Here is a 104,855-nt window from a genome sequence, read left to right on the forward strand (position 1 = left end):
CGAATTTGATGGGAAGAGTTGACAAGAACACGGAGCTATGGTCACCCTGGATACTCTACTCCACGTAAGACTAGACATAGGGCAGGACACGCCAGACTACGAGGAACGCAGAAGAGAAGGGTGACCTGGGCAGACCAGATAGGCGACCGACGAAGCTTAGCCCCGAAGAAGTACCCTCCCCCCCTTCCCACTGTCCTCCCCCAATTCCCAGACCAGGCCCGAATGGGTACCCAACACACACACACACAATGCCAGGCGAGAATCCGAAAAGGGTAACTCACTGGCATAAACCTAGATGAGGCAAAGACACAGTAAAGGAGCAGACACAAACAGAAAGAACTGCCCCAGCGGAAAGGGAAGGCCATCCAGGCGTAGAAGGGTACAATTACATTAGACATCTTAGGGACAAAGGGGCACAATAAACCCCAGAGACACACACTGAGCACAGGAATGGCTCAAAACGTAGGACACCAATATCCACTGATACACACAACCCAACATACACAATGATACACAGCGAGAAGCACAAAACGCGGATAGAATAGAAAACACTATATTACACACTTAGCCCGCTTATACGTAAGAAACACGTGCAAAAATGACACAAAAAGGAGGGTACAAAGGAAGAGAAATAAATACATCATAACCCGATGAAACTAGACAACATAAATTCAGACAGGGAGATCGACATTTAGACGTCATAAACAGGAGTAAGACACCAACAGACATGTGCCTAGAACATATGGAGCCAGGAACAAATGGACAAAAATGCTAGGAAACACGATAGAACAATCGACCAATCAAGACCAGACATACACGCACGAATATCAATAGGCGACACAAAGGAATCGGGGCAGGTCAACACGTTGCCCAGACCCAGGGAATTAGACTCCCCGGACTGTAAAGAGACCTAAAGGACGGGCCACCAACCCATGGGGCAGGGATTACAGCCAGAACACAGGGACCCAGGGTTATAACCAAACCATAGAGAGAAAAAGAGGCCTGCGAGCCAAAACAATAATCCAATGATAACGGGGCCTGCGTGCGAATATGCTACCGAATTGAAACCATTGTTCTATGAATATATGTGTTATGCCACAAGTAGAATTGATGTGCAACACAACTGCAGATTTGAAAGTTCCTTTTTATTTTAACAGAGCGTGATTGAAGATAGGAAAGAAATCCTACTATAAAGGACAGTTACTGTAGCTTTAAGGATTCGTGGATATTGCAGGTGATTAGTGAAAAGCAAAAAACACTAGCAACTGTAGCAGAGAAATTGGTAACAGAGTTTTAGGAGGAGAGTATTAGTAATCAGGTTAAAGTTCATTAGCAAAGCAATTCCCAGAGAATTACTAATAGTATACTTAGAGTTTGATGGGAGTAATCTTCCAAAGGTAGTTTAGGTTGAGACAAGATAGAGGATAAACTTCTTTCAGTCCGGGTCTTCGGGGTTGGAGAGAGCAGGAAAGTCCAATATTCAGTCCGAGATCAAAGGAGAGGAGAAGGCAGGGAATCCGTTTAAACAGTCCAAGAGGTCGGTACACATGTGTTAACGAAGAGTAGCTTAGCCGGCAATATGAATGCGGAAGTAACCTAACTCAAATCACTAAGCAATTTTTAAACTGGCGCGGTTTCTCTATAAGGCTTGAGAGATCCACGTCAGAGAAGGGGGCGGGGACTGCTCCGCATACCCGGAAGTGTCAGAACGGAGCTGATCGGAAAGATAAGTCCTGACAATATGTCAAAGACCTGCAAGTCTACATGGTACAGATAAGATTGGAATGACTGATTTATCTTGCAATAACGACAATAAAAAACATATTTACAAAAAAAACAAAAAAAACTAACTTCTCTAGGAAATCGTATAAATCAATCTCCTCACACCTTGGTAACCCACCCTGCTTTCTCTCCTGCAGCTGTGTCATTCATAAACTAACCCTTCACTGTAAACTTTTCTAGTAATCAACTCTTTCTCGTACGTGAAATGCATCTTACCCTTACCTCTTATGCCACTATATATATATATAGTCACCAAGTGGAAAGGCGCACTGTGAGGAAAAGTCACCATCGCTCTGCTGATTCCATAACTGAAGAGTTCCAAACTTCCACTGGCATTAAAATCAGCACAAAAATAGTGTATTCTGAAATGTTGTGGAAAGCCTTGTAGAAAGAGTACAGGTGTTATAACTGCCAAGGGGTGAGGGGATGTCATAAAAGTCCCTGTTGGTGTCAAGGTGTCCCAATACTTTTATTCATATAGTGTATCTTAGTATGTGCAGTGTTTCAAACTGACTCATACCACCATAAACACTTCAAATCCCTGAAGTGGTCATGGTGGCTGGAGTAACCCTTTAATAACAAATTATAGAAATGTAATATCTGATTTCTTGCTTTTTGGAACAATAAATCAATTGTGTGGTTAAGCAGTATGTTGCTTAGATAGTATATAAAATATATACTGGTTTTAAGTTGAAACATATTCTAGTTATTTTTTTAACTATGAGATTCATACCTGCTATAAGTTTTAGATTCTTGTTGTCAAATACGAAGGTATTTATTTGTCTAGCACCAGGTTTCGGGTCTTTATCAGCAAAAATGTAGAGAAGTGCATTGCATTGCAAATCCCATATTCTAAATTCCTAAGAACAAAAAAAAAAAAAAAAAACTTTTTTTTTTACTAAATATATTATTTATTATACGTCAATACACCAAAATACTGACCTGCAATACATTATCTGACATCAGCTGACTTGTATATTGATCCAAGCACAAATTAGTTATTATATATTAAATTGTATACAGGGCTAAAATGTGATGTCTTATGCTACTTGCACCACTGCAAGCGCATACTCACTAATTTCTATTTCCTGAGGCTACATTTTCCCTTGCTAGTGGTGAGTGGAAATTTTGAAGACTGTTATATCTAAAAATTGTATGAATTACATGGCATGTCCAATGTCTGATAAATATAATGCCAGGTTCACAAACATATCATTTTATACACACTTCTCAAAATGGTTTATAGTACATGCACACGTTAATATGATTTATTAAAGGTGCATGTATAAATCCTATGCAGTAAGTACAAAATACTGTAGTGACATGGACGCATTCCAGTCTTAAGAGGATCAAAAGATTAAAGTGGATTATTATGTAGAAGGCACAGCATACAAAAATAGATAACATATTTTTTCAGAATTGTAATGCCTGACTTCATGTACAGACCAGAGTAACAATTAATAAAAAATGTAAAATTTTATTTTAACATCTTCATTATCAAGCAGGGACATAAATAGGAATCACTTGGTGCTGGTGCAAAAATAGAAGAAGGACACCCCTTTTCGCTGCCCTATAAGCAATATGCCTAAACAGGGTGTATGTGGTGGGTTATTGAGATGATGGACCATATCCTTGAGCAGCAGAGAATGAGATCTTCCTTTCCATCAGGAATGAGCATAGGAGTGATGGGTCCACTGGGACAAGAGGAATGGAGAGCTATAGTTCAAATAGTGGCAGCCCTTAAGCCGGTGGTTTTCAAACCAGGTCTCAAGGCACGCCTACAAGTCCAGGATTTTGGATTACCCACTGGTGTCTAAGGTGTTCTTAGAAAGAAAATAATCCAACACCTTGACAGAGCTGTGTAATCCCTAAATTCTGGACTGGTAGGCGTGCCTTGAGGATTGGTTTGGAAACCACTGCCTTAAGCCTTTCAAGGACATCACAGACAATTTAAGTCAAGCCAGTGTAAGCATTGGGCAGGTGATCCCATTATTAATGTTTATAAAGAACAACATAGAAGCAGTCCTACAGAGCTGAGAGATTGAACCTGGAGAAAGGCTGCATCCAGACAGGATGGTTGGAGGATGCATTGAAAGGATGCAAGAGTGAAATGAGGGACACCATTCCAGAGTTAAAGCAGGATGCCATTAGTGATCCAATAATAAAGGGCAATCTGGCTGAGGAGTAGTACCCTATGTGGAAAGACAGAAAAGTTAATAAAGTGCATGAGGTGCAGAGAAACTGGAGGAATAGCAGCAGTTGGTAAAGGGAGAAACAAGTATTCAAACATGTAGTGAATGTAGCAGTGGCAGCACCTCTATGCAGTAGAGATTCTCCTCCTTAGCTGAACAGCGATCATGATAGTGCTGATAAAGGTAGAGGCAGACAGACTTGATCAGCAACCGCTTGGGCCAAGACCATTACCAGTGCCACGTTGGGTGGAATCATAGGAGCCATATTATCAGTCCCAGAGTAGCGCCTCTGAAATGGCTAATGCATACCTTTCAACATTTTTCTAATTCAACCAACCCAAGTTTGGTTATCCCGCTCCACATGTTGATGGTAGACAAGCTTTTAGCTTGCACCTTTATTATTTTCTTCTTTTAGAGGTGTGATTGCCACGTGTTCCCTGGACTCACATCCAAACAATCTTTTGCTGCTGCCATTCTGAGTTAACATACCACAGGCTGTGTATCTTCTACTCAGATTTTGTTGAAGTGTCACTGGCAGTGGCTAGGCACAGCAGTAACATAACCAACCACCTCACCAAGGAGTAGGGTGCCACTGCAGTGCTTCCACGCTTCTACCTATTAAAGCACTGCCATTTACTTTTTGCTGTAACCTAGTTTTATAGTAAAGTGACTCTTCCCATAGCTACCTCTTCTTCGTGCGCAAAGGCTGCTGCTGCTATTCAGACCTCAATAAATTAAAATATCCCCCTTTAGGGGTTGTTGTTAATCGTGTCTTTGCAATGCCTCTCTCTTTAGCAGAGTCCTTGGAGACCCTCTTCTGCTGACTTTAAAAACATATATATCTTGTGTATTATATATATATATATATATATATATATATATATATATATTGCAAGGAGTAGTTTACAGCTGCAATGCTTCTCCCTGGAAAGCGCTGCAGTGTTTTAGTAACTTTTTGAAGGGAACTCATATTATATTAAATTGACTGCACGACTTTCTGCAATTACTATCTCCCAAAGGAAAGCATTGGATTGGCTAAGATTGTCAACTCTGATGATCTCAGTCAAGGAGGCGGACCAGAGGCGAGGCAAGCACCAGCAGACCCACACAGCTCTGGAATAAAGGTGAGTTTTTGCCGTATTAAGATGGGCAAAAATGGGGTCCTAAATTAAGGGTTAAGGGACTAAATCAAGTGTGCCTTACAAAATCCAGAACACTAGGGAGATATGTTCTATTGATTACCATTTTACCATTTAGATTAGTACCTTATGGAATTTGAAGATAAGTAGTTTAATAATTAGTCCTTGTGTCATTATGAATAGCTATCCCCCCCCCCCCCCCCCCCCCCTCAAAAAAAGGTAGTGTAATTCATTATCTGCAACATTTTCTTAGGACACTTACTCCTGATGTGCAAACACTAATGAGATGCTGGTCTTTTTCATTGACTGCTAAATCTACAACTGTGGATCCATGTCCGTACAAAATTCCCAAAGGTTTCTTGAGGATATTTGGAAGCCAGGTGTAAATAAATGTATCTGCTCCTGCAAAAAAAAAAAAAAAAAGAAAAAAAGAGGACATAATAAATGTTATTATTTGTCTGCTTCTTTTTTTCTACAGGGAAATCAGATCTGCAGACATTGGGCCATACATTTCAATATTATTTTTCTATTTTTATTAAACACTGGAAAGTTCAGATGTTGTGTGCTATAGAACAATCTTGTGTTACGAACAAGTTGATGGAAAGTAAAATATCACATTAAATTTATCATACACATATTTAGAACATGAAACATTACATAAAGAATGCTTCCAGATTAGCTGTAGGAAGGGGTAATAGAGACAGGGCATAGAAGGATGTCAATATTTCACAGATTATTCTTTGATGATATAAGATAAATAGGTTAGTTAGAAGATCAAATTGGAAGTTTTTATTTGGTCCTAAAAATGTAGGGTAGGCATTTTATTTTTTAAAGGGCTCAAACTCTAAACATTGTATGAACGGAGGGTCAAAAGTAAAATGGAAAAATATGCGTGGGGGTGTATATTACCATCTTTTCTCTAATTATTTGTTTTCTTATCTCTGTGTCTGTCTCCTTTTCCATGCCATACTTCTCCCTTAATGTTTTATCCTTCGCACATTTGCCTGATTCTTCCTAACTTCGGTCACATTAAGGACACTGGTGATTCTCCCACACTGGTGCTTAATTGTTGGGAGAGGTTTGCTTCCTGGCTCTCATTAAAGGGACTCTCCAGTGCCAGGAAAACAAATCCGCCACTAGAGGAGGACTTAACCCTGCAAGGGTTACACTTGGGCAGAAGTGGTCTGTGTGCCTGGAGTGTCCCTTTAAACCCATACCTGATGTGAATATTATCTGTGGTGCTTGCTACTTTTATGTTGGTTTGTTGCTCTGATTAGTAATTATTATAATGATTGCAGAGTGATACTTTTGTTTCCAAAGTTTTTTTGCACACTTTCTAGGTACTTTTAATAGCTCCATCCTGACACTGTTGTTTGTTGGTTATAGTCGGTGGCACAATCTTTTATAGGAATGGCAGCTGTACCATATAATTATATATAAAATCTTATTTTCATGCTCTTTGTATATAATTGCATGCACAACTTTGCAGAGAACTAGACACCCAGGCATATTAGGAAGAGTGGGAAAAATATTTACGTTTCTGGATTAACACCCCTGATTCTACATCAGATATCGCCCCTAATGCCCTCTGTTTGCTGGAAGCACGACATGTAGAAATGTACCACCTCTCATATTTGGTGGCACTGCTCCAAAAATCAACACTATTGGGAGAAAACTCATGCCTTGATCTGCACCTGATCACCTCAACCCAGATTCCCCATACACCCACCTCATTAGGATTACAAGCCACCTCTCACTCCTTAAAATAAATATAGACACTTCCCCACCTCCTAAAACACTCATGCCAGTATACTGGAAGACTGATAAAATTCCCTCCATCAAGTGAATTGACAAAGTAGAAAATCTTAGACAACTCAAGCCATGCATATCATGGAACCCTGGTTTCAATTTCTTAACACCATCCCTGAGTACGGATCTTCGGATGGGACATCTCTGTGATCCGAGACATGTCTACAGTTGGTTTTTATCTCATAACCTCTAAACTGTAAGCTCATTTGAGCAGGGTTCTCAACTACCTATTGTTCCTGTTACAGTTTGTTGTTCTCTTATTTGGTAATGTCCCCTTTTATTGTAAATCGCTGTGGAATAAACTGGCGCTATTTAAATACCAATAATAATAATAATAATAATAAACACCTTTCAGTGCTGTCTGACATTATTGAGTTGTTGTTAATTTAACCTACATGTAACCTATTTGTAGATGATTATCCTTGTATAGACTGCACCTATTTTGTTATGTATTGTTTTGTTATGTTTTTTGTGTCATTTATCTTTCTTACCAAGAATAGCTTTAAAAACTTCACATCGTGCACTGCATGATATGATGATTGAGACCATTGATCTGACATAATATACAAAAAACAGTGTAACATTGTGGGCGCTAAACAGCATGCAGCTATGAACACTGTGGAATTAATCACTTAAAATTTCACCAAAGACAAAATTATACAATAAAAAGTAAAGTGCTCAGCGCAAGATATATAGAAGCTGTATTTAATAATCTAGCTCCCAGGGTTCACAGCACCCAATGTGTGGAAAAGTGAGTAAGAATGTACCAAGAAATGAATACAGTGATATTGCGTATTCCTGGAATAATAAACAAAAACAACACTCTCATAGAGTAGTATAGTAATATCCCAGATTTGTCACTTAGTGTATTCTTTAGGTATTCAACTCACATTTTAATGAGCCTGCTAACAAACTGGCTCAGGTAGTAAAGTATAATCAGATAATGCAGGACCCATTGCAGGGATACGAGGTCTTCATGGAATTGGATGGAGAGCACCAGCTTCTTGGTTTAAAATATATTTATTATAACAAAATAAAATAAAATTGTACATACAATAAGTATCTCCAATAGCACAATGCGTTTCAACGCAGGCGCATACATATTCCCATGTGCAGTCTCTGTTTATAACTCAGTTTTTGGCACCTGTTTTTCAAATTAGGGACATCCCCCTATTCCAATTAACCTACCAGGACCCTCCCAACCTCCTAATTCCATTGCGGTCGGTATCGCAATGATAGATGACGTCACTTACGGTTTCGCCATCATGCTTTCCAGCAACCATTTTCATGCGTTCCACCTTCGGCATGCGTTCCAGCTACTGTTTTCATGTGTTCCATCATTTTAAATGGCTGTATTCCAGTTTAGTTTTGTTCAGACAGTTCCAATTTTATTATATATGGCAATCTTGTCTTATAATGTCCAAGTCCAAGGGAATTTTAAAACCCAACAAATAGATTATTTTTATGATGCTTAAGAACAACTTTCTTTGGTTTGAAGGAGACTTTTAATGACAAAAAAGAGGCACAGCTATGGGGACCAAGTTCGCACCCAGTTATGCCAATTTATTTATGTCATACTGGGAAACTATGCATGTTTTCTCAGGGCATGACTGGGTCATGAACTTGGTCCTCTACAAGAGGTTTATTGATGATATATTTTTTATTTGGAAAGGGAACCGCGCCTCTCTGGACTTTTTTAAATTCCAATGCTTGGGTAATAAAACTCACTAGTGATGTCAGTACCCAGGAAGATAATTTTTTGGACTTGAGGATTTTTATAGAGTCCAGACTTGTACAAACCTGCACGTTTTCTTTTTAAAAAGTTGATATTAACAGCTATATAGATACCAGAAGCTGCCACTTCTTCCCTTGGCTTGCGAATGTGCCAAAAGGACAATTCACAAGGTTAAAAAGAAATTGTAACAAGGAAGAATTATTTGTAGAACAATCACAAATTCTCAAGGAACAATTTCTGCAAAAGGGTTATAACTTAGAACAAGTGGAGAAACAATTTTTGTCTGTAAAAGAAAAAGAGAAGACCTTTTGGTATATAAAAATAATAACAAATGGGAGACTAATACACAAAATGAACAGGTGACTTTTATTAGTCATTTTAATTCTCAAAGTCATATTAAAAAAAAAATGTAAACAAACATTTGCATATTTTAAGACAAAATGAAGATTTAAATACGTATATAGGAGAAAAACCAAAGGTAATTTTCAGAGGGGCAAATAATTTGAAAAATATTTTAACTAAAAGTTGTATCCCAAAAAAAGGAAAGGTAGACATACCGTAGATATATATGGCACTAAATTAAAAGGTTTCCACAACTGTGGTCGGTGTAAAGCCTGTAAAAGTATGAGTGTTATCTCTAAGAAAACTGAAAAGTTTTTATCTAATGTCACAAAAAAGGAATATTTTATTGAGGATTTTATTACATGTGACACCATTAACGTTATATAACTTTTAAAGTGTAAATGTGGCCTCCAATACGTGGGGAGGGCCGCGAGACCATTGGAAATTAGAATGAGTGAGCATCTATGTAATATCCAAAATAAATTTACCACTCACTCTGTATCAGCTCATTTCATGAAAAGTCATAATCGTGACCTTAACATTTTGACTTTTATTGGTATCCAAAAAGTAATTAAACCATGAAGAGGGGGAGAATTTTGAATATTTTAAATAAGACAGAAAGGAAGTGGACCTTCAATCGAGAAACCCTCTCTCCTTATGGTCTTAATATAGACTTTGAAATGTATAATTTTATTTAGGATTTTTATGAGTGCAATATGTAAATAGAAGGCATTATAAGTAAAGTGCAATACATTTAGATAATGCATACATGTAGAAGGTGTTAAGAATATAGTGCAATAAATGTGTAAGCTAATAGATATTTTACCTAAGCTTATATATTTCTAACACTTTTTTTATATCTCTTTCTTTCCTTAATAATGTATCACTTATGTATTTTTACTATTGATTATTTATCACTATAAAGATTGCCATATATAATAAAATTGGAACTGTCTGAACGAAACTAAAGCGGAATACAGCCATTTAAAAAGGTGGAACGCATGATGGCGAAAACAGAAGTGAAGATTGCGATACCGACCACAATGGAATTAGGAGGTTGGGAGGGTCCAGGTAGGTTGATTGGAATAGGGGGATGTCCCTAATTTGAAAAACAGGTGCCAAAAACTGACTTATTAACAGAGACTGCACATGGGAATATGTATGCACCCGAGGAAGACGCAGATTTTAGCGCTGAAATGCATTGTGTTATTGGAGACACTTATTGTATTTACAATTTTATTTTGTTATAATAAATATATTTTAAACCAATATGCTGGTGCTCTCCGTCCAATTCCATGAAGACCTGGTATTCCTGCAATGGGACCTGCATTATCTGATTATACTTTACTACCTGAGCCAGTTTGTTAACAGGCTCATTAAAATGTGAGTTGAATACCTAAAGAATACACTAAGTGACAATTCTGGGATATTACTATACTACTCTATGAGAGTGTTGTTTTTGTGTATTATTCCAGGAAGAAGCAATATCACTGTATTCAGTCCTAGGAACATCCTTACTCACTTTTCCACACATTGGGTGCTGTGAACCCTGGGAGCTAGATTTTTAAATACTGCTTCTATATATCTTGCGCTGAGCACTTTACTTTTCATTGTATAACATTGATCTGACATGTTCACTCTTGAGGGCTTAACATACCATTGTATTATGTATGCTTCATAACTGATAAATATATATATATATATAAAAATAAAATGTAAAAGACAAAAAAAAATCAACAGTTCAAAAATGAGCTGTAGTGGTTATGGTGCTTGGAGTGTTCCTTTAACTAAGTAACTGTTTTCAACTGTTGGCCTGTTCTCACAACTGTAAGCCTTTATATCTCCTTCCTGCAAAACATTAAATAAATCAAGCAGATTGAATAACTTTACAATAAATATGTTATGCTATGTATGCATTCTTCTTTATTCTGTTTGAAGGAAAGCCGTGTCTCACACATGACTTGTGTGCAGTACTGTTGTTAAATAAGACAGAGAGTACCTGCAATTGCTATCATTTCTGCTTTGACACAGTATACAAATGCTGTAATTCCACGTGCAAGTGAGATTCCAGTGAGAGGTCTGTGGATTACAAATTATATGAATATTAAAGACACTAACAAAAAGTTCCAAATATGCATTTTACAAGGTCTATATAGAGTAACTAAGGCTCCAGCTGCAGTATATTGGAGTCAGGCTTGGAGGAAAGTACAAACAAATGTCCTTTTTCAATGCACAAAACCGTGCATGAGGAGCAACTACATGGAGCTTGTACTATACATACACACTTAGATGTATAGTACAAGCTCCATATAGTTGTGTCACATGTACAGTTGTGTGCATAAAAAGGCCATTTATAATTATTACTTATTTATTGACAGAGGCTGCTAGAGTTGTGAGGTGTGACCAGGGCTGGCCTTAGGGGTGTGCGAGCTGTGCGTCCGCACCGGGCGCCATGGAGCAGGGGGCGCCCTGCGGCCGACACAGGTCACACATTGCTGGCTATCCAGGTGGAGGACTTCATTATTCTCCACCCGGGATAAAAAACAAAACAAAACAAAAAACATTGCAGTGGGGGCAGGGTTTAGTGAGCGATGGGGCGGGGCTCAAAGTACCGGGTAATTGCAGGAAGGAGTCTCTGCTTCCCCAACAACCAGAATCCAGGAGCTGCACTACTTCCACCTCCATAATAGAGGTAGCTATGTGTGATTGTCTGCCTGTGTGTGTGTGTGACTGTCTGCCTGTGTGTGCGTGTCTGTGTGTGTGAGACTGTCTGCCTGTGTGTGTGTGTGTGTGTGTGTGTGACTGTCTGCCTGTGTGTGTGGCTGCCTGTGTGTGTGTGGCTGTCTGTGTGGCTGTCTGTGTGTGTGTGGCAGTCTGCCTGTGTGTGTGTGTGTGTGTGACTGTCTGTCTCTATGTGTGTGTGTGACTGCCTGCCTGTGTCTGTGTGTATGTGTGTGTGTGTGACTGTCTGCCTTTGTGTGTGTCTGTCTGCATGTCTGCGTGTTTGTTTGTGTGTGCGTGTGTTTGTGTGTGACTGTCTGCCTGTGTGTGTGTGTCTGTCTGCCTGTGTGTGTGTGACTGTCTGCCAGTGTGTGTGAGAGTGACTGTCTGCCTCTGTGCGTGTGTGCGACTGTCTGCCTGTGTGCGTCTGTGTGGCTGTCTACCTGTGTGTGTGTGTGGCTGTCTGCTTGTGTGTGTGACTGTCTGTGGCTGTCTGCCTGTGTGTGTGTGTGTGGCTGTCTGCATGTAACGGTGTATATGTGACACTGTTTTTGTGGCTGGATGTACGTGACTGTCCATCTGTACCTGTGTGTGTTTGTAATTGTCTGCCTGTAACTCTGTATGTGTAAGGAATATATATTTTTAAATCATTATTAATTTAATAAATCCCCTATACAATCACTACACTTCTATACACAAACTATACATGGATGACAGAGGAGGGGGGGGCGCTGTGAAGATGTTTCGCACAGGGCGCCTGAAGGCCTAAGGCCGGCCCTGGGTGTGACATCATATATAGCTGCAATATCCATGAGACCTGCACACTATGACAGACCTTACAAGAGATCTCTGCATTTGCATTGGCACTTTTGCACTTTTTTGTATCTACACCAGTGTATGTAATATCAACACAACACTTATATGATGGAGGTTGTTAACTGGTATAAGCACCAGAGTGCTTTTAAAGGAATATTGCAAATTTTTTGTCTTAAAGACACAGCGCACCCTTTTTTTTGTATAATTGTATTTTAAGTGTTTTAAGAGCTATTGCACTTCAAAAGGGAGCTGCTTCTAAGGTATTAAGGTTTTTGTATATATGTTTACGATTTTAGACATGTGTTTAGCGCCAATTTTACTTGTTCTTTTTCTTAAGAGATCTCTGCATGCCAACGAGATGCAAACTCTGTTGCCCACTGTATCCATTGCCACTGCTAATGACTGGTGTGTGCTATTAATGATTACTGTCTTAGCGCATCATGTTGTCAAGGCCAGATTTGCTATATGGACTCAGGACAGCAGGCAGTAGATTGCCCTCACCGGCCAGCCTATTAATCTGTCAGCGAGGGGGCAGATGGCAGAGGCAGATAGGGGAGATATCTTTGGCAGGCCCTGCTTGGTTCTCATTGGCAGCCAGATACCTTTATTGTATCAGTGTGTTACCATGGGTTTCCACAGCAATGATTTGTTACAGTTCCTGGCCCAGGCCGGAAGGGTCTGTCTGCAACCAAGAGAGGTACAGACAAGCAGCTTTTCCCACAGCACCAGGATTCCCCCCTCCCTGGCACACGATAAGCCACTGGGAGGGAGGAATAAACTTTAGTTTAATAAGTTTTGTTTTAATACAACACTTCAGCTCCTATCCTTCTACTAAAGCATTTATCCTCCCACCATAGTTCTTATCCTCCACTATGGCCATTACACCCCATTATCCCCTGCCACCCCCTATACCCTAATTATGCCCTTCACTGAATGCCCTTCACTGAAGCTCCTCTCTAGAGTCACTGCTCTCCTTCTATAGCCTCTATTTCCAATTACAGCCCCTTTGCAGCCACATTAACCCCTGCCCTCTCACTATAGTTAATTTCTCTCTCTCAACACACACAACAGTCAATGTCTCCCACTGAAGCACACAACAGTACCTATCACCACAAATGCACACAACAGCCCCTATTCTTCAAACTAATACACTACAGCCCTTACCCCCCCCCCCCCCCCATGCACACATACTGCAGTCTCAATTCCCCACACACACAATACATCCATCAATTTACTTCCCAAATACACCCTACTGCTCCTTCCCCCCAAATATACCCTTCTGCCCCTTTTCCCCCAAATACATATACTTCACAGCCCCTATCATACCATAAACTAGTATCATTAATGCATCCAATCGAATACCTCAACCTGCGCTGCCTGTTGTCACTGGCAAACACCACCAGGGTGGTAACATGGCCAACCTCACACACCATAGTCCAGTGGGAAATATCCCAGTGGGCCATTTCAGGCCTGGGGAGAACTAAAAAGCACAGGAATCCAGGCCAAGCTGAAGCCCACATAGTGCTGGTCTAAGTCACATCATGCTGGTCTAATTTACAACTGCGATTACTTTTACAGAACTCATGATAACATATATACCATGTGACACACTTTGAAACTAGAATACATACTTTTCCTAGCTAAATATGTTATTATGAGTACATTTTAAAAAGTACCAGCTTAACCATATTATTGCACATCCAACTCCACCAGACTATAAGATGTCCAACATTAGAAAATACAAGAAAAATAATTGAGGGAGATATTGTTTTTCAATAAGGTTTTCACCTTAAAAAATGATGTTCAGACGGTCGTGTCAATTGGGTCTTAGTTATGCCAATGTCAAAAGTCAGCAGATGGTGGTAAGATAGAGGAAAAGGAATATTGGAGAGATTAGAGGCAGTACAGAGGTTGGTGAAGGCAAGATCAAGAGTGTTTCCTGCTGTATGGGTTGCTAAATTGAACCATTGCGTAAGGCCAAAGGAGGAGGTTACAGAGAGCAGACGAGAGGCATCAGTGCAATTGTGGTTATTGATTGGGATATTAAAATCCCTAAGTATAAGGGAAGGAGTGCTAGATGAGAGGAAGTGGGGAAGCCAGGAAGAAAAGTGCTCAATGAATAGTCTAGGATAACCGGGGGGGGGGGGGGAGGGTGGGCGGTAGATGATAGCAATTCTGAAAGGAGTGGGTTTAAATAGGCGGACAGTGTGAACTTCAAAAAAGAAAATGATAGGGCAGGGGGAGTTATGATTGGTTGAAAGGCACATTGAGGGGATAGAAGGATGCCTACGCCGCCTCCTTTACAGTTGAGTCTGGGAGTGTGAGAGAATTGTAGCCCACCAAAACATAAAGAGGCAGGAGTAGCGCTATCAGAGGGGGACAGCCAGGTCTCTGTAAGTGCAAGCAGTGTGAGTGAGTTTGAGATGAAAAAGTCGTGTATGGTTGTTGATTTTAAATTACTGCAGATGGAGCGGGCATTCCAGAGTGCACAATGAATTTTGGTAAGTGAGGGTAAAGGGCAGGGTATTGTGATGAGGTTTGTTGGGTTTCTGGTTGTCTTATCGCTCATTTTGGTACAACTACTACAATGGTAGTGACTTTTAAATACCTGCCTGTACCACACGTGGTCAGTTTTATGTTCCCATCCAAAGTCAAACCTTCCCCTTGCCTATTTGTTATTTTTTTTTACCTTTGTTCATTTGCATTTCTCATTTACCAATAATGGGCCCTCTTTGCTACCATGCCAGTATTCCACCACACTTCAAACAAACCTCACACCACATTAGTTCTCCTTTTTACATTTTCTTCTCTAAGACAACTAGCAGAATCTCAACACATAGGAGCACTCACAGAACATTTAATTAGAGTAGAAAAAGGGTTTTCATTCATCATTTAGGATGACTGCGGGATGATCAACATTTTCGAACCACATTTTACCTGCATGTCATTAACCGTAATTATGAAATTTCAATGTCAGCAAACCACTACAAAGCATTTTCCCAATTTTATACATTAATGCAGTAGCCATGAGCACATGTGATGATAATGTATTACACATTTCTTACCTATCATCCTTGAGTCTCTCTATCTTATCCAGAACAAATGATTGAATAGGGTCACTGGAGCAAGATGCAAAACAATTCAACTCTGGGAAAAATTTAACTTGCACGACCCACTCATCATGTATCTTTCTTCTAAAACTATTTTAAAAAAAGAAAAAACATGCACACATTGTATGGTATGCATATACAGTTTTTTGCAATTTTTTTATTAAAACCATTGTCAGGTAAAGTGGATAATATTGATTATATAAAGGTGGAACATATTAGGCAGCAAGTGAACAGTCAGTTTTCGATAGTCATATATTGCAAGCAGGAAAAACGGGCAAGCAAAAAAATCTGAATAACTTTGAAAAGGGCAAAATAGTGATGGCCAGTTTATTTGGTCAGAACATCTCTAAAATGACAAGTCTTGTGGGATGTTCCTTGTATGCAGTGGTTAGTACCTACCAAATATGATACATGGAAAGACAACTGGTGTATCGGCATCAGGCTCATGGACACCAGAGGCTCACTGATGCACATGGGGAGAGAAGGTTCGCCCATCTGGTCCAATCACACAGAAGAACTACTGTAGCTCAAATTTCTGAAAAGCGTAATACTGGTAATGACAGAAGGATTTCAGAACTCTGCATCGTAGACCTATGTCCACTGCCACAAAGAGCCTTTAATAGGAACTGAGAGTCCAAACTGGACCATGGAGCAATGGAAGAAGGTTTCCTGGTCAAATTAATCACATTTACCAGGGGAAGAGATGGCAGCAGGATGCACTGTGGGAAGAAGGCAGGCAGAGGCAGTGTTATGCTTTGGGCAGTGTTCTGTTTGGGTCCTAGAATTCATGTGAATGTTTTTTTGACATGTACCCCACCTGGAGATTGTTGCAGACCACATACACCCCTTCAGGGCAGTGGTGTTCTCTTATGGCAGTGGTGTTCTCTTATGGCAGTGGCCTTTTTTCAGCAGGATAATGTACCTTGCCACACTGCAAAAAATGTTCAGGATTAGTTTGAGGAATGAACATGACAAAGAGTTCAAGGTGTTGAATTGGCCTCCAAATTCCCCAGGTCTCAATTCAACTGAGCATCTGTGGGATGTGCAAGAACAACAAATCCGATCCATGGAGGCCTCGCCTCAGATCTTGCAGAGCTTAATTGATCTGCACTGAATGCCTTGGTGCCAGATACCACAGGACACATTCAGATGTTTTGTGGAGTCCATGCAATTCCATGAGCTGGTTTGGAAGCACGAGGGTGACATACACAATATTAGGCAGGTGGTTTTCATGAAATGGCTGATCGGTGTAGATATGGTTGTTGTGTATTTATGGTACAATATGGAAATATGCACTGACCTGTACAAAATAAATTTAACAGTATGAACTTCCTCTGGAACTTCCTCTGGCATCTGTTGTTGTACCACATTTTTAACTGCCAATCAATGACTACGGTCAGACAGCTAAATAAGCCATGTGCCCAAATGTTTTTGCAATGCACCGTTCACTTTTGCCAGAGAGTGGCCTACACATACCATTTTATCTCAATATAAGCCTACACTCTAAATTACAGTTAAACTTCCAGAAAGGTGGAAGAGTGATTCTGGTACTCTTTTGCTTGTAATAATATTGAAATTGTATTCAGTCTTTCTGAACAACACTAGAAAATAAAGCCCTCTCCTTAAAATATCCTTGGCTTTATAAAAGAACTACTGAACATAAAACTCAGTGTTTTAATACCAAACTGTTTTTGGTTACACTAATCCTTGCTGTGCAGGTCTGCCTCTCCCCCAAGCAAAAGATAAATATAGCTAAAACTTTCCTCTGTTTCGAGGCCACGTTCTCCTGGTAGCCAAGAGGGATTTCACAAAAGGAGGGATTTCAATGAGGACATGGGCAGAATGGAGTGGAGAAGCCTGGCCACCACTGGACCCTTGTCTCCAGCATGTTGTGTGTGTTGTCAACAGTTGTCCAATTTGGCAAGAGGTACACTGTAAATGTACTTGTTAACTCTTCCAGCACAATCTTGGTAGCTTACATACTCTACAATTAACACTTTGAAAATAGTGTCCAGAAACTCTACGTCAAAATCAATTATATAAGATTGTTTTAAGTTCACATTTTATGGGAAAAATTCTAAATCTTTTATGATCAACTTAATCAGCTTAGATATAAAGCATGGAGTAGAGCTTTGCACATAGTCTAAAAATCTTACTTCACTGGCAGATTGATTTTGTGTTTTACTAGATTATTCATTAATCCAACATACCTTGTGAACTTACTGACATCCATATTAATCGGGCTAGGCGTTCTGTTAGCAATCGAATAATGTAAACGGAGCTTATCGATTTCCAGGTAATATAAGCTTACGAATCCACCATGATCTCCAGTTAATATTTCATCCTTTACTGATTGATCCTTTGATGTTACAGTGCATACACAATTTAGAAAATGTTCCACTGGTGTGATGTTGATGTAGTTTTCCTTTTGAAACAACCATAGTTAAACACACTTACTTGTTGCAATTTGCAGCCAAACATGAATTGTGATAATATAGGGGTACTCCGAGCAACAATACAACTTTATTGCATGTTACCGGTATTGGCATTGTTGATATACTGTTTTGTTTTCATGTTTTCATGTTTTTTTGCACGCTCAAATTTTTATAGTTTTTGCACTAAAAAGTAAATGTTTTGCAGAATGCTGCACCACAAGCCTGCCTCCTTAACCATGTCTCCTTACTCCAGAAAAATACTTCCTTATCAATTGTATGCACACAGCTCAGCCATTGACAGCACAGAGTGATCTGAACTATAAACCTTATATATGACTTCCTGTTTGTAGTTTCTGTGACTGTCTGGAACCTTAGCAAATACAATAATGAATCTAACTGGACTACTCTTAAAAATGTTTTAGCAATGTTTTAGTAGTAGACTATTATAATTTCAAAAAAGTCAAAATGAGAGCTGCAAATATATCGACGTTGTTATATTAACAAGGAGCATTATAATAATGATTCCGCTGCTATATTCCAAATGCCATATATTCACAGCAATTTTATTATGCTGTTCTACCAGTTTTATATTCCTTGCAAATAAGGTTTATTACCATGGCATTCATTTTATGGTTTAGAGTTCTATATTTTTGAGTCAGGTTTCTATGTTCCGTTGCACAACTTGGTAGCCGTTAGCTAGTCTTTTGATGATTTTCCCCCATGGAGTAAATGTTGCAAACAGAAGAACTGGTATACTAACCTGGAATTTCTTGGGAAGTTTATAATCCCAGACAATTATGCTTCTACCTGCTACAATAACAACCTTTTGTAGTAGGGGAAGGAAATCACAGCCTGTGACCCAATTACTTTCCTGAAACATACAAATAGCAGTTACTGATACACTCTTCAGATACAGCAACTGTAGCAAATTCCTTTATTTCATTGTATTTATGTGTTGTTATTTATTGTTCCATACCAACTACCTTTAATTGTATTGCTATAAGTGTCCTTCCAAAATAAGGTGCTTACTGTATTTTGAGTTTATACCGCTATATGGTGATTGACTATTTCAGGCCAAAATCTCTGCACCAGGGTTAGTGAAACAGTTACCCATATGTCATTTGCAATCTTGGTCCCATTTTCAACAATTGCTACATTTTCAGAGAGCAGTATTTTTAATAAACCACACACCTGGGGGATTATATACCATTTTCCTACATCTGTCAACAGTTATGAGTTTGGCCCACTGCCCAACAATGCCAGGTTTTGTTTTCTCTGGTGTTCCTTTTCTGAGTTATGTTTTTTTCTGGGACAGGAATCCAAAAAGTAGGAAAGTCCCTGCAAATGCATTACTTTTGAAATCTATGCTTAAAGGGAAACTGCTGTGACTTACCTGGCCCTCCCCTCCCCTGCCACAATCTCCCACCTCCGGTCTACCTGTGTCCTCTTGTGCTCTTCGTTGATTGCCCTTCTTTGGGACACTTCATCAAGCAAGGCAAACCTCAAATAGGACGCCGACACGGTGGCTTCATTGCCAGCATGCCAGCATGCCAGCATGCCAGCATGCCAGCGCCTGGAGTGATGTCAAGTCACTCCATTCCTATGCTCTATAGCCAGCGGTATCAACCCTGACTAGAGAATCAACATAGCAACCAAAGCACATATGCTGTGGTTGCTATGGGTGGAGAGCAGAGGGACATCCTGTGGGAGGTCTCCCTGGCTTAGATGGAAGAAAAAAATCTATTTTTAAATATACATTTGCTAGCAAAACTGCTAGAAAAGCTACTAGCACAATGCATAGATGGATTTTGATGCTCTTTAACAAGTGCAAAAGTACTGTTGGGGATGACAGGTTCATTTTACACAGTTAAGTATAAGATTCTAACAAGGGGTTCATATGGAGTTGTTGTAATTTGGAAATTGTCAGCACAATCCTTATCAAAATGGCCAAACTGGAAAAAAATGTGGTCTAAATTTTGAGATTAGGTAGTCAAGTTTCCCCAAGTCACACTAAATATTGAACTGGTATTGGCTTTATAACTATGGTAATGTTAGGTGCTTACCAAAATATTCATACAGGAAATTAGTTTCATCTGTAAATTAAATTAGAAAAACACAATTAATGTGATAAGAACATTTTACTAATCCTACTTGACACAAACAGTATATATTAACTTTATTATTTAGTGGAGGCATAAAAAGGAGGTGGCACATATTTTATGGGTGGAACTGGTGAGGACATCAAAGCCCATTTATTGCCCAAAAATTAACCACATTGAATAATACTTAAAGGTTTACACCAAGCATTATAATTAATATGATCTGCTGTAGTTGTCATGTAATGATTTAGCGACTGTTTGTCCCCTTACTTGGGTCCCCCCTAACTCCAATGCTCCCTTGTGATCTAGTTCCTTGTTTCTATTTTCTGTAGAGCTGCAGAAGATGGAAGCCATGGCAATCGACATTAATTGGCTGAGAATGTCAGCTAATAGCACCCAGCCAGTGATGGACATTATGTGCAACTAAACTTGTACAGATTTGACATTATCCAGTCTGGAATTCAAGTTCCGGACAGGTTGATGACACCGTCAGAGGTGGAGTTAGCCCTCTGGCAGCAGAGTAGCTAATCTCTGTATGTGTAGCATTTTAAAGTGGTACACTGCACATACACACTGCAGGCACCATGATCATTTCAAATTGCTGAAGTGGTCAAGATGCTTGGATAATCCTTTAATGTCAGGGCTAGAACAACAGATGTTGAGGGAATTATAATCAGAAACCTCACTTGGCAGACACAGTCTTCCCTTAATTTTACTTGAAACAGGAATAATAACAATGTCTCTGTTTCATGATGGTGATGATAAAATTTGGCCAATTTAGCTATACAACAACTACATCATAAGGGCATTCATATTGCAATCTTTAGGATTTGTGTATGTAGTTTTAGTACATCTATGACATAAGCATTTTGATAAACTGCACTGGGTGCCTGGGTCTGCCAAGTTGCTTCATCTGTTCCGTGGTTTGAATGAAAAAATGGTAGTTCCAAGAACAGCTTTCCAGCATTTAGAAAATCTACTAGATTTTTTAAATTTTAAATTAAGTTCTACTATGCGGAATGAACAAAAAAGAAACTACACCTTGCATCCACCATCGTGATAGGCCCACTTTAACGTAATATTAGTACTTAACATGTATTATATATTTAGTGCCTCGATGGTGTTATATGTAAGTTTATTTCTTCAATGCAACACATAAACTGCAATATAACTGTTATACCTTTCTATTAAAGAGACACATTGTTCCTTTCTGAGAAGCAGTTATCACAGCATCAAATTGGGGCACTTTCACAATGCATTTAATTTCATCGCGCTTCTTTTTTCCACCACCTGTTAAAAAGTGTATCTGTCAAAGTTCATTATTAAATATAACACAGCAGAGGAGAAATATAAGTGGTTTCCTGTAATCTATTTTTAGAAAAAGTAATTCAATTAAAAAGAAACCAGAAATCTATCACCCATACAATGAAATGCCATCTAATCAGAGGATCTTGCTGCTTGGCCATGAGCCTCCTTACCTACTTAAGGGAGAATTGTGGTTTGCACTAATATTGGTTGAAGATCAAGTTGGGATCTACCTTTTGGTTCCCCGGTGTTTCTTAATGAGTGAGCTAGTGCTCTGAGTCATTGTTTGAGTGTTCGGAACCCAATATTGGTGCAGTCCACAGCACTCCCTCATCAGACCATCAGTAATCCTGCTCTCCAGCTCACCCTCAGCCAGACCACCAATGATCCAGTCCAGATTGCTTTCCATTGGTCCACTGAAGATAAGAGCCATCCCAACCAAAAGGTAAGCAGGAGGGTTCAGAAGAACAAATTCCCCACACAAAACATTTAGCCACACTCAGATTCCCCTACACACACATAAACACAAACACAACACTTACACTCCTACAAGCACACTATCCAGCCACCACATACACAGCACTCAACAACACAGTTCCCCCAAATAAAGCTCTCATTCAGCCACTACACACACTATTACACACACAACACAGCTTCATCTACACACATAGAACAGACAGTCATCACACTCACACAAAATACTCCTAATAATGAGCTCAGGGCTCTAGGTGCGGGCCCCAATCTGGTATCCTGTCTAGGGCCTTGGGCGACCTTAATTCGGCTCTGAGTGAAACTTCCAATTCTCTAGAATTTATTCCATTGAATAAAACATTGAACACTACCTGTAACTAAGGTTTCATCTTTTCAATGAGACAATCTATTTTCTTTTAAAGGGACTCTCCAGTGCCAGGAAAATAATCAGTTTTTCTGGCACTGCAGGTCCCCTCTCCCTCCCACCCCCCATCCCCCGTTGCTGAAGGGGTGAAAACCCCTTCAGTGACTTACCAGAGGCAGCGACGATGTCCTTCATCGCTGCTTCTTCCTCCGCCCACGCTCCTCCTCTTCATCACGTCAGCCGGTGGGGGAGACTGATCACGCATGCTGCCGGGGGAGACCTAATGCGCCGCGCACGCTCATTAGACCTGCCCATAGGAAAGCATTAAAAATGCTTTTCAATGTTTTCCTATAGGGATTTTAGCGACGCTGGAGGTCTTCACATAGCGTGAGGACGTCTAGCGACGCTATAGCACAGAAAATCTGTTCTATAATCCCTGAAGTGCCCTTTAGTGGCTGTCTACCAGACAGCCACTAGAGGAGGAGTTACCATGCAAGGTAATTATTGCAGTTTATAAAAACTGCAATAATTACACCTGCAGGGTTAAGGGTAGTGGGAGTTGGCACCCAGACCACTCCAATGGGCAGAAGTGGTCTGGGTGCCTGGAGTGTCCGTTTAAACTTATAATTAGCAAATGACTTCACAATGCAGTTCAGACAAGACAAACATTGCTAAAGATGAGGAGAAATGGAAATATTGTTTAATTTCTCCTCTTTTATTAATTCCTTTTTTTTTTTTTATTTATTGATTTTTGTTTTTTTAATGTATATCGTTTTTTCTCCTTAAATGTGTAACTATGAGTGATCATATTACTGTAATCTCCCAGAAAGGTTTTACAGGTCCAACATGATTTCGCTGAAACATATCACATCTGCAAGCGCAATTTGTTACAGTGCTTCATTTTGATGTCAAATTTCAATTTAGCTTTAGTCATAGTCTTTTGACTAAAAAGCCATTTTAGTTTAAGCCATATTATAGTCATTTAAATTATTTTAGTTTTGGTCTACTATTCGTCGACTAAATCTCCAATAAATTTTAGTCGACACAACTAAAATCTAATGGATTTAGTTAAAGCCTCTATCTGTCACTTTTGCCCCTTCCCCAGCCATTCTTTGTCTCTCTCACAAGCCCCAGTCTTTTGCCCCTTTATCAGCCCCTGTGTCACTTTGCCTCCCCCTTCCCCCCCTCCCCCCAAGCCTCTGGCTGTCACGTTTGACCCTTCCCCGGTCCATCTGTGGCTCTTTTCCCCCCACCCCAGCACCTCTGTGTGTCTCTTTCTCTCCACATCCCCATTTATGTGTCTCTGTCCCCCAACACCTTGTATCTTTCTACCCCAGCCCTTCTATGTTGCTTTGTGTCTCCCACAGCCCCTCCATGCATCTTATCTTCCCCATGTGCCTCATTCCCCCAGTCAGTAATGTGTCTCAACCCCTCCCCTAGCCCCTCCATGTGTCTCATTCTCCAGTCCCAGCCCCCATGTGTTTTATTCCCACAGTCCCACATGTGTCTCATTCTCCCGGACCCCCATGTATCCAGTAGTGGGATTAAAAATGAGTAATCAGTTCCAACTTTTCATGTTTCCAACTCTACAGGGTGCCTAGTACCAAGACTTCCTCCTCCCATCCCAAGTCATGCACGCGCACACATGCACATCGACGTAGTCACACATATATGCCCTGGTTGGCAAAAACACATGGGCTATTAATGCAATAAATGCATAAACCTTGTATATCATGCCAATGAGCAGCAAATGCAGAACTTGATATATCATGCCAATGAAGCAATAAATACATACACTTCACTTGTTATATCATGCCAATGAGTAGCAAATGCATACATCCTGAATATCATGCCAAAGAGCAGTAAATTCTGAAACTGTGTATACCATGCCAATGAGCCACGTGTGCCTCCAAAACGTCTGCTAGTATCATGTGTCCCCAAACAACATGCGAGTGACATCTCTCAGCTCCCAGCCTCTGTGTGCCATATCTCTGCCCTTAGCCTCACTCTGTCATCTCTCTGCCACCAGCCTCTCTGTGCCATCTCCCTGCCCTCAGCATCCCTGTGCCATTTTTCTGCCACATCACACTCTGACAGTGTAAAAGGGTATGGACTGAGGGCTGACACCTCAGTGGGCCAGGTTAATCACCAGTTTGGTTAACTTGTTACATTTTAGTAACGGGTTTGCACGTGTAGTAACAGGTTCACCGCATGTATCTCATTCACCCAGACCCCCATTTGTCTCATTCCCTCAGCCTCCCCATGTGTCTCAATCCTCTAGTACTCCATGTGTCTCAATCCCTCAGCTACCCCATGTGTCTCATTCCCTTAGCCCCCTAATGTGTCTCATTCCCTCTACTCCATCCCCCATGTGTCTTACTCGCCAGTGTTAATTTCAATTTAATTTTAGTCATAGTCTTTTGACTAAAAAACTATTTTTTTTTTTTTCAATGTCTCATATTTATTGGTTTTGATCAAGGAAATGTAAACAAAGGGGTACAGAAATAAGATGGAGTGAGGGTAAATGGTTACACACAATCAGACCACATTGTCGGGTACAAACATATTGGTTAATTTTATACATGTTGTGTAAGACACATGGCATGGTTACTTTATTGTTCAAACAAGTTTTGGGTTAGAGTGATCACAGACAGAGTAGCCACTACGACACTACTTTTTGAGGCTTGAAGGTTACATAAAATTTTCCCATTGGTACCAATGCTGTTGTGGCAGACACAACAAGATTTTACCCTGAGCAGCGCTGTGGAACAACAGCGCTACACAGGTGTGACACCAGATTCACAGCTAGAGATAGTGGGCTTGTACAGACAGCCCCTGAGCACAGTCGTCGCTCTCATTGAGGGTCGTAGTATAACTCCTACTGTGTCATGCAGGCCTCCGACTTAGTATGAGAAGGGGGGTATAATAGTGGCCGGTGTGCGGCGCTAACAGTGGGGTCGTCTGCCAGACAGATATATAACTACAACATTGTCTGCGTGGGTGGTGGGGGAGGGGGGAGCAACAACCGGGTAAAGGTAAGGATAGGGGGAAAGGCTGAGATGTCTCTACACCATGTTAAGTTTTGTGATGGTCCGCTGAGCCACAAGTCTCCAGCTACCGCTGCTCATGCGGGGGCTAGTTTAAGCGGGCTCTCCTGTATGTCATTTTCCTCGGACAACTGGGGTGGGGTGGTCCCCTATCTCTATTTGTACTCCATAATCCTAGATCATCATGGGCCTCTGTCTCATTGCCCAGACCAGGTAGACCAGATCAGGTTGTACCGTGCCAGGGTGCCCTGAATCGTATGCGCTATTTTCTCAAGGTGCTGCGTGTGGTTTATTCTGTTAACTACCACTGTTATTTCCGGAGCTGAGGTTGATTTCCAGAGGGAAGCTATACAGTGTTTGGCTGCCAGGGTGATGTGGGTGGTCAACACCGCCTCCGGATGGGTCAGTGAGTTGGGAAGCATGTGTAGGAGGTAGGCTTCTGGAGTGAATGGTACCCCTTTCTGTACATTATCTTGGAGTAACGTTTGTACCTGTCTCCAAAAAGTGTGTAATACTGGACAATGCCAGAATATATGACTCAAAGTGCCCGTCTGTGCGCAGCAGCGCCAGCATACTTGTTGTGCCCCTGGGTATATAAGTGCCAGTCTCCGCGGGGTGAGATACCACCTCATCCAGAGTTTATAAGCCGCTTCAACATGATCTAAGCAGCGTGTGGCTCGTTTTACCAATGCCATTGCTGCAAACCATGTACTACTCTCTATTGTGCTATTGAGCTCAGATTCCCAGTGTACCATGTAGCTTAATTTATCATTCTTGCCTATCTCCAAGAGATTTCGGTAACATAGGGAGAGTGGTTTCGCTCGGGTCTTTCGACTGAGACATAGTGAGTCGAACGGGCCTGACTCTCTGGTATCTGGCGCTGCCTGGGTGATTCCCTGCATTATGTGCTTAATACGCAGGTAGGTGAAGAGTTCCCTACTTGGGAGGAGGAAGGTCCGCTGGAGTATCGGGAATTGTCTGATCTCATTGCCCTCCATAATTTGGGACACCCTCTCTATCCCCTTTGCCGTCCAACCGTCTAGAGTCAAGTCTTGTGTGAGATACTTCAGGCTAGTCATGGGGGCGTATAGCATCAGAGGATGGGCGAGCATTTTCGGGGCCCACCTGTGCCATATGCGGAGAGAGTGTTTTGTGGTCACTAACATGTTTGCGTTGCGCGGATGCGATTTGGGCGGGACCCAAAGTAAGTCTAATAGTGCGTGGGGCGTAGCACTTGCCGTTTCTAAGTGGTACCACAGGGGGCGGTTTGGGGTCATCAGCAGTCTTGCTGTTTGGGATATGTTTGTGGCTATATAGTATTTGAAGATATGGGGTACACCCAATCCTCCACCCCCCATGACCAGGGTTGTGCTTGCTATAGATACCCTAGGTGGTTTCTTCTTCCATATGTGGGCGTTTAACAGACGCTGGAATCGTTGCAGCAGCGTCTTTGGTATCTCAATGGGGAGGGCCCTAAAGAGGAATAATATTTGAGGAAGTATGATCATTTTTAAGGAGTTTATACGTCCCAGCCACGAAGTGTTTTTTGCCCCCCAGCTCTCCAGCAGCGACTCAGTTTTAGTCAGTAAAACGTCATGGTTGTGTCGGAGAAGGTTGTGTCTTAAGGGTGCCAATTTTGTGCCTAAGTAGGAGAGAGTGTCTTTCCGCCAGTCAAAAGGATGTTGGTCTCGCAGGGCGGTAAGAGTAGAGTGGGTCACGTTAAAAGGTAGCACCTGAGTTTTTGCCTCATTGTTTTTGTAATAAGACACTTGGCCATAGTCATGGAGCAGGAGTAGGAGATGCTTCAGTGATTCTGTCGGGTTAGTTAGAAATATTAGAATGTCGTCAGCAAAGGCGGCTATTTTTTGGGGGCCCAGCTGCGAGGGGACACCGGCGACACGGTGTTCCTGTTCAATAGTGTGCAATAGTGGTTCTAGTGACAGTATAAAGATGAGGGGCGACAGCGGGCACCCCTGTCTTGTGCCATTCGTCAGGGCAAAGCGTCGGGAGGTAAAGCCGGAGCTCACAACCACGGCTGTCGGGGAGGAATACAATGATAGGAGGCCATTGAGAAATTTGTCAGGGAATTTAAATCTACGGAGGACTTCTGTCATGTAGCCCCAGTGTAGCCGATCAAAGGCTTTCTCCGCATCAAGGGCCATTAGCAGTCCCTGTGTTTTGTGTACCGTCAGGAGTTCCATTATGTCCAGCGCACGCCTTGTGTTGTCCTCTACCTGGCGCTCCGGGACAAATCCCGATTGTTCCTGGGAGACAAGTGTACCCAGGAGGGGGCGTATTCTATTAGCTAGGACTTTGGCAAAAAGCTTTGTGTCTGCGTTAAGCAGGGAGATAGGACGGTAATTTGCGCAAAATTCCGTGGGTTTGCCCGGCTTGGGGATAGTAATGATGGTGGCCTCTAACATTTCAGGGGGTATGGAGCCTGACTCCATGATGTTGTTGAACAGGGAGGTCATGTGAGGAAGGAGTTGGTCCTCAAAGACTTTGTAATAGTGGGCGGAGAAGCCGTCAGGTCCTGGGGCTTTATGTCGGGGGGTTTCCCTAAGTGCTTTGGAGATTTCCTCTGGAGTGATTGTGCTACTAAGTAGTGAGGCTTGGACGCTGGAGAGCTGGGGAAGTTCCACTCTGTCTAAGTAGGCGGCTATCTCCACCGGGGTCGGCTGGTGTTGTAGGGGGTCCTCCGCTAGGTTATAAAGGGCACCGTAAAATGTCGCAAATTCATCCACTATCAGTTTGGGGTTCATCAGTTTTGTCCCAGTATCAGCCACTAAGCATGGTATGCGCATCTGAGCGTGTTTGTCTTTTAGTTGGGCGGCCAGCAGTTTCCCCGCCCTGTTCCCCTGTCTGTAATACTCGCTTTTAAGTTTGCGGAGAGCCCTCTCTACTCGCTGGAGTTGGTGAACTTCTAAGTCATCTCTGATCTTATTAACAGCCCGTCTGTTCGCGTCGGATGGTGAGGATTTGTGGAGGTCCTCTGCAAGTTTCAGCTCCCTAAGCTTTGCGCAGCTGGTTTCCTCTAGTTTGCGTCTTAGTGTCGCTCCTGCCCTAATTAGTACTCCCCGTACCACGGCCTTATGGGCCAGCCATGTCGCGGCTACGGTTGTGTCTTGGGGCTTGTTGTCCGTGAAGTAGTTCACTATGGTTTTCCTTATTTCAGCAACTCGTTCAGCACTGTCTATGAGGGACTCATTGAGGCGCCACGAACCTCGGCCTCTCACCGGGTGTAAGGTGGTGAATGAGGAGAGCAAAGGGGCATGGTCTGACCAGGTGATTGGGTCGATGGTAACCCTAGCCAGAGTGTCTAGGGACTTCCCATCCACCAGACACATGTCTATGCGGGAATATTGGTTGTGGACTTTCGAGTAAAAAGTATAATCTCTCGTGGCCGGGTATAAGGAGCGCCATGTGTCGTGAAGGCCATGGGAGTGGAAGAGAGCTGAGAGCTTGTCACCAATAGATATAGAGCGAGGGTGGGATCCTGGAGTGCCTGATCTGTCCAGGTCAGGGTCAAGTACACAGTTAAAGTCTCCGCAGACATAAGTTTGGCCCTGCTTTAGCCTATCAAGCGTTTTCAGGGATTTCCTAATAAAGTCATATTGGTTGGAGTTAGGGGCGTATAGATTTGCTAAGGTTACTGGGACATCATTTAGTCTACCCACCAGGATCAACAGCCTGCCGTCAGTAGTTTTATACTCTGTCGTGCACGTGAAGGCCCAATCCGAGTGGATTAAAATACTGACTCCCCTAGTTTTATTAGGCGCTAGGGCATGGTAGGAGGCGGGGTATCTGGCTGAGAGGAATTTCGGGGGGTTTGTAGCCGAGAAGTGTGTCTCTTGTAGGCAGGCTACTGAAGCATGCGTGGAGCGAAGCTGGGAAAAGGCAAGCCTGCGCTTTTGCGGGGTGTTCAGGCCTCGTGCATTTAGGGACAGAACATTAAACTGGTGTTGGGAAGACATCAGCTGAGACCGGGGGGGACCTTGGTGTTTCCGAGGTAGCATTTACCCAACTGGTACACTGACTCAGGTAGTAATCTCTGGTAAAGCGGGGTTACAACCCTAATCTCCCAGCGCCTCCGAGGTTCAGGGTGAGCGACATCTCTAGTGGGGTACATATTCGAGGGTAGAATGCAACATGGGAACAAAAAACAGTAAACATAACAAAAGTATATACAATACAATAAGCTTGACAGCATTATGTGGAGACTGGTCCACGGGTGCTCTTTCCCCATTGCGTTGGGGGGAGGCAACACCGCAGAGGGTTGTCTCGATAGTGGGGGCGGGGCTTAATTGGAAAGGGTCCATGACCGGTGGTGGACTAGATGAATAGAGGGAAGTAAAAGTCCTATTACGGGTACAACATGGGCATTAGGTGGCACCCCATTCGCCACCATAAGTGTAGGGGCCGCTGGTATCATGCGGGGGTAAATCTTGCAAACTTGGTGAGATGAGCCGTGCCGCTAGGCTTGCCATCTGGGTGCCTCGGGTTATATAGGGGTTTATTTGGTCTGGACATGCAGGGGCTGTGGCCAACTTTATTGCCGGCGGGAGCTGCGTGTAGCAAAGATCTTTAAGTGCAGCATATGGGGTAGCAGTGTGTCAGCAATGGGGGGGGGGGTCTTGTGGGCCACCTCCTGTCATATGTACTCACGTGGGGGTTCATTACCCAGACACCAAATAGGCTTTTCCCCCAGGTAAAGGATAAGGGGGTGAGTCCAGCTAGAGTCTCTACCGCTACAGAAGCGGAGATGTCTTCACCTTACGAGGCACTAGTCGACTTGGCAGCCCAGCCTGGACATTCCGCTGCGGCAGTGGGGGCAGAGCAAAACAGTCACTTCTTTCTTTGGACTTTGGTCCACTCCTGGGCCACATGTCCTGGGGATGCTGGGCTGCCAGGCGGTACTCGGTCCGGGAAGAGCCCCCAGGCTTTCAGCTTGTGCATACCCTGGTCTGGGTCATCTAGTTTTGTTAGGGATCCATTTCTCCAGATCAGCAATTTCGTGGGGAAGCCCCAGCGGTAGGGAATCTTGTGGTTCCTGAGGCATTTAGTGACATTTATAAAGTCTCTTCTTCTCGCCATTGTCATAGGGGACAGATCAGCATATAGGGAGATCTTTTCATAGCCAGACGGCATAGCCGTAGCTTTCCGTTGCGCCGTGAGTATGGCGTCTTTGGCGCTGAAATAATGTAGCCTCGTGACAATGTCTCTTGGTATGTCCTGTGCTAGCGAAGTGGGCTTGGGTACTCTGTGCGCCCTGTCTAAGCGCAGTTCTGCCAGTTCCAGAGTTGGTTGGATGGCTGTGAAGAGTTGCTGGAGGTACCCTGGGATATCCGCCCCCGAGACTGACTCCGGGACACTGCGCACGCGGATATTGTTGCGGCGCGAGCGGTCCTCCAGGTCCGCCATTTTGGCTGTTAGGCGCGCCTGCTCCGTCTCCATTAGGCGGATTTTTTCTAAGATGCCGTCATTTGCCTGGCATAAGTCATCTGTTTTTTCCTCAAGGACGTTTAGGCGTGTCCCCACCTCGTGCACCTCTCTGCGGATGTCATTAACCGCCAGTTGTAAGTCCTCTTTCATAGAGGAGCGGAGCTCCTGCAGCATTGCCGCCATTTTTGCCTCCGAGAGAGAGATATCCCCAGGGGGAGGCTGAAGTGCCTCAGTGTCGGATCCCTGATCTGAGGTAGGTGTTGGGGAGTGTGAGCCGCCGCCATCTTGTCCCGGCCGCATTTTATCTTTCCTACCTTGTCGGAAAAAATCCGACGCCCGCTGTGCTTTTGGGGGCGCCATCTGGCAGGGTAAGATCCCCACAGGTTTGGGACTCAGGTAAGGGCAGTTGATCTTCCGTTAGCCGGTGTATTTTGTAGCTTCAGTCCGGTCCGGTCTCGGAGCTCTCACTACATGCGTCCGCTCCGCGAGACCGGAAGTCCCGCCCCGACTAAAAAACTATTTTAGTTTTAATTGACTAAATCCCAAAAATTTTAGTCGTCTAAATCTGACGATAATTGTTAGTCAACAAAATTAACACTGCTTCCAGTAAACTAATAGTTATTAGGGAATACTACTTACATGCCGTGTTTTTTCATTATCCAATTCCTTTCATTTAATTTGTATATCTATAAGGTTAGTTTCCTACCTTTGTTTTATTCCTCAATTTATCTCTCTTCAACTTCTTTTTGACATAAAAGACAGTGGCTAAAAGAGGAGTATAAAACTATACTTTGCCAAACAAAGTGCAACAATGTAAAATGAGCTGTCAATGGAATGTGCCTGCAGGTTTCAAAGGTTTTTATTTTATTCATAAAATATTTTACCAGGAAAGATACATTGAGATTTCTCTCGTTTTCAAGTATGTCCTGGGTCCACAAAATATTTCAATCGTGATTACCCTACATTAGATATTATGCTCCACTTTTCAGAGCATGTCACTTAAAAAGACACTCCACTGCCCAAATACAAAAAAAAAAAAAATTACCGTATATATTCGAGTATAAGCCGAGTTTTTTAGCACATTTTTTGTGCTAAAAAAACCCAACTCGGCTTATACTCGAGTCAATAGTCTGTATTATGGCAATTTGCATTGCCATAATACAGACAGGGGCTGTGGGGGCTGGCAGAGCTGTAACTTACCTGTCCTGCAGCTCTCTCCTCCTCCGCGCCGTCAGTTCAGCACCTCGGTCAGCTCCCAGTGTAAATCTCGCGAGAGCCGCGGCTCTCGCGAGACTTACAGTGTGAGCTGACAGAAGGAGCTGCACGGACGGCGCGGAGGAGGAGAGAGCTGACAGGAGCTGCAGGATAGGTAAGTTACAGCTCTGCCAGCCCCCCTCTCCCCCCACTGAACTGCCAATGCTGGACCACCAGGGAAGGAGCCCCCCTCCCTGCTATGTATCAAGCAGGGAGGGGGGACGAAAAAAATTAATTAGTAATAATAAAAAAAAATAATAATTAAATAATAATACAATAATAATAATAATAATTAAATTAAATAAATAAAAATAATAAATAATAATTAAAAAAAATTAAAAAAAAAAATTGCCCACCCCCCACCAAGGCTCTGCAACACACACACACACACACACTGCATTCATACACACACACTGCACTCATACACACACACTGCACTCATACACTGCACTCATATACACACACTGCACTCATACACTCACACTGCATTCATATACACACACTGCACTCATACACACGCTGCACTCATACACACACGCTGCACTCATACACACACGCTGCATTCATACACTCACGCTGCATTCATACACTCACGCTGCATTCATACACTCACGCTGCATTCATACACACACGCTGCATTCATACACACACACTGCATTCATACACACACACTGCACTCATACACACGCTGCACTCATACACACGCTGCACTCATACACATGCTGCACTCATACACACGCTGCATTCATACACTCACACTGCATTCATACACACACACTGCATTCATACACACACACTGCATTCATACACACACACTGCACTCATACACACACTGCACTCATACACTCACACTGCATTCATATACACACACTGCACTCATACACACCCTGCACTCATACACACACGCTGCACTCATACACTCACGCTGCATTCATACACACACGCTGCATTCATACACACACACTGCATTCATACACACACACTGCAATCATACACACACTGCACTCATACACACGCTGCACTCATACACACGCTGCACTCATACACACGCTGCATTCATACACTCACACTGCATTCATACACACACACACTGCATTCATACACACACACTGCATTCATACACACACACTGTAAATAAATATTCAATTAATATATTTTTTTTAGGATCTAATTTTATTTAGAAATTTACCAGTAGCTGCTGCATTTCTCACCCTAGTCTTATACACGAGTCAAAAAGTTTTCCCAGTTTTTTGGGGTAAAATTAGGGGCCTCGGCTTATATTCGGGTCGGCTTATACTCAAGTATATACGGTACTGTGTAGTGGATAAACCCCAAATGAAAACTTGCATGCATTTAATTCTGCATTTTTTTCATTAAGGATATATCTAAAAACATTTTGCAAAACATACTTTTCTCTTGTATGCAGCCTTTGCAAACCCTCCACTTCTAACCCCACCCAGACTTTCTGTGTCTGACCACTCACAGACTTCCCGATGCAGCTCAATGAGAAGTATTTGCAAGCCAGATGCTCTGAGCAAATGATGCCTCTTAAGTTTAGCTTCACTGAGCTAACCAAACCAGGAAGGAACAGGATCAGTTGTCTGACAGCCAGGGGGTGTAACAGCAGGGCTCGAGTCCTGCAGGAACGCGTGGGAACGGCGTTCCTGCACTTTTTTTAGAGCAGGAACGCCGTTCCTGTTTGTGGTCCTGCAGGCACTCAGGGGGCGGCAACAAAAATGCCGCCCCCAAATGCCCCTGTGTTCCCCCTGTCATGGGGGGCCCAAGAGGTGGCCTAATGGCCACCTGATGGACCCCCCAGCCGGCTCTTGTCTCTCTGTCAGACGCGGCGAGGGAGCTGTGTTCTCTCTGCTCCCTCTGGCCGTGCCGTTTGCTGATGCTGGGAGCTAGAATATGATGTCATTTCCGGCTCCCGTATCAGCAGACAGCCCGCGCGGCGAGAGGGAGCAGAGAGAACACAGCTCCCTCGCCGCGTCTGACAGCAAAGCAAGAGCCGGCCGCACTGAAGCCCCACTGGACCCCAGGGACAGGACCACGCCAGCTCTCCAGGTAGGGAGGCTGGGTGGACATTTTTAATTTAAAAAAATATATACAAATAATTTTTGTGTATATGTGTGTGTGTTGTGTGCCTGTGAGTGAGTGTGTCTGGGAGTGTATGTGTGTGTTGGTGTGTGTATGTGTATGTGTCTGGGAGTGTGTGTCTGTGAGTGTATGTATGTGTGTGTGTATGTGTGTGTGTCTGGGAGTGTGTGTGTGTGTATGTCTGTGAGTGTGTGTCTGGGAGTGAGTGTGTCTGTGAGTGTATCTATGTGTATTTGTGTGTGTTGGTGTCTGTGTGTGTGTCTGAGTGTGTGTATGTGTGTGTGTGAGAGTATGTGTGTCTATCTGTGAATTTGTGTGTGTGTGTCTGTGTGTGTGTGTTTGTGTGTGTCTTTGTGTGTCTGTGAGTGTACGTGTGTGTGTCTGTAAGTGTATGTGTGCACCTGAGTGTGTGTGTACGCGTTTATATATGCATACAAGTTTTGGTTTTTTTTGGTGGTGGGGTGGGGGTGGAACTCGAGTGAGTTCCCACACTTTATTCCCCAGGACTTGACCCCTGTGTAACAGGGTTAATTTATAAACCTGTCAATTTCAATTGAAACTTGCACTTTTTACAAAATGAAAAAAAAATAAAAACACACACTTCACATATAAAGCTTTTCAGCAAGCTAGTGCTTGAAGGGTCTGGGGTGTCCCTTTAAATAAATCCCTACACCCCACCCCTTGAACATTTCAGCTCATCTTTAGCTCATGTTTTTGAAATTCAATTTGTGTCCTGGGCCTAGTTGTGCCTGTACCGAACTGGACTGTGATGTCAATTTAGAAATTTTTAACACATATTTAAAAAAACAAAAAACAGAGCATGACTTTAAGGGAAGTATAACACAAGTTATTAACAAGTTATGTGTTATTCATTGGTGCAGTTTCTAGAGAACTAATTGTTCTATTTTAACTTACTAAATGTGGAACAGACAGTACACTGCTAAGGGAACCTAAACTTTTATTGTAGACTTTCTTTGGCTTTTAAATTTAGTTTCCAGAGACACTCTTCACTCAAGGGAAACTTTATAACCATATTATAGTTCTCCAAATATTGGTACCTGTTGCATTTTCAATAGTTTTTTTCTGGGATAAGTATAATACGGAAGTCCTTTCATCCATACGTGTCTTGATATTATATGTATCATCTTCACAGTATCCAAAGACCTAGAATGAATATAAATTATCTTTTAAATGCACAAAATATCAAAATGGGTCTGTATGGTGTGATTCTGTGTATGTGTAACTGTATCTGTAATGGTGGATCAGTGAGTGTTTCTTGTGTGAGTACACTCAGTGGACATCATTCAGATCAAGAAGATTTATAAAAGTTACATTACCAATCATACGAGCCATAAAAGTCTGTGCATGTATGCAGCATGCCTCAGTGCAAGCGTGGAGCTGTACATTACGGCCAAACATCTCCACTTTGGTCTTGTCTGTTCAAAGGACATCATTTTAGATGTTTTGTGGTTTGTACAGATGCAACTTTCTCCTGGTAACCCTTCCAATCAAACCATACTTGTTCAGTCTTTTTTTAATTGTGCTGTGATTATGTCACTGTATCTGTAATGGTGGATCAGTGAGTGTGTCTGTATGATTTGTGTAATTGTATGACTGTGGGTCATCAAAACGCCTCTACTATCACCATAATGTCTCCTTACCTCAGTCCAGTCAGCTGGAGCATCTGGATTAGAATGAATTTTAATAAAAACAGCTTCAATATCTTCATCTTTCATTTCTGATCCAAAAAGTGTTTTAACAGTTGTATTAAACTGGCCATAATCAATGACATCTACAAAGCAAAAAAAACAGGGTACGCATTAAAATAAATGTCAAGCTTTGCAGGATACTCACTGATCCCCATCTTTCGATTCCCTACCACCTGACATATGGCAAGACACAACCTGTGACCACCTCCAGTCTACACAAAACAACAGTTGGAAGATTTATAATGGTCTTGTGTTACCAAAAGAGATGTTAAAATGAAATAGTTGAGTAATCACCATGACTGCACTTTTATACTCCTTTGATAAATCATCCCAGTATATCTTAAATGACACAATGTACTAAATCGTTAAATTGTGCATTCAGAACTGTTACAAACTAACAGGGATATTCACTAAAGTTAAAATTCCAAGTGGATTTCCACTTTAAGGCCGAAGTAACTGAACTGAAAGCTAAGCCGAATAAGATAATTTTTCCGGTTAAGCTATTTTGACCTTAAATTTGAAATTCACTTTTGACTTTCACTTTAGTAAATAGTTACAATGGTAACACCAAATAGTGATGGCTAGACGACTGGGTCAAAGCATCTCCAAAACGTCAAGTTTTGTGGGTTGTTCCTGGTAAGCAGTGGTTAGTACCTACCATAGGTATGCAAGTAAGGACAAGCAGTGAATCGGTATCAGGGTCATGGTTGCCCAAGGCTCATTGATGTTTGTGGGGAGTGTAGGCTAGCCTAAGTACATTCTTTGCATGACAGACTCCTCTATGCAGCAAAAGAGTGTGGCGTGTCACTGAATACACTTGATAAATATGTGTAAAGCCTAGGCTTATTAATCAATATTCTATTGCTATGTTATCCTGAAAATACGTGTGAAAATGCAAAAATGGATGCTTCTGGGTGATGTTAATATTTAATTTCAGCAAATAATGTAAGCTGTATTCTAAGCACTCAGTAGACATCATTTAGATCAAGAAGATTTATAAAAGTTACATTACCAATCATGTGAACCATAAAAGTCTGTGCATGTATGCAGCATGCCTCAGAGCAAGCGTGGAACTGTACATTATGGCCAAACATCTCCACTTTGGTCTTGTCTGTTCAAAGGACATAGTTCCAGAAGTCTTGTGGTTTGTTCAGACGCAACTGTGCAAACCTACGCCGTGCTGCCATTTTCTTTTTAGAGAGAAGAGGCTTTCTCCGGGTAGCCCTTCCAATCAAACCATACTTGTTCAGTCTTTTTTTAATTGGGTTGTGATGAACTTTAACATTTAACATGTTGACCAAGGCCTGTAGAGCCTGAGATGTAATACTTGATCTGACCTTGGGTTGAATTTGCTGGGATGTCCACTCCTGGGAGGATTGGTACGTGCCTTGAATGTTTTGTAATATTTTTCTCACTGTTCGATGACGGGCTTTAAAAAGTTTGGAAATGGCCTTGAAACCACCGACACATATGACTGTTCCAGACTGGTTTGTGTAAGTTATTTGCAAAAATTACATCTAAGCTCTGCATGCTGGCAACAGATGGAATAAGGTTTTTCACTTTTAGGCAGCGCTGTGTACGCACGTGACAGGCACTTGAGGTCCTTCCTGCAGTTTCACAGAGTTTAACACAGAGAAATTATGCAGGACGTCCTCGCGCTTTGCATCCAATATCTTGCAAATCCCCATAGGAAAGCATTGATTCAATGCTTTCCTACGGTGAATGCCTAATGCGGGCCCAGAGCTCGCCAGTTAGGATCTCCCCCTCCCCCCCCCCTCCCCCCCCCCCCCCGCGCTGACAGCAGAAGAAGAGGAGTCATCTAAGGGATAAAAACAGGTTATTTAGCCCTTCATTCATCAGGAGAAGAAGCCATGGGGGCAGAGGGACACTGTAGTGTTAAGAATACAGCTTTATATTCCCAACGCTATAGTGTTCCATTAAAAAAAAAAGTGTAAACTTAAAAAGAAACAGATAGTGGTCTAATACTGGTACTAACAATTTTGACTAGTTTTATACATACATAATCATAAGAAAAGGTTACCTTCCTGAGTAACATCAAGCTGTTCCAGTCTATTCAGTCTACTTTGCTTGGTCACTGTAGCAAGTAGCTTTTTAAACTCTGTCAATGAACATTTAAAGGTGTTTTTATTAAAAGGTTTATATTGATCTTCTTCTGAAGCCATGGTTTTTGTTTTGCTGCTTCACCTAAAGAGTGAGAAAGTAAAATTGTGTTATTTGTACTAGGGACTAAAATGGATTTTGTTAAAATGAGTTAATCTGGCTGTACTTTTATATAACTGGACAATATAAACCTCAAATACAATTAGAGAAAACATTACAATTTTACAAACGTGTTGTCAGAAGGAATTTCTTCTTTGTTCAGCCCTAATGAACTCTGGAACAAAGTACTATAAAGTAAAGTAAACCCCTCTTTATAAGGAATATTTCATGTTTTTAGACCAAATCCACAGAAGCTCTTTTCTATCCTCAGAAATCAGTTTCAATACATAATGAAGTTATCAGTACCTGTCATAGAGTTATTCTGGGTCCCTGTACTGTTGTAGTTCAGTTGTCAGCTTTCTACTACATAAAAATAACAGCTGAACTACAACTTCAAATCCAAACCCGTGATGAGAACTTTTTGTTTGACAATTTGACTGCCTATCTGGGGTTGGCTGGGTGCTGATCCCCGCCTCCACTGCAGCTACAGGAGACCAGGAATCGCACTGTCTGAGCTAAGCCCAGCAGAGCTTTAGCTCCTATGCAGGACCATCTGACTCTTTGTCGGCTGTAGTGGAGACAGGAAGCTTCGCCCATCATTGCTCATTTAAGAAGTACAATAATAAAATTACTGAGTACATACAATGTGGGCTGACAGCCAGGGCACTCCGAGTCCTAGCACCATAACCAATTTAGTGCCTTGTGGTGGTTATGGTGGTTGGAGTGTTCCTTTAAAAAACTTTAGAATCAGAATACAAAACCCATCCAGCAAGTAACTGTAATTAATACAAATTGCATCTAACATGTATGGGTGTCTCAAGGGTTCCTTTAAATTCTATCAAGGATATTGTGTAAAGTTAATGAAAGAGATATAGAATAGTCTAGAGGTTAACAGGTTTTGTATGTACGTATGTATGTATGTGTTTATTTATTTGTTAAATTGACTTAAATTTGTTTTTCCCAAAATGTTTGACACTCTCATAGGGTTTGTAAATTGAATGGTATAAAATGTTTGAAAGTAATTTATCAGCTTTGCCAAGTATTTTCTTTTGGTTGAATATATGCTTTTTATCAACAGTAATTTAAAATATGTCTTTCAGCCTTTGATTCACGATGATCTAATTCATATTAAAGGGATCTCTATTTAATCCACTTAGCCACCAGCAGCAGATGATTAGTGTTACTATTACTGTGAGATTAATAAGGGACTGAATAGGATTGATTTACACATAAGGCCTAGACCAGGCGAGTCAGTAAATCCAGATTGGAGTTAAACATTACACGCAACTCAATCTTCCTAATAGTCTCAGCCTCGAAGCTCAGATAGATAGCATGTCTCAGATCAACATCAGTGACTTGAAACAGCAACCTTGGGAACAAAATAAAGATCTATTCACTCAGGACACATATGAACTCCTGGCCCTGACAGTGACCATATTCGGAATTCTGGGATTTTGCAATAATTTACTAGTGCTGATTCTTTATTGTAAATTCCAAAGATTACGGACTCCTTCTAACCTGCTCCTGGCTAACATCAGCCTCAGTGATCTTTTCTTTTCTGTTTTTGGAGCTAGTTTTACTTTTGTGTCCTGCATGAGAAGGTGGTGGGCCTGGGAGAGTACAGCCTGTATTTTTGAGGGATTTATCAAAAGTCTGTTTGGTAAGTGAAATACCCAGTATTTAATGGCCAGTACTACGATGATTTATTGGTAATTTGTATTGTGTTTTACTGGTATGGTGATATCTCTGCGACATGTTTCCATACAGCATGGTGCAGTGAGTGTTACTGATGTGGAGTTCTATGATCATGCTACATACACCACACATTGCTGTGCATTTTATTAATATGTCCCTCAATGATACAATCATAGCTGCCAGTAATGTGTTAAAGGATATCTATGGTTCCTCATTTTGTAGTATATTTTTATAACAATTAGCAAATTGCATACCTTTCAACATAAACACACTAATTAGAAAAGAGAGACAGTTTTGTTTTAGTTAATGAGGCTGTAGATGTGTTAAGACTTTTATGTAATAGATAATAGGTGACTTTGATGCCTTTTCATATCTGGTTATGTCAACATAGAAGCTATTTAGTGAAATAAGATCAGAGGACTTGATTTAGAATAGATATTTACAGAACTTTAAAGGGTTACTCCAAGTACCTTGACTACGAATATGAAGTGGTCATGGCACATGGAGTCTGTATGTGTAGCACTTCACTATGAAGCACTGCACAATCGGAGAAAAAGCACTTTCTGACTACTGTCAGAGGTGTAACTCCAACTCTGGTAGATTCATCAGCAGAGGAGAATGTTGGGGTATTTAAAGGGACACTGTAGGCACCCAAAACACTTCAGCTCATTGAAGTGGTCTGGGTGCAGTGTCCCTTTTGCACCTAGTGAACCCAGAGAAACTATAATGTTTACATTGCAGCTCTAAGTTTACCTCCAGTTGCTGTCTATCAGACAGCCACTAGAGAGCTTCCTGCATGGAAATGGACATTTGGTCTGGTACCTGATGCTGGACGACCCCACACTCTGCATGAGGACACCCAGCATCAGGTTTGTCCCCACAGGAAAGCATTTGCCGCCCATGCGCATTAACGCCCTCTCGTTGCAGGATGTCGGAGAGGGCAGAGCGTCACTCCAACACTAAGGGACATCAGCGCTTGGATAAGGTATGTAAATAGAGGGTTTTTAACCCTTTGTTTACTGGGGAGAGGGGACCTTGAGGGAGGGAGAAGGCAGAGGGAGCTATAGTGCCAGAAATACAGCTTTGTATTTCTTTTTTTATTATTCTTTATTTTGTAGTGCAAAAAGAATCTTACATACACTTAGCATCATAGCAAGGTTGACATATAGCATTATAACGTGCATAGCGATATCTTGTCAAGGCTCTGATCGAAATTGCACTATTTTGAATTTTTTTTTTTTTAAAGTAGATTAACATAAACATAGTGTGGGCACTTATTCTGAGGATGTCCGTCGTGTGTAGTGGCACAGTGCCTGTCATGGGAGGCACCTCTCCACCCGGCGTTTATAAGGTGTAAGCTTTGGTGCAGTCAAGGTAGCGGTGCCATATGTGTTATAGTGAAGATGTGTCATAGTGAAGGGTGTATAACTGTTCTGGTGTGAGTATTGAGTCTGGTTAAGTCTGCAGCATTATGTGCTCAATAGGTAGCGTCAATGGGTTAAGTAGACATGTGAACGAGAGCATAATAGAACATATAACCAGCTGAACGGTGTCATAGTAGAACGTACAATTATCTAAACGGTAGCATAGTAGATCATATAATTATCTAAACGGTAGCATAGTGCAACCTGTAAAAGTCCAGCATCAAGAGGTTTTAACGTGTCCATGGCTATAAAGAGAGGAGTTTCCAGCCATTCTCGGCACTCAGTTCACGGCACGGATGCTTCTGACGGTGATCTGGCAGGCCCGGGGCGCCTCGATGTGCAAGGGGTAAATTCTGGAATCTCTGCAGGATTTAGCCGTGACAGGGTTGTCTCTACCGGTGCGCCTCCAGTGGGCTCGTGGGCTCTGGGTTTTGTACGTGGCTCCGTTCTGGGTGAAGATAAGCACTCTGGGGTTCCCCCATTTGTAGCGCTGCGTAGAGTTTGCAGTAGCGGTTGCATTGTACGTCACCATGAGAGTGTGCCCTTTGTGAGGTCTGGAAACATTTTTATGGTTGCACCTTCAAAAGTTGGTGGGGTCTTCCCCCTGATTGCAGTTAGCAGTGAGGTTTTATCCTGCTGGGATTGAAATCGGATAATAAGGCCTGCCGTTGCCGGCGTTGGAGCGTTCGCCGGTTTTGGGAGTCTGAACATTCCGTCTAATCGGATGGCTTTCACTTATTTCGGTGGCAACAGTGCTGCGAAGAGGCGGCGGATGAAGTGGGGTAGGTCCGCGAGGCCCACAGTGTCCTGGACCCCCCCCCTCACTTTAAGATTGTATCTCCGTCTCTGATCCTCCAGGGCATCTATTTTCACCGTGGTTGTTGCTTCTGTGGGCCGGCCACCTTTTCTTCAACAGTGGCGAGCCTGGCTTCATGGGTGTTGGAGGAGGCTTCGAGTTGGGTAAGCTTGTTCGTGGCACTGTCCAAGGCCATTTTGTAGTAGGCCATATCAGCTGCTATGTTTTTCCGTAGGTCAGCCAGCATACTCTGGAGTAGCTCTGCTGTGTAGGGTAAACGAGGCTCCCTCTCCCAGGTCGGTCAGTGCTTCCTCTGATGAGTAGGAAGACAGTTTGCCGCCTAGCGCCATCTTGGCCCATGCGGCCTGCTGGGAGCTCCGCAGCAGATCCCTGATATCTCTGATCGCAGGAACTTTGTTGGGTCTGGATTTCTTGTTTTTTCTGTCCATTATTGCCTCTCTTATTGGTAGTGAGGATTTGCTGCGTTTTTTGGCCGGATTTTCCCCTGATAAAGCACAGTTAATGCTGTGTTGTGCACGGAGCTCAGTGCGGTGCGTCCGATCAGGTTGCTTTCTAGCTCCGCCCCCACAGCTTTGTATTTCTGGCACTATAGTATCCCTTTAACTATTGAGTGTGTGTCATTTTGAGTTTTGTGGTCTTTGTGTGTTTATCTGCCTTTTTGTGTCTAATAAATAAAAAGCAGTCTTTGAAAATTGTTATACCAGCCCTATTATGCATTGCTGTAGAACAGTGGAAAGAAAAAAATAACCGCGGCAACACTCTGCAGGCTGAGCTCCTGGGTCCTCTCTCCCTCCCTGCCGGCTGGGAGCATAGGGCCTGCATACTGGTCCATGAATGCACATAGCATGGCAGGTGCTTTGATAGCACCGGCCCTGCAGGGGAGAGCTTTGACTCTTGGGGGAAAGGAGGAGGCAATTGCCAGGACTACTAACAGCTGTTCCTGCTGTGCAAAAAGTGCAGAAACGCTGTTCCCATGCGTTCATGAAGGACTCGAACCCTGTTGTTTTGTCTAAAACACCTGAGGCCATTCTTTCTTCTAATTAAAGTCAAATGTGGTCAGGATTTGGTTGGTCCAACCAGTTGTATCATTTGTTCAGCAGCAATCGGAATATCAGTAATATGCGCATGCAAATCAATATAAAGCATAGGAATCAGACATTTTTCAACAACCACATGTCGACTGAATTTAAACAGAATACATATGCCAACATGAGCAAGTTAAAAAAAAACAACAACAAAAATGGTTAATTATGTGCGGCTGGCCAGTGCAAGTAAAAAATAAAAATCTTATGGATGCTTGGAGACGTGGATGTCAGGGCACTCTGATTGATTCAACCAATCAGAGTGTTCTTACTCATATTGCAAAGTGTGGAAGACATGACATAGGCACTGTCGTTATTCGGCAGGTGTTAGTTTAAATTACCTTTAATAAGACTCGGACACCAGTTATTCTGTTGGAGTATAACGTCCACAGCTTTTATTAAATCTTAAACAAATTAACAAATTTAGGGTCATTGTCATTTCTGACATTTCGTTACTATCCCCCCATACAATACCCCTGACAATGACCCTAGCACTTAAACAATAAATAACATTTCAATAACATTTAACTTATAACACACGGCCTACCAAAGAGGCCCCAACCAAACGTTACTGTAGGGGTGTACCCAGACACCCCTACCCCCTAGGTTTGTAGCCACCGAAGAGCTTGAACCTACCAACACTCTTATCCACCTGGCCTACTCCGGCCTAGGCCTTGGCCTATCCACTTCCAATTCCAGTCAACTTCCGACTTTACCATGCCCTGTTCCGCCATAGCACATGCCTTGACCCCTTAAGGACATGCGCGACCCCCACTACACAAAAACAGGGGCCTATCAATACCTTCTTGAAAGCCCAGGTTCAGTATGTCAATCCCTACGTCTGACAAATGAACCCCGTCCCTCCTGAAATAACCGGGCAACATGCCCTCCAACTCCTTGTGTCGGACAACTACACCCCCCAAACGCCTAATAAATGCTGACATCGCCCTATTCACCTTGCCCCTGCAGCGGGCTGTCAGGATCGGGACAGGGATCCAACACGCAGAGTACAAACAGTAGCCAGATACGTATACCGGACCTTAGAATGGCCGGACTAACGTAAGTAGTACAGTATAGAATGGTCAAAGACAAGCCGAGGTCGAGGGTAACAGAAGACAGGTAAGCGAGAGACAAGCCGAATCAAGGGTAACAGAGATAAGCAGAGTAAGGTAAACAAGCCGGGTCAAAACCAAAAGGGATAATAGAATACACAAGCACTGAGTGACTAGAACAAGCTAGAACCACGACAGGGCAATGAGCTAATGAAAGAAGCTCTGTTAAATACCCTGTTCAGAGCAGTAACCACGCCTCCAAGGCGTCCTGATTGGTCCTGCAGCCATTGACTGACAGGTTGTTCCGGGGGAGTGTCCTGATGACTACTTCCTGCCTAGATGCTGTAAAAGGCAGTCACTCCCTCGCGGCCGGCCTAGCATGACCGGATAGACCGCGGGGAAGGGAGCCATCAGACCGTCTGGATGGAGGAACAGCTAAGTCTCTACCTCTTTCGGAGGTAGAGACCACAGGTACCCTGACAGTACCCCCCCTCTCAGATACGCCCACCGGGCGGAATGAACCGGGACGAGATGGGAAGCGAGAGTGATACGCCCTGCGGAGACGGGGAGCATGAACATCCTCCTGAGGTACCCAACTCCTCTCCTCAGGACCATATCCCTTCCAATCAACCAGATATTGTACTCTCCCCCGGGAGATTCGAGAATCAATAATAGAGTTAACCTCATACTCCTCCTGACCCTCCACCTGAACGGGGCGAGGAGGGGCTATTGTGGAGGAAAATCTGTTACATATGAGTGGTTTCAGCAATGAAACGTGAAACGAGTTCGGGATGCGTAAGGTATTAGGAAGAGCTAAACGATACGCAACTGGATTGATACGGGTCAGCACCCTGTAGGGTCCAATATAACGAGGAGCGAACTTCATGGAGGGCACTTTTAAACGGATGTTCCTCGTGCTCAGCCATACCCTATCACCTGGAACAAAGACCGGAGCCGCCCTTCTACGTTTATCAGCGTGTTTCTTGACCAACATAGAGTTGTGCACAAGGATTTGTCGAGTTTGATCCCACAACTTCCTCAAATTGACAACATGAACATCAACCGACGGCACCCCCTGGGAAGGGGAATCCGAAGGAAGAATAGACGGATGAAGGGGCTTGAATGAGTAGAATCGCAAACGAGATTGTTGTGTGCAAACTCCGCCCAAGGAATCAAACCGACCCAATCATCCTGGTGTTCAGAAACAAAGCATCGTAAATATTGTTCGATTTTCTGGTTGGTACGTTCAGCAGCTCCGTTAGACTGAGGATGATAGGCAGAAGAAAAGTTTAATTTAATACCAAGTTGAGAGCAGAAGGACCTCCAAAAGCGGGAAACAAATTGGGAGCCTCTGTCTGATACAATTTGAGAGGGTATCCCATGTAGGCGAAAAATCTCCTTAGCGAATATCTCTGCCAATTCGGGAGAAGACGGGAGTTTAGGCAGGGGAATGAAGTGTGCCATCTTAGTAAACCTGTCAACCACAGTGAGGATAACAGTCTGTCTTTTAGAGATAGGTAGATCGACAATAAAGTCCATGGCCAAACAGGACCATGGTTTTTCTGGAACCTCCAAGGGGTGCAGGAATCCACATGGAAGCGTATGGGGTTGTTTGGTTTTAGTACAAACTTCACATGCAGCGATGAACTCCTCAATATCCCTCCGTAAAGCAGGCCACCAGAAGTCCTTAGAGATCAACGCGTAAGTTTTGCGAATACCAGGATGTCCCGCCATCTTGCTATTATGTAAACACTGTAAAAGTTCCAGTTGAAGAGCAGGAGGAACGAAATGACGGCCCGCAGGAGTCTGTTTAGGTGCTAGATGTTGCAACTTAATGATCTCGCCCAGTAATGGAGAATGAATCCTGAGATTCGTATTAGCAATGATATTGCATTTCGGAACTATAGAAGAAAGAACTGGTTCAGGTACAGTAGAAGGTTCATATTGGCGAGATAATGCATCGGCTTTAGAGTTTTTAGAACCAGGTCTGTAAGTCAGTACATAATTGAAGTGAGTCAGGAATAAGGACCAACGAGCTTGTCTAGAGGATAAGCGCTTAGCCTCCCCAATATAGGACAAGTTTTTGTGGTCCGTCAAAATCGTAATAGGGTGTAGGGTCCCCTCCAGCAAATGTCTCCACTCCTTTAAGGCTTTAATGACTGCTAACAGTTCCCTTTCCCCGATGTCATATCTGCTCTCAGGCCCAGAAAATTTCTTAGAGAAAAAACCACAAGGGTGTAACGGTTTATCCACCCCTAACCTTTGAGACAGAACAGCCCCAACTGCTGTCTCAGAGGCATCAACCTCGAGCAAGAAAGGCAGAGTCGTATCAGGATGGACTAGAATGGGAGCCGAGGCAAAAAGTTCCTTGAGAGTCTTGAAAGCACCAAGAGCTTCCTTAGACCAGAACTTAGTATCAGCCCCTTGTTTGGTCATATTGGTAATAGGCGCAATGATAGAGGAGTATCCTTTAATGAAGCGCCTATAGTAGTTGGAAAAACCAATAAACCTTTGGATAGCCTTGAGTCCTTTGGGCAAGGGCCAGTCTAAAATAGATTGGAGTTTTACAGGATCCATTTTAAAACCCTCCCCAGAAATCACGTATCCAAGAAAGTCTACCTGAGACTGATCAAAACTGCACTTTTCCAATTTGCAATATAGACCATGTTGCAGCAGCTTGTGTAATACCTTTCTGACCTGTCTATGGTGAGTCTCAATCTCCTTAGAGTGTATTAGTATGTCGTCCAGGTAAACAATAACACAATCATGCTGAAACTCCCTAAGTACCTCATTAATCAAATCTTGAAATACTGCAGGAGCATTGCATAGTCCAAATGGCATAACAGTGTATTCGTAATGGCCATACCGGGTATTGAATGCCGTCATCCACTCGTGACCTTGCTGGATTCTCACCAAATTGTAAGCCCCTCTGAGATCTAACTTGGTGAAGATTTTGGAGCCCTTAAGACGATCAAATAACTCGGTAATCAGTGGGATAGGATAGGCATTTCTGACAGTTATTTTATTCAAGCCTCGGTAATCGATACAAGGTCTCAGCGTGCCATCCTTCTTCTTAATGAAAAAGAACCCAGCCCCGGCCGGAGAAGAAGACCTCCTGATGAATCCCTTTTCTAAATTCTCCCGAATATACTCCTCTAGAACCGAGTTTTCCTGAACAGACAAAGGATATACATGACCCCTCGGAGGCATAGTGCCGGGTAGCAGCTTAATCTTACAGTCAAATGACCTGTGTGGAGGCAAAGAATCGGCATTCTTCTTGTCAAACACTGCCCTTAAGTCTAGGTAAAGGTCTGGTATTTGTCTTTCTGTGGACTGAGTAGGATTCTCCGGTATGTTAATATTAGCTAATGGAGAAACCTTGCACAAACACCGATCCTGGCAGCCCTGGCCCCACGAGAGTATCTCTCCTAACTCCCAATCGATAATAGGGTTATGTTTTTTCAACCATGGGTACCCCAGAACTATGGGAACGGAAGGAGACGAAATGAGCAGAAGAGATAAATTCTCCACGTGTAGGATACCAACATTTAAATCAATGGGTACGGTCTCACGAAAGATAACAGGGTCTAGTAGTGGTCTACCATCTATGGCCTCAACGGCCAAAGGTGTCTCCCTTAGCTGGGATGGAAAATTGTTCTTACTAGCAAAGGCTTGGTCGATAAAATTCTCAGCAGCACCGGAATCTATCAATGCCTTAGCCCTTACTACTTCCTTCCCCCAAGTTAAGGAAACTGGTAGCAGAAGCCTGTGATCCTTATAATTAGGAGTAGAGGACAAAATAGAAACACCCAAGGCCTGTCCTCTAGAGGGACTTAGGTGCGAGCGTTTCCCGGGCGGTTAGAACAGTTCGAGAGTAAATGACCCTTGGCTCCACAATACATACACAAACCCTCTCTTCTCCTGTGCTGTCTTTCCTCCTCAGAGAGGCGGGTATACCCTATCTGCATAGGTTCAGTAAGCAAAGATATCGTGGAGTCAGGACTTGGAAAAGCAGGAGCTAACCTAAAAGAAGGTCTCTGGTTCCTCTCTCGAGTGTTCTGTCTCTCTCTTAGACGTTCATCTATACGAGAGATGAACGAAATTAAATCCTCTAAATTCTCAGGGAGTTCTCTGGTAGCAACCTCATCAAGGATTACATCAGATAGGCCATTCAAAAATACATCCATATACGCCTGCTCATTCCACTTGATTTCTGCCGCCAGAGACCTGAACTCTAGTGCATAATCCACCAGTGTTCGGTTCTCCTGTCTCGGGCGCAACAGTAATCTGGCTGCATTAACCTTTCTACCTGGAGGGTCAAATGTTCTTCTAAAAGCAGCTACAAATGCGTTATAGTTATAAACTAATGGGTTATCGTTCTCCCATAGTGGGTTGGCCCATCTCAGAGCTTTCTCAATGAGTAGGGTGATAATAAATCCTACTTTTGCCCTATCTGTAGGATAAGAGCGAGGTTGCAATTCAAAGTGGATACTAATTTGGTTTAAAAAACCACGACACTTCTCAGGAGCCCCACCATAGCGTACTGGGGGGGTAATGCGAGAAGAAGCACCCACTGTGGCTACCTCTAGACCTGAACAGACAGGAGAAACAGGGGTATTACGTATCTCCTCTGGTGGGTTATTGGCACAAGCTAATAGAGCCTGTAGCGCAAGCGCCATCTGATCCATTCTGTGATCCATGGCTTCAAACCTAGGATCAGGAGCAGCCAGCTGACTGTTTGTACTTGCAGGATCCATTGGCCCTGTCGTAATGTCAGGATCGGGACAGGGATCCAACACGCAGAGTACAAACAGTAGCCAGATACGTATACCGGACCTTAGAATGGCCGGACTAACGTAAGTAGTACAGTATAGAATGGTCAAAGACAAGCCGAGGTCGAGGGTAACAGAAGACAGGTAAGCGAGAGACAAGCCGAATCAAGGGTAACAGAGATAAGCAGAGTAAGGTAAACAAGCCGGGTCAAAACCAAAAGGGATAATAGAATACACAAGCACTGAGTGACTAGAACAAGCTAGAACCACGACAGGGCAATGAGCTAATGAAAGAAGCTCTGTTAAATACCCTGTTCAGAGCAGTAACCACGCCTCCAAGGCGTCCTGATTAGTCCTGCAGCCATTGACTGACAGGTTGTTCCGGGGGAGTGTCCTGATGACTACTTCCTGCCTAGATGCTGTAAAAGGCAGTCACTCCCTCGCGGCCGGCCTAGCATGACCGGATAGACCGCGGGGAAGGGAGCCATCAGACCGTCTGGATGGAGGAACAGCTAAGTCTCTACCTCTTTCGGAGGTAGAGACCACAGGTACCCTGACACGGGCTACCGCAGCCAGGTCCCTAGCGTGCCTCCACGCAAATCGGGAAACCATCTCTGACCACACCACTACAATGCCAGGGACCAGCCCCACCAGCCGACCCATGTCCCTCTTCATCTGCCTCACTAACTCCCTCTGAGGGACGAGCCCTAAATCGTTCCCCCCGCCATGCAACACTACCACATCAGGCTTCGCCCCCCCATACAATTTCCTGAACAAAACACTGCTCAAACCTTGCCAGTTAAATCCCCTAAAACCAAACCATGAGATCGCCACCCGCTCCCGAGGAAAGCCCAGCTGTGTTCCGCTCCTTCTAGCTGCAGCTCTCTTCTGTGCCCAATACACAAACGAATGGCCGATCACCCACACTGTCCAACCTGAAACGAAACAAAAGTTAGTACCTCGTCCTCCAACTCACAGTCCTGCTACCAACACCCTCACCACTCAGTTTATTTATCTTTCACTTTTTTTTTTTAAGTTTTATTTCACACCAACCTGTCGGGTCTCACATACGATCGGAAACGCAAGGATTCCCATCTACCAATCCTTTTAATCCTATCGTCACCCAAACCTAACCTCGCCGCCTCCGTTGCGGCCCCAATACGAAACGAATGAGTACCGAACTGCATGGGCTCCAGGCCCAACCTCCCCAGATCTATCCGGAAGACCCTGGTAAACTGGAAACGTGACAACGCCGACCCGTCAGCGTGTATGAAAAAACAGCCCTTACCCTCTGGTCGGAGCGCCAAATAACTTGCTCCCCGTAGCACCGGGCACACCTTGGACCCTGGCAACCCATACAAGACCTTTCCAAAAACGTCAGTTTTTGACCTGCACAGTCTGATACTCACCCTGTCAGCATAGATCACCACATCTTCTTGTTGCAGACCCCCAACCCCCGCCTTGTTCCCACTCACCAGTTCACTGACCCGAAAAGCCCCAAAAAGGCCCACACAAATGCACCTGCGAATAATTCAACCTCAAATGGCGAGCGGCATATCGAGGGCAGCAGCTCCACCAACCCTTGAAGTATCCCGAAGGACACCGGCCGCCTCGAGTCAGCCGTTTTCTTCCCTCTCCTGAAGCCCTTGATAGCCTGCCGAACCAAGAAATGTTTAGTAACATCTTCCCATCCATTGAACTTAAATAAAAACGCCAGGGCCGGCATGTGTCTGTCGACCATGGCCGGAGAGGCCTGCTTAACGAATAACTGGCAAAGAATCCACAACAGAACAATCAGTCTCCGCTCCACGGAAAGCTCCCCCCCTACCTGATTCACCGTCTCCTCCCACACCTTCCAGACCTTAACATACGCCGACCAGGTGCTTGGCGCCAGCGACTTCCTTATGCACTCCCCAAGCAGGCCATCCCGAGTTGCCACATTTCGACTGGGCACGCCCGCCCCACCTTCGTTGCACCAGGAGCCGCTTCCCAAAAACGTTCCCACTGCAAACGAGATAGAGCGTCAGCCACCACATTCTTACACCCTGGAATGTGCCTAGCCTTGAACACAATGTTAGATGACATACAAAGCAAAACCAACCGCCGCAACAAACGCACCACCGGTGGCGAGCTAGCAGACAGGCTATTAATCGCCTGCACTACTGACATGTTGTCTGAATGAAAGGTGACCCTTTTGTTGCCCAGTTCCCCTCCCCAGAGCGATACCGCGACCACCACGGGAAACAGTTCCAGAAACGCCAGGTTTCTGATAAGTGGGGATGACAACCACACGTCCGGCCACCCCTCCGCGCACCATTCCCCGGCCAAATAAGCACCAAAACCAATACTGCCCGACGCGTCTGTAAACAACCCTATAGCCTCAGACGACACAGACGGCTCCCTAAAAAACACCGTCCCATTAAAGTTGCTCAAGAAATGATCCCACACCCCTAGGTCCTCTCTCATGTCGGCAGACACCCTAATATAGTGAGACGGCCGCCGTGCCCCGCTTGTTGCCTGAGCTAACCTTCTACAGAATATCCTCCCCATAGGAATGACCCTGCATGCAAAGTTAAGGCTCCCTAGAAGTGATTGCAGACCCCGCAACGTAACCTTCCTTGCCCCTTTGGCCGTGCCTACCACGTGTCGCAAAGTCTGCAGCTTATCTACCGGCAACCTGCACTCCCCAGCACACGAGTCAATTTCCAGATCCAAAAAACAAATGCACGTAGTGGGGCCCACCGTCTTATCCGCTGCTAAAGGCACCCGAATGAATGCGCCACCCACTGCAGAATCCCCAACAGCTGACCGCACCTACCCGAATTTCGAGGGCCAACACACAAAAAATCATCTAGATAGTGCACCACTAATCCCCCCGCCGACTCTTTGCGCACCACCCATTCCAAGAACGTGCTAAACTTCTCGAAATAGGCACATGACACAGAGCAACCCATAGGCAAGCACAAATCTACAAAGAACCCGTCCTCGAAATGACAACCTAAGAGGTGATGACAATCCGGATGAATGGGGAGCAGCCGAAACGCTGCCTCTACATCCACCTTCACCATTAACGCCCCCCGACCTGCTCTCCGTACCAGCTCGACGGCTTTGTCGAATGATGTATAGGAGACCGAGCACAGGTCCTCGTCAATGTCATCATTTACCGAACCCCCTTTTGGGTGCGACAAATGATGAATCATACGGAATTTACCCGGTTCTTTCTTGGGAACCACACCCAAAGGGGATATCCGCAGATCCGCCAATGGCGGGGCCGCAAATGGTCCCGCCATCCTTCCCAAGGAGACTTCCTTCAACAACTTTTCCCCCACCACCCCTGGGTGTTCCTGCACTGACTTAAGATTTGCGCTTACCCCACTCGGACCTTTAGCTTTGAAGGGGATCCTGAAGCCCTCGGTGAAACCTTTCCACAAAAACTCCGCATCGTGCTGACTATCGTATTGCCTTAGCCATGGCAACATCGCGCCGACTTTCACTGGGGACCGCCCCAGCGGTAGTCGCTGTAGCAGCTGATCCTGACGTACCTCCCCCTATGCTACTCTTTCCTTTCTTAAAGCATCGATTGACCCCGTGGCTCCCGCCGCAACCCGAACACTCGTGTCTAAACCTACACGAAGCCCCCCACTTACACTGGCCTTCGTTATACGCCCAGCAAAAACCTTTTTTCGGACCCGCCGACACAGCGCTCCCAGAGGCCGTGCCGGCTTCCCTGGAAAGGGAGCAGATTTCTGCGCCATCATCAGCCGCATCCATAGCGGCAAGTCCATCTGGTCCCACCGCATGGAAGCATTCGCTGCCAGCCGTTGACGAAACTGCTCGTCGTACTTCCACCACGCCAGCCCCCCATAAGTCCGGTACGCATCTCCTATCCCGTCGAGATAGCAAAATAGCTGAGAGCAGCGATCCGGATGCTTTTCGCCTATAACGCTGGCCAAAATACAAAATGCCCTCAGCCAATTCCCAAAAGTTTTCGGGATCTTCCTATACTTACGCCTCTTTTCTTCTTCCTCTTTCTTGGCGTCTTTTTTGTCCTCTTCCTTGAGGTCTAAGAACTCCTCTAGGGGGAGCAGGGAAAAGATTTATACGAACTCACCTTTCCATATCTTTTCTTTCACCTCCACTTTCAAATGACAACCCAGGGGCCCCGCGAAGGACACGTGCACGTTTTGCCGTGCGGCCTCCGAAATGTCCCCGAACCCCGCTGCCTGCTCCGACACCCCTTCGGTCGATTCTATAAGCGGAGGCGCGTCACCCGCGTCACCACTAACAACCCCTCCCGATATCGAACCCCTACTAGTATTTACCTTACCGTGGTCCCCGTCTGCGGCCCATACTCTACCAAACTGCTGAGACTCCCTACCTTCTTCCCACGTGTCCAATAAAGATTTCAAACAGCCTATGAGTGTTCCTGGGTGTAATGCAGAGTTCAACTCACCGCTGTTGCCCCCGGCCGCTGCAGGCCCAGGGGATGCCGTCCTTCCTCCAGCCCTGTCAGGCCCCGGAGCTTCCGTGAATCGCCGACTCCTGATCTCCTGGTCTCTCCTCGGAACCGCAGGCGTGTGACTCCGCGACCTGTAAGGAGAAGACAACCTGGGCAGTCTGCTTGATCGGTCCCCTGCCCGCCTATTCTCCCTACGCCCTTCTCCATTGTCCCAATCCCGGCTCCTCCTCACCGCCCTACTGTCCCCGCTGACAGATCTCCGCCTCCGTTCCCGGCCACTCCTGTCAGAAGAACCGGATGCACTCAGCCGACTACTCCCCCTCCAATTCTTGGAAACTGACCTCCGCTGCCTAACTCCACAACCGGACCTGGAGTCGCTACGCCTGTCCCGCGACGGGCTCCTCCCTCCGCTCATCCGACCTCTGTCCATACACCTGCTTCTGCTGTGCCTGGCGCTAACGCTGCGCCGTTCTTCACTCCTTCCCCTCCAAGCGCTAGCCCTTCTATTCGCACCCCCCTGGGAGCTGCCTGTCGGGCCCTCCCGCTCCTCTCCGCCTTGCCTGCTTCCGCCCGCCGCCGTGGTCCCTCGCCCTTCCCCGCCCGGCCGGCCACTACACGTCGTCACCTGTCCTCTGCTGACCACCACCGACTGACTACCAGTAGCATCCCTGGCTGTTGCCGCTTTTTTCATATTGTGGCTGACCCTGCTGCGTCCCTTCTCTCCTCCCTCCGCCATGCTCCCCGACCTGGCCCCCGACCTGGTCCTGTGGCGGGACCGCTAGATAAGAGCCAGCAGCAAGACTCTCGCCTTGACTCCCCGAGCCCCCCCTGGTGCTCGACTCACCGAATCCAGATAATCCGGCCTCCCTGGCCTCCTGGCCGCTTCCCGACCCGATCATTTGTGCCGCTGTCCTGGACATCGGCTCCGCTCCCGCCTTCCTGCCAGCCGCTGATCCGCGGGGCGCCATCTTCCCGCGTGCTCCTTTATTTGCGGCCTTCCTCGCCTGGCCAGCCATCCCAGTGACCGGCGCCGCCCTCCTCGACAAACCGCTGCCGGAACCAGTCGCCATCACCCTGTCATCGACCGATGGGCTCCTCCGACGACGAGTTGCGGGTGCCAAACCCGGGCTTAGGCGCTGAGGCGGCCTTGTCCTCCGTGTAGGCCTCCGCTCCGACTCCTGGGATGTTGCAGCAGCGCCGAGCGGCTGATGAAGCCACGCCATGCCTCGGTCTCTGACAGCCGCTCGGACCCCCTCCAGGATCTCTGCCAACGACGCCATACCTGCAGAAACGAGAAAAAAGAAGAATCCCACGGACCTGACAAAGAACAGGTGAGTGAAATTCTGTTAAAATGGCTCCTCTCTAAGATGGCCGCTATTTAACTTGCTCTTAGACCACCCCCACGCTGCATTACCCTAAGCCCACCCCCAAATCTTTACCCTGCCCACTCTCTGGCCCTGTCAAGGCCCACTCCCCCTCTGCGTTGTTCCGTGGGCTTCAGAAGGCTTGTGATGGCAAGTATAATTTTTCTTAGCAGGTTTTAGATTTATTGGCACCCCTCACTATTATTTTTTATGGAGGTGCTTAGGTAGTGCTGCCAGTGGGCAAATAGTTCAGATTGCTTTTTAATACAGTCCTGGATTTTAAGCATTCAGTCCAGATTTTAGCCGTCCGACAGTGTATGGTCCGACTGAAATACTAATTAGAATATCTGGACATTGTTGGCAAGAACAACGTCCAGATTTTGCAGTTGGAATGGCCTTGTACAGCAGTGAATAGTTTTGCCCTATTCAGTATGTGTCCATTTGGACTTTCAGAAAAACCCTGTATATATCCATCCTGACGAGAGTGCCTTTAAAGTGGTCTGTACCTGATATTGTTACAGACCACAATGCTCCTTCTGTGGGAGAATAGGCTGTGCAGGGAGATCTTATGATTTCCTTGCAGGCTTGTGAAAGCTCCACTCAGACGCAGAGTTCCAGGGCCCTGTCTGATCACAGGCCCTAGGAGGCTGCCTTGGTTGCTTAAAGGACCACTCTAGGCACCCAGACCACTTCAGCTTAATGAAGTGGTCTGGGTGCCAGGTCCAGCTAGGGTTAACTAATTTTTTTATAAAAAATGGTGCTTTGAGTAACCATTTAAGTCTTATGAGTCCCCGCCTCATGAAATATGTTATAGAACCACGGATGACACCAGGACAACACTAGCAAGACTGGGAGAAAGGTGGGATTATCCATTAAAATTAAACATTTTGCATATGAAGAGCTAAATTGCAAAACATTGCAAAGATTTATGATTCTTCTGCATGCCCAGCCAATACAATTGACTTCAGGAACTAGTTAGGAATACCTGTCTGGCTATTAAGATTAATGTGAAGCTATTTTTCTATTATAAAAAAAAAAGTGCCTGTTTTTCTTTTGCCTACAACATTAAAGCTATGTATATTCCTTTGGCTGTCATTCACTGTTGGGGCATGACAAGCCTGTTTGATATTGTCTGCACTGCAAAAATAAAGAATTAAATAAAATTCAAAAATCTATGATTCTGTTGGAGTTGGATAATTTTCCCTATTCAGCCATTTCGGCCTAAATAATGCCTTTTTAATTTTGATTTGCTACAATTTTGAGTTTAGTTCATACCCCCTAGAGGAGTATGAAGCTAGTGTTACATGATTTATATAAAATATAAAGATTTCTGTATTTTATGTATGTACAGTATATTAATACATGTGTGTGTCTATGTCATAAACATAATTTTATACAGAAAACTATGCTTGTAATATATACAAACATAAATATTAATACACAAGCTTCCCAGCTTCCTGGTGGACCAGTCTAGCCCTGACTGCCTGTTTATGTTTAGTTATGCTGCTTTATCTAGTTGTGTATGCTTCTATACTGCAATATTTATATGCATTTATGTCTAAGTGTGGCTAGCTATGTACAAATAGGTATGGCTAATTAAGTATATGCATGTAATTAGTTATGTGCGTGTGTTATAGAAACATAGAATGTGACGGCAGATAAGAACCATTGGACCCATCTAGTCTGCACAATTTTCTAAATACTTTCATTAGTCCCTGGCCTTATCTTATAGTTAGGATACCCTTATGCCTATCCCACACATGCTTAAACTCCTTTACCACTTCAGCTGGAAGGCTATTCCATGCATCCACCACCCTGTCAGTAAAGTAATACTTCCAATATTATTTTTAAACCTTTGCCAATCTAATTTAAGATCATGTCCTCTTGTTGTGGTAGTTGTTCTTCTTTTAAAAATAATCTCCTTCTTTACTGTGTTGATTCCCTTTATGTATTTAAATGTTTCTATCATATCCCCCCGTCTTGTCTTTCCTCCAAGCTATACTTGTTAAGTTCCTTTAACCTTTCCTTGTAAGTTTTATCCTGCAATCCATGAACCAGTTTAGTAGCCCTTCTCTGAACTCTCTCTAAAGTATCAATATCCTTGTGGAGATACGGTCTCCATTTCTGCGTACAATAGTGTTCTGTACAATGGCATGAGCACTTCCCTCTTTTACTGCTAATACCTATATACAACCAAGCATTCTTATAGCATTTCCTGCTGCTCTATTACATTGTCTGCCTACCTTTACGTCATCTGAAATAATCACCCCTATATCCCTTTCCTCAGATGTTGAGGTTAGGACTCTATCAAATATCCTGTACTCTGCCCTTGGGTTTTTACGTCCAAGATGCATTATCTTGCACTTATCCCCATTAAATGTCAGTTGCCACAACTCTGACCATTTTTCTAGTTTACCTAAATCATTTGCGATTTGGCTTATCCCTCCTGGAACATCAACCCTGTTACATATCTTAATATCATCAGCAAAAAGACATACCTTACCATCAAGAACTTCTGCAATATCACTAATAAAAATATTAAAGAGAATTGTTCAAAGTACAGATCCATGAGGTACCCCACTGGTGACAAGCCCATGCTTCGAATATACTCTATTGACTACAACCCTCTGTTGCCTGTCACTTAGCCACTGCCTTATACATTCAACAATATTGGAATCCAAACTTAAAGATTGCAGTTTATTGATAAGCCTTGTATGTGCAACAGTGTTAAAGCCTTACTGAAATCTAGGTAAGAAATGTCTACTGCACCACCCTGATCTATTATTTTAGTTACCCAATCAAAAAAAAATATAAGATTAGTTTGGCATGATCTCCCTGAAATAAACCCATGTTGTCTCTGATCTTGAAATCCATGTGTTTTTAGACATTCAACAATCCTATCTTTTAACATGGTTTCCATTACTTTCCCCACTACTGAAGTAAGGCTTACTGGCCTTTCTTGTGAATTGGCACAACATTTGCTAACTTCCAATCTTCTGGAACTACATCTGTTAACAACGATTGGTTAAATAAATCTGTTAATGGTTTTGCTAGTACACCACTAAGCTCTTTTAATAACTGTCAGGATCGGGACAGGGATCCAACACGCAGAGTACAAACAGGTACAGGGTACGTATACCGGACCTTAGAATGGCCGGACTAACGTAAGTAGTAAGTAAAGAATGGTCTAGAGACAAGCCGAGGTCGAGGGAACGAGAGAGCAGGTAAGCGAGAGACAAGCCGAGTCAAAGGGTAATAGAGGTAAACGAGGTAGAACAGACAAGCCGGGTCAAAACCAAAGAAACTAACAGAATACAAGAGCACTGAGTGACTAGACAAGCTAGAACCACGACAGGGCAATGAACAAATGTAGAAAGCCCTATTTTATACCCTGGTTCCAAACAGGTAATCACGCCCCCGATGAATCCTCATTCGTGCTTGGGGCTTGATTGACAGATCGGGTTGGGTTGTCGTCATGACGTCGACTACTGAACGCCGCGTCATAAAAGGAAGTGGATCCCTCGCGGCCGGCGTGTAAACGACCGAGGGAACCGCGAGGAACGAGTGATTCAACCCTTTTGCGAGGAAGAACGTCCAAGTGTCTCACCTCCACAGAGGTAGAGACAACAGGTACCCTGACAATAACTTTGGGTGTATTCCATCAAGTCCCATTGACTTATTTACAAGAAAAGTGGAAACCACCCAGAATACGTAAATATATATATATATATATATATAGAGTAGAATAACCTGTATCCAGGTAGAATATCCGAGGATATGCTCTGTGTGGAAAAATCAAATAGCTAACATAGCGTAAAATAGTATAGCATTAAAATGTGAATAAGTGGAAATATGGATGCACTCACAAACGAATGAGAAATCAGGCCTTTCACCCACTCAGGGGTACTGTAATGGATATGAGTTGAAGTATCTTCCAACCAAGTATGTAAAATAAAGGAAATCAAATATAGTGAAGATTGTTATAAAATTATATAAGACACATTTATTGGTCGCACTTACACATAGAAGATATAAAAACAGCGTGTCTCCAAATAATCATGGGACTGCTGGATGATGTTGTCAAAATATCCACAATAGGAGTCCAGGAGCAACAATATAGATACAGCAAAAAACCAAAATAAACAAATATAAGTATAAAAAGTACACAAGGAATAAACCCAACGCGTTTCGTCCGGTAAGGTGCTGGACTTCTTCAGGGATGTCTCTGGGTTCATCCTTGTGGGTTTTTATGGAGTGAATAATCTCCATTCATCCGGAACACTGGTTGGAACGCAAAAGGGCGCCAAATATCTGGGATTACGAAATAATGGTTCCGGGTACTAAAACACATGTGCGTAACACGCGCGTGCGTGAGCATAGAGGACCGTAACCTAGGAAGGACAAAAACATATGGCGAAAACGCCTGAATGTCTAACTGATAAAAAAAAAGGGTAGAATCAGTGTGATAACACCAGAACCACTACTGCATATTAAGACATGGAAAAAATATATGAAGATGATAATAGTAAGATGATAAATAGTATATAGTAATAACGAAAAATAAGATAAATTAAACAAATATCAATAATATATATATATAAAATTATAAAAAAATATATATATAAAAAAATATATACAAAAATATACATATGAAATATATACAAAATCTGAATAAAGTAATATATATAAAAAGAACTCCAGATATATTAAAAACAAAACAAAATAGTATATTATATACAATATTCCAATGTGTATATGTATAGTGTTCTGATGCATCACACTGAGTAATATTTGTATAACCATATATAACCATTTGTTAAGGAGGTAATGTCATAAATATAGTATTCGTAATCATCCATAGTTATGTAGAGGTGATAGCCACTAATGCCCAACATACTCATGCGTACACAATTTGACCCATTAATTATACACATAAAATTTGTTAAGGAACAATGCATACATAATTGTGAAAAACACATTGACTTATTTGTCTTTAATTTTGACAGTTGAAATAGAACCTCTTCCTCTGTAAACTCACATGTAACAAACTCATTTATCCTTTTTCCTTTTTCCTAACTGATGCCCCTTTCCTTCATTTTCATCTGTAAATACTGAACAAAAATATTCATTGAGGCAGTCAGCTAGACTTTATCCTTTTCTACATAACTTCCTTTTTTTTTTAATCCAACTAATCCTTGTGTTACTTTCCTTTTACTCATTTATGTATATTAAAAATGTTTTATCCCCTTTTTTTACTTACTGTGCTATTTTCTCTTCTGTGTGTGATTTGGAAGCTCATAACTTGCTTAGCCGCTTTCTGCCTAATCTTATAGATCATGCTGTCTTCCTCAATCTGGGTTTTTTATAATTACAAAATGCAAACTTTTTGTTTTTTACTATTTTGGCCACATCTGCGGAGTACTACAGCGGTTTCTTTAATTTTTTTGCTTTTACTGACAAGCCTAATGCAATTTTTTGTTGCCTTCAGCAGTGCAACTTTTAAATAATCCAATTTCTCTTGGACTCCATTTAAATTGCTCCAGTCTGATAATGACTCCTTTACACATATTCTAATTTGAGAAAAGTCTGTTTTTCTAAAGTCTAAAACTTTTGTTTTTGTGTGGTGTGACTCAGTCACTTTTCTTTTATCACTGACTGATCACTGTACCCTAAACTTTCACTTACAGTAATATCTGATACCAAAGCTCCATTTGTTAACACTAAATATAGTATGGCCTCTTTACGAGTTGGCTCCTCAACGACTTGTTTTAGAGACAATCCCAGTAGGGAGTTTAGAATATGTGTGCTCCTGGCACAAACAGCTATTTTGGTTTTCCAGTTCACATCACGAAGATTAAGGTCATCCCTGATGATAACTTCCCCCTTCATTGTCATTTTAGCTCAACTAGTAGATTATCTAACTCTTCTATTTGTCCTGGGGGCCTATAAATCACGCCTACATGACTTACTGTGTGATTACCAAATTCTAACATAACATAATGGACTCTATATTCGCCTCACTAACTTTTATTAGGCTAGATTTTATGCTATCCTTTACATACAGGGCCACCCCTCCCCCTTTCTTGCCTTCCCTGTCTTTTCAATATAAAGAGTACCCTGGCATTGCTATGTCCCAGTCATTTTTCTCATTATACCATGTCTCGGTAACAGCGACTAAATCTTCATTATCAGTTGCCATTATTGCCACAAGTTCATGGATCTTATTCCCTAAACTGCAAGCATGACTCTAAGCTTATCATATGTTTAACACCCTTGCTACAGGCACCTTCTGTCCTTGTTTTGGGGGGCAATTGGATTTATGTTTTATCACCCTTTTGCCACCCCCTCCTAGTTTAAATACATCCTAGCAAAACCTCTGAACTACTCACTGAGAACATTTGTTCCCTTTTGAGAAAGATACAAACCATCCTTTTTGTACAGTTTATTTCCATTCCAAATAAAGCTACCATGAGAAATTAAGCCAAATCCTTGCTCCCGACACCATTCACCAAGCCACAAGTTAAATTCCCTAATACGCATCTGCCTGTAATTCTGAGTGTTATGCACAGGCAGAACTTCAGAGAATGACAGTGTGGAAGCAACCTGCGGTATATCATTGGCAAAAACACTAAAAACATCCTTTACCTCTGAAACCTCATTGCAAGCCAAGTCATTTGTCCCTAGATGGACAAGTAAATCCAATTCCCCTTCCTGCTTTGCTCGCTTAACAACATTACAAATACGTCTCCTGTCTCTGTGAGCAGTAGCTTTGGGAAGACATCTCACAAGACCACTATTGTCCAGCTCCACATCTCTTATGATAGAATACCCCAACAACAACTGCTTTCTATTAGGCCTCATCATAGTCTCCAAGCCTGTCTCCATAATACCACTACACTCGGGGCCCAAGCCTGTCTCCACAACACCACTACCCTCAGTGCCCGAGCCTGTCTCCATAACACTAATACACTTGGTGCCTGAGCCTGTCTCCACAACACTACTATGCTCAGTGCCTAAGCCTGTCTCCACAACACCAGTACCCTCAGTGCCTGAGTCTGTTAACACCACTACACTTGGTGCCTGAGCCTGTCTTCCCAATACCACTACACTCAGTGCCTGAGCCTGTCTCCACAACACCACTACCCTCAGTGCCTGTGCCTGTCTCTATAACACCACTACACATGGTGCCTGAGTCTGTCTCCATAACACCATTAGACTCTGAAATAGTGATGTTGCGAACATGAAATTTTCGGTTCGCGAATGGCGAACGGGAACTTCCGCAAACGTTCGCGAACCGGCGAACCGGGTGAACTGCCATTGACTTCAATGGGCAGGCGGATTTTAAAACCCACAGGGACTCTTTCTGGCCACAAAAGTGATGGAAAAGTTGTTTCAAGGGGACTAACACCTGGACTGTGGCATGCTGGAGGGGGATCTATGGCAAAACTCCCATGGAAAATTACACAGTTGATGCAGAGTCTGGTTTTAATCCATAAAGGGCATAAATCACCTAACATTCCTAAATCACAATAGATATGGATTGACACCTGACATATGATATATTGACACCTTGACATATGGATTGACACCTGTCCTCAGAGACCCTGATACACACTGACACAGAGCAGAATAGAGACTGTTCCCCCTACATAGGGTCGCTTGGCAGATATGGATTGACACCTGTCCTCAGAGCCCCTGATACACACTGACACAGAGCAGAATAGAGACTGTTCCCCCTACATAGGGTCACTTGGCAGATATGGATTGACACCTGTCCTCAGAGACCATTAAACACACTGACACAGAGCAGAATAGAGACTGTTCCCCCTACATAGGGTCACTTGGCAGATATGGATTAACACCTGTCCTCAGAGACCATGATACACACTGACACAGAGCAGAATAGAGACTGTTCCCCCTACATAGGGTCACTTGGCAGGTATGGATTGACACCTGTCCTCAGAGACCATGATACACACTGACGCAGAGCAGAATAGAGACTGTTCCCCCTACATAGGGTCACTTGGCAGATATGGATTGACACCTGTCCTCAGAGACCTTGATACACACTGACACAGAGCAGAATAGAGACAGTTCCCCCTACATAGGGTCACTTGGCAGATATGGATTGACACCTGTCCTCAGAGACCTTGATACACACTGACACAGAGCAGAATAGAGACAGTTCCCCCTACATAGGGTCACTTGGCAGATATGGATTGACACCTGTCCTCAGAGACCATGATACACACTGACACAGAGCAGAATAGAGACTGTTCCCCCTACATAGGGTCACTTGGCAGATATGGATTGACACCTGTCCTCAGAGATCATGATACACACTGACACAGAGCAGAATAGATAATGTTCCCCCTACATAGGGTCACTTGGCAGATATGGATTGACACCTGTCCTCAGAGCCCCTGATACACACTGACACAGAGCAGAATAGAGACTGTTCCCCCTACATAGGGTCACTTGGCAGATATGGATTAACACCTGTCCTCAGAGACCATGATACACACTGACACAGAGCAGAATAGAGACTGTTCCCCCTACATAGGGTCACTTGGCAGGTATGGATTGACACCTGTCCTCAGAGCCCCTGATACACACTGACACAGAGCAGAATAGAGACTGTTCCCCCTACATAGGGTCACTTGGCAGATATGGATTGACACCTGTCCTCAGAGACCATGATACACACTGACACAGAGCAGAATATGGACTGTTCCTCCTTCATAGGGTAACTTGGCAGATATGGATTGACACCTATCCTAAGGATCCCTGATACACACTGACACAGAGCAGAATAGAGACCGTTCCCCCTACATAGGGTCACTTGGCAGATATGGATTGACACCTATCCTAAGGATCCCTGATACACACTGACACAGAGCAGAATAGAGACTGTTCCCCCTACATAGGGTCACTTGGCAGATATGGATTGACACCTGTCCTCAGAGATCATGATACACACTGACACAGAGCAGAATAGAGAATGTTCCCCCTACATAGGGTCACTTGGCAGATATGGATTGACACCTGTCCTCAGAGCCCCTGATACACACTGACACAGACCAGAATAGGGACTGTTCCCCCTACATAGGGTCACTTGGCAGATATGGATTGACACCTGTCCTCAGAGACCATTAAACACACTGACACAGAGCAGAATAGAGACTGTTCCCCCTACATAGGGTCACTTGGCAGATATGGATTAACACCTGTCCTCAGAGACCATGATACACACTGACACAGAGCAGAATAGAGACTGTTCCCCCTACATAGGGTCACTTGGCAGGTATGGTGTGACACCTGTCCTCAGAGCCCCTGATACACACTGACACAGAGCAGAATAGAGACTGTTCCCCCTACATAGGGTCACTTGGCAGATATGGATTGACACCTGTCCTCAGAGCCCCTGATACACACTGACACAGAGCAGAATAGAGACTGTTCCCCCTACATAGGGTCACTTGGCAGATATGGATTGACACCTGTCCTCAGAGACCATGATACACACTGACACAGAGCAGAATATGGACTGTTCCTCCTTCATAGGGTAACTTGGCAGATATGGATTGACACTTAGCTAGTTTCCAGAAATGCTGGATAGGTAGAAGGGCTATAAAGACTCAAAGAGGTCTAAGAAGAATCCTCTAAACTAGCCCTAATCTCCTTAAACACCTTCAAGGGTGTTCTAAGCTAAAGCTCAATCTAAACGTTTAGATGACTGCCTGATTTCCCATCACAGATGCTGGCTAGGAATAACAGTGTGCAAGACAAAGAGTGGGTCTAAGTGCCCATAGTGCAGTAAAGTGTCCCTAGTGAAGTGAAAAAGAGAATATCGAGCTGGTGCCCAAGAGAATAACGAGCCGGCGACTTATCAGGGGACGTGTATATGGCATCGATTTTAGGAACCGGGAGATGGAAAAAGATGCTTGGTCGGTCCTCCTACTTCAAATTTGGGGCACTGTGCGTGCAATCTAATGTGCCACCAGATAGGAGATGTATGTTAAGTTGTACTATTCCTATCAGTTTAATCCCTGTTATGTGCCTTTTTTTGGTTTGGTTTTTGAAGCCACAGTGCAGCACCAGAGGGCTGAAAAATTAGGCATGTACACATGCCTGAAAAATTAGGTATTGTTGCAGTCACTGCTGTAGCAGCGGCCAGAAAAATTGATGTTTGTTTCACAGGCAGAAAGTGCCCTAAAAACATTGCAACTTGAACCCTAGTTGGTGGCGGATAAGTCACGCAAGTCAACCGGCATTCAGAGCTAAAATACAGCAGCGTGTGGACCATTTTTAGCCCAAGGCAGTTCATCTCATCAGGCCTTTTTTAGTCGAATGTATCGCCCACTGTCAGTCCCTTCGGGATCCATACCTCATTCATCTTAATAAAGGTGAGGTAATCTAGACTTTTTTGACCTAGGCGACTTCTCTTCTCAGTGACAATACCTCCTGCTGCACTGAAGGTCCTTTCTGACAGGACACTTGAAGCGGGGCAGGCCAGAAGTTCTATCGCAAATTGGGATAGCTCAGGCCACAGGTCAAGCCTGCACACCCAGTAGTCAAGGGGTTCATCGCTCCTCAGAGTGTCGATATCTGCAGTTAAGGCGAGGTAGTCTGCTACCTGTCGGTCAAGTCATTTTCTGAGGGTGGATCCCAAAGGGCTGTGGCGATGCGTAGGACTTAAAAAGCTCTGCATGTCCTCCATCAACAACATGTCTTTAAAGCGTCCTGTCCTTGCCGGCGTGGTCGTGGGAGGAGGAGGATTACTTTCACCTCTTCCCCTGTTAGATTCCCGTTGTGCTGTGACATCACCCTTATACGCTGTGTAAAGCATACTTTTTAATTTATTTTGCAAATGCTGCATCCTTTCCGACTTGTTGTAATTTGGTAACATTTCAGCCACTTTCTGCTTATACCGGTGGTCTAGTAGCGTGGACACCCAGTACAGGTCGTTCTCCTTCAGCCTTTTTATACGAGGGTCCCTCAACAGGCACGACAGCATGAAAGACCCCATTTGCACAAGGTTGGATGCCGAGCTACTCATTTCCCGTTCCTCCTCCTCAGTGATCTCAATGAAGGTATGTTTTTTCCCCCAGCCACGTACAACACCACGGGTACCAGATAGATGACAACGAGCACCCTGGGATGCCTGTTGTGGTTGGTCTTCCTCCTCCTCCTCAAAGCCACATTCCTCCTCTGACTCCTCTTCCTCACAATCCTCTTCCAGCATTGCCGCAGGTCCAGCAAGCGATGCTGATAAGGCTGTTTCTGGTGGTGATGGTGACCACAACTCTTCCTCTTCCTCTTCACGCTCATCTATGGCCTGATCCAGCACTCTTCGCAGGGCACGCTCCAGGAAGAAAACAAATGGTATGATGTCGCTGATGGTGCCTTCGGGGCGACTGACTAGGTTTGTCACCTCCTCAAAAGGACGCATGAGCCTACAGGCATTGCGCATGAGCGTCCAGTAACGTGGCAAAAAAATTCCCAGCTCCCCAGAGGCTGTCCTAGCACCCCGGTCATACAAATATTCATTAACGGCTTTTTCTTGTTGGAGCAGGCGGTCGAACATTAGGAGTGTTGAATTCCAACGTGTCGGGCTGTCGCAAATCAAGCGCCTCACTGGCATGTTGTTTCACCGCTGGATATCTGCAAAGTGCGCCATGGCCGTGTAGGAACGCCTGAAATGGCCACACACCTTCCTGGCCTGCTTCAGGACATCCTGTAAGCCTGTGTACTTATGCACAAAGCGTTGTACGATCAGATTACACACATGTGACATGCACGGCACATGTGTCAACTTGCCCAACTTCAATGCCGCCAACAAATTTGTTCCATTGTCACAAACCACTTTGCCGATATCCAGTTGCTGCGGAGTCAGCCACTTTTCCACCTGTGCGTTCAGGGCGGACAGCACTGCTTGTCCGGTGTGACTCTCTGCTTTCAAGCAAGTCAAACCCAAGACGGCGTCACACTGCCGTATCCGGGATGTGGAATAGTATCTGGGGAGCTGGGGGGGTGCCGTTGATGTGGAGCAAGACGCAGCAGCAGAAGAGGACTCAGCCGAGGAGGTTATGGAAGAGGATGGAGTAGGAGGAGTAGAGGAGGTGGCAGCAGGCCTGCCTGCAAGTCGTGGCAGTGTCACCAACTCCTCTGCAGAGCCACGCATTCCATGCTTGGCAGCCGTCAGCAGGCTTACCCAATGCGCAGTGTAGGTTATATACCTGCCCTGACCATGCTTTGCAGACCAGGTATCAGTGGTCAGATGGACCCTTGCCCCAACACTGTCAGACATGCCATTACTTCCTTTTGCAAAATCGAGTACAGGTTGGGGATTGCCTTTTGTGCAAAGAAATTTCGTCCGGGTACCTTCCACTGCGGTATCCCAATAGCCACAAATTTTTTGAATGCCTCAGACTCCACCAGCTTGTATGGTAAAAGCTGGCGGGCTAATAGTTCAGACAAGCCAGCTGTCACACGCTGGGCAAGGGGGTGACTTTCTGACATTGGCTTCTTACGCTCAGACACCTGACTGTGGGCAGATGAGCGGGAACTGCTCAAGGCGAGAGACGGAGTGGCGAATGGTTGAGTGGGGGCAAGGAGGACAGCAGTGGTTGACGTGGCTGAAGATGCTGGACCAGGAGGAGGATGGCGGCTTTGAGTTTGTGTGCTGCTTGTACTCATGTGTTGATCCCATAGGCGTTTGTGATGTGCGATCATGTGCCTACGCAAAGCAGTTGTACCTAGGTGGGTGTTGGACTTCCCACGACTCAGTTTATTTTGGCACAGGTTGCAAATGGCATCGCTGTTGTCAGAGGCAGACACACAAAAAAAATGCCACACTGCTGAGCTCTGCAATGATGGCATTCTGGTGGTGGACACAGCATGCGTTGATTGGCGTGCTTTCGGGCTGACCCCGGGTGCCGATGCATGCTGTCTGACTGTGCCACTAGCTCCTTGCGATGACCTCCCCCTGCTTCCAACTCGTCTCCTCCTCCTCCTCTCTGTATCCCCATCTGAACTTTCGCCTTGTTCTTCTTCTTGCCGAGCGGGCAACCACGTGACATCCATGGACGCATCGTCATCATCAACCGCTTCGCTTGTATCTGACAACTCAGCAAAGGAAGCAGCAGCGGGTACAACATCATCATCATCACACCGTACGTCCATGTGTGTAATGCTGCCTGCCTGAGACATATCCCTGTTATCTTTATCCTCTAGCAATAATGGTTGTGCATCACTCATTTCTTCAAACGGATGTGTAAATAACTCCTCTGACATACCAAGTGAAGCGGCTGTGGTGCTAGTGTTGGTGGTGGCGGCAGGCGGGTGAGTGGTATCTTGAGAGGTGCCCAATGCTAAGCTGGAGGAGGATGGTGCATCAAGGTTCCGAGCGGAAGCTGTAGAAGATTGGGTGTCCTGTGTTAGCCAGTCAACTATGTCCTCAGAACTTTTCAAGTTCAGGGTACGTGGCCTCTGAAAACTGGGCATTATTCTAGGGCAAAAGGGAATCACAGCACCACGACCACGATGGCCCCTGCGGGGTGGCCTGCCTCTGCCTGTCATTTTTTTTGGATTAGTGGTACTATGCGTGCAAACTACTGTGAGACCATATATGAGTGGCACTGTGCAGTGGCAGAGGTTGGCAGAGTACACGCTGTAGGCCTGACACACCCGCTTGAAGACAACTAACTGATATTCAATCTATAACAGTGAAAAAAGTTTTTTTGGTTTTAAATGCACGCTATTGTGACACCAGATATGAGTGGCAATGTGCACTGGCAGAGGTTGGCAGAGTACACGCTGTAGGCCTGACACCCGCTTGAAGACAACTAACTGCTATTCAATCTATAACAGTGAAAAAAGTTTTTGGGTTTTAAATGCACGCTATTGTGACACCAGATATGAGTGGCAATGTGCACTGGCAGAGGTTGGCCGAGTACACGCAGTAGGCCTGATACCCACTTGAAGACAACTAACTGCTATTCAATCTATAACAGTGAAAAAAGTTTTTTGGTTTTAAATGCACGCTATTGTGACACCAGATATGAGTGGCAATGTGCACTGGCAGATGTTGGCAGAGTACACGCTGTTGGCCTGACACACAGATGCTTGCAGACAACTAACTGCTATTCAATATATTACAGTGAAAATAAAATTTTTGTTTTTAAATGCACGCTATTGTGACACCAGATATGAGTGGCACTGTGCACTGGCAGAGGTTGGCACTTGGCAGAGTACATGCTGTAAGCCTGACACACACGTTTGAAGACAAGTAACTGCTATTCAATCTATAACCAAAAGTTTTTTGGTTTTAAATGCACGCTATTGTGACACCAGATATGAGTGGCAATGTGCACTGGCAGAGGTTGGCAGAGTACACGCTGTAGGCCTGACACCCGCTTGAAGACAACTAACTGCTATTCAATCTATAACAGTGGAAAAAAAAGTTTTTTTGTTTTTAAATGCAAGCTATTGTGACACCAGATATGAGTGGTGGCACTGGGCAAGTGGGCACAGTATCCATTGTGAGCCTGACACAGAAGCTGGCAAGCAGGCAACTGCAATTAAATTACACAGGAAAAAAAGCAGACTGATGTTCTAGCCCTAATAAGGGCTTTTTGGGGTGCTGTCCTTACAGCAGAGATCAGATGAGTCCTTCAGGACTGTAGTGGACACTGAATACACTAGCCTAGCTATACATTTCCCTATCAAATGAGCAGCAGCTACACTTTCCCTCCTCTATCTAAGAATGCAGCTTCAGAATGAATCTAAAATGGATGCTGTACAGGAGGTGGGAGGGTCTGGAAGGGAGGGTCTGCTGCTGATTGGCTGGAATGTGTCTGCTGACTGTGAGGCACAGGGTCAAAGTTTACTCAATGATGACGAATAGGGGGCAGATCGAACCGCCATGTTCGCCAGGAACTATTCGCCTGCGAACAGTTCGGTACATCACTAGTGTCAAAGTAACAGCCACATGAATGCAAGACCCAAGGTTTCCCAGGAGAACATTCACCAGAGCATAACACTGCCTTTGCCAGGCTGCCTTCTTCCTATGGGGCATCCTGCTGCCATCTCTTACCTAGGTAAATGACACACACTCACCCCGCCAGCCACCTGATCTATAAGAAAATGTGATTAATCAGACCAGAAAATCTTCTGAGTTCCAGTTCTGATACTCAAATCCCCATTGGAGGACAGTGGACAGAGGTCATCATGGGTACTCTGACTGGTCTGCGCCTGTGCAGAAAATTGTGACACACTGTGTGTTCTGACACTTTTCTATCATGGCCAGCAGCAAGTTTTTCACAAGGTGAGCTACAGTAGCTCTTCTGTGTGATTGTACCAGACAGTCTAGCCTTTGCTGCTGATGAGGATCAATAAACCCTGACGCTGGTTCACTGATTGTCTTTTCTTGTACCACTGTAGTAGGTACTAACCACTGCATACTGGAAACACCCCACGAGACTTGCCATTTTGGATATGCTCTGAGCCAGTCATCTAGTCCAGTGCTCCCCAACCTTTTTATCGCCGCCGAACCGGTAAACGTTTGATAATTTTTCCGTGGCCCGCTTGTTTTGATTTAATAATTTTAATTTAGTGAAGAAGCTTGTCAGATATGAACACACATGATGTACACAGACACATCACAAAACGCAGTCACAGATATACACACATTAACACAGTTAGATACATTCAAAGACAAAAAATAAACGTCACATATATTAAAAAAACACACAGACAAACAATTTCACTAATATACATAAGCTCATTGACATAAAAACACAAGCTCACTCATTAGCAGGCACACACACACACACATGCAAGCAAGCTCACTCACTAGCAGGCGCACACACACACAGCTTAATTTAGTGGTTCTGGTGTCTATAGCCTGTCCCTGCAGGCTTTTGAATGTAAACACTGACTTTTCAGAGAAAAGGCAGTGTTTACATTGCTTCCTAGTGACACCTCTAGTGACAGACACTCAGACGGTCACTCGAGGCGCTTCATGTGTCAGTGCGGATTGGCTGAGATCATCAAGCTTGATGATCTCAGTCATAGAGGCAGAGACCAGCACGACGTTGGGAAAAAAAAAAGGTGAGTAAATCACTATTTTTAAAAACACACATAGACACCACGACTGACACACACACACACCATGACAGACCCACCATGACACAGACACACACACACACACACCGTGATACAGACAGACACACACCATTATGCAGACACACCGTGACACAGACACACACACATGACACAGACAGACAGACACACACACCATGACACAGACACACACACCATGACACAGACAGACAGACACACACACAGCATGACACACACACACACAGCATGACACAGACAGACACACACACAGCATGACACAGACACTTGTTGCTACCTGTGTGGGTGGGCAGACTGATAGGTGTCCTGCGGCCGCATGGAGAGCTTGGATGGCGGCCGCAGGGGAAGCTCTTCTGGCGGCCGCTGGGGGAGCAGGCTGTTCTGTCTCTGCTCCCCCTCCCTCGCGCGCTAGAAATAGACCGGGGCCGGAATATGACGTCATATTCCGGCCCCGGTCTCATTAAGCTGCACGCGAGGGAGGGGGAGCAGAGACAGAACAGCCTGCTCCCCCAGCAGCCGCCAGAAGAGCTTCCCCTGCGGCCGCCATCCAAGCTCTCCATGTGGTCGCAGGACACCCACATGTCTCCCCGGCCCCAGGTGCCGATGGCCCACCGGGAAATTTCCCGGTATCCCGGTGGGCTAGTCCGGCCCTGGCGGCCCGGTACCGTTTGATCCACGGACTGGTACCGGTCCGCGGCCCGGGGGTTGGGGAACACTGATCTAGTCAACACTATTTGTGCCTTGTTAAAGTCACTCAGATCTTTTCGCTTGCCCATCTGTCCTGCTTCCAATACATGAAATTCAAAAACTGACTGTTCACTTGCTGCCTGATATAACCCAACCCTTAATATGTGTAGTTGTAATGATATAATCAATGTTATTCATGTCACCTGTCAGTGGTGTTACAATCGCCCTTTAACTACAGCACTTGTAACTATACATTGTGTTGTTCTAGGCTAAAATAGCTACGTAAATTGAAAACACAGCTGACTTGGGGAACCTATCAAATCTGGTTATTTTGATCTGAATGTGAAAGACACTTTGGCTTCCTGACAATGTCACACTCTGGGGTTTATTTTTCATAAATTACAGTGAACTGAAAACCAAACTGCATAACTTAGACCAAAATAGCCATACAATAACTATGTCAGAGTTAGAGATTATTTTCCCATTAAGCTATATTGTGCAAACATCTTGCAAACAAGTGAATAAAAAAAAAGTGCTGTGATCGACACCCACCTTTAGTCAATGGGTAGATAAGGTGGAATCAATTTATGATATGGAGATACTGACTGCCTCCCTGCAGGGACGCTCGGACAAATGCGCTCTACAGTGGTACCCGTGGAGGCTCTACATTTCTAAGGGTAGGGCTTAGGAGCGGAGGAGTGCACCGAGCTCGGGGGGCTGGGACCAGAGCGAGCAGGAGTGCTGCTGCAAACCGAAGGCTGCTGGATCACGGGACTGGCACACGCCCGGGGGGACCTCACCCGGGCAGCAGGCCCAGGGCCACCCTGATACCTACCCTGCACTACCCCCCCTGCCCTCACCCCCTCTCCCCCCACCTCCTACTGGACACCCCCCTCCACCCCAATATACCAAAAGAGGGACTGGAACAACCCAGACAGGTTGGGAACCACCCAGGGAGATTGACACGACCGCAGCGGGGTACGTGTGAGTTACTACCTCCCACTGACAGGACTGGTCCTAGCACCTGATGGACGGATAGGTTCGAAACACTGGAGCAGATGGGCGACAACACAGGGGGGCAAGGAGACCGCTAACCTTCCAGAAATAGAGGCCCTGGAAAACCCGGGCCCAGACACAACACACTCTTCCTCGACAAATGGCCTCACTACCACCGGACATTTCAAGGGAGCCCAATGCTTCCCCCCCCTACTGATGTTTACTCCACCCCGCAAGCTCCGCAAAGGGGGAAGTCGAGACATGGCCCTGATAGACATCAGGCACTCCAACATAGAAGCCAGACACAGACAACCCAGGAGACAAAACACCCATGCAAGGGCATGAGCTAACCTAAAGACTGAAGGGAGGCAGTATAGAACACCAGACATCTCTCTCAGGCGCTTGCCCCCACGGATGAACAAGACATTACCGGTGTTAAGTTTATGTTTATTATATAGGAGCCTAATCTCAAATATACACCTCACATATTTTCTAAAATATCTGCTGTAGCAGCTAGGTTTTGGGATTTGCTCTTCATAGTACCTTGTACTTACCTTTCAGAGCTCGACCTATCCCCCGATACGACTACCTAAGCGAACCTCATCGTCACTAGGTATACTCCCCCAATGTGTAATGCTTGCCAATTTCATGTTCACTACGCTAACCTATGTTCTGAATATACAAAGTACTTACTGTATTCCTTTTGTTACCTCTGAAAACTCAATAAATATTGATTGACACAAAAAAAGTGCTGTGGAACACATATTACAAATATTTTATCTATAATACAGATGAAGGAATAGCGCACACATAAAAATACATTTCTAAATTTTATAAAGTTACTTAAAATCACCTATCTCAGCAAATAAATATGGGGATTCAGTTCAGTCATATTGTGTTAAGCCCTCCACTACTTCCCAGTACCCCAATATCGGTGGGTCCTACACTAATTCCAATGTGGGAGAAAAATCAAATAGTGCTAGTGTGAAATAAGCTTTTGTTTTTACCAAATATTGTATTGCTATGAGGCTCTGTGGCGCATGTACCCAGACATTACAGTGAGTTTTATTGTGGAGCTCTATGATACACCTAGGCATGCCATACATTCTGAGACTTGATTAAAATAAAATAAAAAGGTCAACAGTAGAAAAAGAATACAGAAGGACCTATTTTATATTAAAATTGCTCAAAAACATTAAGATGTGCCTCATGTCCTGAAACAGAAATACTCAGAATCCAGGGAGCTAATACCACTGTGCTGTGAAATAAAACAGAATTGAAAAAAAATCAAAGCACAAAACTGTAAAATGGGGGAAAAAAGCATGCCCCCACTTACCCCTATGGGATCTTGGCAAAAGAACTCAAAATCCTCATAAAAGTAATACAAAAAGAAAAACAAAACAATTGCCGAAAAAGAAGTGCTTCAAATCCCAAACCCACTGGGTGCATAGACAAACAGAGGACAAGGTCAAGGAAAACCACCTACAGGTCCTTAAACATAGGAGTAAACCATGTCTTGCCTATATAATTAAACCACTCTTTCTCATCAAAGATATCTTGAAAAGTGTGTGTATGTGGATTTTGCAGAGCAATCTTTTTCCATTTACTAAGTATGTAAGTGATCCATAGGGTGCTACATTACACTGTTTTGTTTTTCATTTTTTACAGGACTTGTCTCAGTATTCACATTCACGGTTCTTGCCTATGAACGATATGGTCGAGTCATACATGATAAGGTCATCGATTTTCCATGGGGCTGGAGAGCAATTACATGGGTCTGGATTTACTCAGCACTCTGGGCCTCAGCACCTCTAATTGGATGGAACAGATATACCTACGAAATCCATGGACTTGATTGTTCTTTGAATTGGATACCAAGTGGGCCCAAAGAGATATCCTTTGTATTAGTTTTCTTTATTGCTTGCCTTGCTGTTCCAATGGGCATTATGCTTTTCTGCTATGGACAAATTCTATATGCCATTCGAAAAGTGAGTATAAATGACGTATGCAGAAGAATAGTTAAATACATAAGAATAATTAAAGGACAACCTGGCCCACAGCCAGGTCCCCTCCGATGGAATGGCTGCGATGGTATTACACTCTACCATGCGCCATCACAAATGATACAAGTGACACTGGGCAGTGACTATTTTAATGGTCAATTAGGCATGTTAGATATGTGAAGATATTTAATAAATTGTGCAGAGTTACTTATTAAACTTGGAATTGTGGAGAATTAAAGGAACACAGTCATCATTGTTGTATAGCTAGAGTTGGCAATGGCTGCAGTGTCCCTCTAACAAGGCAACAACAACATAGTGCAGGTCAGTATAGCCTACCTGAAGAAAAAAAAAGCTTTAGCTTCGTTTTCTGATCACAATTACATTGGCAGTAATTTGTAGTTCTCTTGTCAATGCTCCACAATTTTTTCTGTTATTACCAAATCAACGCCACTTTTTTATTTATATGGAATAGTTCAAGCATAATACAATGGCAATTTTAAGAGTGATTTAGATTAGGTTTAGAAACCTTTTTTAGTGTCCTAAAGAACCAGTTTTATTTATTGATTAGAATATATTTTAGCACCTTTTTCCAAACATTATCTAAACCCACTAAAAAGCAAATCTAATCAGAATATACACTGTTGAATGTAACATTGGATTCATGGACAGTGTAAATTAGTACAAAGTGTTTTTTTTATTTCTGCCAACATCATAACTTGAAAGACCTATCTCGCTAAAGTTGCAGATGAGGAGGGACAATAAGTCCTAGTAAAAAAGATGGAAAGAAAATTCTCAAATTAATTATGTTGTAAATATTCCTTTGCCTTCCAGCTTCGGAGTGTACCAAACCTTCACACTAGTCAAGCAGTCAAAATTCTAGACTATGAGATATATGTGGCCAAAATGTCTTGTTTGGTGATATTGGCTTTTCTCTGCTACTGGATGCCATATGCCGTGATGTCTCTGCTAGCAACATGTGGTATTGGCCTGGTGACTCCAACAAACGCCATGATACCATCTTTTCTCGCTAAATCAATTGCAGTTTCTAATCCAGTGATCTACTTATTCATGAGTAAAAAGGTACAGTTGATTCTTTAATTCTGTGCAACTTGTATGGTAGATGTGTGAACACCTAAAAGTTTATATAAAATATTAAAGGTATAACCATGCTGTACATTATATGGCCTTCACAACTTTGTCCAACCATCTTGTAGAAGTATCACAAAAAACAGGTCTCTCGGTGAGACTACCCCCTTGTCAGCAGGACCAATAATGTGTTGATGACAATTTGGCTGGGTTGGGAATCACAGTCCTAGAACACATTATTATTATTTTTTTTCTGAATGTCATATTTTCCTCGTTAACCTACACTTCCATGCAGGGCCGGACTGGGAAAAAAATTAGGCCCGGGCATTTTTCAATCAGAGCGGCCCCCTGAGAAGGGGGCGGGGCCAGAGAGGGTGTGTTTTGTCATCACTAATGACAAGCACACCCCCTCTCAAAGTGAGCAAGTTGGTTCAATGCGCAGAGCCCAGCTGAAGAGCTCTGGCATTAGAAAAAGGCTTGCGCTGTGTTTGCTTTTAAATTGTCTCTGGTGTCTCCACAAGTGGGATACCAGAGGACAATTGGGCCAGGAAAGTGTATGGTGCATGTGTTTGGAGCCTGCTTGTGAAATTGCGTGTGTGTAGAGTGTGGTGTGGTATTGTGTAAATAGGTCAATTTAATTTGTGTTTGTGGTGTAATATGTGTGGCTAGGCGCTGTAGAGAGTGTGTGTATAGGGGGCATAGTGTTATAGGGGATGTAGCGAGTGTGTGCATACAGGCTGTAGTGTGTGTGTGTGTGTATAGGTGACGTAGTGTGTGTAGGGGTTGTAGAGAGGGTGTGTAGGAGATCTAGTGTGTAAAGGACCCAGAGTGTGTATAGGAGATTGTGTGTGTGTGTGTGTGTGTATATATATATATAGGATTAAGAGTGCATATAGGGTAAGGGATCTAGCGTGTATCTGGAGCGTAATGTGTGTGGTGGTGCAGTGTGAGGGGTGCTGTAGTGTGTGTGTGTGTGTATATATATATATATATATATATATATATATTTGGACGTATTGTATGTGTGAGGGGTGCAGTGTGTGTGTATTTAAGAGGGGTGCTGTGTGTGAGGGTGTTTTTATCTGCCGTCACATTCTAGGTTTCTAATTTTCTTTGTCTGTTAACTCACTGAGGGTTATTTTATATATGTGTATGTGTGTGAGCGAGGGTGCTGTCTGTCTGAGGGTGCTGTCTGTCTGAGGGTGCTGTCTGTCTGAGGGTGCTGTCTCTCTGAAGGTGATGTGTGTGTCTGAAGGTGATGTGTGTGTCTGAAGGTGATGTGTGTGTCTGAAGGTGATGTGTGTGTCTGAGGGTGCTGTGTGTCTGAGGGTGCTGTGTGTCTGAGAGTGCTGTGTGTCTGAGAGTGATGTGTGTCTGAGGGTGCTGTGTGTCTGAGGGTGCTGTGTGTCTGGGTGCGCTGTGTGTCTGGGTGCGCTGTGTGTCTGGGTGCGCTGTGTGTGTCTGCGTGCGCTGTGTGTGTCTGGGGGTGCTGTGTGTGTCTGGGGGTGCTGTGTGTGTCTGGTGGTACTGTGTGTTTCTGGTGGTACTGTGTGTGTCTGGGGGGGCTGTGTGTGTCTGGGGGGGCTGTGTGTGTCTGGGTGCTGTGTGTGTCTGAGGGTGCTGTGTGCGTCTGAGGGTGCTGTGTGCGTCTGAGGGTGCTGTGTGCGTCTGATGGTGCTGTGTGTGTCTGATGGTGCTGTGTGTGTGGGGGGGCTGTGTGTGTGTGGGGGGGCTGTGTGTGTCTGGGGGGGCTGTGTGCGTCTGAGGGTGCTGTGTGCGTCTGAGGGTGCTGTGTGCGTCTGATGGTGCTGTGTGTGTGGGGGGGGCTGTGTGTGTCTGGGGGGCTGTGTGTGTCTGGGGGGGCTGTGTGTGTCTGTGTGTCTGGGGGTGATGTGTGTGTCTGGGGGTGATGTGTGTGTGTGAGGGGGCTGTTAGTGTGATTTTTTTTTATTTAAATATTTTTTTTATTAATAATAATAAAAAAAAAGTTATATCCCCCCCTTCCCTTCTTACCTTTAGCATGGGAGGGGGGGAGACGTTCTGCCTACAAGGAGCCGTTCTGCCTGGGGGGGACCATGCTTCCTTCCCTGGTGGTCCAGTATCCGCGGCAACGCTCAGACCTCGCGAGAGGACCCGGCGTAGCAGCTGGATAGAGCTCCGCCGGTCCTCTCTGCTGTCTCCCTCACACCCCACAGCCGGCGGCCGCCTGTCAGTGTCTCTGGGCCGGTAAGGGAGATCTTTGAGGGAGATCTCCCCTGCCGGCCTCGGCCCCACAGCCATCGCGGCCCACCGGGCATTTGCCCGGTGTGCCCGATGGCCAGTCCGGGCCTGCTTCCATGAACAATTATATAGCATAGCTTTTAACATGGTGAAATTTTATACCAGATCCTAAGAGATATGATTTCCGCTAACGTATACATAATCAGCTCTACACTGTCTGACATACTAAAAATATAAGATATTTCATATAACCAGTGAATTGTTGTATCATTTTGCAGTTCAGAGAAGGTGTTCAAGTCTTATGTTGTCACTGTTGGGGATTCCAGAGGACATTTCATGGCAAACCTTTCTATAGACATAGAAGACGCATTCAACCAATCTGCGTCCCACACAACGGTGGCAACCGAGGCAAAAGAAGAATTTCTTTTAGTTCTTCCTCCATAATATGTCATGTAAGCACAAAACAAACTGAAACCCATCACACAAGTAAAGATTCAAAAGGCTTTGTCACTAAGGTGAAAATAATTCATGTTCAACCACTATAGATAATTCTCTACATGACTTCGCTTTTTTTTTTTCCCATTCTCTTTTTTTCCTCAGTCTATTATGTGAAATACTCTTTAAATAAAACCTACTGCTGTATTATTTACAGAAAAACACTAGATCTAATTCAATTGTCTCTGTATTAGTATCATTCACTTGTCAATTTTCCTTCAGCGACAAACTTTGCTCCGTTTTATCTTTCGTTGTGTGAAGGAAAATTTAAGATACTCTATTTCCACCCATTGTACAGCGCTACGGAATCTGATGGCGCTATATAACTAATAAAATAGTAATACTAATTAAACATTTGCAATTAAAACAGCAATTCTACCATGAGCAGAAGGGAGAAACAATGAAAGCACCATAATCACTTCAACCAATTGTTAATGTTTAACAGAGTAAGAGAACAGAACTGCTCTACTTGGTCATATACTTCCCAACTATTGATTTTTTTTTTTTTTTACCTTATTGTCCCACCTCACCTGCAGCTTTAGCTAGATAGGTCTTTTAAGTTATGATGTTGGCAGGAATAAATAGTACAACATTTTGAGCTCATATAAGCACAGGGGTGATGTTAAACAAAGTGTTTTAGGCAAGAGGGAGACTCAATTAAATTTTAAAATCTGCTTATTGCTAATTAGAATCTGCTTTTAAAAAGCTTTACTTAGTCCAAATAGCCATGTTTCCATGCTTGCATTTTAATGACTCTTTATATTTCTTTTGTTAATCTGTGTTTTGTTGTGGTAATTGCAGAAAACACGTCACATACAAAATAAATGTTAAACAACCTAATTTATAAAGGTAAGAGAGTTTGCAACAAAATAGAAACATTACAAAACATGAAGACAATTATCATTAGCTTAGCTTTATAAATATAAGCAATATATAAATATAATAGTTAAATGGCTTGGAAATTTTACAAGTAACAGTCAAGAAAAGTGTCTCACAATAGACTTAATGAAGTTAAGGACCCTGTTTAGGCAATAATTAATATAGACGCCAAAGCAAAAAAAAAAATGGAAAGAATGCCAATAGAAGAAACACAATTAGAGACAATGCAATCCATATAGGAATGGCAGAGGTGGTTATGGAAGAGACCAGTCCCTGGAGCAGTCCATGTCAGTTAGTTGATTCCTACTCTGGAGGCTTGACACTGCATTAGCTAAGAAAGGATGAGGAAGGCCCATAGCTGGACTCCCAAATATTGCTGATAACTTGTAGGCAAGTGTGACCACCACATGGCTTCTAGGTAGAGAGGTTAGTTGGGACACCATACAATCCAGTACATGGATGTTCCAGATACCAGATTTGGTGGAGATGAGGTGGAGATATGAAGCATATCCAATAGAAACATGGCAATAATGGTCTGTGGTCATTTTGAATATGACAGTAGTGTCAAAGTTGAGAATCCCACGGTGCTGATCTTGTCAGTGCTCTGGGATATCTGCACTTAATAGAAGAAGGGAGACTTCGTTTTCCTTCATCGTGACTATACACTGACCTCCTGTGTCACGTGCAGTTGCCTCCAGAATGTGTCACAAACAAGACCAAGGCTAGGGGACTGCAATAGTGCTGTAAGGCCAGCTGTTTTACACATAAACTGCCTGTGAAGTTCAATGGTCATCTTAGGTAAGTATTTTCAAAACAAAAGTGCATGCTTGTATGTCCAAACACTGCTCCACTGAAGTGTGGAGCCAAGTGTAAATTAATCCTACCCTTCCAAAGGGAGTGGGAGGAGTGGACCAGCCAAAAGCATAAACGCAATGAGGATGGGAAATCGGCTACTTCACCCAACCCACTGAATCCACCGGGCCACAGATGATAAGTCCAATAATGTCCAAAGAAGAGCAGTCTTCAAACAGAGTAGCGTAGCAATAGTAGGTCAATTCGCCATGGGGAGACTGTCTGGGTTGCAGGCAGTCTCCCCACAACGGGAGCACCGCCGATCGCCGCCAGGGGAACGACGGCGATCGGGTAAGTACATCTTAAATTTAGGACGGTTCAGGACCGTCGTCGGTCGGCAATGGAAAAATGCCGATGACGGTCCTGAACCGTCCTGCGTCCTTAAGGGGTTAAAATGTGCAGTTATTTGATAAACGTTTGTGTTCCTGACACTATAGTGCTCCTTTAAATTTGACATTTCTCTTTGATTTCAGGAGAGGCTGTTGGGAAAAGTTACATTTTCCAGTTGAATGGCTGATTCTTCATTGTGAAAACCAGTAACAGTGATCAACTAGTAAATGGATTAACTGATAGCGAAGGCAAGTGATCACTGTGGTTTACCCCTGGAGTGATCAGACAGCCTGGGAGATGTGAATGGCTGACAAAGCAGTCCTATGCCGTGTATCAGTCTTTCAGAGAGTTACTGGACAACTTCATGAGTAATTGCACAGTGTACCATCATTAATGGAGATCTCCTGGTTGGCTGTGTATGATGGGCATGGTGGTCACAGGAACAACTGCTTAAAAATCCCCCAATATATTACCAATGACCCACCAATAGCTGGGATCTCAAACTATGCGACCCAGATACTGATGGCTTACAGCTCACAGAATTATTTGAACGCAATCGATGGCCAGGGATCATGGGAGTTGTAGTTCAGTAACATCTGGGGAGTGGAATTCGAGATACCTGCCTTACAGTGTATTGTGTATGGCACAGTCACTTAAGCTACATGGCAGCTACTGTACCCGGTATAGTGGCCTTTAGGATTACTGTAAGAAAGCTGCTTTCACCACACTCATCGAGATCGGTTTTCTGACAGCGCATGTAAGGACCGCCATACAGGGTACAACGGCGGAAACAAACTGCACAAGTGGCAATGCTGCACCCTGTATGGTGGCCATCATTAATGCAATTAAAATGGCAATGTCATCAGACATTGTCTATTCACCACAATATAGTACTTTCAAAGCACCCAGCAACCATGAACATTTTCATTTAACTACAAAAAAGCAAGTCGTGCGCTCAAACTCCCATCACTCCTGGGCAGCAGCGACGACCATAGTACACATAAGCCCCAATACATACAGTAAAAAACAAAGAACAAAAGTTACCTGCACTCTCTCAAAATCCCTAGTTAGATAAATGGCGGTTATTTAGTCACTCCAATGGCCATTGGAGGAAATGCCCGCCTGCCACGGAAATGCCCGCCTACACGGACCTGTCACCTTGCTTCCTTGCGCCTCTGGCAAAGATATCTCTAATGAGACAGAGAGGGGTATTTTTATATACACCCCTATATACTTATTAACCCTTAATAGGGAACAATAGGGATTTTCTTTTTGTTTGTTTGTTTTTTATAATAAAATTAAAAATAACTAAAAATACCAAACCTTTTTAAAAGTTTTTCTTGGCCACACTAGGTATAGCGCGTCATCAGCAAGAGTAGATCAAATCGCCATTTCCTGTATTTTGACCAGTCGACAGCTGGACATTCGATTAATTTGATGTCATCACAAGCTTGCTCCAGCTTTGTATTTTCCCCAACTGTCACCGAGACTTTGAAAATTGTGACACTGAGAGACCAACAACCCACTGATACATTGCACAGAGATACAATACACACAGATACATTGCACACAGATACATTGCACACAGATACATTACACACAGATACATTACACACAGATACATTACACACATATACATTACACACAGATACATTGCACACAGATACATTGCACACAGATACATTGCACACAGATACATTACACACAGATACATTACACACAGATACATTACACACATATACATTACACACAGATACATTGCACACAGATACATTGCACACAGATACATTACACACAGATACAATACACACATATACATTGCACACAGATACATTACACACATATACATTACACACAGATACATTGCACACAGATACAATACATACCGACCGATACATAGTACCTATACATAGTATCATAGTATAGCTTGGGTCGATGAGAATTACAGCGTGTTGGGATTGCTATAGTTTTAAACTAAATTACAAAAAGAATATGTTTCTTTAATCGTTAAAGGGAAAACTGAGGAAGTGTGCTGCTATAGAGGAATTACAAATAAAAACATGTAAATAATAACAAGGAAGTCTCAAAATGCAGATCACTTCATTTTAACAAAGTTGTCTGCGTGCAGGGGCCCTGTTCATGTAACCCTGCAATGTAAAACATTACAGTTTTTAAAAATGTGCATTGACCATCGTGGAGGAGACTATGCCTCCTCTATGACGTTGTGGGAGAGGAATAGTTGACCAGTGCCAAGGGAGTCTCTGCTCTGGGAAAAGGGTAAGAACATTTTTTTTATTTTCAAAAGTTTTATTGCAAACAGTTGGGGGAAACCCCTATATATAGATCCAGGGACAGGGATACTATAGCATTAGGAATACAGGTTTGCCTTTAAGTTGCTCACTGTCCATTGCTGTCAGCAGGCAGCAATAAAAAAAAATCCACGAAACCTGCAGTAAAGGAAGAGACAACTTCAGATGTTCCTTCCCTGTAAGTCTCGACTTCATCCCCCCATGTACACTGCTTGTTTACTGGTTTACTATATGAAATAAAAGTAATTTCTTCATTCACCTGCTAAGTTCAGATGCTGGTCCACCAAGGGTGCTCAAAAGGTGGTTCCCAGGATGTTTGAAAACTACAGTTTCCATGATGTTTTGTCATTCTAAAGACATGCAAAGCAACATAGGAGTTATAGTTCGAAACCATCGGGGTATCTGCCTTTTGGGCACCCCTGCTCTACACTGCCCAGGGCTCCCATTTGTAACGGAATGCAGTACATTAGTCCACGATATCCGTTGGTATCCTCAGGAAATCCACAGTCAGAGCAGAAAGCACGGCAATATTCCCCATCCTCCCAATAACCAGACGAAACACAGTTTGGGAGTCAACTAACTCAGTTTATTCACAGGCTGGCATATTTAAGCAGTTCCCCATGCAAGGGGTTTCCTTACAGATAATCCAGGGGATTTCTCCCAACATGCATTGTTCTTTTCCCAGCAGGCATTGCTGCACGAGAGGGATACTCCCACTAAAATGGACGATTAAGTGGATTATCCCCTCGTGCAGCAGAACTGACAATTTACTTTAAAATACATATTTTCCACAATATTCGGTATTTTAAGATGACTGAACGTTCGGTAGATAGCTGGGGTCGAAGCGCATACTTCGTGGGAATACCGTTTTGATCCCAGCTGAATTGACCGAACGCCGCACAAAACACATTAAAACATTGAGTTCGGTTTAAAAGTACCGAACAGCTAGGGGGAACAGAATGTGCCGAACGCGGGACTCGCGAACGCTCTGGAAGTCCAGCGGTGTTCGGATCATTGAGTAGCCGTTTTCTGTTCCAGGCTCTCGACGACCGAACACCGCTGCAGAGACAAAGGATCCAAGATGGCCGACCGCCGCATGGTCGGTAGCCGAACGGCGGCCACCTAGGAGAGCCCTTAATTACCGATTGCAACATTGTTGCAATCGGTTAATTGGTGCCACACGACTTGTGAATGGGTGGTCTACCTGGGGAGCCCGCATTCGTACGGCGAACGGCCGGGATAGCCGTGTTTCGTCGAACGAATGCTTTGTATGCTGGCAGCGTACGGCTGCCAGCATGCGAACGGCCATAACACAGCACATATACAGGTAAGGACACACAGTATGCATTCAGCCTATGGACAACCTACAGTAAATATAGTTCAGAAGTGGCTAGGTTTGCCACACCATTGTAGTGGTATTTTTTCCATCAGGCATCCAAATCAGATCCTAAATGTGTGTTACGGAAATGAAATAAAATAGTCAGCTTTACTGCAAATCCTTTCATCAGTTCTTTAGGCGCAATGATTTAAAAGGGGAGTTTGAAAAATGAAGCAAAAGTCAATAACACTGAAATCCTGCCCATATATCTTTAGTATAATTTTCACATTCATTTTTTTTTCCATGAATTGTTTTATTTTTTCAAAAAAAATAAGGGGGTACAGAAAGGAAAATAGGGGGGGGGGGGGAAACATTGCAATAATCCAAGCCAAAATAAGACAAGAATAGCAGGCAATGACCGAGATCGTTACATAAACTACTGACAACAGTGCAATAGTACAATATAGTGCGATACAGAGTAGTGCAGTATAGTTCCAAACTTTTTCTCCCGCCCCTGCACAATCCTTGTTTATGCACAGTCACTTTTGCCTACAACGTTGCTATTGGGATACCTAGGCTTGTACGGGATACCTATTTTGTTAACTTTTTCATATTTCTGATGATGTTTGCAATTTTTATTTTTTATTTAATATATTTTTTTATAAGAAGTGGGAATGTCTTTGTTACAATCTATATCAAGTGAAAATACAGGTGAAAGTACAGGAGCTACCTTTGTGGAGAAGTGTTCCGAAAGGAGCAACTGAAGTAGTATATTCGAAAATGGCCTAGTTTGTGTGGCTTAGATAAATATGTGTTCCTCATAGTATTGTTGCAGTCTGCTCCATTTTTCCCAAATGAATGGCTTAACAGTCAGATTGCGCTATATTGGTGTGTGCGTACCTTTCTGGTCAGACCTAATCCTATGACTACGCTGGTGTGTTTGCTTGTCTATCCCTGTCTGTCTATGTATTCCTTTGTTCAGGCCATGTATGTTGGGTAGGTATGTTTCTAGAGCCTATGGAGAAGCATCTTCTTGAGATATCCGCCTGTCTCCTCTATGGTATCTATCCCACAGTGCTTTGTAAGTTAATTAGATGTGTGGCTTCCAGCCAAGGCCTCCACGTCTCTTCTAGTTTCTTCCTTTGGGTGTGAGAGTCCGAGGAGAGGATTTCGTATCGATAGTACTGGTACACTTTGTCCTTCAACTCTTTGTTTGTCTGGCCATAGGTGGACTTCCATCGGAGTGCTATGAGGTTTCTGGCCGCCAAAATTATTATAGTAGCTAGTCGCCTGTCTTTCCGTGACCAAGTGTCTGGGAATAGCAGTAGTAAGGCAATTGTAGGGGTGAGGGAGACGTTATCTCCCGTGCCCAGTGCTATCAGAGTCGAAACATAGGACCACAGTGGTTTGATTAGGTCACAATCCCACCATATATGCGTCATATGGCCCGTTTCAGCGTTGCATCTCCAGCATTCGTCTCCTACTTTTGGATATATCTTATGAAGCTTATGCGGTGTAAGGTACCAGCGGTAAACTAATTTCTTATGGGCTTCTATATGAGAGAAGCAGGCTGTGGTACCTCGCAATGCATCTAATGATTTCAGCCACTGATCTTCTGTGAGCTTGGGTATTCCTTCTTGTTCCCATTGTGAAACATATTTAAAGTGGCGTGGTGGGTGTCTCTCAAGTAGGGCTTGGTAACATAGAGTTAAAGTTTTCGGTGCTGTCGGTGCTGAAAAACATCTATTAATGATTCGGTTTTGGTGTATCAGACTGTGGTCAGATTTTTTAATTGATAAGTCGACTTTGGAGTTGATGATACTTTTCAATTGGAGATAGGGGAAGATGAAGGAGTGTGGTAGGTTAAATTTGTTTTGTAGTTCAGGAAACGGCAATATTTTCGAATGGTAGCATAAGTCTTTAATACGTTGTGCACCTAGGTCCGACCATGGTTTGAGTGAGAGCCACGGTGATATTGCCTCTAGTGCTGTCAGAGGGGCCTGTAGGCTGAAGTGTTTGTCTAGTGCATGGTTCGTCAACCTGGTCCCTACCGCCCACTAGTGGGCGTTTCAGGATTCCAGGTGGGCGGTAGGGATTTCCAGGTTGATCGGGCGGGCGGGTGCGAGCCGGCGGTACCCGTGCGACTGGGTACCGCCGTGACCATTTGCGGCTCCGGCCCGCCCGGTAAACCGCCGGGGCCGCCTTCCAAAGTGTCCATCGGGTGGCCCATGCTGTCAGGGCCACCCGATGGATGCGGATTGTAAGGGGGCCCGGTCAGCGCTGGGCGCTTTAACAGCGCGACCGGGCCCCCTGTGATGACATCACAGAGCTGGGAGGAAGTGATTCCCCGGTCACTCCTCCCAGCTAAAACTGAGAGCCGCGCGGGAGGATCACCAGGGAGTCAGAGTGGGAACTCTGACTCCCATCCACCTGAGCCACCACTGGACCCCAGGGAAAGTCACCCTCCTGCACCTTAAAGGTAGGAAACAGGAGGGTGACTTAAATATAATGTGTGTGTGTGTGTCTTTGTAGGTATGTCTTGTGTGTGTCTGTCTGTATGTGTCTTTGTGTGTATGTCTTGTGTGTGTATGTGTCTGTCTGTGTATATGTGTGTGTGTGTGTCTGTATGTGTCTTTGTATGTATGTCTTGTGTGTGTGTATGTGTCTGTCTGTGTATATATGTGTGTGTGTGTGTGTGTGTCTCTGTATGTATGTGTGTCTTGTCTTTGTATGTATGTCTTGTGTGTGTCTGTCTGTGTATATATGTGTGTGTGTCTGTATGTGTCTTTGTATGTATGTCTTGTGTGTGTGTATGTGTCTGTCTGTGTATATATTTGTGTGTGTGTGTGTCTGTATGTATGTGTGTCTTGTCTTTGTATGTATGTGTCATTGTATGTGTGTCTTGTGTCTGCATGTGTGTGTGTCTATGTATGTCTGCATGTGTGTGTGCATGTCTGTGTGTCTGTTTGTATGTATGTGTCTTGTGTGTATGTGTGCCTGTCTGTGTCTTTGTGTGTGTATGTATTTGTGCGTCAGCTCATCTCCTCTCCCTCCTCAATTCCCCTCCCCACCTTTTTTTCCCCTTTTTTCTATTTTTTAACCATCCTTATAGCAATGCCCAGTAGGAAGGCTGAGCTAGGTAGCCCACTTACTATAGTCCACTATAACATACAGACACACACATACAGACACACACACACAGGACACACACACACAAGACACACACACACAGGACACACAGGACACACACACACAGACATAGACAGGCACACATACGTGTGTGTGTGTATGTGTGCCTGTCTGTGTCTTTGTATGTGTGCCTGTCTGTGTCTTTGTGTGTGTGTCCTGTGTGTGTGTGTGTCTGTATGTTATAGTGGACTATAGTAAGTGGGCTACCTAGCTCAGCCTTCCTACTGGGCGTTGCTATAAGGACGGTTAAAAAATAGAAAAAAAGGGGAATAAAATTACAGATTTAGTCTCGCAGCATCAACCTCAAGGATCTCATTAATCACTAGTAAAGGTAATTTCAATTTACTTTATTGTTTTCTCATTAAACGTTATAAAGTTAAAAACCTTATAAACCTGCATTAAGTAGAAATAAAAAGATAAATGTACGTACATTTATTTTTTTTAAAAACACCCCCCTTTCTTAAAAATATTCTGCATTTGCGCGAAAACTGGTGGGCAGTAAGGAAATTTTTTCAACCAAAAAGATGCATTAGTGGGCGGTAGGTAGAAAAAGGTTGACTACCACTGGTCTAGTGTGTGATTGATGCGAAGGTTGTCCCAAATTTTCATGGTTAAAGCAGTTGTCGGGTATAGTGATGTCCCTTGTTTTCTGTAATGCTTCGGTGTCCATAGGACATTTGTTAATAATTTCGTCTCTACGGTTGCCCTTTCCATATCCACCCACTGGAAGGTGTTGCTAGGTGCGTGAAGTCGAACTGCTGCCTCGAGTAATGTCGCTTTGTAGTATGTATAAAGCTTAGGTAGGCCCAGTCCCCCTTCCCTGGGGTTCAACTGTAGGAGGGAGAGGGGTAAGCGAGGCTTCTTCTTATCCCATACATACGTATTTAATGTACGCTGCATGTTTTTAAACCATAGAGGTGGAATAGGAAGCGGCAACATCCGAAATAAGTAAAGGGCTTTTGGAAGTACCATCATTTTGATAGCTTGTAGACGTCCCATCCATGAAATTCGGACATCTTTCCATTTTTGGAAGCTCGAGATGCATATGTTATTGAATGGTGCATAGTTTAGAGATATCATCTTCTGCCTATGTAACGCTAGTTTAACTCCGAGATATGTAATATGGTGTTGTCTCCATTCAAATTGGTATGAGGATTGCAGGGTTTTCAGTTGTTGCGGTTGCATATGGATCGGTAACGCTTGGGTTTTCGAGGTGTTTAGCTTATAATAGGAGATTTGACCATAGGAGTTCAATAAGCGCAACAATTGTGGTAGTGAAGAGTCTGGTTTGCTTAAGGAGAGAAAGATATCATCTGCGAACATCGCTAGACGGTAATTGTGTGTGTGGATTTGTATTCCCGTGATCAGCGGGTCTCGTCTGATTTTATGTGCTAATGGTTCTAATGATAAAATGAATAGGAGGGGAGACAGTGGGCATCCCTGCCTTGTGCCATTAGTGAGATTGAACGGGGTAGAGATAAAGCCTGAGTTAGAAACTTGTGCCGAGGGATTGCCATAGAGTGCCATGATTCCCTGGATGAATTCTGGGGGAAAGTTGAATTTGGTTAGGACTGTGGTCATGTATGCCCAGTTGAGTCTATCAAAGGCCTTCTCTGCGTCTAAGGCCAACAGGAGGCTTTCTGTATTGTGTTTTTCTATATGTGACAAGATGTTTAAGATTTTTCTGGTGTTATCACAGCCTTGTCTACCCCGAATAAAGCCTGACTGATCATTATGGACTATTCTGGGGAGGATCGGAGCTAATCTATTGGCTATAATTTTGGCGTAGATTTTTGTGTCACAATTAAGCAAAGATATGGGTCTAAAGTTGGAGCAATGGATGGGAGGTTTCCCGGGTTTAGGGAGCGTAGAGATGTGCGCTTGTAGCATTTCATTGGGCATTCTGCCAGTTCGGAAGCAGTGATTGTATAGGTTCGTCATGTGGGGGGCCAAGATATTGCTAAATGTGCGATAATATAAATTGGAGAAACCATCCGGGCCCGGTGATTTGTGGGCAGGCAACTGGGCTATGGTTTGCAGCGTTTCTTCTATTGTGATAGGTTGAGTGAGAATCAAAAATTCTTCCCTAGAGATCTGTGGGAGGTCGACATCTCGTAAAAAGTCATCAATGTCTTCTTGTGTGGGGGTAGGAGAGGAGGTGTCTTCGGCAAGGTTATACAATTTACTGTAGTATTTACTGAATTCATTTACTATGTCCTGTGGGTTCGTGATTTTGTTGCATCCTTTCAATTGAAGGTACGCTATCTTCGAAGCCGCCATTCTCGTTTTGAGTTGTGAGGCTAAGATCTTTCCAGCCCTGTTTCCTTCTTTAAAAAATCTATGCTTCATTCTTGTGAGCAGATAAGTGGTTTTTGCCGTTTCGAGGTCGTTTAGTTGTGCCTGGAGTCGAAGGATGGCCGATGTGGTTTCGTGATTTGGTTTATGTTTGTTTTTGTTGGAAAGAGTGTTAAGTTCTGTGAGAATATTTGTGTATTTCAAAAGCCTCTGTTTTTTATTATAACTAGAGTGTTTAATGAGTTGCCCCCTAAGAACGGCTTTATGTGCCTGCCATAAACTCTCAGTACTTATCTCCCCATCATTATTAAGTGAGAAATATGTGTCGAGTTCTTCCGTTAGCTGTGCAACTATATTATGGTCTGCTAGCAGCGTATCATTGAGGCGCCATGGTCTCCTGCCCTGTGTGGGGTATTGCATTGTAAATGCCAAGGTTATAGGGGCATGGTCTGACCATGAGAAGTCTCCAATGAGGGTGTTAGCTATTTTCATTGTTAGTGATTTGGGTATCAAAAACCTATCTATTCTCGAGTAAGATGAATGGCTTACTGAGTGGTAGGTATAATCTCTACGACTAGGATTAGTTGTTCTCCAGGCATCTAAGAACCCGTGGTCTGTAAGTGTTTTGTCCAAAAGTTTGGTGGATCGTAGCCTGGTACGTATGGTACTTTGATTAACTGTGTGGGCGGATGAAGTATCTAAAGTGGCATCTAACAGGCAGTTAGTGTCTCCTCCCACTATTATGTCCCCATATTTATGGGCCTTTGCAAGAGTGAGAATTTTATCTAGAAAAGTATGGTGATCATTATGCGGACCATAAATATTGACCAGGGTTAACTGTGTGTTATTTATGATACATTGTAGGAGGAGGTATCTGCCTTCTTTGTCTTTAAGCTGCTTGATCAATTGGAATGAGACTTCCTTACTTATTAAAATCGTAACTCCTCGTTTCTTCGATTTAAATGTGCTATGAAAACCCAGGGGGAAGTTTTTAGAGGCAAATTTCGGATACCGTCTAGTTTGGAAATGGGTCTCCTGGAAGAATGCGACATGCGCATTCTGTTTCTTGGCCTCCTGAAGAGCTAACCTCCGTTTATGGGGTGTATTTAACCCTTTTGTATTTAATGATAAAATGTTAAGTGCCATCACAACTGTATAGGATCTCACAGTTACCTAGCGTCCTATAACTGATCCTAAGTGTTTTGTCTATTTTCCATTTGTGCGGGAGGGCTGTGTCGGTACTTTTATCGCACAGGTTCACTTGTTTATCGACCCCTAGGTGTGCTCCTATAATGGTGGTTATCACATAGTTGCACTGAGTAGAGAAGAAGAGCTGGGTGTCGTCAATCCAACAAAATTGCATTCCTGCTACAAGGGGAGGGGGGGGGTGGGAAGGTATACAACCATAAACAAACTATGTACAGCGACCAGAAGGTCTCTAACGTGAGACTTGGTCATATGTTGGATCAAACCAACTGTAAACTTGAGTCCGGGACTCTAATCGGGGCCCTTGCAATCGGTGTTATTCGGGCACTAGAGTCCTATTGGGGGTAGAGAGCTCCCACTTCGGTGGGGAGAGTATTTAACAGTGCGTTTTCAGGTGGAGCGTATTACTCCTTGCCATTTCTTATTCCAGTCTGGGACTGTACTCCTATGATCTTCGTTGGGGGGGGGACATGTGTAATTATATCTCCTGTTCTCATACTTTTCTGACACGTGAGATGTCTAGGCGAATTATCTATGGGCAATGCGCATGTCTGTTTTATCTCTCTGTTATGGACAATGTGGCTTATATGGCGCATTAATTATCGAACAAGTGGATGGGGTAGTACGATCTCTCCTTGTTCTACCTTGAGAATTAAAGTATGTTCCCAGGTTATGTGTACCACAAACATGACATACATAAATTGCATAGGATAAAGGCATTTGTCCCGTGGCCTAGCCACTTCCCCCTCTATAACATTCAATTAACAACAATATAATTAACTTTGCACAACATGCTGATTAAACACGTATTGACTACTTGCTTGTCACCAGGACCGAAGAGTCTGTGATCGACACTGTGACCCTTCATGGGTGAATCAATGGTACAATACTGAAACTGATACCAGTTCATGTGGCATTTTGGTGCTTGACCCATCCTTGTGTGATCTGCAATGGTGATTTGGTTGTCGGTTTGCCTTCCGAGGACATTGGCGGTTCTTCCAGCATCGGTATATTCCACTCCTCCAGGACGGTCTTCCCCTCCGCTAGTGTGGTAAGATGTTTTTCTATGCCATTCCTCTTAACAATCAGCCGGGTCGGGAAACCCCATTTGTATGGTATCTCCGCCGCTCTTAGTGCTCGGGTGATGGGATTGAGGTTTCTTCTTGCCGCCAGTGTCGCCGCTGATAAGTCTACGTATAATTGGACTTTGTTGTATAGATCAGGGAGGGTTGGTCGTTTTCTGGATGCCGCCATGATCAATTCTTTAGCGGGGTAGTAATGAAGTCTGGTTATGGTATCTCTAGGCGCAGTCGCCGGCAGATGTCTGGGCCTGGGCAGGCGGTGTGTTCTGTCCAGCAGTAGCTGCGACTCCGGGAGGTCTGGTACCATAAGATGGAATAGCTTGGTGATATATGCGCCCAGGTCGGCAGGGCCGACCTCCTCAGGGATACCGCGGACGCGGACATTATTCCTCCTATCTCTATCTTCATGATCTGTGAGCTTGGTAAGTATGGAGGATATTTTAGCATCTATAGTTTCATAAGACGCCGCCATGTTGTTGTGAGCGGTGATAATCTCCTCTGTCTTGCATTCCAAGTAGTCTGTTCTTTCTCCCAGCGCTCTGACATCAGCTCTGATTTCCTTGGCTAAATTAGCAAAGTCTGCCTGTATCGACTGTTGCAGATGATTTAGCATTATTTGTATGGATGCTTCTGTAGCTGGGTTTTCTCTAGTCGAAATCGTTGTGATGTCGCTCCGTCCGGAACTCGAGGCCGGTGAGTGAGGCCTATCTGCGCCATCTTTATTGCTTCGCGGTGGCGACGCCATCGCTGAAATCTGGAGTATAGGCGTTTCTTTCTGGGGTTTTTTCAGCGCCGATCTTTGTGCCATGGTGTCAGGGTTAATCTTCGACGGCTGGAGTATTTTGTGTGCGGAATTCTCCCGTGTAACGCTGTGCTAATCGCTGTATTTGGGATGAAACTCTCGGAGCCGATCGTTTACACGTCCATCTCGGCTCGCGGTCAGGCCACGCCCCCCACATTCATTTTTAAGTGTCAGGACAATTATTAGAGTGCAGATAACATCCCATTTCTTTACAGGCATTTAATTGTTCTGAGGGCGACAATTACATTTTTACGATTACGACAGACAAAACTTGTCTTCTGTTGAATGAGCAAAAGATAAGGACAAGGATTTAACTAGTGAGCTTTCACTGAGAGACTGCACTGATTTACTGTTTGTTTACAATCTAAGCACCCAAATCACGTAATATTAACCCCTTAAGACCGCAGCCAAATGTACAAGTTGTGAACGAAACAAAATGTAAACAAAACCTGGCATTTGCGCTATGTCTGTCCAACCGTAATTCACCTCTTTCATATTAAATGCACCCCCCCCTTATTATATATCATTTTATTCATTTAATATCAAATATTTAGCTATGAAACATAATTTAATATGAAAAAAATGGGAGAAAAAAAAAATATATTTTTTTTTTGTTCTACATGACATTTTAACTGTCAATGTCATAATACTGTTTGCTTTTACTGCAATAAAATACACATATTTGTATTCAGCAAAGTCTCACGTGTAAAACAGTACCCCCTATGTACAGGTTTTATGGTGTTTTGGGAAGTTACAGGGTCAAATATAGCGTGTTACATTTGAAATTGAAATTCGCCAGATTGGTTACGTTGCCTTTGAGACTGTATAGTAGCCCAGGAAATAAATTTACACCCATAATGGCATACCATTTGCAATAGTAGACAACCCAAGGTATTGCAAATGGGGTATGTCCAGTCTTTTTTAGTAGCCATTTGGTCACAAACACTGGCCAAAGTTAGCGTTAGTATTTGTTTGTGTGTGAAAAATGCAAAAAACGCCAATTTTGGCCAGTGTTTGTGACTAAGTGGCTACTAAAAAAGACTGGACATACCCCATTTGCAATACCTTGGGTTGTCTACTATTGCAAATAGTATGCCATTATAGGGGTAATTTTCATTCTTGGGCAGTTTGTGACAAACAGCTCTGTATTATTTTTACAATCTCAATGTATCTAGTCTAGTGGCTGTCATTTTTTTTAATTTTATTAATATTTCAGATGGATACCAGCCTTGAATAAGTTTTGTTAGTGCTTATGAGGTTCAGGCCTTACTACTATGTCATCATAAATATATTGTAGAATTCTATAATCTCCTTAATCCCTCCCACCCAGATCCCTCCCCCAACTCTATTAATTAGTTCATAATGTAACTTTCACATTTACTTTACCCATTTACTTCTTGGAGAGAGAGAACCTCTTGTATCCTGTATAGTTATAATTGTGTTATAATTGTGGCGAAAGTAACCTCGCCACTGGTTGTTTGAGGGGCCTGCTTGCCAGCCTCTTGCCCCATGACTATGGCCCATGTATCAGATCTTGGTTCAGGATTGTGGAAAGGTTTTGTTCGTGCCTTTTCCTTGTTATGGTTCGGTATATGGGGCTTACCAAAGGGATTGTACTTATTCTGTTTGGTTACTGAACAGTTGGACCACCCAGAACAGGAGTGTGTAGCCCATTAACCTCCCTGACTTATGTTTAACCGCAACATTCTAAGTAGTTAGCTGGGTGGCCGTCATTTGTATGTGTGAACACGTGACGACGGCCTTCTTTAGCGCAAACACATACAGCGGTAATTGTTTTTTCTGAGTACATGGAACTATAATCGTACACTCGATAGCGCAAACACCGCTGGGACTTCCATCTCTTCGTACGTTCGACTGGATTCACTTGAGAAGAGCGGGGTTCGGTGGAAATACACTCTGGAACAAGAGACACAGACTAAATATACATATGAACTGGTTGCATTCATATTTCTGTTATAATGTGAACTACCAAACTAGACCGACCACAAGCCCTGATTCTCTGTAACATTTTTGGGCATGGGACCATGCGTGCAGTCAGTCAGTCAAACTGCGCTACTGGTACTGAGAGGTAGGCATCCCTGAGGTCCAGTCGAGTGAACCAATCATGACTTCCAGGCGAATTCCTGAACCCCTGAACCAATCTGGGTGATTTTTGGATATGTTGGTCACCCAGATCGGGAATTATGGAGATAATTGAGTTTTATACAGTGCTTGACTCAATTATCTCCCAGGCACAAGGGAGGGGTTATCTTATTTTGTATGGGAGTGTCCTGGATCTGAGAGCTAATGTGTATTTGTTTCTACTGTGGTTTACTCTCAGGTCCAGGGGGAGTGCCTCTTGCATAGGGACCTGCAGTTGTGGCTACCATTAAATGAATTCCTGCTTACCCTCAACATAGAGTCTCATCTAATGTGTGGGGGAGAACGGCTGTATCACTCTGGGATTGCTACATCACTATACTCCCCATGGATTATAATCACTTGCTCTTTTAAGAGCATATTGCTACACTCTCTTGGAGGAGAGGTCTACCCACTGGAAGCTGGATCCTGGTCTTTGGTACAGGGTGGGTGGAGGACAGCGAGAACCCAGCCAAGCTGAAATGCTGGAAGTGGGGACTACAGGGCTGATGGTGTCTGGTGGAGTGCTTGGAGTACTCGATGATTACAAGGAAGCATCGATTGGCGGAGGTACCTGGTCGGGGTGCCAGGCGGTCCGTCACAATAATATTTTATTATTCTAATTGTCTGCCCATTTTGGTGTTGCATTCATTTCTTTTCTTCCCTTCTTCTCCCCTCCTCTTGTATAACCCTACCCTTTACTGTGGTTGGACCGTCTCTCTATCTTTGTTAATGTTGCGATCCAAAGTCAGAAGCAAGGAAAGTAGGAGTAACAATAGCATAGCAGTGATGCCTCTTGCTCGAAAAAAACAAAAACAAAAAAACAAAGCTACCACATAGCAAAGGAGGCCTGGAGAAGATAGGAGTCACAAGAGTGATTTTAATTCTACAATGACATTTCTTCCATTTTATTTAGCCATGTATCCCAGTCCTCTATTTGCCTATATCTACTTCCTAGGTTCACTTTGTTATTAATTCATTGGTGCATGGAATTATCCAGTTTTCCAGTTTCGTGCTAAAAGTAATTTAGTTGCCGTGATTATGTTCAATATAAACATTCGTGTTTTTTGGGGTTTTTTTGCCATGTTTGGCCAGTTCATGCTTAGTAGGACCTCTTCAGGCATAAGACGTCGTTTTATTTCGGTTATTTGGTAAATTATCTTGGTTACTTCTTTCCAGAGTTTATAGGTGCGCATTGCCACCATATGTGGATCAGGTTGCCTTAATTTATATAACATTTCCAGCATCTATCTGATAACCGTGGGAAGATTTTCTCTAGACGTTTCGGTTAGGTACCCTCTGTTTGAAAGTTTAAATTGAGTTTCTGTGAGGTTTAGACAGTGTATAATTTTTATTTAGTTTACTTAAAGAGCTTATCAATTCCTCTTCTATATGTAATTGTAATTCTTTTTCCCATTTATTAATTACTTCTATCGGTTTATCATGTCTCCATCTATATATAACTTTTGCACATTTTGCCATTTGATTTTTGTAATTCTTTAGCTCAAATAGCTGTATAAGATTTATAGTATTCTCCACCTTGTTTTTTAGGAGGTATTCTGCTAAGAAACTTTTAATTTGCAGATAATTAAAAGTTTCTCTGGAGGAATTGTTGAATTCCTCCATAATTTGGTTAAAAGGTTTAAGATTATGTTCCACTGTTATATTTTTAAATTCCCTTATCCCCCCAGATGTACAGGTGTATATATTTATGTTGTCCAATATATCTGATAAACTCAAAAATGGAAGCGCGTCTATTATTCTATTTCTGAATCCTTTCGGTTTGTGAGTTTATCCCACCATCTTGCTAAATCTTTTGTGTTTTATTCTGCTTTTTGTATTCACTTAGTGTTATATATAGTTTAACCCCTTAAGGACCAAACTTCTGGAATAAAAGGGAATCATGACATGTCACACATGTCATCTGTCCTTAAGGGGTTAAAGAGAGGCGGTAATCCTTTTTTTATTTTCGGTGGCTGACATTTTTATTAAGTGACCTCCAACTATGCTCTTATAAAAAATGTGTTATATTCTTAATTTCCTCCACATTGTCTTTTTGTGTAATATAAAATCTTTTATGTGCCATTCTTTGTGAAAAGTCTAAAAGTTATCTTTGTATTCCAACATGATAGGGCTATGGTCTGACCATGCTATGTCCTGTGTTTCAATTTTTTTGACAAAATACAGCATGGTCATGTTTCCCAAGATGAGATCAATTCTGGAGTATGAGTTAAATGTTCTAGAACAGGGATGTCGAACATGCGGCCCCCCAGATGTTGCTGAACTACAACTCCCATGATTCCCTGGCTATCTGTTTCATTGAAAGAATCACGGGAGTTGTAGTTCAGCAACATCTGGGGGGCCGCATGTTCGACATCCCTGTTCTAGAATAACATGTGTTGTCTAGGTCGGCAGGGTGAAATGCTCTCCATATATCTCTTAGATTATAGTTATTCATTGAATTTTGCAGTCTGTTCTCGGTTGTTTTCGTACTTTTTCTATCATTCTGGCTCTTTCTATCTTTTAGAGGGTCAGCTATGCAGTTGAAGTCCCCCATGATTAATATCAACCCTTGTTTAATCTGCTCTATTTTTTTTAAACACTTTTGCGATAAATTTTATTGTAGCTTTATTTGGTGAATAGATATTAGCTAGTGTGAATAGCTTGTTATTTATTTCACATATTAAAATAATAAATCGGCCCTCTGGATCTAATTCTTGATGTTTAATGATTAAGGAAACTTTTTGCAAAAATAAATGCTACTCTTTTTATATTCTTTCTTTCTAGTGCTGCACTTATAATGATGGGGTATCTTCTGGAATTTATTAAATTTTCCTTAGATCTTATCCAATGGGTTTCTTGCAGGGCACAAATTTGTACCTAATTTTTTTTATCAAGTAGTCTACAATTATAGACATTTTACATGGTGTGTTAATCCCCCGAGCATTTATTGAGATCAGCTTAAATTGTAGTTTCTAATCAATTTTCGGGACTCTCTCTCTCTCTCCAAATGTTACCTTAGAATTGTGAAAAAAACAAAAACAAACAAAAAAACATCTTTTTTGGTATTTACACAAACGTAAGACAGGTTGATCCAAACCGATGGAGTCAACCTAAGACAGACATAGTGTATGACAGAAAACCCCCACCATACAGTATCTTGAGTAATAAAAAACATTGTTCAGATATAGGTCCCACGTGTCGTCTGGAAAAGCGTACTGAGGGTAAACGATCTAGGGCGAGACTGTCTAGAGGCACTGCTATTATAGGAATAAGAGAGAGAGTCATTTAGTCAGTGACTAAAGGCTTTGGACTAAAATAAATGTAAGAATTTAATCTTTTTTTTTTGTCTAACTTCAGCATGCAAAATATGGTGTGCATCCAACAATTCTCTTGGAGAAACTTTAATTCAAAGCTTCACGTAAAGATTTCAATTAACAGATTGTAGCAATAGCCAAGTGTATATGGTTATGAGAAGTATTTTACTGGACAAAAGTCATCAAACTTGAGGACTTCACAGAAAAAATGTAGGGCTGCAGTAAATTGAATTGCATTTATATAATTGCCTAATGCAATTTATTAAAGGAACCCATTTGGACTTAAAAAAAAAAAATTAATGGAAATGAATGGGAGACCGGGTTAGCGAGTGCATAAAACTGTTGCTATACACTCTCCCACCAGAGAGATGTACATACAGTGAGAAAAAAAGTATTTGATTTTGAACGTTTGCCCATGAACAAAGAAATTATAATTTTAATAGTAGGTGTATTTTAACAGTGAGAAACAGAATAACAAAAAAAAAACCTGAAAAACTCAAAAAAGTTATAAATGGATTTGCATGTCAATTAGTGAAATAAGTATTTGACCCCTTTGACTTCTACTTGCTGGCAAAACCATTGTTGGCAATCACAGAGGTCAAACGTTTCTTTTAGTTGGCCACCAGGTTTGCACATCTCTCAGGCGGGATTTTGTCCAAGTCATTAAGGTTTCAAGGCGAACCTTCAGCTCCCTCCTCAGATTTTCTATGGGATTAAGGTCTGGAGACTAGCTAGGCCACTGCCGAACCTTAATGTGCTTCTTCTTGAGCCACTCCTTTGTTGCCTTGGCTGTGTGTTTTGGGTCATTGTCATGCTGGAATACCAATCCACGACCCATTTTCAATGCCCTGGCTGAAGGAAGGAGGTCTCACCCAAGATTTGACGGTACATGGCCCCGTCCATCGTCCCTTTGACGCGGTGCAGTTGTCCTTTCCCCTTAGCAGAAAAACACCCCAAAGCATAAGGTTTCTACCTCCATGTTTGACTGTGGGGATGGTGTTCTTGGGGTCATAGGCAGCATTCCTCTTCCTCCAAACACGGCGAGTTGAGTTGATGCCAAAGAGCTTAATTTTGGTCTCATCCGTCCACAACACTTTTACCCAGTTCTCCTCTGAATCATTCTGATTTTTATTGGCAAACTGCAGACGGGCCTGTACATGTGCTTTCTTGAGCAAGGGGACCTCAGGATTGAGAGTGAGTTAATCAAGCACACTGCACTTGGATCCTACGTTCTCCAGGGGCTGATCCTCCCAGAGCCTGATAGTTTGGAGTGGTACTTCAACCACTCCACAATTATGAGTCTAATACTTCTACATACACTTTACAAAATACTTTTTTACAATATTGCACTGGGTTCTTGCTTTTATGTGTTCTAGATTAAGCTGTTCCTGTATACAAGTATAAATTTGCTGATTACATTATATTTTATATATTCTGCCTGACCACTTGGTGTTTTATGCATGCTTCAGCTGCCCACTGATTTTGTTTTTATTTCTGCATATACTTGTGTGTATATATTGGTATACGTCACATTATCTGTTCAAGTATATTTCTCTGGTTGCTATTTTCTAAACAACTTTGCGCACCTGCACCTTTTGGATTTTTATTGATGTTGGAGAGAGTGGAATCTGATTGATTGCTTCTGTGGACCGGTGTCTTTTATACAGGTAACGAGCCGAGATTAGGAGCACATCCTCTAAGGAGCCAGAAATTTTGCTGATTGATAGGGGATCAAATACTTATTTCACTCATTGACATGCAAATGAATTTATAATTTTTGACATGCGCTTTTTTTTTTTTTGTTATTCTGTCTCTCACTGTTAAAATACACCTACCATTAAAATTATAGACTGATCATTTCTTTGTCAGTGGACAAACGTTCAAATTCAGCAGGGGATCAAATACTTTTTTCCCTCACTGTACCAAAAGCCCCTGCATGACACACAGTAACAGGATTGTACATTTTCTTTTAGGCAAATGTCAAAATCAAAGTTTTAGATAATTTATAAGAAAAAAATGAGAGATAGATACCATTTCATTGGCCAGACAACTGGATAAAAACAGAACAAAAACTTCTACATAAATTGAACCTGGCAGCCAGAAGGGCTTTGGCTTAATCTTGGCTACAGCAGGAAACCCCTTCTACGGACGCAGGTATTCAAAAATGAAAGATACTTACCTTATGGATAAGTGGACGTCTCAGGTAACAGGCACGGTAAAAGCATTCGAAAAAGTATGTGACCCTTGGATGGCCACCGATGTGGGAGGTTAGGGGATAGGCGGAGTGAATTCAGTCCCCCACATTTTCCACTCTATGCTTTCCGCCTCACTTAGGCTCTGGGTTCATCCTTCTCCCCATGCCGAGAGACTTTTAAGGACCCCTCCAGGGAGAATTCCCTAGGGTAGAAATTGCTTCTTGGTCGCTCCCCCGCGCCTGCCCTTCCACCCTCTTTTACTTCTCACTCTTACTTGCCTGCTTTTTCTGTCTCTGTTCCTGTGTTTTCTTCCTTTGGTGTCATCCAACCTTTGGGTGCGGCCTTAGCTATGGAGGTATTAGTATTTCTTTGTGTGCCCTCATGAATGATTAATGGCAGTGGTGGCAGTGGGGTCTAGGATCGAATAGTCCTGGACCTTTCGCGGATCATTAACGCCTTCTAGCTTGGCACCAAGTTTTGCTCTTTTGTTATGTTACCTTTGTTTTTATAGATCACAAAAACACCAAGACAGGTCACCTTATGCTCCATGGCGCATACACTATGTACAGTTATCATTATTCTAGTTATTTGTATTGGAATATACTTTTGCCTATGGATCTGTACGGTTGTAATCATTCTTAAGGTTTACATTTATTGTGTATCTGCTCGAACATCTGTAATTGACTTGATTGTTGACAACCGTCTTGGCAAAAATAAAGAATCAAAAAATTTAAAAAATAAAAAGAAGGTACTTGAGATATTCAACTGTATAACTCCACTTGAATGGATACTGACGAAAATGCCTGACACTTATTTATGCAAGAGAAATGCAGAGTTTGACCATCACAAATCCTACAGAGAGGCTACTTGCATACATAGGATATATCCAGGGTTGCAAATGTAATGAAAGTGACTAATAACCAGAAATTAAAAGACAAAACAATGTTTAACTGTTTCAAAAAATATATACATTTAAATAAAAATTGTGAGTTAAATCATACATTAAAAATGTATACACAGATAAAATAACTATATTAACAACATTACATTTTCTTTGTCAAAACTGTGGTATTATTAGCAATCAGTCACAGAAGCATTTGTAGAAATGTATATATGTACGTTATGCGGCACCCCCACCCTGCAAACGGAGTCTACCTCTGCATAAACCCCAACCCCTTTTGTAAAGGAAATTACACACATTCATATTCACACACAGGGCTGCCATCAGAAATTTTGGGGCCCCTGACAAAGCACAAGGTCTGGGGCCCCCCCGACCCCTCCCTCCCGGGCCCGCCCACGCCCTACCTAGTCCGCTGACAATGATGCAGGACTGAATGTGGTGTGTATAGTGGAAGTGAATTAGAATGTGTGTAATGGATGTAGTGTTTGTGTGTATTAGATACTGTTTGTGCAGTGAATGCAGAGTGTGTTAGTGTAGCGGATGCAGTGTGTATAGTGAACGCAGAGTGTGTTTGAGTAGTGGATGTAGTGTGTTTGTGTAGTGGATGTAGTATTTGTATGCACTAGATGAAATGTGTTTAGTGGATGCAGTGTCTGTAGTTGATGTAGTGTGTGTATTAGACGCAGTGTCTGTGTATAGTGAATGCAGAGTGTTTCAATTTGTGGTGGATGTAGTGTGTGTACTGTGAATACAGGATGTTTGTGTAGTGGATGCTGTGTTTACAGTTAATGCAGAGTGTGTGTCAGTATAGTGAATCCAGAGTGTGTGCATAGTTTAGTGAATGCAGAGTGTGTGTTAGTGTGTGTGTTAGTGCAGTGAATGCAGAGTGTTTGTAAATGTGTAGTGAATGCAGAGTGTGTGTTAATGTGTAGTGAATGCAGAGGGTGTGTTAATGTGTAGTGAATGCAGAGGGTGTGTTAATGTGTAGTGAATGCAGAGGGTGTGTTAGTGTGTAGCGGATGCAGAGTGTGTGTTAGTGTAGTGAATGCAGAGTGTTAATGTGTAGTGAATGCAGAGAGTGTTTGAGTAGTGGATGTAGTGTGTGTACAGTGATGTAGTGTGTGTTTGTGTAGTGGATGTAGTGTTTGTATGTACTAGATGAAATGTGTTTAGTGGATGCAGTGTCTGTAGTGGATGTAGTGTGTGTATTAGACACAGTGTGTGTATAGTGAATGCAGAATGTTTCAATTTGTGGTGGATGTAGTGTGTGTACTGTGAATACAGGATGTTTGTGTAGTGGATGCTGTGTGTACAGTTGATGCAGAGTGTATGTTAGTGTAGTGAATGCAGAGTGTGTGTCAGTATAGTGAATCCAGAGTGTGTGCATAGTTTAGTGAATGCAGAGTGTGTGTTAGTGTGTAATAAATGCAGAGTGTGTGTTAGGGTGTAGTGAATGCAGAGTGTGTGTTAGGGTGTAGTGAATGTAGTGTGTGTGTAAATTTGTAGTGAATGCAGAGTGTGTGTTAATGTGTAGTGAATGCAGAGAGTGTCTTAGTGTAGTGAATGCAGAGAGTGTCTTAGTGTAGTGAATGCAGAGAGTGTGTTAATGTGTAGTGAATGCAGAGAGTGTGTTAATGTGTAGTGAATGCAGAGAGTGTGTTAATGTGTAGTGAATGCAGAGAGTGTGTTAGTGTGTAGCGGATGCAGAGTCTGTGTTAGTGTAGTGAATGCAGAGTGTTAATGTGTAGTGAATGCAGAGAGTGTGTTAGTGTGTAGCGGATGCAGAGTGTGTGTTAGTGTAGTGAATGCAGAGTGTGTTAGTGTGTAGCGGATGCAGAGTGTGTGTTAGTGTAGTGAATGCAGAGTGTGGTAATGTGTAGCGAATGCAGAGTGTGTGTCAGTATAGTGGATGCAGTGAGTGTGTTAGTGTGTAGTGTATGCAGAGTGCATGTTGTATTAGTGAATGCAGTGTGTGTATTGTATTAGTGTATGCACTGTGTGTGTTAGTGTATGCAGTGTGTGTTGTATTAGTGTATGCAGTGTGTGTTCCGTCAGTGTATGCAGAGTGTGCTGTGTTAGTGTATCCAGAGTGTGCTGTGTTAGTGTATGCAGTCTGTGTTGTGTTAGTGTATGCAGTGTGTGTTGTGTTAGTGTATGCAGTGTGTGTTGTGTTAGTGTATGCAGTGTGTGTTGTGTTAGTGTATGCAGTGTGTGTTGTGTCAGTGTATGCAGTGTGTGTTGTGTTAGTGTATGCAGTGTGTGTTGTGTTAGTGTATGCAGTGTGTGTGTGTTGTGTCAGTGTATGTAGTGTGTGTGTGTTGTGTCAGTGTATGCAGTGTGTGTTTTGTCAGTGTATGTAGTGTGTCGGTGTTGTGTCAGTGTATGTGTGTGTGTGTGTTGTGTCAGTGTATGCAGTGTGTGTGTTTTGTCAGTGTATGTAGTGTGTGTGTGTTGTGTTAGTGTATGTAGTGTATGTGTGTGTGTGTGTTGTGTTAGTGTATGTAGTGTGTGTGTGTGATATTCGCTATCTATGTGTGCAGGGAGGGAAAGTGGGGCCCAGGACTGCCAGAGCAGTCCGGGCCCCCCAGGGCCGCCGGGCCCGTGACAACTGTCACGGTCGTCACCCCCTGATGGCGGCCCTGTTCACACATACTTACATTCATATACACACACACAAACATTGATATCTAAACACAAACACAGGAAGACTCATCCACACACTGATACTTACATCCATACAAACACTCAAAGGGACACTATAGTCACCAAAACAACTTTAGCTTAATAAAGCAGTTTGTGTGTATAGATCATGCCCCTGCAGCACCACTGTTCAGCTTTCTGCCATTTAGATGTTAAATCACTTTGTTTTTCACGCTGGTAACGCCTACCTGCACGTGACTTACACAGCTTATCTAAACACTTCCTGTAAAGAGTTATCTACTGTTTATACTTCCTTTATTTCACACTCTTTTTAATTTATAATTTCTTTTCTGCTGCTTTTTAATAGCTTGCTAGATCTTGCAGGAGCCTTCTGTGTGATTAAAGTTCAATTTACAGAGCAGGAGATAAAAACATATGGAGTAACTTAAAGGAACACTGTAGGCACTTAGACCACTTCAGCTAATTGAAGTGGTCTGTATGCAGTGTCCCTTTTGCAAACTGGAATATTTACATTACAGCACTAAGTCTCCCCACAGCTGCTGTCTACCGCCAAGGGTGGGGGAATGCAGGGGGAGCTCTAGTTCCAGGAATACAGCTTTGTATTTCTGACCCTTATAGTATACCTTTAACATCTGATTAAAAATTGCTGTGTCAGTCACAGCCAGAGGAGGTAGGGCTAGTGCTGCATGGACAAAAACAAAAAATTGATTTAACTTCGAAAATGGCAGAAAATTGATCAGTAAGACTTCAACGGCATGATCTAAACACAAAATATGCTTCATAAAGCTAAAGTTGTTTTGGTGACTATAGTGTTCCTTTAATTTTAATAAATTATATATATATATATGTGTAATAAAAAAATAAAATAAAAAAGATAACACCGAGGTCCACCCCAGCCTCCCTGTCCTTATCATGAAATATTGACTGTGGTGGAATTTTATTCCTGGGATCCAGTGGAGAGTTGTAGCAATCAGTCCTTTGCACGGATATTCC

At 43.4% G+C, this 104,855-nt stretch overlaps 2 protein-coding genes across 2 annotated transcripts; one reads left to right on the top strand and one right to left on the bottom strand.

The window, feature by feature from the left end:
• Window positions 1–21,354: 21,354 nt before the first annotated feature.
• Window positions 21,355–38,055, bottom strand: LOC134612196 (WD repeat-containing protein 64-like). Its single transcript, XM_063456547.1, has 4 exons — window positions 37,914–38,055; window positions 35,825–35,955; window positions 35,222–35,327; window positions 21,355–21,470 (listed from the first exon to the last, which is right to left on the bottom strand). Exons 1-4 carry the CDS (start codon window positions 38,053–38,055, stop codon window positions 21,355–21,357), a joined length of 495 nt encoding a protein of 164 aa, XP_063312617.1.
• Window positions 38,056–39,424: 1,369 nt separating this feature from the next.
• Window positions 39,425–80,627, top strand: LOC134612197 (opsin-3-like). The gene is made up of 5 exons (XM_063456549.1): window positions 39,425–39,752; window positions 74,252–74,571; window positions 75,418–75,666; window positions 78,171–78,407; window positions 80,592–80,627. Exons 1-5 carry the CDS (start codon window positions 39,425–39,427, stop codon window positions 80,625–80,627), a joined length of 1,170 nt encoding a protein of 389 aa, XP_063312619.1.
• The last annotated feature ends 24,228 nt before the right edge of the window (window positions 80,628–104,855 follow it).

The sequence above is a fragment of the Pelobates fuscus genome, chromosome 5 (genome assembly GCF_036172605.1).
Source record: "Pelobates fuscus isolate aPelFus1 chromosome 5, aPelFus1.pri, whole genome shotgun sequence".
In the NCBI taxonomy this organism is placed as follows: domain Eukaryota; kingdom Metazoa; phylum Chordata; class Amphibia; order Anura; family Pelobatidae; genus Pelobates; species Pelobates fuscus.

Excerpts from the sequence above, each read along its gene's own strand:
- LOC134612196 (XM_063456547.1), bottom strand. The coding sequence starts at position 38,055 with ATGGCTTCAGAAGAAGATCAATATAAACCTTTTAATAAAAACACCTTT. Across the intron at positions 35,328-35,824 it reads CTCCAGCTGACTGGACTGAG|GTCTTTGGATACTGTGAAGA; the intron begins GTAAGGAGACAT and ends TATTCATTCTAG. Across the intron at positions 21,471-35,221 it reads AACTATTGAAAATGCAACAG|GTGGTGGAAAAAAGAAGCGC; the intron begins GTACCAATATTT and ends ACTTTTTAACAG.
- LOC134612197 (XM_063456549.1), top strand. The coding sequence starts at position 39,425 with ATGTCTCAGATCAACATCAGTGACTTGAAACAGCAACCTTGGGAACAA. Across the intron at positions 74,572-75,417 it reads TTCTATATGCCATTCGAAAA|CTTCGGAGTGTACCAAACCT; the intron begins GTGAGTATAAAT and ends TTTGCCTTCCAG. Across the intron at positions 75,667-78,170 it reads ACTTATTCATGAGTAAAAAG|TTCAGAGAAGGTGTTCAAGT; the intron begins GTACAGTTGATT and ends ATCATTTTGCAG.